Source organism: Mytilus trossulus, chromosome 11 (genome assembly GCF_036588685.1).
Source record: "Mytilus trossulus isolate FHL-02 chromosome 11, PNRI_Mtr1.1.1.hap1, whole genome shotgun sequence".
In the NCBI taxonomy this organism is placed as follows: Eukaryota; Metazoa; Mollusca; class Bivalvia; order Mytilida; family Mytilidae; genus Mytilus; species Mytilus trossulus.
The window spans coordinates 21417814-21524766 of record NC_086383.1 but is presented as its reverse complement, the minus strand read 5'-3'; the positions used below and the strand labels follow the sequence as shown (position 1 = coordinate 21524766).

Genomic DNA, 106953 nt, shown 5'->3' with positions numbered 1-106953 from the left:
GTTTAATTGAAATATGAGACTTTCCTCAATTTATTGCGAAAATACCCAAAAAAAAGGGGGGAGGCTTTCTAAATGATCAATAAAATCTATAAAATTAATTTGCAACCGAAATCCCTTCAAAATATTTTGAACCAAAGAAAATGCAATGTATGTCTGAAATTTAAGGTAAATTAAAGCGACTTTTGGGCTGTAGTGTCTATTTTAGTGTGATTTGATGAAAAGGCCATATTTTTTATCACTTAATGTGTTTTGCCACGCCCTTATTTTCTATATATATCATTATGTTTAATAAAATTATGTGATTTATACTTCATACACATCCTATCTGTGCTATTAAAGTATTTAAACACTCAGAAGTATTATAGTATTTATTTCTATTTGAGAAATCTATAAAATCTATGCATTTCAGTAAATGCATCTATAAATAAACTGGGAAATACCCTAAATCCCTATCGTTGCCATGGTAACCAGCAGTGTAAGGGCTTCAAACTTGCATGACTTTCATATAAGGTCAATCTGAACATGTTAGCAAAGTTTTATCAAAATCAAACAACTTTGCATGGAGCACCATCTGCATGGTTTTCTCATAGATGTCCATTTAAAATGTCAGTTTTTGTATAATTCATGATCTCTATACCATACAAGCATCTTGGAATTGCATATGTTTGCCATACTTTCAGTGCTACTATAGGTGACATTCCTTTTCGTGCGTGAAGGCCTGGACCTAACATTGCATATACAGTTTTCCTTGCGGTTTTCAACCTATCCTCGATATTCAGCTTATTTTTGGAGTCTCTGACTAGTCCTAGATGTTTTGTTTCTGTCTTTTGATCTATAATGTCATTTCCAAGTTGAACAGAGAAGTTTTCACATTTTGTTGTTAATGGTACTAAATCAGACTTATTTGGATTTATTGTCACAAGATCTCTCTTTGTGCTATCATGTACAATATCTAATAGTGCTTGAATCTCATGTTGATTACTAGCTAACAGCGCTATATCGTCTGCGCAAGTTGGGGCTACGACGCTTATGTTGCCTATTTTTGCTCCTATATCAGCCCGATCCAAAGCATCTAATATGTTGTTGTTGTATCTTTTGTAGAGTATCGTGGAAAGTTTGGCTCCTTGTCTTACCCCTTGTCTCTGAATAAATTGATCTGACAGAGTATTATCCCATTTCACTTTAACTGCTACGTTTTTGTACATATTTCTAAGCAAAATCCAAATGTTGCCAGTTATGCCGTCATGGTAGAGTTTATTGAAGAGAATCTCATGGTCTAATTTGTCAAATGCTTTCTGAGCATCTAATGTCAGGAGGACAAGTTGTGCAAGTATTTCTTTGTAGAAATCTGCACTTTGGGTAACAATAAAGGCTGCATTGAGTGACGATGATTTTTCAGTAAATCCACGTTGAAGTTTACTTTGTTGTGGTAGAAGCTTGGGTTCTATTCTGTCCTTAAGTATACTTTCAATCAATGTGGAAAAGCAATTAGTCACTGTTATGCCTCTGTAGTTTTCTGGATATATCTTATCTTTTCCACTCTTCAGTACAGGCGTAACGACCCCTTCTTTCACTTTTGAAGGTACATCCTTTTCTTTGAATATAAGGTTAATAATGTTAATGATATATTGTAGAAGTTCAGTTGGCATATTCTTAAGGTGTTCAGCTGAGATTCCATCTGCACCTGGACTCTTTCCAGTTTTAAGCTTTTGGATAGATACTGTAACTTCCTCTTCGTTTGCTTGTTTTATCTCTTCATTCCTATTAGTTTCTAATTGTTCAATAATCTCATTTTGCATAGTGGCAAGAATAAGTCTCTCGGTGTTGTATTCTGATTCGTTGTCAGTGTTGTGGCTTCTGTACAGATCTTCAAAGTAGTTTTTCCAACCTTCCAGTATATCTTCAGGTTCTGCCTGTTCTTTTGCATTAAAAATCATCACATCTGTATTCACTTTCTTGACACCCCTTTGATTTTGTATAAGCTGATGAAATAGCTTGTTGTCGTTTTGGGAAGCCATCATAATCTGCTCTATGAAGGTGTTTTTCCTAGATGCATTAGCCCTTCGTTGTGCACTTCTTAATAGACGTTTGGCTTTTGTCATTTCCTGCTTTTTCTCGATGTTTTGTCCATCCAACTTCCATTCATAAAAAACTTTTTTGGAGTGTTTTGAAGCCTGACTAATTTCTTCATTCCAAATACCATTTCCGATTGCTTTTGATGTTACTTGTTTCCTGTAGTTTGGTATTGAATCTTTTCCTGCCGTATGCAATATGTTTGTTAATTTTTCTATTTCTTCAGCTGATGAACTAAGATTTTGAATATTAATTTCATCAAGGTTTTTTAGAATAGAGGCCTGATAAATGTTTTTGTCACACCTTTTCCAGTTTGGCCTTTTAATCACTTTAGTTGTTTTTCTCTTTGTTCTTACTACTTCTGCTTGTATAGTTGCATATACGATTGTATGGTCTGAGACATTAAGCGGTTCCATATCTAAGATTTCCACTTTATATTCTAGCGTTTGGAAGTTGCTCTTGTGCATAAAATAGTCTATCTGTGATTTGTACAGGCCATTATGATGGTAGAAAGTGTTTTTGTTTGGAAAATTTTCTACTAGTAACAATTGGTTCTCATCTTTAAATTTTCTGAAGGTTGAATCTCTTGCTCCGTTATTCCTAACAAGGGAAGCATTCATATCTCCACATATTAAGATATCATAGTCTTTCTGGTATTTGTCTATTATTTCTTCAAGTTGACATAAGTTGTCTTTATATTGTTCATCACTATTTTTGTTCTCTGACGGCATATAGTTATTGATTATACATAAGGGTCTCTCCTTAATATTAAAAAGTAAAACTGCTGTCCTTTCATTTCCATCTGGCATAAATTTAATAGCATGATCCAGATCATTTCTCCAAAACACTGCGACTCCCCCATAACCTCTATTTTTGATAAAAATTTCTGTGTCTGCTCTGTCGTCTACAGACTTTGCCTCTACGTTATGAAAAGATGAGAAATCTTTTAATTTATCCTTTTCGAAAGTATATAGCCAGTGCTCCTGTATGCATAAAATGTCACATCTTTTTAGCACTTGATTCACGTAAAGCTGATTTGAGATTGCATTTTGTACGTTAAGTGTTCCTATAACGATCTCCTTTTCGTCCCTTTGTTTGTGGAGGCTCGGCCGTGTTCTAAAAAATGCTCCCTGTTATTTTGACTGTTTCCTGCATTTGATTTACTGTTTTCAGGAGATTTCTTGGTCTCTTCATGTTTATGTTGAGTTGTGTTTTTGTCTATCCTAGCTGAAAGTGTTTGCCTTGTTTCATTGTGTACATCAGTAGTTGGTGCTCTCTGTTTACTATTTTTGTTAGCTTTTTCTCTAGGAACCTTCTGGTTGATCTCTTTAGACAAACTATTGTGGTCATCACTTTTATTTTGTTGAATGTTATAGCATGGTTGAAGCATTTTGTCATTGGTGCTATTTCTTGCTATTTGGGTGGGGTGCCCTAAATGGTTTACATGATGCTTTGCTATGGATGCAGGATTTTGTACCTGTTGTCTGGTATAGTAGGCATATTGTTGTTCGTTGCTTTTCTCATGCGTTCGTCGGTTTATATTGTGTTGGGGTAACACAGGTGTGATTGTCTGATGTGTTGTTACTGGAGCCGATGGTCTGATGAATCCAGGCTGTACGTATGGTGGAGGCCTTATGACTTGGTTATACAATGCTTGTGGTAGTATGTTGGTATATCCTGGTGTCCTCAGATTTTGCCAGTAGCCGTGCATATTTTGCATAGTAGGTGGTGCATTTGCATAGTTCAGTGTTTGTTGTACTGGAGGTGCCCAGGGGGCATTTGTATAGTTCGGTGTTTGTTGAACTGGAGGATGTTGTCCATATCCTTGAGAAAGTGTACTAATTTTTGTTTTAAGTTCATTTATCTCTATAAGGTGTTTCATGTTGAGCTCGTTGACGTGAAGTCTATGTTGCATCTCTATGTCCATGATATTTAATTTATTAGAGACAGTATCTTCCAGCTTTTGCATTCTATAGTTCATGCTATGCATTTGTTCGTCGTTGTATGGTTGAATCAGATTTGTCCTTTCCTCAGCTGTGGAGATGCACCTTTTCTTATGGAGTATATTTATAGTATTTGAAAAGTCTTTATTTTGTTCTTCAAGTATAATTATTCTTGCCTTAAATGCTGCAATCTGTTCGTCTTGTTGATTGGCATCCTTTTTCTTGGCCTTTTTTGCTCTTACTTTCTGTGAAGCTTGTGCATTTGGACTTTGTTGTAAGTCACCTATAATTCTAGGTTCTTGTACTGTTGGTGTGTGCTGCACGAGAACAGTTTTAACAATTTCTTCATCACTTTTCTTGCTATTTACTTTTGGAGTTTCAATAATAGTTGATTTTGCAGATGTTTCATCATTCAATATGCTTATATCTTTTTGACGCTCATGAGTTGTCTTTAAGTCCTTTACGCATGTATGATCTGCGTCATCTTGTTCTTGAATATTATCTGAACTGACGGGATTTGTTTCTATGTTGGTATCCTCTTCATAATTGTCAATTGAGAGATCTAGTGGTGTATATGTTCCTTCTCTGTCCATATCCATATCAGGCATAAACATACTATTTTCTTTGCAGTCCAGATCCAGATTGTCACATAATACACATTTGTATACCATGTTTTCGTTGCTTGTTTGTTTCAAAAATTGCTTATTTGATAGGTTTGAGCATTCTTTATGGATCCACATATTACATGTACTACATTCTATGGAGTCACCGTCGATTACATTCTTTTCACAAATAGGACAGAGAATATGCGATGTATTTGCATTGATACTGTTGTTTGGTGATTCATCATGTATGGCTACAATGTAACCATCTGTTGTCTGAGGAGTATTGATTTCCTTTCGGCTCTCTTTTTTGGTCTTCTTATTTGGACTCATTGACATATTGGGCCTTTCATTCTTACTGCAGATTTCTACTTTAGATCTACATGTATCTATGTTCTCAATGACAGACTCACATAACTCCATAATTTTAGAGTTCATTTCATCTACCCCATCCATTTTGATTGTTTTGATAATTTGTGGGAGATCATGTTCTATAAATGCTTGGTAAGATCGGCCATTAATGTCCATCTTGCTTGTGGTGTTGAACATGTTAATTCTATATTGCTGTCTTCTGTCTCCACTATTTTTACATTTTATAGACAGAGATTCTTCAACAATAGCTTTTCTCAGAGCTTTACTATCTGTAGTGCTAGTTTTATCTGTCCTCGTATATGATTTTGTTGTACTACTATCATAATATTCATATATTGCTTGTTTGTATATTTCATAAGCAGCTGGACTATACGTCATAACAAGTGTGCCTCGTTTTAATTGAATTTCGACGTTATAGTGTCTTTTGGTTGCTTCCACTTTTTTAAACAATGCTTTTCTTTCATTTAATCTATAGTTCATATTCATTTCAGACTTGCTTGGTGTATAAACCTCTCTTGGAGTGACTCTCCTAGCTGGTTTCGTCAAGGCGATGGAGGCCGCCATCTTTATTTCTATCACTTCCGGTGGTAAAAACTCAAAATTATCTTTTTTGGATAAATACAAATCACTAGAGTCTCACCTGGCACCACCACAATTCACCCTGCTATTAGTAACAATCTGTGTTAAGTGTTTGGTATAGCGCGGAAAAACCACACTGACCAATGAGGGTATACTCTAAAGCGGAAAACTGGCAGTATAGTATAGCGCGGAAAAACCACACTGACTAAGGCTGCGAGTAGACTGAAGCCCAACTGAACCAGTATAGCGCGGAAAAACCACACTGACCAGTCAGAGGGGTGGAGGAGTAACTGGTAATAACCTGGTGAATTATGTTTGTGCCAGATAGATGACCAGAGCTGATGATTCGATATTAATATATATAGCTGTACTACTGTATATCAGTACGCAATAATACAATTAGAAATAAAAAGACAAGGTACGGAGCCGGTTAAGATACAAAATGAGTTTTATGTAAATCCCCTTGTAGATATTTAAGTTATGGTTATTAAGTATAGGACAGATTACAGATCTAGAATTATATGACTCTGTCAAGAAAGTTACAATGTACTTCTTTTAGAATTTTTATCTACTTACTAAAAATTTCTTTTAACTGAGGAAAAAAACTTTTAAAATAAAATGAAATCTTTCTCTAGTTTTAACAAGTGGATCTGATTAAAATTAATAGTGAATATAAATACACTGCACCAAATTAAAAGACAAGCAATATCAGAATTAAAGGACAAACAGTATCAAAATACAAGTACTTTAAGAAGGTTACTATGTACTTCTTTTATATTTATTATGTACTTAAAACAAAATAAAAAACAAATAAATGAGAGCTGTCTCTAGATCTAAAATTTGGGTATATCTAAAAATAACAATGGAGATAAAATACAATGCAGCAAATTAAAAGACAACCAAGATGACAGTTAAAATGACAAACAATATGAGAATACAGAGAAAAATAAAAGTATAAAATTGGTATAACCTTACACTGAAGTTATAACACAGACACTGCAGATGTATCGTAGTCAAATATTGTGATTAAAATCTAAAATAATACTAAATGTCAGATTACAACATGTGATATATTGCAACAAAACCTATTGATTAAAATCTAAAAATGAGAAAAAGTCGTCTATAACCTGTATATGTTAATTATGTCAATCTCGACTTGGAATTTGCATTGTTAAAGCAAAAATGACATGCTATGTAACGATTATTCCGGAAAAGGTATCATAATGTGAGTAGAAGACAGGACAACATAAAAATGCTAATTATGCACAACATTAAAGAATATTTGTCAGAATATTCCCCTCAAATTTGAAATAATGACATTTTAGACCATTTTGCACATCATATAAGAAAACTATAGAAAAAAAACGTATTGAAAGCTTGTGGTTGTGTGACCTGACCAACATCAGCTATGATCTGGCCGATGATAAATCATAATTTCTTTCTTATTTTACTGAAATTGTTCAATTCTGATCCATAATTAATAAGATATATCTTATAAATTCAGGAAAATATATTCTATGGTGCATGGTTAAAAATCTTGACCTAGCTACTAAACGTATGTTGACGGAGAGTCGCAGTACAAAAAGACACGAGTGCTCACTATATTTAAGAAAGAGATCTTTCAAGAAATATTTATATGTTATAATATCTGCTGTTGTTGAAATATTTATATGTTATATTATCTGCTGTTGTGTTTTTTCTATGGTCGGGTTGTTGTCTCTTTGACACATTCCCCATTTCCATTCTCAATTTTATATAATCAGTTTTTAGTTTAAGAGATAGTTCATTAAACTATAGATTAATAAAGATTTATTGAATAATCATCATAATATTTCTTGACATCATGAAGCCCAATTTAAGCCACTTTGGAAAGGTATCAAACTTTTTAAAGAAGTCCGTGAAAATTTTTGATTCAGTTACATAATACTTCATGAAAATATTTAAAACTACCAAGAAATCATGCATGCAAGAGTTGGTCATACTTCAAGACATGTTTATTTGTTTATATATTATGAGAGTGAAAAACTATCAAGATATACCTTGCATATACTCAAGCATACTGGAAATAATTATTTAATGTTCTGAAAATATTAAAAAAACAATGACATGAACTATTATGGGATTTTAATTACTGTCATCACAATCTTTATTGAATTTATCAACTTATTTATGGCTTATGTCACACCTTTTGTTTGTTACCTTATAATTGTTTTCAGATGTGTCAGATTATGACCGGTAATTAATATACAAAGTATTCTGAAAGCAAGAATGAATGATCTTTATTCTCATAAACCAAATACATAGTTAGATAAATAAACATATAGTTGTACTAACCAGTAGGATAGACTTTCACAGAAATATATAAATCTACAAAGTTTCTCAAGCTCAACAATTTACCAATAAAAAGTTCAAATAACGCGTTGGGCGTTCGCAGACCTAACGTTTTCCCCAAGTTATGAAAAATAAAAAAAGTTATTAGCATTTTGATTTGGTCCTGTCATTGTCGATGTTGGTCATGTCATTATCAGAGTTGGTCATGTCACGTTTTCTAAAGTTTCTTACAATTTTTTTTATTTTTTTTTCTTAAATCTATTTATCAAATGATGAAATCTTATTATATTTCAAATTTAAGAAAAATATTTTGAGAAACAAAAGAGAAATTAGCTATTTCATCTGGTCCGGTCATTGTCAAAGATGGTCCTGTCAGCCAGCGATGGTCATGTCACGTTTATGAAAGTTTTTGAAAATAAATCTATATTTTTTATAACATTTTTGTTTCAAAATATGGCATACCATTTAATATTTCAAATCTGAGATAATTTCGTTGAAAAATAAAAAAGTTATTAGCATTTTTATTTGGTCCTGTCATTCTCGATGTTGGTCCTGTCATTATCAGAATTGGTCATGTCACGTTTTCTAAAGTTTCTTACATTTTTTTTCTTTTTTTTTCTTAAATCTATATATCAAATGATCGATAAAACCTTATTATATTTCAAATTTGAGATCAATCCTATAAGAAACGAAAAAGTTATTAACATTTTTCATTTGGTCCTATCATTCGGTCCTGTCATTCGGTCCAGTCATTAGTGTAACCTTCTTCTTCCAAATCTTCACATCCTTTGTAGGACAACCACACCGTTAAGGCATGTAAAACAAAACCCACCACCATACAAGTAGGAATATATTTACACTATAATTCGGATAGTTCCATCCTCCACCGCTATATACAGGATCACTTTTGTAGTTTCGCATATATCTTGTTGTATGTATTCTTAGTTGCGTTTAAAATTGTTAGGCTAGTTACCGGACATATATACAATGGGATTATATATGTTTACGTAGTAAAATAGTTCATTCTTAAGAGACAATGTAGTAAAATAGTTCATTCTTAAAAGACAATGTTGTAAAATAAGTTGCTACACTCAAGTTCGCACTGATAAAAAGAATAATAGATTTGCAGCAGTAAAATGTAAAATAGTTCGCCTTTCGTGATATGATAAAAAGATATAAAAGCTAAAAGAAAATCACTTTCTTTCCTTTTCATATACTTAAAATTGATTAAAATGTTCATATTGCCTAAAAATCTAATCCACGCATAGAAATAGACAATTTCGCATCATAAAATATAAAACAAGATTTTTAAGATTTTGTTGCATCTATATATTAGCACTTTGTGCGACGTTTACGATCTAGGCACGCACTGTAATGTAACAGCAATTGTCATATGTTTATTAATATAGTTCTAAAAGCTTGTCTTTAAAAGGTAAAAGATTTTATCTCACATCTATATTGGCACCGGCACACCCATATTACGTATTTGTTGCAGCAATCTGCATAATGTTCATTGTAAATATGGTCAAATTACACCCATGAATTCCGAAGCGTTTGAAATTAACATGTTATACAGTGAGCTCGACTTATATGGAATTGGAAAATCATCTTCCAATCAGCTATGGTTGAAGTAGAAGTTTACATCTGGCGCTGTGTATAAGGTATATGAGACGTTTTGCTTGGTGTTCTATCTTTGAGACTTCTTCACTGTTCAGACGAAGTTGTCGTTGTACCATGATTATGTCCATCAATATCTGTATTTTGGTCCCTTCATTAAGAGATTCCCACTCTATTTTGCTGTTGCTTGTTAATATGTTCTCTATCTCTTTAATTACAGGTCTTCTGATATTGTCCCAAGCTTTACATTTGATCAATAGATGTTCAACCGTTTCCACTTCTTGGCTGCATGCGTTGCATATTTCCTGGTTTCCTTCTTTGTAGATTTTATATCTCAGGGGCTGCAGTGAGTAGGTTCCAGTGAGGAGTTTTAGTTTGATTGGAATTCTAAAACGGTCTTTGTTGGTGTATCTTTTGATCTTCAGTATGCTGTGGATTTTGCCTGCCATGAAGTTGTCTGTTTGAAGGTATTTTAGCCCTTGATACAGGTTGGCAATAACTGATATTTCTTTGACCCAGTGGTTAGCAATTTGTCTTTTTATTTGATTGACAGTGGTTTTAGTCACATCTGCATTATTCAGCATATCAATGGCTCTGCCGAGGTTGTATTTGAACATGACCCTCTGTACTTCAATATACCAGCTGTGGCTTCCTGAGGATTTTACAGCTAGTTGTCTTTTACCAAGCTGTTTTTCAACACTATTGTCTGATTGCTGACATATGTTACTAAAGAATGTCATCATTTTGGTATGGATTTGTGCCTCGACTGGTAGGATGCCGGTTAGAATGTACACTGCTGGATCAGGAGTACTCATAGGGACTGAGAGAATTTGTTTGAGCATCTTTTTCTGGAACTTCTCTAGGGTTTCCTAGTGTGCTGATTTTGGTGTCAGAAGCTCTATCCCGTAGAGTAGTACTGGTGATATGTAAGTCTTGTATAGATGGATTAAGCTTTCAGGATCTAATCCGTTTTCTCCATGGAATCCACTTCCGAACAAGGCATAGGCACTTCTTCTTGCTTTCTTGACATTTTCTTCAACATTGGACTCAATGTTTTGTCTCATTGATGTTGTCCTTATTATACCAAGATGTGTTGATTTTGTGACGTTTGGCATTGGATCTTTTCCTAACTGGTAGTGTTCTGGTTCACAATTGTTCTTGGTTGGCTTAGGTTTGATGTGTATTGCCACACTCTTCTGGGGTTGGAGCTTATAGCCTTCCATTCCTGCGTAGTCGGCAGATATATTTATTTGTACCTGCATATCAGGTGGTCTTTTTCCCAATAAAGACCTGCGTTCAGTGGCGATGATTTTGCTGTGAAACCTCGTTGGGTTGGATTTTGATCTTTAAGGACTCTTGGTTGTATTCTATCCCTGATTATTGCCTCTATAATCTTGTTAACGACTGGCAGTACTGTTATACCTCTGTAGCTGGCAGCATGACATCGGTCTCCCTTGTTTTTGAAGACAGGTGTAAGAAGTCCTTTCTTAAGTATGTCTGGGACACAGCCATGTTTAAATACCAGATTGATGAGCCTTAACAGTAGTTGTTCTAGCTTTTCTCCTGCATAGATGAGGTGCTCAACAGTGATGCCATATATGTCTGCAGATTTACCTCTATTTAGGGTCTTTATGGCCTTCTTAAGCTCTATCTGTGTTGCCAGGGGAGTTTCCTTACTTTTTACCATGTCGTTGATTAATTTGATTTCATATTCAACCAGTTCGTGATAGTGTTGGTCCTTCAGCTGGGATGATTTTTCTGCTCATGCTAGATTTCCAAAGTGTTCAGTAAAGCCTTCGATTACTTGGTCACCAGAGTAAAGATTATCATTTACATGTAGATCCAGTTCTGTTTCCTGTTGCCTTTTACTAGTTTGTGATACAGCTTACTGTCTCTTGTTCTTGCCTCCAGTATCTCTTGTTTTTCTCTGTCACGCTCTCTAGCCTGCTCAACTTTCACCTGCTTTTTAAATTCCTTTCTGCTGTTGACTCTGTCTTGATAAGACTTGTCATCTGGGTTGGTGGGTTTCCCATTTCTACTCCATATATCATAGCATTTTCTCATCTCTTTCAAGCTACTTTTGATGATTGGTGTCCATACTTTCAGTTTTGGTTTTGCCTTGTACTTGGATTTATTAGATGAGCTCTCATTTGCTGCGTTTGTTAGCATTTGGTGCATCTTACTGATTAGGAGTTCGGCATCATCTGCTGTCTCGGCTGGACTTTCTGCCATCGTGTCCACCTGCCTGTTGATAATTGCCAAGTAAAGATCTTGGTCTACTTTGTCCCATTTTATAGTTGGTTGAAGTTGCTGAAGTTTGCTGTTTTGATTTGTACCTCTTTTTGGTATCCCTATCTTAACCTCACATTTAATAGGATAATGGTCGGAGTGGTTACATTGTACTTATGACATCTTCCAGGACCTCTTTTTCTGTCATCTCCATATGTCTGGACTTATACAGGAAGTAGTCAAGTTCGGAACATTCTTGGCCATTTGTCTTAATAAAGGTCTTCCCAGTATTCTCATAGCCTAGCCTATAGTCTTCTATTAGTTGTTGTAAATACTTTTTCCTTTTGTTTTGCCTTTCATCATTTCCCAGATCTTCATTGAGGTCTCCTCCAATTATAATTTCATGTGTGTCTTGGTATTTAGTGATGATCTCATTTAGTTGGTCAATGGTGTCCAAGAACTCATCTGTACTGTTTCGCCCTCCTGTTGAAGGTAAATACACTGATACCACCAGTAGTTTTTGATCTTTCCCTGATATTTCTACACATTGGATCCTCTCTTTACCATCGTCCAATGGTCTGACTTGACTATCTATTTCGTTTTTCCATATAACAGCAACCCCTCCATGTCCCCTTGGTAGAAATGTTGGTTGTATTGGGTCATATTCATCACTTCCTTTTGCAGCATAGTTGGTACATTTGCCAATTTCTTGTAGATAATGTAATTGTGCATGAAATAGCCAGTGTTCTTGAAGCAAAAGTATGTCGTTATTTTCCATTAGATCGTGCAAGGCGTATATGTTGGATTTTGCATTTTTACAGTTGAATGATATAATTTTCAGAACTGTAACGCCTTCTTCTTCTGCTCTTTTTGCTAACTTCTGTATTTTTGGAGGCTTGGCTGGCATAAAAAATCCTGGTTGTGGGTTCTGGTTTTGTTGAGGGGCACTTGATTATGGCTCGTTGTTGTCAGTCTTGTATTATTGTGCCAATCATGTATACCCTGGTTGTTGTGTTCAGCATATCTTCGATCTTTGACGGTGACATGTCTCCTATCAGGTGCGTGTGTTGCTCTGGGTTGTAGGGTGTCAGCTTGTCTGTTGTTGCTTGGCTGTGATACTCTCAGTGGGATGGTGTTTACAAATGGAACACTTGGCTGTACAGTATTACGTATTAGTGGTATTCCAGCTAACATAGGTTGTGGGTGGCTATTTTGGTTGATAAATGTTGCCATATTTGGTTTCTGGATATGTTGGTTGATAAATGCTGTCATTTTAGGTTGATGGTAGTCTTGTCTGGATTCAGGTTGTTGCCTATGCTGTACCTGTAGATGTATATTTTCATCCACGATATGGTGTGCCATGTTAAGGTTCATTACGTATGAATTTGATGCCGTATCATCTTTAGGATTCTCATGATCGTCGTTGAGTTTGTGGAGAAGACTGGGATCACCTTGACTTGCTTTCTCATACTGTTTAGTGGTGTTATCAGTGCTCAATAGGCATGTGGCTACGGAATCAATCTGCTTTTCTACCTGGTCCATCACCATTGATGCTAGTTATTCGTGTATTGTCATCATTCTGTTATTCAGCTTCTTCTGCATTTGTTCAAAGATTCCGGGCTGTTCTTCTGCAGGTTGCTTCTTATTGTCTGCTGTGCTACTGTTTCCCTGCAATTCCTCAAGGCGACGTCTCATTGTTGTTACCAGTGATTCCAATTCAAAGTTGCGGGCTTCCAAGTATTGTACTCTTGTTTCAAGCAGTATTGATTTTGCCTGGTCTTCTTTTAGAGTTTTTTCTCTGATTTTGAGTTGTTCTTCAGCTTTTCTTAGTTTCAGCTCTCTTTCTCTCGTGTCTTTTGATTTAGTATCTGTTTGGTCTTGTTTACTCTTTGAGGCTTTTGTAGGGGGCACTTCAATGCATACATCTGCTGGACGCAATATTGTCTTTGAGTTAGCATGCTGGTGGTTTGGAGGCTCAGATTGGGGCTTTCCATTTATAGTTGTTTGCTGTTCCTTAGGTGTTTCTCCCAGTTTGACGTAAGTTTGGTGCTCATCTATATTGCTGTTAACCTGAATTTTGCTAGTTCGTTTAATGGTGTCTATACATGGGAAGCAAGTTGTTTGACCATCACTGCATACTAGACAAGATGAATGGGCTATGTTTTGGCAGATCTCACATGAGTCAGCATTATCTTCTATTGTGCCTTCACATATTCCACATAATTCAGCTTCACATACCTCTTCTTCTCTTGCAGCACCTGCTCTTGCTAGTATACTTGAAGCGTTGTTACTACAGGTTGGTAGGGCGAGCTGCTGATATTGGCTGTCAATTGGTTGTGATGTTCGAGTGTTTTTTGCCTCTCCCTCAATAGCTATAATACCATTGCATATCTTACATGTATAGTTGTCGTCATTCTCCTCCTCTATTTCTATCTCCGCTATTTCTTGGGATGTCATCTTCTGGCATTTGTAATGGACCCAGTGCTTTCCTGAAGTACAATAGGCGCTACGTGTTCTACAACTTCTATTGCATTTTATGCATAGAATGCCAGCATTTACATTTTTATCGCATGTGGCTTGTGTGATTTTGGCTCCAACAGTCTGCTCCAGTCTTTCTCTCATGAGGTTGTTTAGTTTGAGTTAAATTGACTTTGGACTTTCCACATTTGGCATTTTGTGCTATCTGTCTTATTTCTGTTAGGTCCACATCGACAAAACGGTCTTGGTCTTTTCCGTTTACCAATATCTTGCTCTTGGTGTTATAGAAGTTAACAGTGTAACAATAATCCTTGTTGTTGTACTTATAGCTGTGTTGTACAATTATGTTGCCTGATTTGTCTTTTTCTTCTTGGATTAGTATATTTTCTTGTGTCATTCTACTGTAGTAGATTGCAGTTGCTTGTCTTATTAGCTCGAATGTAGCCGCGTCGGCAGTTATGACCAATCCACCTCCTGTGTTTTTAAATTCAAGGTGGGCCTCTCTTTTAGTTGCCTCTAGCTTGTTCATTAGTGCTCTCTGGATGTTAAGGCTGTAGTCCTTGGTGATCTGTCTCTTGTTTGGTATGCTGCTCCCAACCTTGCTGATCTGCTGGTTGTCCTCCATATTGTCGGCTGTACACAATCAGTGGAGAGGTACGTAGTGGATAATCCCACGGTCGACAGCTTTCCACCGACTGTGTACCGGCTTTGACGTTAACAGGCTATATTTTGTTTATGCTGTAGATATATTTTCCTGGCGATGTTCCTGCTTTTCCTTTATTTGTTTTTATTAATAATAGTTATTTAATTAATAATACAACTCTTTATTTATAGAAGCTGTATAAGTAGCTTTATATTTAAGCTTAAGAAAATTATATATTTATTAATGTTAGGCTTAATTCAGACCTGATGGTACAAACAGTGTGAATATACAGCTATTTATCTATCTTCTTGGACGTATTCCTCTTGGTGGACGTCTTCCACAATCAGTATGGGTATAGTTGTACCTGTCAGTTGTAGGTTCTAAGTCTGCTGGCAATCAGTGAGTAGGTACGTCGTGGATAATCCCACTGTCGACTGCTAATCACCAATCCACAGCAAACTCCACCCTACTGTTGGTAACAATGCCCCTGTGCTAACCTTCCAATCTTTTTCAGCCACACTCTGGCCAGTAGCACTGAAGGATGAATTCCGTCTATGTATAGATTGAAGTTATATCTGTCAGTAACCCTTTTGTGTCTGTTTTTTGAGCTCTTTTGCTGGTTATGACTGATGTCGACTGATAATGTAGGTGGAAAGACCTGTATCTGTTGGTTTATTTCTCGTATTTTGCTGTTTAACTCTAATATGTGTTTAACCAATACACAGTCCTGGTTGATAAACTGGTTAATATCTGGGTGGTCTCTGCTTTTGTTCCAATGATAGATCGAGATTGGGGGTACTTCTAGAAGCGTTACTTTGCATCCAGGATAATTCTGTACTATTTTTACAATTTCATTTAGGTTATCCACTGTGTCTTGTATGGCTTCAGATGGATCTGGATGTAGTTCTACGTATTTAGTTTTGTAGTTGTAGTATGTCAGGTCACATGTACCTAGCCATACATATATGGAGATGTTGTCGAGTTGGCCTATCTTAGTGGCTATGTTGTCTCTTAGCCACTGGACTCCTTTCTTTGTTGTCCTACCTTTCTCACTCCAAAATTTGATTACCCTACTGATTCCTGGTCTTATCTGTCTCTCTAGGTAGTTTCCTTTACTGTCACTGAATAAAACAGGTGTCAGAGCTTTATCTCCCTTTATTGGCAGATCAGGTTTTTTCAGATAGTCATTTAGTTTCTTTATGGACATACCAGTTGGACACTATTTGGTGTTGTTATATGGAAATGGGGGGAGGGGAGGGGGCAGGACAGCCAAGCTTTAATAAAACGGTGAAAAATTCAATTCACAGATAATATAAGTTCGCGACTAGCCTATTTTGACAAAGTTAATATATCAAATATACCAAATATATGCTGGAGTTTGGTCAGTTGTACCAAAAACTTTCGGTTCGGGTCGAAACCCACGTGGGTTCAACGGTCAGAAATGTTCAGCTATTTATATATGATTTTCCTGGTTTGAACGTCTAAAAGTTTGTATGTATTTGTTTTCCAATGACTGTTTGAGTGTTATTGTATGGTTTTTGGTGGGTTTTGCTATGGTTTGCAACACTTATTCACAAATTTCTTCCAAATTTTTCCTCTGCTCGAAAAAACACAAGATGTCAGCCGGGCCTCGTTTTCAACCCAGAAATGACTAAATGATAGAATTTTTAACTGAAATATAAGACCTTATAGTATTACCTGGCATAAACTTATAAATATTACATGCAGTCATATGTTTCAAGATGCAATTACCTTAGGCAGAGACATATATATGTGTATATATGTCTCTGCCTTAGGTTTTTCATGCTATATTATAAATTAGCAAAATGTCCTATAGATTTCTGTATGAATTATACAATTTCTGAGTAACTTCCGCCTAGAAGGCAAAAGTAAAAAAGATAATAAAAAAAAAATACATCAAACAAATATATTCTACAGATTTTAAATCGACTTATTATAACTTTGAATATTATTTATTTGTTCATATAATTGAAAATGTATTTCATTTAATTGAATTAAAGCATTGAAATTAGCTAACTTAATTAAAAACTGCAGCCTAAGTTTGTTCTGAAGTTACCGGCGATTCAAGACGTGGAAGATACAGAAATCTGTCACCTGTAAATAAGAAGTCCCTTTTGCTTGTAAATAAAGATAAAAAAAAAAAAAAATTTTGCTTGCGGCATCGGTCACGAATTAATTATATCTGGTGAATCCATTGTTTCACATATCAATATTGGCATTCTTTTCTTTTTGATAAATGAACCACACGATTAGCATAAATTTTTAAAGTCATAAGAAACGAGTGACCGGTGAAAAATAATGTTCTTCCAATTCTTAAACAAATGCATACAAACATCATAAACTTAGTCTTCTGTGCTCGAATTTATCATTTTTTTCGTGTAAATTTCGTATAATCGTCAATTTTTTTCAATCGGTCAGTGTTGTTGTGAAAATATGGCAGGTAATTAAAGTTCGTGTTTTGAAGCCGAAGTTTAACGATTGTCACCTGTTTGTCAACAATTGACGAAAAATAAACAAAAAAGCATGGAAATTGAGCACTTGTTTAACATGTAAATTCAGATGATAGTTTATTTTAAGGACATCCATGCGTATTGTGGTCACCAGATTTTTACGAGATGGGTCACACTGAGGTCACCTTGCATACGGAAAATATATCGGGGAAATTGCTTGCTGGAAGGAAGCAATTCAAATAAAGTAACCTTTTTCTAAATATGAATAAATTGAAGAATTTTCTTAAGAAAAAAGTATATGTACATAAGTTTTACAATGAAAACTATCCATTGAGTTATAAAAAACATATGCATTATTTTTTTTTGATTTGAGGTTTCTTATGACTTTAAAAGATTGCACGAATGAGACTTAAAAAAGTTGAATAATTTGCTTGCAAGTCAATAATACATTGGCGATGATTTGTATAAGATTATCGCGAAGTAATATAATCAAACTGCTTGACTGCCTATATTTCGCTGATACAGATTTTTGAACTGTGACAAATTATTTTTAATTTTAGTTTCTTGTGTACGTATAATTCGGAGCCAGTTAAGTATCGACGTCCATTATCACTAAACTAGTATACACATTTGTTTAGGGGCGAGCTGAAGGACGACTCCGGGTGCAGGAGTTTCTCGATGCATTTAAGACCCATTTGTGGCCTCCGATCGGCTGTTATCTGTTCTATGGTCGGGTTGTTGTCTCTTTTACACATTCCCCATTCCATTCTTCTCAACTTTAAAAAGCATATCGCATACCTGCCAACTGTCACTATATGCGGGGGATTTCCCCCATGGAGGCTCCCAAATTGAAATTTGGAAAGAGCAATTTTGTCCACAATTTTAAACAAAACAATTAATTTTACAATGACTTTCGGCTTGTAAAAGTATGAAAAAGCCACAAAAAAACAACACAAAATCTATTTGAAGGCCCCCTTGAAGGTTTTTGTAGGACTATGGCAGCCATCTTGCACACAAAACCACCATGGGTATTTTAAAAAGGTATGATATCGTAATGTTTTGCCTAGTTCGTAGATAATCACCCTTAAAATAGTCCTTACTATATCGTTTACATTAAACCAGCTGTAATAACCGACTATTGCATACCTTGATCTTTTCCTTTATATTGACACAGATGAATGACTTCACAATAAAATCTATGACAAACGGGAAGATTTTAACTTTAAGCTGATTGTGGTTTAACATCTATGTCTTCTGTCTGCTGAGTGCCGAAAGTGGTACATTTCCGAATACTACTGATTTGCGAAGTGTGAATTTGAATTGCTATAAAACGTGTCTCGTCATTTTAAACATCTAAAATTCATGTATTTAGTTATGTTTCTGTTGTGGTTTCCGTTGAATAATGTGTTCAGGCTTATCGTTAGTGGTAAGAATTCTGTACTTTCAGTATATTTCACATCGCATATTTATTATTTGTCAGTATAACTGATTAAATATCCATTGTCCATGGATAAGGTATTGTTAGTCGAAATTATTATATATTTATGCTGCTGTCATTGCATTTATTGAAACCTCTCAAAATGCCGTTATCCTGATGATTGTTTGAATTAGAATTGTTAGAATATTTAAATGAATTTCAAGATTATATATCCGTTAAAAAATACGTCTTTGTTTTTGATGTCCTGTGCTGGCTGTCATTAATGGAAAATGTTCTTTGTTTTTTGCGGTTTACATGTTGTTCAATTAGTTGTGCGTTTCAGTGTGATAAGTGTTCTTGTGTGTGTTTGTGCTGTATTTCTGCTGCAAATACAACAGGTCAAACTCGATATTATACCTTAACATGTCATGTAACAAGTCTGCTAGGCATATATGGCAGATGTTATCAAATAGTTTGGTTCTATGTATGTTAGCGTTATTTTTGTTGCATTTCCGTGTTTCTGTTCCTTTTACAGTTGATGTGTTTCCCTCGGTTTAAGTTTGTAATCCGGATTTGTTTTCTCTCAATCTATTTATAACTTTTGACCAGGGGTATACTATATATACTTATGTTGCCTTTATTTGACATACTATTTGATGTTTTTGATGCTTGGATCTGATGAGTTTTTCATTGAAAAACGTGACGAATTTACTTTTTTCATTGTCAACTTGCCGTACTTTCAATTGACATAGACTTTCTCAACATGATTGTGACCTTACAATAGAAGTGCACACACATGCAGAGACAAACAAACTAAAACCGACTCTTCATAAGTGTTTTAATCCATCGTCATGTATTGTTGTCCGATACGATAATTTACTGGCAACATGTTGTCATGGCATTATTTAGCAGCATTTATCGTCTGATCTATTTTCATGAACATCTCTCACGTCCAGGAAAGAATACATTTTATTATCATCTGCAGGCATCCAAAGCTTATAAGAACTAACCAAAGATACAGGGATTATATTCCAGTAACACAGACTCTCGTTTCAAGTGATAACTGATCAATATCATACCTCAATGTTGACTGTTGTACCCAATTTTCGACAATAGACCTGTTATGTCCACATATTGTTCTCAACATAGATTTTAATAGAATTGTACACGACCGTCATTCATATAAGAGTGTTACTACCTATACAAAATACCATGTTCAGAATAAGTAAACTCCTTTATCAAGTCAGGATTATGACAGTTGTTTTCATTCGTTTGCTGTGTTTGATGTTTTGATTTTGCAATTCGATAAGGTCCTTCTGTTTTGAAAATTTCTTGGAGGTCTGTATTTTATCAATTTTACCTTTTTTCTTTCTTCAACATCGGACTTATCATTAGAGGTGTTCCAATCAAAACAGTTAATAGACCAAAATCAAGTACGAAGTTGAGGAACACAACGGGTGCCTCATGTAAAACTTTGCAGTGTACATGCCATCAGCCCCTGGTTTTTGGTTGGACCTGTGTTGTGCAGTCTTTATCTTTCTATGTTGAGGTTTGTATACTGTTGTTACTCTGATGGTCTATATATTACCATGACTTTGTCAGTTTATTTTCAACTTATGAGTTTGAATGTCCCTTTGGTATCTTTAGCATCTGTTTAAAAACAGAGAAATCTAACGCATCGAAATCTCTTTCATACATTCGACAACAAACAAAATTCAGCTTATGCATAAACTTATTTAAAACAAGTATAAAAGATACATTTTGTAAACATAAGCCTATCTGTAAAAATGTATGAGAGACGATAACACCATTTACTAGTATGTACATTAATAAATATTATATACTAGTATTTGAATGGTAATGACCATAACATATGGTTTTAAAAACAAACAACGTTTTGGAAAGTTTATATATTTGTATTATAATAAAATCTGCATACATATATCAAATTATACAAAACTTTAAATGTAAAACAACATAAAAATGATAGAAAAACTTTAAGGCTTTCTAAATTCTAAACATGTATAAATAATCGAGTTTTGAAATTAACTCAGCATTTGAAACCTAGCTATGACGTGAGACAAAAACATAGGTTCATCACTTTTAATTTTGATAAATGCTCGCAAAACTTTTGGATTATGCATCAATATACAATTTTCCCTTTTGCATAATGCTAACAGACAGCTTCAGGCTCATTTAAAACAACGAACATGATCATCATTGTCCCATTGATATTCAACAAACTATTACACGAATTGTCATTGATATGGTTATATTTATAAATTTACTGATTACACATTTTTTTTTTAAATACTAACCCTTTTCTACCTCAGGCATAGATTACCTTAGCAGTATTTGGCAAAACTTTTCAGAATTTTGGTCCTCAATGCTCTTCAACTTCGTACTTTATTTGGCCTTTTTTTACTTTTTTTGGATTCGAGCGTCACTGATGAGTCTTTTGTAGACAAAACGCGCGTCTGACGTATATACTAAATTTGGTCGTGGTATTAATGATGAGTATTTACTACACTATAATCAATGTTTTATATGTCAATCTTCGGGAAGAAGCTTCATCAACAGTTTCGAAATATTTATCGAGTTCTCACTTATTTCTACATAAATATATTCTTCTATCTACAACATCAATTTGATTATGTTGATCACAGTACTGTGTCCATTCTTCTATATACACCATCAATTTGATTACATTGGTCACAGTACAGTGTCCGTTGAAGTAATGTTTGACGTTTGTTTTGTAATTCTAGAATATGATGATACCATTTTAATTGCATTGGGAATCAACCTGAAATATACAATCAAATCAGCAATGCATGCTCGTGCACCGTTTAAGGGCATACGATACAGTTTTGATCCTGTATTTACAAGTTCATGAAAATTTGCAGATAGGCAATTTTTACCCGATTAAATCAAATATGTAATAAAAAATATACCTTCATGTGCTACTTTTTGAGTAAAATGAGGTCGAAATTTGGTATATTTGCTCAAAATTTAGATTTGTGGCCGTAATTTCTTTTTCGAAAGAAAGACATAACTTTTTTGTTATAAAAGATAAACACAAATTGTTTTTTGTTAAATAATCGGTAATTTCTGTATTTTATAAATATCCTAAAACATATGCAATTTTTTATTCAGAAATAACTCATATTTATCAAATGTTCATGAATTGAGGAAAAAAACGACAATTTTTACTGCATGTTTATCAAAATTTAAAAAAATCCTCTATTTACAGTTTTATAAAATTTGGGTCACATAATCTCCCTGCAAAATGAAACAAAATGCCGTTTTGAAAAATAGGGGTCCATGAACTCGTTTTTAAATTAAATCAGTTTGAATGATAAAAATCAGTCGAAAAATGCATCTTTTCCCGATATGTCACAGTTTGACGTCGCGAAAATAACAAATTACGTTAGCAACGTCATAACGTTCTGTGTAACTGTATCGTATGCCCTTAAGAGTTGATAAATGCAATGGGACAGTAAACACTCATCAATTGATAAGAATTGAAAATATCATGACAAGCAAACAGAACAAATGAGAAGACAAATATTCCACAAAACACTTGATTAAACACAACAAAATAAACCCTTGTTATACTTACAACTCAAAAACCAGGAGTAATCTCTGATGAAATGTATGAACTGTTATGACGAAATAAAACGGCCGGAAGATATGTTTATATATTCCAAAAGTGTTTTGTTTTAAAGTTATAACTTCTATTTATAAAGTTTGTGTAATTTTACCATCATTACAAATCCGCGATAGTTTGGAAGAGCAAATACTGAACATAACTTGCCAGCGTAACGTACAACGAAAACATGTCTTAGTTTACTTTTTTTACAACAGTTAAAAGACGATCAATAAACGATATGAAGCTTAATTAACCGACACATTTAAAGGACACCAATGTTATGATATTTTCTGTAAACAGATGTGCAATGCATTACTTCACACGACTTATCAGTGGTGCTCGACACAAAACATTTAAAGGAATTACAAATCAATTAAATAGGATGAAGAACATTGTAAATCAGACAATCGAAAAAATAAACAATTTCTATTCTTCTAGACCTCTTGTGTGTGTGTGAGAATTTGACTGAGGGTCCAGATAGGGTCCAGATAGCGGGTCTTTCGCTACTGAAATCAATTGCCTTTCAAATAATTTTTCTCTCTTTTTTATATGTTCAGATCTTTTACCGTGTAAATCTCTTTTTTTTTCTCAGTAGCTATGTTCTAGTTTATGAGAATAAAATCATTCATTAATTCATTCCTTTGTTCATTTTTGCATCTCATTATTCTGTAATATCTTTAATATTTTATACTTTTCCCCTGTAATATTGGCCTAATATTCACTTATCTGTATTCCCCTTCCACAAACTCATCTCTAGATACGGGTGTTTATCCTAAAACAGGCACTGCACTAGAATTTATGTTATATCAGACTGAGAAAATTGTATTACAGTCAAACCTGGTTTACGAGACCATTAAACGGAGAGCAAACAAGTGGTCCATAAAGGCAGGTGGACTTTTATACAGGTTCAAATTATATGAAATATACTACAGAGGGATCTAAAATTGATGGTCTTTTAACAGGTCTTTGCTTAATTCAGATGGTCTCTTAAGCAGGTTTGACTTTATAAACTACTACTAATATGATATCTTATCCATGCATAGTATAGTGTATTGACAACCTGTATAGACTTACTTTATATTGATTTCAGGTTTTGTTAACTTATAAATCTGTCCATCAAGATTAATTAAAAGATCCATATCCGATTCCGAATTAGGGATTCTAATTGTCAATGCTTTGACAACTTTGAAAGACAGAAAATCGCATCTGTCTATCTACAAATTGAAAACAATATGGTTCGATTAATATTTTATAGGATTAGAAATAATTTACGACAGAATTCATTGTGAAATTTCTGAACGTTAATTGCGCATATAAGCGGTTTAATGTTTCAAGACTGAATGGTATAAATGTACCTGTTAGCAAAACTGAATATCGAACATCATTGACCACAGACCCAACTGTAGATCGAATACGATGCATTTACAGAATAAGACTTCTCACTGTGTTTGTACTTCCGCAGCTCATGGGACAGGATATTTTTTTCCTTCCGGAACGTTTGAGATCACTCGCGGTTTTAGTGTTACTCAGTCTTTAGTGTTGTATGTTGTGTTTTGTTTATTATTATACCCCGCTTTAAAAAAGGGGGGTATACTGTTTTACCTCTGTCTGTCCTTCCGTCAGTCCGTCAGTCCGTCAGTCAGTCCGTCCGTCCCATGAATATTTTTCGTCGCATTTTTCTCAGGAACTACAATACAAGGATTTCTGAAACTTGGTTTCAGGGTTTATCTAAGTCAGCTATACCGTGTGATGCGTTTTCAGATTGATCACTTGACAACTTCCTGTTTACCGAACACTTGTATGATTTTACACATGATAGCTAAGTTGAAAATTTTCGTCACATTTTTCTCAGGAACTACAATACAAGGATTTCTAAAATTTGGTTTCAGGATTTATATAAGTCAGCTATACCGTGTGATGCGTTTTCAGATTCATCACTCGACAACTTCCTGTTTACCGAACACTTGCATATTTTTACACTATTAATATTATCCACTTGCGGCGGGGGTATCATCAGTGAGCAGTAGCTCGCAGTTTCACTTGTTGTTTGTGTTTTGGTCGTGTTTCGTTTTTAGTATGACATTGTTAGTTTGTTTTCGACTTATGAGTTTGAATATCCATTTGAAATCGTTTGCCTCTGTTTCAATGAACTATCAAACCTCTGCTATAAACACCAGCTTCAAGTGACAAACCAAAATCATCAGATATTTAAGATATACATTCAGACATGTTATTTTTACAACATGTACAAGCAATATGTTTCAAACTTTAACTTTTAAAAACATGGCAAGGTTGAAATCGGTTTACAATGAAATAATTTGTTCGGTGAAAAACGTGCATCAACCGAAAACAAATGCCACAAAATGATGTGTATACAAAAAGCAGAATGTCTTAGACAAAGACAACAGTCAAGTTTTTGTTTTTGAGAAACATACAAACAAACCTTTAAAGTGGTTTCAAACATTTACAATTATGGTATGGAAAATAAAGGTTTAAATATCGGGTATGAGATACATAAATTAAGTTGACTGTTCTTGTTTACATATATTTAGTATACTGATAAAAAAATTAAACAATACTCAAATATTGCTTTTTCACATTTAATTGTAAAATAGTCTGTACGCTCCATATCATCACATTAATTTAATGCTTCCTGGGTTAGTATACACAAAGACGTAGAGATTGTATAACAATATAATTAAACCAATGACCAAACCTTTACTTACAAATTCTTTTGACGCAGTTTTTCCCAGCTGAATAAAATGTTTTATCATTGCAAATCGTCCTGCAGGTTTATAAATCATTAATCCAAATTCTTTACCGAATTCTAGTTTGTTTGATTCGTCATCACTCAGCCCATCGTCGACACCAAATGCAATTTTATCTATTAATGCCATAACATTCATCAATGTCATTTGTTCGGTTTCTGTTGAATAAAGTGATACGTAATAGCAACATTAAACATAATCACAGACTGACAGCGGTTACAAAAAGAAATGAAAATCGTTACTGTTTTACATGTAAACATTATTTACAACAACATCATTTTTTTTATTATCAAAATCCGACTAAAGCCAATATGTTGAATCTAAGGTTCACGAGGCGTTGTCAATGAAATTAACATTACGGTTTACGGTTTGCAAATACTGTTCTTTGATTAATAATTTTCTTATGATATTAACCAAATACTTAATTCGATTATTGACAGTTTACATAAGTACATGTAGTGAATGAGCCATTAATTATGTTATAAAATTCCTTGGAATATTATCTACATGTATGTAATACTATTGATCAGGGGTTTACGATCCGAAGAAAAATATATATGTAGGACTCTTAAGTGCGAGGGTACTCGAAAGTGCGATGGTCCACGCTAAAATACAATGGTGTCTTACGCTAAAGTGTGATGGTTGCTTGTTCGCTAAAGTACGTTGGTATTCGAATTTCGAATATTCGAATTATTAAAAATCGAAGTTTAAAAGGTCTTTTTGCAAAAGCTAGTATGCTAAGGTATAACATATGTGATAGGCTTTACAATGTACCGTTAGGCTGAAGTGATTGTTTCTAAATTAACAAGTCCAACTAAGTTATAATTGCTCTAAAAGTAATTTACATTTGCAAATATTATATTTCATGTAAAATGAATTTTAACAATTGAATATTTAGATAATTGGTGTAGATTACCGTCATACTAATGTTACAACCTCCCTTACATTTGTCATTGAAAATTTGAATATGCAACATTTATTTGTTTAAGCTTTAATCTAAATGCAAGAGAAAAGCAATGTTAGCCGAGCTTTCTCCTTTTTCGTAACGAGTACAAATACATGTGTAATGTTTTATACAATGTTACAGATCGAACTAATGTTTTAACAGACAATTTATAGTTCACGCATGAAAGCATGTACCTCTATTATACCAACGCCGGTTACTTTTCATTAAAATTGCGGCATTGTAAAGGGGATCACAATGAAAACTGCCACATAAACAATGATTTTACTTCAAATAGAAGCAGGATAAGTATGCGTATACTGTTTTGTATCTACATGTATATAGTAAAATGAACGACTGTAGGAGACAAGTTTTTCTTTCAGCACTCGAAAAAAATAAACATTGTAATTTAGCGGACAAAGAACGGTTAAATTAAATCAATTACTCGTAGGTCGTGGACATTTGGTGTGAAAATTGTTAATCAAATATTTCTTATCTATCTTCCGGCATGTTGATTTTTAGTTTTTATAAACGATTGTTATCGAACGAACGTCTATATTTTCGAAGACCATCGAACTTTAGCGGAACGTAACATCGCACTTTAGCGGAGACCATCGCACTTTAGCGTGATTATCGAATTTGGCGTCCCAATCGCACTTTAGAGTCCTACATATATAAGACGAGTATACTTTTGTGTTTCAATTTTGTAAATACCTTACCGAGCGAGTATACTCAAGTACCGCTAGGTACATCAAACGATCCGAGTTATCGATTAGTAAATCTTCGCCGAGTTGACATTCCTTTACAGCAAATACACATATAACGACTTCTTTTTGAAGAGATTACGGGGCGCCGAATGGGACTCTTGTGGTTTTGTACAAAAATCAATTCTGTCATAACAAAATCATTTTTGTCTTACAAAACTATGTGCTACAGACTTGTTTTGTGAGAACTACAATTTTGTGATGACAAAATTCATTTGTGTAGACAAAATTCATTTTTGTCATGACAAAATTCATTTTTGTGATGACAAAATTCATTTTTGTAGACAAAATTCATATGTGTCATGACAAAAGTCAATTTTGTCATGAAGGTATGCAAGTCAATTGTGTTGAGACAAAAATCAATTTTGTCAATTTTGTTAATTTTGTTGAGACAAAAGTCAATTTTGTCAATTTTGTTGAGACAAAAGTCAATTTTGTTGAGACAAAAGTCAATTTGGTTGAGACAAAAGTCAATTTTGTTGAGACAAAATTCAATTTAGTTGAGACAAAATTCAATTTAGTTGAGACAAAATTCAATTTAGTTGAGACAAAATTCAATTTTGTCAACTTTGTTGAGACAAAAGTCAATTTTGTCAACTTTGTTGAGACAAAAGTCAATTTTGTCAATTTTGTTGAGACAAAATCAATTTTGTCAACTTTGTTGAGACAAAATTCAATTTTGTCAATTTTGTTGAGACAAAATTCAATTTTGTTGATACAAAGTTCAGTTTTGTCAATTTTGTTGAGACAAAAGTAAATTTTGTCTCACATTGGTCAATTTTGTCTCACATTGGTCAATTTTGTCTCACATTGGTCAATTTTGTCTCACAAAAGTCAATTTTGTCTCACAAAAGTCAATTTTGTCAATTTTGTTGATCACATTGGTCAATTTGTCTCACAAAAGTCAATTTTGTCAATTTTGTTGATCACATTGGTCAATTTGTCTCACAAAAGTCAATTTTGTCAATTTTGTTGAGACAAAATTCAATTTTGTCAATTTTGTCTCACAAAAGTCAATTTTGTGTAACAAAAGTCGATTTTGTATGCAAATTAGTTCACAGAAACCAAACTAAACTAATTTGAATACAAAATTGACTTTTGTCGCCCAATTTTCAAATTAGGTTACAAAAGTAAAGTCTGTGTAACAAAAAATGAATTTTGTCATGACAAATGATACAAATTTTGTTAAACTGAACTCATTTTTGTAGAACAAAAGTCACTTTTGTCCGTACAAAATTGAATTTTGAGTACAAAACCACAAGAGTCCCATTCGGCGCCCCGTAAAGATCGTGTGGAAGAGCTATATACAGAGGTTTGATAAAGTTACCCTTAGACTAGTTTTATTTTGGTTTACCCCAGACTGAAAACGAAACGCGCGTCTGGCGTACTAAATTATAATCTTGGTACCTTTGATAACTATTTATACCACTGGGTCGATGCCACTGCTGGTGGACGTTTCGTCATCGAGGGTATCACCAGCCAAGTAGTCAACACTTCTATGTTGACATGAATACCAATAATGTTTGTTTTTTTTATAAATTTCTGGTTTACGAAAGTTTGAATTGTTCGAAAAACTAAGGATTTTCTAATCCCAGGCATTGATTACCTTAGCCGTATTTGGCACAACTTTTTGGAATTTTGGATTCTCAATGCTCTTTAACTTTGTACTTGTTAGGCTTAATTAACATTTTGATATGATCGTCACTGATGAGTCTTATGTAGACGAAACGCGCGTCTGGCGTACTAAATTATATTCCTGGTACCTTTGATAAAAATGTATCTTAATATAAACTGAAATCAATTTACCAGTTAAACAGCACCAAACAGTTATGAAAGTCAAAGACAAGAAAAAGAGGTTTTCCCTAAAAATGTCTGAGCAACAAGAACCCCATTGAAACCTTTGGGTGATCTCAGGTGCCAGGAAATTAAGTGTTTATAATTTGACGAACTTAAAATTTAATAACAACATGTGTATCAATTGGTTTTATCTAAATTTGTCGTTACAAAATAATTGTAAGGTAGGGAATGTATCTCCCTCGTGCAAAGCCTTGATCATGTTAAGATTCTTTATCTGATTTTAGCTTTAATTTCTAGTCTGTTTGGTTTACCAACTCTTCAAAGTTTACTTGAGGCTTATAACTTTCAATTTGTTTGGCTTCCAATATAGCGACATGAATTGTTGAAATGCGATCTGGCGCAGTAAAATTGGTATCACTAACGTTTTTGAATCAAGTCTGTATTGTTGACAGATTACATAGTTTATTGTACTTGGAAATATATTTTACCTGTTTCAACAGCTTGGTCTGGATTTGATAATTTTTGTTTGTCCTCCTTTTCTTTTTGTCTTTAATAAGAAACATAAGCATAGCAAAATTAGGCAATTGAATATTACACATCTAGTTTCTGTTGATGTTGCTGTTTATTATATATAAGTTTTTCTAAGAAATATGCCAAACGACTGAAACATCGTTTTACCAAATCCATCAAATCGAACCACAACTTTAAGTGATAAATTTGATATGTGCGAAAAGCCTGTCTAGATACACCAACATTTTGTATATATACACTAAAACATTTTCAGAGTACTTGGTATGTGCGAAAAGCATGTCTAGAAACACCAACATGTTGTACGCTAAAACATTTTCAGGCCACTTGATATGTGCGAAAAGCATGTCTAGAAACGCCAACATTTTGTACGCTAAAACATTTTCAGGCCACTTGATATGTGCGAAAAGCATGTCTAGAAACACCAACATTTTGTACGATAAACCATTTTCAGGCCACCTTCAACTTCGTACTTTATTTGGCCTTTTTAACTTTTTTGGATTCGAGCGTTACTGATGAGTCTTTTGTAGACGAAACGCGTCTGGCGTAAATACTAAATTTAGTCCTGGTATCTATGATGAGTTTATTGATATGTGCGAAAAGCATGTCTAGAAACACCAACATTTTGTATGCTAAAACATTTTCAGGCCACTTGGATATTGAATAACTATATGAACAGAAGGAACATGAACAAAAAAGACATACTAGCTTAGTTACAGTGTTCAATTAACAATTATTCAAACCATTAAAGAATATTTAAAGTAAGATTATTTTTGGATTATCCCAGTAGCAACTACCGAGTCAATGATACCATTTGGTATATAGCATTGTACAAGACGCCCTTTACACAAGAAGTTGTCATTCTTCATTTTAAAATTTATAAATTAGTGAAAACAGTCTCAATTTGTGTCCTAAACATAAACCTCCGATGAAAACACACATATGAAGATTGAGGAGAGAATTCTATAATTGTATTTATTTTCGCGGTGTATTTATTTTCACGAATTTCGCGGTGAGTTCATTTTCGCGAAAATAAGTGCCCGCGAAACAAGTACAAGTACAGTAGTGCATACTTCATTTTGTATTTGGTGAAATACGTTGATTAACTTCTGCATTGCAATTGGTATTTATAAGATGATACATTTTAATATGGAGAACACCTTTGTTTCGTTAGTTGGAAGTTTTTGCAGCGGGCAGCTTGTTTTTCTATGAAAATCAGCTATTTTTGTCAGGCAAGTTTGCTCAATATGTCATCCAAATGTGGCCTTATCAATGTGTGGACCAATCTGTCAATATAAAACCACTTGGCATGGTTGGTTTGATTTGTGCTACAATTCATTCATAAAATAAGTTAAAATTGTCTTAAAGTTCATACATAGATATTTGATTTCGCAATTCTATAAAACAAAAATTGCTTACGTATATTCGAAAGTCACCTCGGCATCAAAACTCCTCAATCCCTTGAAAAGGAAAAACCAGATTGGCACAACTGAAAATGGAAAATATTTCATCCCCTTAACACAAGAAAACATTCCATTTGTTTAAAAAATGATATAACTAAACTGTTCCCCAAAAGGCATGGCTCGATATAATGTAAAAGGAGGTAAAACAAAATATTTCACTATTAAAAATTATATCGACTGCTATTGCTTCATCAAGAACAAAAGTATGATGTGGATATTTCTCCACACTTTCAATCGTTGTATTTTATTAATCAAATTTGGCTAAACCGCGGAAGGTTAACCAAAGCTAAGTTGCAAACAAAACAATCTCTTATGAAAAATTATTTAAATCCATATTAAAATTCAAGATCACTCAATCTAAAAATTACTTTTAAATAACTATTTATTAATTTTAAATAATATCTAAATTACAAGTATTGAACGGACTGTTACTAATGAACTCGAGTTTGAGGTTATACGATAGCGGTAAAATGTGCGGTCTAATGAAGGTATTTGGTTGTTTTCCTCTTATAGTTGATGGGTTTCCTACCGTTGTAGTTTACTTCTCGCTTAACCGATTTATGACTATAGCACAGTGGTATATTACTGTTGTCTTTATCCAAAGTTCTAATGTTTAAACCTTATTGCTGAAAATATTCATCAGGACACAGAAGTAATAAAGACGTTTACCATATATTATTAACAAATTACCTGTATGTTCCAGAAAACAGTGTTTGACTTATAGAGACTCCGGTTAGGCGGTTTAATTTTTACACAACTAAAACTCGAAACGCTTAAGAGATAGGCAAATTATAGTCACCAACAATCGTTAAGACTTTATATTGCTCTTGATTATTTTCTAATTTGGTCTATTGTCTCATTAATGTTTATGTATGCACTACATCTCTTTGTTTTTCATATTTATGAAAACACTTTAAAACTTTGGTCCGTTCGATGTGCTATTCTTGGTAAAGCGTCATCTTTTCACATGGCACAATTTGCTCTTTGCTCTTCAACTTCGTACTTTATTTGGCCTTTTTGATTTTTTTGGTTAGAGCGTCACTCGTGAGTCTTTTGTAGACGAAACGCGCTTACGGTGCAAATATAAAATTTCAATTTTGGAAGATATGATGAGTTTATTTGAAATATTCTAATTTTGCGTTGACTATTATATTGTATATATATTCATGATATTTGGCAAGTGCACTTCTCCTAAATAAACCAACCATATTTTTTTCTTGAAAATCAAAAAAGTATGGATCCTCTTTTTTGTGTGTCTTAATGTAATAAATAAAGGCAACAGTAGTAAACCGCTGTTCAAAACTCATAAATCCATGGACAAAAAAAAAAGGAATCAGAGCTTTGCATGAGGGAGATACATTCCTTAATTTATAATAATTTATAATATTTTGTACCAGCAAATTTTAATATCACAAAAAATCCGTATTTTCATGCCGTTACCCAAGTACTGGCTACTGGGCTGGTGATACCCTCGGGTACTAATAGTTCACCAGCAGAGGCATCGACCCAGTGGTAGTAATAAAATAAACGGGACCAATTTTCTTGCACCAGATGCGCATTTCGACAATACATGTCTCTTCAGTGATGCTCGTGGCCAAAATATTTGAAATCCAAAGCTTATATAAAAGATGAAGAGCTATAATCCAAAAAGAATATATGGATTTTATCTATTTTTGATACTTTCATTTCTATGCAGTGTTTTTGTACTGGTTTTTTTTCCGTCTTTTTATTTCCATTTTGGCAATGTCTGTATGTATATAGACTTATAATTTTTGATTGTCCCCTTGGTATCACTTTTTTATGAACTTTCGACTTACCTAAATATCTTAGTTTTTTCAACCATCGTTGTGAATCCACCGAATGAATCAGATCTGCAAACAATCCATATGCTGCCAGCATAAAGGAGTATCCCACCAGTTTGTCCTCACAAAAATTACCAAATACTGGATAATCTTTTATACCACCTTCGAGACAAAATATAAATGTCCCATTTTATTCAAGTTATGGATATGACAACTCTCAATTTAACATTTTCGTAATGTCTATACCAGGTTTATGATACTGTACAGTTCAAATAAGAATTCAGCAGTGGCATCCACAATCTGCTAGTAGAAATTGAGATATCCAGATTTGAACAAGGAGAATCCTAAAAGTTAAGGAAGGTTAAACGTTTTAATGGTACCAAACCTTCTCCCTTTTCTGAAACAAATATAACAACACAACATAGAAAGACACACTATAAAATATATGAACCTGTTTTACATTCATACAATCTGGAATACACTTGTTCACAATTTCACAGTATCTGTTAGTAGAAAGATATGAAATTCTGATTTGAATTAGAGTGAAAATAGTAAATGAAAATAGAATTTTCACCAGTACAAAATTTGGAATAATTTTTACTTGATACATTCTGGATCCTTTCGAATTCCAATTGAAGCTGTTACATATAAATGCAATTACTATGGACAGTATAAAAAATGAAGGAGTATTAAAACTAGAAAGACTTTGCATAAGTTTAATATTTTATTTTCAAAGGAATAGAACCATACGACAGGACCAACAACAGAATGAAATGTGACGTAAATAGCAACAGCAAGTAGAAGGAGGACCATCAGAGACAATCTTTGTTTACAGGTTTCACCCATCGTATTCTTATGAAATGCCGGTGCAAGGTCAGGATTATGACAGGTTTATTTTCACTTGTTACGTTGGTTGGTTACGCTTTAAGTTGTCAGATTGTACAGACTTTCCCTTGCAAATTTACCTTGGAGGTGTTTTTTTTTTTTGTATTTTTGTTGAACTCTATTTTGTTTTTAAAATGTTCATTACTGTAAATGTGTTGCATTTAAGTACCTCGCGAACTATGATTAAAAGGGCATACGTCTAAGTAACCAGAACGAAGTCTTTATATTTTTTCCAGTGCGATGAAAATGTACACGTATACTCACCTTTAACTAAATGTAGAGTTGACGTAACGACATCGACACAACCATACGCTACGTTGGCCATTCCATTACCAGTACCTAATAAATATAAAAGTTGTGTCAATCGACAATCATCGGCTGAATCCGTGTCAATCGGCAATCATCGGGTGAATCCGTGTCAATCGGCAATCATCGGCTGAATCCGTGTCAATCGGCAATCATCGGGTGAATCTGTGTCAATCGGCAATCATCGGGGAATCCGCTACTCTACTTGTATATATTAACTGGAGGAACGGAATCGGCCGAGTTGAGACGAGTGAGGCATTCTGAAATTAACTTCTGTTTTTGGACCGATTGAGATAGAAGGTTTAAAGGATTTGATTCTAACAAAAATAAAATTAAACCCTGCTGCATTTAGATGTGCTTTGTTTTTATGTTGAACCCCTAACTACTAAGTTTTGATTCGAGTGGCAATGTTTGTGATCGTAATGTTCACACGGACATTTAATTCGAATCGAATGCGAATCGAATTCGCTTATCGCGTTCACACACTCTTCTTTTTTAATTCGAATTGATTCGAATTAACTATTCGAATTAGTCAATTCGCATTATAAATACGTTTTTGTTAATACGAATTAAAAGCTTACGTCGTTTGGACAGTAAAGCGAATTTGACGCGCATTGCAATTGGAATTATAATTGACATTAGGACGTAAAACGTTTCGAATGAGAATAAAACTAATTCAAATTAGTTAATGCGAATCGAATTCGAATTACGTGTGAACTCAGCATTATATAAACAAAACGCACGACGTTTGGAGTAACAATGATATGTTTGATGAGTTATGTCATTATATAGGGGTATTTTGTTTATTCTATTCACAGATTCCGACTGTGTGTGTGACTTCAAACTTGACCATGTGATTAACAATATAACAATTTGGTACATATGAATATCGTTTGGAAGTTGTCTTTATTTCTTTTAAAGGAGTTAGCTGTATATAGCTTAACGTCAAAGACTTAAACAGCCGCGAATTGGACTTTAAAGTTTAACGCTAAATAAAGTATCCACAAAAATAAGTTGGCTTGCAGTACCTGCTGGTATAAAAGATATCGGGATGTCAAGTTGATTTAAAGCAGCGTTACGATCATTAACATCAATATTTCCGGCAGCTTGTTTCTTTAGTAACAGACCATTTACCAAGTCGTTCAATGTTCCATCCCCTCCCATAATAACCAACCTAATAAAGGGAACAGTTTTAGTTTAGATTATGTACAATAAAGTAAGAGATGGTGTAGGTTTACCTATGAAGCAGTTATTCACCACAGTCCTGATGATAGGAACTTGAGGACTTACATATTACCAAACACCTTCGACAAGGTTTAGGACTGACAAATTAAATCGAGACGAAATTCAGCATTTTTCTTATTTAATTTTGATTAGATAAGATGTGTCGTATGTGTGCTAATACTTTTCCTGTTGAAATTGAATGTTAAAGTTTATTACAAAACAAGTAAATGATAGAGAATATACATTTGTTTACAATTTATCACAGAATGCATATATTCTTTTCTCAAGTTTCTGAATACCTGGAATACTTTAAATATAAATTAAAACACCAAACCAAACTTGTACAAAGTTGAAAAAGCATTGACGACCAAGAATTATTTTTTAAATAGCCTATCGAAATGTTTGGTCTTCAGGGATCTTCAACTTACAATTGCACTTTACTTTGATTGAAGTGTAAGTGACGAGTCTTTTGTAGACGAAACGCGCGTCTGGCGTACGAAATGTAATCCTGGTATCTATAATTAGTTTATTTACGGAAGGTTTTTCTAATAAGGTATGAAAAACTGTTTCATAGGTAGAAAACAAGTCGCATTTCTAACCATATCAATAATGTTTTGTGTCAACATAGAAGCACTAACTGCAGGGCTGGTGGTAACCCTGGGGTGAAATATATCTAGTAGAACTTTGTTAACAAGCTTATAGAACATATCTGATTACCCTTCTAGGGCACCTGCTATCATCCCAAGTATTTGTCGGGTTCGTGTTGCGCAGTCTAAAGTTTTCTGTGTTATGTGAACATATATAATGTACTATTATTTGTTGGTATTTTTCTTTTTTAACTATGACATTGTCAGTTTATTTTCGACTGATGAGTTTTTTATTCCATTTGATATCTTTCGCTTATTCTTTTACAAAAATACGTGGCGTATGCACGCCAAATGCGAGTTTAGTCTTCAAGTACTCGTCATGATCAACGATGCTGGATTTGAAAATGTTAAATCTCAAATCAAGTAATTGAGGACCCGAAATGCTTTGTCAACTAAACAGCTTATAGGTAATCTATTTTTGGAGTATGAAATCCTTTGTATATCGTAAAATTCGAAGTTTTGTTACCATGATCATATAAATGATATTTCAATTCATGTCCGCGCAAAAGTGCTGACTCAGTATTGAACTTACTAGTGATACCCTCAGAGTCGATTCATATTAGTGATGTGTTATACTTATTGACTGGGTGTGTATAGTGAGTGGTATAGTAATTTTATTGTCCCCGAGGTAAAACTATCGCCCGGAGTTGTAGCCGAGGGCAATAGTTGTATCCGAGGGGACAATTAACCTATACTTTTCCACGAAAAACCAGTCAGCAAGTGTTTAATCATACAGAAAGAGACAATAGACAATAAATATCGGTGATAAATCAACAATCGTAATAATTAAGAAGCATTAACACATCCGTACAGTTTCACGTTAACTTTATAAATATTCTGAATTTTGAGGCTACGTCCCGCACTGTCAACCTTTGATACATCAGGTAAATATGACATCGTCACTACCGTGCTATTCTAAACATTATCCAATCCCGTAGCTTCATATTTTGATATGATCATCACTGATGAGTCTTATGTAGACGAAACGCGCGTCTGGCGTACTAAATTATAATCCTGGTACCTTTGATAACTATTTACACCACTGGGTCGATGCCACTGCTGGTGGACGTTTCTACCCCGAGGGTATCACAAGCCCAGTAGTCAACACTTCGGTGTTGACATGAATATCAATAATGTGGTCATTTTTATAAATTTCTTGTTTACAAAAATTTGAATTTTTCGAAAAACTAAGGATTTTCTTATCACAGGCATAAATTACCTTAGCCGTATATGGCACAACTTTTATTGAATTTTGGATCCTCAATGCTCTTCAACTTTGTACTTCTTTGGCTTTATAAATATTTTGATATGAGCGTCACTGATGAGTATTATGTAGACGAAACGCGCGTCTGGCGTACTAAATTATAATCCTGGTACCTTTGATAACTATTAACTTGAAACTCCACGAAATATAATGACGCTAGCGCTCGAATAATTTGACCGAGGTCCAATATTTGAAAACTATTGACCGGTCAAATAGGTCAACGCTTGCATTTTGAAAAACAGTCATAACATTGTGTACTTGTTTTATATATATATATAAAAAAAAGAGGAGAAAGTAGGGTATGATATAATGTTATATGTCTAAGGAGTAGTAGCATGATACTTGTTCTTGTAAAAGAGGTAACTATTGAAGGATTTCTATTAAATAGAAACAAATTAATGATACATACACATCATATTTGCTGAAGTCAAATGAAGCTGACAATTCTTTTGCATGGTTTGGTGTCGCAGAAACTAAATGAAAAAAAACCGCTATTATGATTAAATCTTTAATATTCGCGTTTTATTTTTTTTTAAGTTTCGAACTTTGTTTTTTCATTATTGCAAAAACATCTATAAAAGATTAATATAGTAATGCATCGATATGTACAGGATATTAATCAATTTCATATAATTCTCAATGATGTTATATGTTTCTTATTGTTTTCAGTTTTCCCAGGAATATTTTCCATATTTGATGGAAATAATCCTTTGTTTTAAGATGTTTAATTTTTAATGTACAAAGTTTATCGGTGTATACTACGAATTTAAACACCTGTTTTAATAAATTTTTTCAACGATTTTATTGTGTTTTCTGTATGTAATAACTAAAGATGTTATGATAACAATTATTTAAGGACTTGTGAATATCAGAATAAGAAAGAAATTTGTCAGTAGCTTTATGAATAATTTAATTTAACAAATTCACTTTATACATTGTAATTGTTTGCTTTCCGGAATTGATAGTGATAACAAAAATCCAACCTACCTATAAGTTCGTATTTAATGCTGGCAAGTTTCAATATAGGTTCGACGTCTTTTGTAAAAATTGACTCCGAATTACCAGAACCTCCAATAGGATTTAGGAAAATAACCACTGAGTTTGGTCTTTCTTTCACTTAAATACAATAAAAAAAAAAAGACTGAATTTCCAAAACATTTTGATGCTTTGAATCTTTCTGAAATATATGTAATGAAGTCGATGTTTCGATTCGGAATCTGGTTAACAAAAACCACAATCTCTCCCGTTGGTAGGTTATGTTTGGTCCGACCTTAATCGTCGTATTTATGTATTTTTGTCATTCAGAAACTTTGTAATTTTGTTGTTGACTAGCTGTCTTTTTATGAGCATCTCAATTTATTCGGCCATTCTATTGTATTTGTGCATGCTATTCATTGCAATATTTACAGTTCACAAATTCAATTTTCATTACGGAGTTAAATAGTTTTCCTGGTCTTCCTAACAACGCGTAATGTATAACGTTAAAATACCGCTTGGTCAGCATTCTGATCAATTTGGCCATTGCAACATCGATGTGTTCTATATGTATAATATGTTCTCGCCCTTACTTTGCTAATTGACGCGCGTTAAAACAAAATGACCACAAACCTTCACTAAGATTTCGTTTTATTTCAGATTGCATCTGTTTGATGTCTGCACTTGCAGCACTGATCTGTAAAGTTTTCATTTCCAATGTGTTAAAGCCTCCTGTTGGTCTGATGTAATATAAGTTTGCATCTGACGTCTGCTCGTCACTTTCCCGCGTCGATGGGTCATCCATATCAATAATATCTGCATATTGTATCTTAGCTAAAATACAGAATAAAGTAATTCATAACATACTAGGCGGATGGAAAAAAAAACTTCTATTGACTATCATCAATAGTCAACCCTTTCGGGGGGAGGGGTTAAAGTAATACACACAGTAAAACTTTTAATGGCTGGATTAACCGGTAAAACACATCATACGTTTTAGCTTGTTATAAATTTGCAAGATATTTGTAAAGTGATGGAAAATAGTGTATACATATTATATATATATAATGAATATTGTTTTTCTGACATACACTATGTATCAGACCTTATTTTTCCGTTTATGCATGAAATATTTGTCACTGAATGTAAAGCAACTAACCATGAACGAATCAAACAGTTGTATTAAATTATTATTTGAGCCGGAAAAAAATACATTCATCAGTTTTTACCATTTAATTTTTTACTTCGTCACTGTTCATTTGCCACAATCTAACTAAAATTTAGTTTTATTATTTTTCAGATTGTTTGTAACTAGATTACTTGTCGAATACATAACGAAATAATGCCGAGATGCATTAGAAAATGTATTTTAATTAGACTACTTTTTGTTCTGACTTTTAATTACAATTTTATTTTATGTCCTAATAAAATTGTTGGAAGAGAAAAACGGTCATGTACGTGCAAATCATTTTGAAGAAATTTAAATCATTGTTATTTATTAACATAATTACGCGTAAAGGTCTAATAAACCACTAACCTTATAACATAAAAATAAATTTAAAAAGAATCTTATTTTACCGTACACTGTGAACGTTTATTTCTCCCTTATGGATGGCCCCGCTAAACTGACATTAGATCCAAATACTGACCTGATAATACGAGATGACAACGGACGAACATGCAACACGCATGTCACAATTTCCTACTTACTTTCGATATCTCCTTGTGAAATGGTCACACACTTGTCTATAAATGATACTGTAGCTTCTATTCCATCAGAATTTACCTTAAATTGTGACATTTTACTGATGATTGATTTTGTTTACTATCTCTAAATAGTGTAATGTATTTGAGAATCCGGTTATTTGAGGTGCTTGGAGGGAATTTATTGGAATTCACGTTGCTCATTACAATATAAAAAATCGTTATTAACAATCATCAATTCATGCATAATTGCCATGAATGGCATCTTCTTTGTCGCTCAATCTAATTAAAACATTTAGATCTCTGAGTACGTTACACTACATATAAGGTGTAACGTATTCACACACAACTTATGGTATTAAAAGTGCGATAGTTTTATGATCTCTTCTATTGGATTTTTCCAGTCAGAAATTCTATAAACACACATAATTCACGACGAAAATGAAGATAACATAAACATTATAAAATAAACTTACTATATATCTATTTTTTAAAAGTGTTTGATCTGGGAACAGTATACATGGTATATATCAAACTATCAAATGAATATATTTGTTCCTGATGTATGCATGAATCGCAAATACAACGCAAGATTAATTTTACATATTCCAGTTTATATCAGATTTTTGGGACATGGACACCCCTATTCCTTTGTTTATGATATCTTCTTATATTTTCGAACATATTTCGAAAGTTTTCCCTTATTTTTCGTGTTGTTGCTTTCGTGCCCCATTTATTATGCCCCATTTATGGCCATTGTTTTTTTCTGGTCTGTGCGTCCGTCCGTCCGTCCGTCCGTTCGTTCGTTCGTTCGTTCGAGATATTTTACCCAATTTTTACGGTCCACTGAACATAGAAAGTGTTAGCGATGATGTGGCATCCGTGTACTAAGGACACATTCTTGTTTTGTTTTTTTTCGCATGCAACAGGTGCATGCCGGATATTCAATCTGCTACGTCCTTAATTGTTTCTCAAAAAGGACCCCAAGGATTACATGGTAAATGTGCTGAAGAATGAGGCGTCCGTTTTGCAGTGCGGAATGAATATCATATGCCGGAATGGCCCGGGATGTTAAATTCGATGTCTTATGTAGAAGGAGTGTTACGTTCGCCCTCTTCGGATTCAATTCCCTTGCAACACCTTAATGATCTTTAGTTTATCTTTTGAAAAGCAAATGGTTTATCCCTATAAAACAAACTCTTTGACCTTCAGAACTCTAAAATTTCTGTTCTTTCAAACTATTTGACCTTCAGAACTCGTCCCTATATTGTAATGAAAATAAATAAATGTGTACTCCTACTGAATATGCATAAAATATTTGTCACCGCACGTTAAGAAAGACACAACTATTCAACTGTCTAGCTCAAAAAGTAAAGCAATGTAAATTGAAAAAGTTGAAAGAAATACTATAATAATCGTTGCATTTGTTCACAAATGCTCAATTTTGTATTTATAAAGAAACCGTGATGGATTAAACAATATAAGAGCACAAACAAAATGTATGACACAAGAATGTGTCCATAGTACTTTAATACTTACACGGGTTACACATATGCCCCATCCGCGCTTACACTTTCTATGTTCAGTGGACCGTGAAAATTGGGTTGGTAAAATCTCGATTTGAATTAGCAACAAAATAAGAAAGATAATATCATGAGGAACATGTGCACTAAGTTTCAAGTTGTTTGGAATTCAACTTCATGAAAAACTACCTCGACAAAAAAAACGGACGGACGAACGAACGGACGCGCACGCACAGACCAGAAAATATAATGCTTATAAATTGGGCATAAAAAGACACTGAAAACAAAAGTTAAAATTTAATAAAAAGTGTTCATTGATAAGTGGATTAAAATCGAACGTGCACATGTGTTCTGCAATCGTTATATCAGCTAAAGACGTATGAACACAATATACTAGTAGTGTGTGCATGCCAGTATGGGGGAATTTATTTTTCTACTCCGTATTGTGGCCATTTTATTTTTCCAGAGAATATCTCAAATCACGATAAACTTGTTATAAAACGTGAAACAAATGTTTAGATAAAATATACAAGATCATTTTATGTTACTTAAAATTGGTATTGGTTATAAAAAGATGATAGGTTATTATGTGTTGTACCTATCTAAATTTAGTCTCAAATGCTTTTGTTCAAGAATATAGATATACACCGACGAATGCAAATTGCAAACGGGAAATGATACATCGAATCTAATATATTGTAGAAACAGCACAAAATGGCTGCAGTCGCCACAAAAGCTACAAAACCGTTGAACAAACTTATTTAGAAGGGATATATAGTTACGATGCTGAACTGTCATGTCAATAAGGATGGTATGTTTGGAATTAATATTGATTCACTCATAAGGATTTTGAATCGGAAATGAACACTTTGTTTGTCTTGTATGTTTTTTAATTTTTGTTCATTAATATGTTTTTCAGTTAAAGTCATATACAATGAGTGACTGGGGAAAATCATGTTCATCCAATCCTTGAATCAATGCAATTTATGTATATACATATCAAAAAGGGTAACTTAATAGACCACTCTCGAGTTCATCCGTCACCGGAAAAAACTCGTCAATTATACGCGCCTTTATCACCGTCATTTGTGCGTTTAGGGGCGTCGTCACTTCCCTTCCAATGTTGAGCGAGTGGTTGGAAAACTATAGTTCTATATTGTACGAATTATTCGGCAAATTGAATTCTCAAAATTGACAATCAACACTGCTGTCATTAGGGAATTGTCAGTAAGTACCTACAGAGCAACCATTATTTCTAGTTTATCCTGCACAAAGACGATCAGTAAGACGCTTAATGAACGTAAATAGTGCAGGGATACAGGCGACCCCCCGGCCTCTATCTGGTAAATGACGTCATAAAGGCGTGCATAATTGACGAGTTTTTGCCGGTGACGGATGAACTCGGAAGTGGTCTATTAGTCTTCTATGCATGATTTATCATTTTTTACGCATCCATAACGTTTAATCGTCAATTTTTGTTCTCTCTCGGTCTGAAATTATTTGAAAATATGGCAGCTACTTAATTGTCGTGTTTTTAATCCGTAGTTTATCGAGTGTCACCTTACAGTAAATAATCAACAAACGGAAGCCGATGGATATTGAGCACGTGTATAATCGCTGTAGATCTACATGATAAAAATATCAGGGGCGGACCCAGGATCATTTGGATAGGGGTAGCGAAAATTATGAGACCTTTTTGGGACTAAAATTATAAAATAAGTGTAATATGTACTTTTAAACGGTTCCTGACTTGGGGCATGTATATTTTATAGTTGCTGTAAAGTGTAAGGATTGGACATTTTTTAAGCTGTATTCTCCCTATTAATTGTCTATCATAAAATGATAGTATTGATCCAAAGCTATATGTACTTAAATATTTGATGTATACTTTTTAGTTAAAAATAGATATGGAAATTCGATGAAATTTACAATACGACTTACACGAGTTAAAAAACGGTCTAAAAATAGAGACATAAAGGTCACACCCAGCAGGCAGGTTACAGTCTTGTCTTAAAAAAGTATTCAATATGTATAAGTCCGGCGAAACAGATATTCCAGTCAGACATTCAAACCCCGGTCACTAAAATACGCCCGTTTTTATTCATTGTGTTCATTTCATGTTAAATAATTTTGTTGGAAATTTTCGTTTTTATTAGCAAAAAACGTGGACAAGACTTTTGTTTTCAATCCAGATAAGGCCAGAATTTTTGTTTAAGGCAAGATCAGAGCCAATTTTTTTCTCTCTCAAATATTTCAGACTGCCAACTCATTTCAAATGGTTCGTACATAAGCCTTGAAATCTTTCTGGAGCTTATACTGAATGAGGATCATTATTCAACTTTGTTATTTATAAAATATGCTGGGGCATTTGGGGTTGAACATGTTTTCGTAGGTAAATAATATTGTGAAACTTTTTTCATGAGAGTGTAATTGTCTATAGAGTATTTACTATTACTTTCTGTTTGCTGGAATAGAGACAAAGAAGTCAATCCTTGCCCAATCCTCACATGCACTTGTCTCAGAAAAAAATTTCCTATATATACATTAATATATATAACACGTGTTTTAGGTGTTATATAGGATTTTTTTTTCTGAGACAAGTGCCTGTGTCAATCCTTTATCGCTTTGAAGGTTTCCTGATTGTCACGACATTCTCAGCCTAAGCAATGTGTGTTAACTGTAATTTGAATTTCAAAATGACCGAGTGCCGTTTTTTCAACGCACTGGTCAACTCCACCATAACTGTAACTGTATAATAAATTCTGCCAGTCAAGGCACACCTCCAATTATAGCTGGAGTAACATCCACCACCACGAATATATATTGAATTATCACACACATAATAGTTCCATCCACCAGAATATTATATACACAAAATGTCAATTTATACTATACGCAATAGGCTAGTTTAAAATCTAAATTTATCCATAGCAAATCACATGACTTTGACAATCAGTAAATACCAGCGACAATTATCTTTATAAGTAAAGAATTATCGTATAAAAATTGAATACTCGGAAAATGGCAAAGGTCACGAAGTCTAGTGTGATTAATCATTTTTACAAAAAAATAAAAAAATCCGAGCAAAAAGGATGGGGGGGGGGGGGCCCGTACGCCCTCTATTCCCACCTCTGAATCCGCCACTGAATATGAAAAATAGTTTATTTCAATGACAGGTTCATGCGTATTGCAATCACAAGATCACTGACAAAGCGAGAAAACATATCGACAAATATTGATTGCTAAAAGCAAACAATTAAAAGATGTAAATTTCTTTATAATATTTTGAGTCGACAAATTATAGATTTTTTTATACTTAATTTTTTTTTCCTGAATTAAAGTTTATTTGTGATTTTTATATACAATTTTCGGATATCAGTACTGATGATGGAAGTGTTTAACAACTTGGAGTTTGCTATACACCCCTCGCACGGTCGCAAGGAGTACTGGTACAGTGTCATTGTCTTCTATATTTAGGTATTTAGACATACCTGTGTCAATTCTTTTTACTTCCGGTTGTGCAAACAAACACGGTGTGTTAGTTCGATCAGGTAAAAATTTGAATAAAACGATAGTTTGAGCCAATTAATTTCTGCTTTTAACACAAATTAACTTTAAATTTTATAAAGATTGGTGTTTTTTCTAGTTAAAAGGCTCTTTAAAATACGTAAGATTGTTATTAAAATATTGATAGGTGATGTCAACATTCTAATGACGTCGTCGTCGTCAAAAATAAATCATCTTCTACAAAATTGTGTATTAAATCTTAGTTTGTCTTTTTTAATATATCTGAACCATGTTGAAAATCATTTTTAAAATTGAAGATTCGAATAGTATGTGAAGTCTTAGTATTAACATCAGTGTCTAATTTTACAGACGTAACATGTACAATATGCCCTCAGGCTAGGTTAGTCTTTGTAATGTTTATTGTACCGAATCATGTTTTATTATAAACATATGGAGATTTGTTTTTGGAACATTTAAATTCATAGGTTATGATGACACTTCAATTGAATTAATAAACTTGAACATAAAATGTTCCGTCAGTCCTTTTTATCTCCGGAAGAAGATTAGTCCTAACATGCCTAACTTTTTATGAAGTCTTGAAAGGCTATTTTATTTTTTGGCTTTGACGCTTTACTTCAGGGTCAAAGTAAATAAAAATGAAATTGCTTTTTAGATGTCATACTTATTGGACTAAAATTTGAAGAAAACCGCTTTCAATGAATAATTAATGCACATGAGCAGGGATCTCCATGGATGAAAATTGAACCATGGAGGAACTTTCACCATTACAAACCTTGTCTACCCTGTACAGTGTAGCGCGATCGGAAGTATTTTATCCCTCCGTACAAGGAATGGTGAACATGCTAATTCATTGCTTATTTAAATTATATTTATTTGAATTTTCATTATAGAATTAAAGTATCAATATGTTCATTTATTGCCGTTTTTAACCATTCAAATGCCAAGTCTTCATGGTCCCCCCTTAGTCTAGAATGACCAAAGCTGTCATGAAGGTCCCCATGTAGATTTCTTGTATTTTTGGTAATTGTTATTGGGGTTTAAAATCATATGATGTGGAGCTTATTTTTCGTGGACACTGTCAAATTCAGAACTCATTATCGGTATGGCTGATTTGCAGCAACAACAAAACGATTCGTACGGGTTATGTAAAAGGTTAAAGAGATTTGTAAAGCAAATGAAAAGGTTTTTAATGACTTTATCTGACAAATTGATTCTGTGCAACATGCATCTTTCGAGTCTGAATAGAAACCGGAAACGCGGATGTATCAATTTGATTGTAATATACGAAATGAATTCGGAATTACGATACGATATTTCTTTTCAGGAAATATTTATAAGTTTTTACTTTTAAACTTTTAAAGTCATTCTAAATTATTGTTACAGCAGTACTCGAGTTATTTGTGATGAAATAATATAAATTTTACTGTTTTGCGTCTTATTTTGTACTTCTTAAAAAAGGGGGATGCTGATTGCGTAAGTCAAAATAAAGCACGTGTTCGACTTGTTAAACTATTTTCTTTGTAACTGGATTATTAATTTATTTCTTTAATCTAAATTATCATAATCATTTGCTGAACTTAGTTGATTAATTTGACAAATGGATCGTCTATCCTCAGATAGTATTCTCCTGTCTGGTTTGTTGATCTACCTGTGCAAGCTCAGGTACAAGTGATTAGCAATCTTAATCCGGATATCCCTCAGGTGTTAGAACTGTATTGGATTATAACATAAAAAGCCTAAGGGTTATGCAATTACATGCATTTGATTATAGTTGATAAAAAAAATGGCGTCGGGCTACAAAAATTATGAAGTTTTGAGCGATGGCGGAAGACAATTTAACGATGGCGCAAGACAATTAAACGATGGGGCGAGTCATTTGACGATGGCGCAAGACATTTGAACGATGGCGGGGCGCCATCGTTAAACAGGCCATGGAGATCCCTGCGTGAGTTTGTTACAATTGCCAGGTTTACTATCCATATCCCCCCCCCCCCCCCCCAAAAAAAAAAATTATTGTTAAATTTTTCTTAGACTTTCACTTACTTTGTGACCTGAATAAATTGTACATTCTCAAGTTCCTGTAAAATTTGACCACACAATATACATGTACATTGTAATATGGTAATAGAGATTGTAGCTTGATGTCATAATGTTATTTAGAGTAGATTTTCAGTCGTTCATAGACAAAATTCAGCTAACATGGCTAAATACCAAAAGTGTAAATACATGTTTTTTTTTGTCATGTATGTACCAGAGCAATGTCTTTTATTTTTATCTGCAAAGTAGCAGTCATGGTTCAAATGAATCAAACTTCAATGTACAAAATGTATCTGATTTGTATCATGATTATGATTCCTTCATTTTAGGAACATTTTTGTATTACCAATGATTACTGATTTGTTGAAGTAATTATATTTAGTAAATTAACTTCTATTAGAAAGTACAAAGAGTTGGCTTTGTCTTCTCCTCAATTTAACTGTCTTGATCATGTTGATATGGTCACTCAACATGATCAATGAGCATGATTTACGTGACATGTGAATTTTGATTGAACTTATTATTAGATATGGACCATAATTTGGTATTCGGCCTTTGGTTTCTTTTTGTATCCTTTTTTATAAGTTCTAAAATTTTAACTTTTATTTTGTGGGTTGTGTTGGTGTTAGAATAGTATGAATGGAACAATTGAGTTTTTCGAGAAAAAATTAATACATTTTGATTCACCGTTTACGTGACATGAAACCAAACAGGAAACCAATCTTTATTTTCTTTATTTTGCACAATATAATTCAAAAGGCATAACAAACACCATTACTAGTGTTACTTGCTTCATGTTAATATTTAAAATTTATTTTCAATGTTATATTAAAGTTTTTTTTAAACCTGACAGGAAACCATAAGAAACCGAAAGCATTTTTTTGGTTTTATTTTATTGCAAAATCTGCTTTAAATAATCTGAACAGTATACCTTTTCTTAAAATCCATCTTAAATGTAACAGTATTATAAAACTCCTAAATATGTGCTTGTTTTGAAAACAATTAGTACAATTTATTCAGAATTTTCCATATTTTCTCCATTGATACAGGATACAATAATCGTTGTATCTTGATGTTTAAGCAAAAAAAATGTATTTATATTTGGTTTTGATATTCCAGTTATATACAATTTATTCCAAATCATTGGCAATGTAACATTCTTTAAATCCAGTAAAGAAAAAAACTTTTAACTTGGAATTAAAATCTTTAAAATAGGCACAATGTGATACTTGTGACCTGTACACCATCTACAGGGTTTCCACATTTTAACCTACTTTAGTGGGCTAAAATCAATAAAGTACTTCCTTTCATGTCATGCATGGTAAAAGTTTACTTCTCCTTTGACAAGTTTATTGGGTTTCTGATAAGTGTTTGCAGAACATGAATAAAAAATATTAATTAAAAACTGTGACAGGATTCCAACTTTGTACATTCTAAGTGTAATGGTATATTAACATGTATTTGTTATTAAATTATATTTATTCACCTAAAATATCCAGTAATATTTACTGCTGAAGTTAAATCAATCCAACGAGCATTGGTACAATGATAAGAGACGTAATTTCCATTGATTTTTCCAAGGACTCTTCACGTCATTATCGATAAACGAAGTGTGTTCTAACGTCTGTCAAATATGAAATCGATTTTGTCAAGTCATTGGTCATTTATTTTCACACAGGATCGTATGTAACATTATGCACATAGGAAAAATAACAGACCACCGGCGCAATCTCTTTGACAATTGTATTTTCCTCTTTTAAACAAGACGAAACAAGTCTACAGATTATGTTTGCTTACATCCCGTTGGAAACAAAAACAATGTTTAGACCTAGTATTTCGTACATCCGGCCGTAATGGCGTTATCACATGTTAGTCACATGTTTCAGGTATGACCGGAAATGGTTAGAACTTAAGGACAAAAACAATTTTAATAAATAACTGGACTTCTGTTTCGTGTGAAATGTAACGCATAACGACAACGTAATTTTCTTACTTAATTATTACGAAGATCAAAACAAGAATGTAAATCATCTCAGATTTACCTGTTTGAACATCTCGCGAGAGTTCATATTTGCATATTGTTTTTAAGAATTCTATTACAACAAAGCAGATTACATCATCTAAAAATTGCGTTACGAAATCGGACACAAAAATCACGCCACTGTTCTTACATCTGCTACATAAATACTTATAGTTCTCAGCATTTTCTTCTCACTATTCTTATTGGTCGATGTTCTTTGTTATTTGAAAGCAAAAGTTACGAATTTGCCGGTGACGATTATCTATAAATCAGTCAGCGTTATGCTCTTCGGAAGCAATAAGTAACGCGAGAAACGACACAAAAATACGGTTGTAGAATCTTTGAAATTCGTATATTTTAAATTTTTTTCTAGGGAAGAGTAGCATACACTTGTATGTTGATAAAAATAATGGCATCTTTAGATGTAGTTGCAACTTTTCTTACAGTAATTCACATTTTATCACTTTTCTATAGTTATAGGAAACGGAGCCCAATAGCAAATTATGGTCCATATATAAAATTTTGATCTCTTTAGCCTGTTAAAGTAAAATGCCTAATACTTTTCTTATTGAACAATTTTAGTATGGCTCGTGGTCAACAAAAAATCCAGTCTCAGATGAAAAATGCTGAAAAGCAGGCTAAGTTGAAGAAGATGGCTGGAACTGACACAAAGAAAGCTGCTGCAGCTGCTTTAACACATAAATGTACTGTGTGTATGGTATGTACATGTACACCATCGCGTAAATACAATGTTATAGACCTGTATAAGAAAATGTAGCATTAGTCCTTATGAGACAACTCTCCATCCAAGTCACAATTTATAAAAGTACCAGTAAACCATTTTAGGTCAGAGTAGTCCTGAGTAGAGCCTTGACTCTACTTATAAATCATATGTACAGACTGCAATTTTTCATTAGATAAATGTTACTTTGTCCAAGGTTGTCATGGTTATGTATTGACTAGTTTATTATGTCTAATTAATTGTTAAATCAGTTTTCCTATGGAAGATCTGTAGTTATCTCTGGCTGCCACAAAAAAGCCCAAAAGCAGTGCTTAAAATTGTCATCAAAACACACATAATCAATTAAATTATATCAGATTATTATTACATGTACACTGTGGTATTTCATAGTGTTCTAATATTGTCAAAGAGACACCAACCCAACCAAATGACCTTCAACCTATAGTGAGAAAACCCTGCACAAAAAGGTGGGCTAAAGCTGGCTCCTTAACAATTATTTGCAAATGAATACTGTTTTAGAGAAACTCCAAAAACATAAAAAACAATATAGCATTATGACCAATGAATAAAACAATGTTCATGCTTGTTGGTTATAAGATGCAAAAAAATCATGTGTTTTCCCTTTTAAAGTACATGTACATGTATTACATGCATACATGAACATGTATGTACTAGAAATTTGTAAATATTACTATTTCTCTATTAACAATGTAGTGTAAATGCAGAAGTTATTGCAAGGTTTTTATTAACGTTAGAAATGTGCAATAATCATGATTAAATTATGATAATTAAAACTCGCATTTCGAATATTTTATATGAATTTTAAAAACAAGATTTTTCTCGAATACACCAAGATTTAAATGACATTTTAGTCTTTATTGACAAAATCACAATATTAAATGCATGCAATAATTTCTGAATTTACAGTACATACAATGTATATTTATTCATCTTATTTTATGTACTATTAATTTGTATTACCATGGTTACTAGATCCTTAAAATTATTAAGTTGATTGGTTTGATAAATCTTTTTAACCTTAAACATGTATTATAGAGATAAGTTTATTTTTCAGTCTATGATGCCTGATCCTAAAACATACAAACAACATTTTGAAAGTAAACATCCTAAGGTAGCACTACCAGCAAACTTGGTAGATGTTGTAGCTTAAAAATCTCCACCGATATTCTCTATGGTATGTATGTTTTTATCTCCACCGATATTTGATAAATCTTTTTAACCTTAAACATGTATTATAGAGATAAGTCTTCCATATGTATATTTATCTCTACTAATATAACATGTTTAATGACCAGGCCTTGAAGGCATAAAACTCGCTCAGTGCTCAGAGCACATAAAACATGCTCGAAACATGAACTCCAGCAATTTGATTGGTTGATTTTCGAGTCTGAGTACAAAAATCATGCTTGAAAGTTTTATGACCGTGAGGCCTTATCTGACCCCACATTTGTTTTTTCCAGTGCTTTGCTGTAACTGTATCTAGCCACACATTGATAACATCCGGCCAAAAAATACTTACAATGTTTCTGCTCAGTTTTCCTTCACGAATTTGAAGTGCAAAATTCTCTAAAAGCACTTCTCAAGTTAAACAATTCCCTCTTTTAAAACCAGACAAAGACTCTTTAAAATATTAGACTGTTATTTTACCTACCTTTCCTAATTTGTTATCTGCATTTTAATTGAAAAAAAATGTATTTAATTACAAGGCTTGTATAGAAATTATCATTTAAAGACCGCTTTGAATGTTGTAGAAATTTTTAGGAATTATAATTCGATCTAGAAAAATAGAATATCTAGAAAAATAAATTGCTGCAAATTGGCTAGGAAAGACTATTACAAAATTAGTTACCCCCCATAATTACTTGGTTTACAATGTTTGCAATAGATATCAATAAACTCATTATCATGATTATGAATACCATGGTTTGAATTTTGTATTTCTGCCAGACACATTTTTTGTCTACAAAAGACTAATTAGGGACGCTTGAATAAAAAAAAATACTAAAAAGGCCACATTAAGTACAAAATTTCTAAATTTTTGCCAAATACAGCTAAGGTAATTAGTAAAATCAAGGAAAAGTAGAATTGGTTATACAATTGTTCCTCAGTCATTTTGTTTTATATTATCAATAATTGATAAGCATCATGTACATGTACACCCTAACAATGCTTTAATCAAATATAATGCCTAAATTAGTATACTTTTTGTTTCCACAATCCCAACCTGGCCAAGTCAGGTGTGGGTCATGTGGGTAGGGAGGTAGGAGGAAATAATTTATTTTTTTCCAAAAAACTGGAACAATATTGGTCGATCCACCATGGCTGAAAATTGTAATTTAAAAATAATATTTGACTTATTGTCTTTTGACAATAAAATTTAATCAGTCGGACCATTTTCGCAAGGTCCATCGGGATTGAGGGAAAACAAATAATATTCTATTTTAGGCCTAAGCAAGCCAGATCAAAGTGATTTTCACTCCTCTAACCTTGAATTTTCAAGGTTTTACGATATTTGAATAGTTTTTTTGTGTCACGTTTACCGAAAACATTTTATTTTTATATTTCAGACGATATGCAAACACGGAAGTTGGTAAAAGGATACTACCTAAAGACATGATACTTAATTACGTTATGTAAACAGTGACACTTTTCTTTATATAAAATAAATATAAATGTTGGTGTAGGAAAACCCTATTTTTATCATGTTTCCAGTGAAATATATATCAAAATATTGACACTGGTATTTGCCTTTTACATAGTATATTTAGCAAGACTTTTTACATTCATGTTAATGAAGTAAATAACATTTAAAATCTTAAGAGGCAAATTTGTACAAAATGGATTTTTTGTTAATAAGCATTCTAGGTTTAAAACTTTGACATATTTGGTTTATTTTTGATTGAAGATAGATATGAAGCTTGTGCCTTAGAAGAGGAATTTAAATCTCTGCCATGTTAAGGGAATGACCATTTAACTTTTAACATTGATGGGCGGGGGGAAGGGTTAAACAAATTTGTTTTATTCTAAAATAAATTTTGCTACCACACAGGCATTCAATAATTACATTGAACACAGTAACATATCAAAATACAATGTATCAGAATATAAGATGAAGTTTTTTTGTCCATTATTTTAAGAGATTGTTATGTAAAGCATATTTTCAGTGTAAGAAGTCTTGCTCATTTTTTTTTAAATTGAACATTTACCATACTTGCTGTAAAAGTGTTTATTGTATTTTTTCCTAAATTTCTTCATTGAAATTATTTTTCTTATTTAAAATGAAGCTGACACTGATTTGTAATTTAAAAAACTAAACATATCTATGGTTAATTTATAAATACAAATGATAGGGAGTTATTTGCTTTAGTTAATGATGTACCAAATATATTTTTGTCCCATCTATATTAAAGTTTCATGACAAAGAATTAACATCAACAATTGAGAATTTGTTTTCATCACTATTAAAGATCTCACCAAAAAAGTTTTTTCCTGTATTTTTTTTATTACAGCAAGTAAGGTGACTGCAAGCTAGCATTCAGGTATTTTCTAAGTCTCCAAATGTTTTATATGATTATGTGATAAGATAAATTGGAAATATAGTCACTTCCACTGAAATGTACAACACGTTTAAAAATACCATTGAAAGTTCTTCATCTCAATACAGATCAGTTCATAATTGCACATGTGTAATTGTACATTTTGTCACTCCTATATACAGTTAGATTTAATGAGTTCTTATTGACCTTCTCTGGTTGACAAAGTTCGTCAGACACCTGTCACTTGGTATGACACACTTGTTCAATGCTAAAGAAAGAGTATCCATGAGTGCAGCAATGTTGATCTGTCAACAAAGTTTGAACTTTCACTGGTATTTTTAAACATGTTTTAAGTAGGTTTTATATTAACAATTGATATTCATTCCTTTTGACAGTTGTACAGTACATTGTAATACCTGTATTAAATAAAATGTTTTATTGAAGATATTCTCATCAATTCTTTAAAAAGGGAAAAGTCACTAAGGTTGGATGGATAGATTGGTTGTTTGCTATCCAATATTAAATGATATGCATAGTAAGGACGATAACATGATAATGAGGTATGAGTGTGAATGCTGCTCTTTACAAGACAGACATATTGAGTCTGAATGAGAATAGAAATGGTGAATGTGTCAAAGAGACAACAACCCAACCATAGAGCAGACAACAACATAAGGCCATGAATGGGTCTTCAATGCATCGAGAAACTACAGAAACCAGAGGAGTACTACAGCTGGTCCCTAAACAAATATGTTACTCGTTCAGTGATAATGAACGTCATACTAAACTTCGGATTATACACATATACACATGAAACTAAAAATTTTTAAAAGTTAGTTAATAAGTAAGCTTAAACTTGCCACATTATTCCGACTCCAAACCGACCATTCTTTGCTCTTTCTCGTTTTTGGAGAAACATCAAATAAAAATTCTGTCCAGAGGCGTGTTTCAAGTTATCTTTAAACAAAAATGTGTACAAGTTGAAGCCTTTTTCTTACGGGAACAATCAATTACATAATCTCAACAGATATCATTATAGTTGGTTGATGAATACTATGTATGCCTTGGGTATGGACACATAGCAAGGAAGATATCAGTGATCATAAGTTTGTTGAACTTAAAACTTCTTTTTTGGGGGTTGATGAATATTTCCTAAGTATCTCTTACAGAACACTCGAAAATCAAACTACGATGCCAAAATAAAGTATTTAAGCAAAACAACATAGGATTTACATAGTTAAATTGTCCTTGATAACATGTCTACATGAACTCTTTATTAACATGACAATTTGGTGGCAGTATTTGATAAAATGTTTCGTTTTAAATGACTGAACTAAAAGAGGGGCGAAAGATACCAGAGGAAAGTTCAAACTTACAAATCAAAAATAAAATGACAACACCATGGCTAAAATTGAAAAAGAAAAACAGACAAATAATAGCTACACAAAAAACAACATATAGAAAACTAAAGGCTAAGCAACATGAACCCCACCAAAAACTTGGGTTCATCTTAAGTGCTCCGGACGGGTAATCAGGTCCTGCTACACATGTATAACATGTTCACATGGTCGTTCTCATAACACGACAACTTGTATACATTTTTCGTTTTGAATGACCATGAACTAATTGGAAGATACAGTTTGCCGAAGTATACATTATAGGACGAATATACATGTCTTGACCCATGACAAGGAGACAAACATTCTTCCGAAAATGATTAGTATTCAGTGAGCACCAACAACAGTATCAGTCCTCTCACAGTGACTGAATGAGTCGGACTTCAGTTCTGATAACTTGCAAATTGTCGGTAGGTTGAGAACAGAAAAATAACAAGAAAGACACAAGAACTCGAACCTGGACTTGATCAGTCCACTACACGGAGAACAGTGTCTACTATAGTATTCAACAAACTGCAGTGTCCTTTAACGCTAGCTTCATGTATCTTCAACCACCGTTTGGATAAGATACGCAATGACAAATTACTTTTCAAGCTAAACTGGATGAACCCCACTCAAGGACGTATATGTGTTAGTTATACGTCCTTGCCCCGCTGTAGTATTTGACCTTAAGTTATTTGTTTTGTTCGTTGAGTCTATTTTTTGGAGTAGTTAGCTTAGCTGTTGTCGTGGTATAAGTATGCTATACTTTTCAACTATTACGGCAATACCTGATTTTCATTGGCTGTATTATTTGTGTTTGTATGTTAGGAATATATTCATAAACAATATGTCAAACTCTTGGTTGGGTTTTTATGACGCATATAGGTGTATTATATCAATAGTCGAATGTTGACTTATTCCGGACAAAAATTTGAAATGGCATGATGATTTTCAAAATAAATATCCAAGCCCGATTAAAGAGAGACGATAGATACTGCAGGGAGATTCAAACTCATGTCAACAGGGCTAAGACAAAATCGAAAACGACCAAATGACAACTTAAACACTATACAAAACACAACGTAGAAAACTTATGACTGAGCAACATAAGCCATATCATACATCGGGTTGATCTCATGCATGAAAATGTGGAACGCGAAGTTTTGTTCATGTTGGTCACATCCGTTGATAAGTCCAACTTGGTAAGTAACATAACAGGAGTTCGCCATTGCAGCTGCGATGAATGGAACTGGATTCTAAATACTGACCAGTTAAGCAGAGCATAATACATGCTGGCATTGAGTTGTGGTTCTTAATTTAGCAAAACTGTAAAGTGGTTTGAAATTAGTAATTTGGTCTTGATACATCGCTGAATAAACTTCAAATCGATGTTGACTGTCGTGACCCTTATTATGACTTTTTTTAACCTATTGTGAATGTTTGTTTTGTTCACACAGCGTAGTCAATATAATGGAATTTATGCGACTCCCCTACACGAAGAGTTTTAGCTAGATACAAATGAAGGCTACAGTATTATATCGCTGTTCAAAAGTCATAAATCGATTGAGAGAAAAAAAATCCGGGATACAAACTAAAACCGAAGTCAACACATCAACTATAGGAGAAAAAAGACGACAAAAAAAAACCCATGAAGTTTAACAAACAAAATCGACAATGCAACACACACAGAAACAAACTATAGAATAACAACTGCCATTTTTTTGATTTGGTAAAAAATGTTGGATTGATCTATGTTTTGTGCACGTGGCTAGACTGACAAACCTCATAAATGGAGTATAAGTGTATGGACCTACCACCATGGTACAGACCTCAAAAGGAAGGTAAGGATTGTCAAGGTTACGATTCAACCGTTTAGAAATTAAGTGCAAAATAAAAGGTTTTCCTGCGGCGTTTTGTTGAAAAATAAACAATGTAACACAACAACATTAATAGATGACGTCGCCATTAACGCGTCATGAACCCCATATGAAACTTACTGACCCCATACGGTCTCATAGGGGGTCACCACGTGACGGCGTTTAACCAATCATAACGTGATAATTCATCTGTGGTCCGATAAAAAGTGATACTGGTACTAATTAACGATCATCAACCGTTTAGGAATAAGGGACCTTAAAGGGATCAGACAACACCTTGTATTAATTACTTATTTTTTTTTACTTTGATTTTTTTTCTAGAGTCATAGGACTTTTAACCGTCATATCTGGCACAATATGTTTACATGTAAAACTATCCTTATTTTTTTTAATTCTAATCCGTTTTATTTACTTCAAATTAAATCTTTCTAACGGTCTCTTCTTAATTTTACAACAATTTCAAAATGCAGAATTATGGTGTGTCATGCTCATTGTCGCAGCTGTTTATTATGTCACCCGAATAATCCAGTCGTTATATTTTACTCATTTCAATCTGAAGGACAATGACCGTAAGGGGGCGCTTTAATTATTCGAGTTGTTTATTATGAGGAAAACTTAATTTATCACCTCAATTAGTTTGTTAAATTCCCCAATTTCAAGCAGTGAATGCATTTTATTTCTGAAGTTCAAATAACGTGACAAGCATTGCATGTCACAGCAGCAACCCAATAATGGTGTTTTGTACTGATAAAATCAACATACTATAGCATCTTTGACTGTATATGAAAGATGAGGGATTTCCGGAACTTTGGGCGTATCAAAATAGGTATTTCAGATCTGAGAAACAGGCAAAATGAACCGTTCTTTTTTTAAATTTGTTATTTTGAAATGTATGTCACAAAGTCAGTGTTTTACAATTATTATTCAAATTTCATTCAATACCATAAATGACCAAAATATTATACATGTTTTGAATATTACACCATATAATGTGCAATAAAAGATTTATTTTATTAAAAAAAAAAGAATATTACACCCATGCAAAGGAATTAGTCTGTTTTAAGTATGGTATGTTTTTTTTATCAAATAAAATGTAACAAGTGTTGAGCAAGTCGAATAATTATTATAAACAAAATTATAAACAATGCAAAAAAAATCCAAATCCAAACATAAAGTAGAACATACATTTTCCTTCAATTATCTATTACTGTAGAAATGTTGTTTGTTTAAAACATTATAATAAGAATTTAATCTCATTTTTTCTTTTTTCTTTTTCGCATACACCATCTACAACGAGGTTTGTTTATATATCTTATCAGATTAAATAAGTCACTCAAAACAATGCATCCCGTGATAAAAACAAGTACAATTATTCCCAGAATTCCTAAGTGTCGGGAGGACCTTCGATCATCTTCTGCGCATGTATTCCTTCTTCTCGTACTTGACAATTTCGATTTGTCGATTTTTAGTTCTTTTTCTAGCATTTTGATTCTTTCATTTATCAAAAACTGTCTTTCTTCTTTTGAGTAGTTATGGTTTTGTTGTTGATAAAAGTCACTGGCCGATCGCTTGCAGAGACACATATTCATGTTTTCTGAAAAATAAAAAAACATTTTTTTTTTTTATTTTTTTTTTAGTTTTTCACAACAATGCATATTAGGCATAGGTTGCGCAAGTTAATATCAGCCAATATGCAATACACATTCATATAGAGTTGCTGTTGACATTTCCTCCTTTCTCAGAAGACCAATTAAGTTGTTGATAATTTGCTCTTATCCAGAATTTGCATATAATATTTTCAATTAGACAATAAACCATCGATTAATCATGCAATCAATCAATCATTCAACAATGGAACCACCCATTCACTACAAAATCTTTTTCGGTACTTATATATTATTGTCCTCCAAATGTGTGTCTTTGAGCGACGACGAGAAAGGGTATCTAGAACTACGCTCAAAAATAAAATCTATAAAGTGCTATTTTATTTCCATTTTGTAATTGAAAAAAAAAGTCTTCAAAGTAAAACTGCACTGAATTTGCAGTATTTAATGGATACACATTAACTGTGGTTGAACCTTATAAACATGAATGGAGGAATATATAGTCCCAAATAAGATTTAGAAAAACAACAAATGAGACCGAATCTGTTTTATGAAAGCTATTTTAGGACTAATTTTGAATGCAACAGTGTCGGCCAGTCAGATTATAAATTGATATTTATAACGCTAAGCTATACCTGTTAGTTGGATTTCAAAGTTATTGCGGGTATTGGTAGTCATTTGTCGTATTTGATTTGTTATAGTGGTTATTTCAGTTGTTGGCTCCAAAGTATTTGTATTAACTGTTTTTCCAGTAACTTCATTTCCATAAACCTCTACTTCACACAATGGCAAAGGATAATGGTGATAATCATCTTTTTTATATACTGTCAAATATTTCCCTGATATGTGGTCAGTACAGTTAACATACAATTCAGTTGGTGCTGGTCCAATTTGCTTATAGCAAAAACTATACTGACTACTCCAATCAGAAGTATTATGTATCCGTATTTCAAAGTTGCTGTGTCGTTCAGCTGAAATACAATTAACATCATTTGTGATTTACCATACTGTAAATTCAGAAATCATTGCGTGCATTTATTATTGCGATTTTTGTAAAATTGACAAAAGTGCGAGATTAATTATTGCGACATCAGGAAAACCTACATACAGATATATGTATCAGATATATGATTGCCAGTTCTAAGTATTGCGATACTTACTCAGTCGCATTATTCGCATTAATAAGAACCTGGCAATAATTTCTGTATTTACAGTATTTACTTGTTTTCATATCTGAGACAATTGTGGTATATAATTCATTACATATCGTAATACTATCTAAACACATATTACCAACATAACTTTTACCTTAATCAAAACTTTTCCGGCGCACAAGTAATTACTGAGATTGAAATTGAAAATACTGCAGTATATCCTTACTATTCCAATGAAATATTGTTATACCCTGAATTTCATGATGACAAATCATGAATTAATAAACTTCTAGAGCAAATGTGATCACTGTGATATATAATATTGTGATGCATGTTTAACTTACTGTAGCCCTTGTTCAACGATTGTCGATAAGTACGTACGAATGATTAATTTGGAAGTCCAAAAGTAATTGTTATTCCTGGGATTACAGATTGACAATGATACATTTCATTTTCCCAGAATTTTGTGTCTTAGTGTCTTTACCATAAATCTTACCGAAGAACACTATTATATCTTGGATTTCAGATTGACAATTGTTATTTCCCTTGTTAGTACGGTCTTTTTATCCTCTACATTCACATTGAAATAAAAAAAAAACTGTTTTTAGGAATAAATAAATTGAAAATCTCTAGGTGCTTAACTGTCTTATACCAATTGGTCTTATGTGCAAGTTTGACCAGAGTGCAATACTACGGAGAGGTTGCGTGCTAAAAAGGTAAGGACTTTGTATTACTACATATATATTAATAAATTGATAAATGTATTGACATTTCAAATATTTATACAATTAATATTTCCTAAGCCACGAATAAAGGATATCATAAGAGACATACACTATAAAAAAGAAGATGTGGTATGATAGCCAATGAGACAACTATCCACAAAAGACCAAAATGACACATACATTAATAACTATAGGTCACCGTACGGCCTTCAACAATGAACAAAGCCCATACCGTGTAATCAGCTATAAAAGGCCCCGATAAGACAATGTAAAACAATTCAAACGAGAAACGAGAAAACTAACAGCCTTATTTAATTAAAATTTAACTAAAAACTAATATGTAACACATAAACAAACAACAACCAATGAATTTACAGGCTCCTGACTTGGGACAGGCACATACATAAATAATGTGGCGGGGTTGAACATGTTTGCGGAATCCAAACCCTCCCATAACCTGGGACAATGGTTTAACAGTACAAAATAAGAACGAACTATACAAATCAGTTGAAAAAAATCAGTTGAATCTATGGAGTGGTACATTGAGACAACAAATAAGTAGGCAATTCTAAACATATACAAAACAAACTAAGACAAAGGCAAATTGAGATATAAAAGAAAAATGGGAAAACGATGGAAAGTACCGAGGAGGACTTTACAAATGATAAATTCAAAACACAAAGCCAAAATAAACTACGACGAAAAAAACAGACAATAGTCTACAAAACGCTACGGAGATAAAATAATAAGCAACACGAGCCTAATATCAGTTGCTTTGGAAGTGGAAACAGCTCCTTGGTCACTCGCATAAGCCGCCTTGCACAATATGTTGCTGATCATCATAGTAAAATCAGAGGAAAAAAGTATTCAGGAATTGTCATACACGAACTTAAAATGAAAACAAGTTTGTTCAACAAAGAAAAAAGTGTTTTTTTAACTGTTGAACACATTATAAAGAAATTATATCAATAGGCTCACGACAGCAATCTGTTCTTGCATATATGTGAACGCTTTCAATGGTATACATATTTCCAAATTCTACTGTCCACCATTTAACAGGATCTGTATCAGTAGTGTGAGTACAGTCACCTTTAGTTGCAATCTGATTTCTCTTTCCATTATTAGCATTTCTTGGTCCAAATCGTAGAACCTTGTTATTCAATGTTGAAACTTGTGTTGCGCTTTTGTTTAAGGCAATGTTCAAAGAACCAATTCCTGAAATTATAGAGAAAATGTCATGTGTACTATACGTATAGTAGAAGATCATACTGATTCTGCTAAATCTAAGGTTCAAACTCTCTAACTAGATTTATAAGTCTTATAAGATGCCGGATAGTGATTATACCTATATACTAAAGCAATGAAATTTTCTATTCAGTACAGCAACCGATATTAGAGTGTAGAAAGGCAGAATTTTAGGATACTTTTCTAATTGGATGTTGTATATTATTATTATTGCGTATGCACTTTGGTGTAAATTTTGTCGTTATTGAAAAAGTTTAGTATTTTTTTACATGTTCTACGTATGTGCATACTATTTTCTTTGTTCTTTGTGTATGCTTTGATGATAAAATGGTCGAGAATAAAAGAGGGAGTTTTAATATTTGAAATAAACTATTCATGCCAGGAATCTCGTCCCTACTTATCGTGTGTTACATCTGAATGTTTTTCTTTCTTTTTAATGATTATATATTAGATGCAGTGCAAAAATAAAGAAAATGAATATCAATATTTCTGTGAATAAAAGGCAACAACAGTATACCGCTTTTAAATTGTCATAAATCGATTAAGCGAAAACAAATCCGGGTAACAAACTAAAACAGAAGGAAACACATCTACTATAAATGGAAAACAACGGAACAACAGAAACACAGTGCAACATGAACAAACGCCAACATTTATAGAAACTATATATATACAATTTAGCAGTTGTCATATTCTTGAATTGGTACATGATATTTTAAGAATCAATGATAGGTTGAAACTGGTTTTATGGCTAGTCACTCCTGCTTATATTGCAATGTTAAAATAAAATCTATTTTGGAAGAAAAACTCTTTATGAAAAGTATATAGCCTACAAAACAGACCAAATTCATCTTTTATTTCGTGTTTTGATATTATAGATTCGATCAAAGTCTTATACATGTACATGTTTACGTGAACTTTCAGAAGGTCGATTTCTATCTGACGCAGCTCATATGTTGACTGTTTGTTTGTTTTTATTTTACCTTGTACATAACTTATAGACACAGAACGATCAATAGATTGACATATTGAATTAATACATGTCTTTTTTGTTAAAGAATGTACGTTGCTTTCTAGATGGATGTTTTATTTCTTTTTGTCGTTGGGTTTCCATTGTATATATTACAAGCATATAAGCATGTATCAGACAGCCACTTCTTGTAATGAGTTTTGAACAGATGTAAAATAAGCGGGTGTAACATGTGTAAGATTCAAAAATACATTTACTGGAATGCAATCCCATTCACCTCTACATGTCTTAAATGAATTTTGTCCAAACTTAAAATGAAATGCAAAGGAAAATTGAGTCTCTGTGTTTGATTCTTCATAAAGTTAAATTTCAAAAAGAGTGATTTAAGAAGATACCTACCTAGTATAAGTTTTACAAAACTTTAATAAACAACTCTTCACATATATGAAGTGGTAATTTGTTGTTAATATAAAACATTTTGTTGACTGCAGTCCAGTCCATAACAGACATTAGAGGAATTAAAATAATACTTACATTATAAAGGTAACCTTAAGACTAAATTCTAAAATTGGCCATGGCCCTAGTAAAATACTTAAAGTAGTGGTCATATGATATACAAAGCATTGTATGATCGATTGATTTGAGATAGTCTTATCGAAGTCTATCCTTAAGGGTGTTTGAAATCGTCCATTTTGAATTGTTTGTATTTACCATGCTTACAACAAGCTCTTTTTAATTTTACTGGCTTGTGTGGTTAACATCAAAATACTCAACTCGATTGTTATTCTATTACCACAGACGTACATTTATGCTGATTTTCTAGCCATATTTAATGCCGTCAAAACGTACAATTAGTTTTACTTCAGATATCGGGGGTAATGAAGCAATGGTAAAAGAGGGACGAAAGATACCAGAGGGACAGTCAAGCTCATAGATTCAAAATAAGCTGACAACGCAATGACTTAAAAATAAAAAGACAAACAGACAAATAATAGTACACAAGAAACAACATAGAAAACTAAAGACTAAGCAACACGAACCTAACAAAAAATGGGGGTGATCTTAGTTGCTCCGGAAGGGTTAGAAAACCTTGCTCCACGTATTCTACTCGAAGCTATAACTGATGCCACCATGATTTTGTTATTTGTATCTGAATATCTGTTTTACACTCAACTTAATATGCACAACACGACGGATACAACAATTGGAACAGAGAATGTCGACCAGCCTCCAGAAAGAAATGAATTTATTGAAAGGGTCAATCCCGAAATCCCGAGCTTAAAAACACCCGATCCCGGAGTCCCGATAAAGGTCCTATCCTCCCTCCGCTGAATAGAGATATGCATGATATGTGCTGCGTAGAAATGAACCTAATGTAAATGAATATCAATGCATCTGTTTACACATTTAGATCCGAAAAACTATCTTCGAATAGTCTGTAATGGTTTAAAAATTGAGTTTTATAAGAACCTTACAAAAACTTCCAAAGTTTATCTTTTATTTCGTATTTGAATGTTAAAAAAATCAGAGTCTAATACATGTACATGTATACGTTCACTAGTATAAGGTATATATCCGACGCATGTTATATATGGATAAATAAATAATGCATTGATAAGAATTGTGTAATTCTATGAATTGAAAGGTTATAAGAAATGCCATAATCCAAAATATCTGTATATGCAAAGCAGTAAAGTGGTCACAAGGAGAAGGTCAAATTATTATTTTTTAATTCATTTTTCTATGGTTAAAATAATTTGGATATATCTACTTACCAAACACTGATTGTAAAGAATTAGTAAGAAGAACGTAATATACACTAAAGAGTATTTCCTTCATAGCTATGAAAACATTACTTTGATAAAGTACATGATTGTAGTGTTACAATTACATATATAGCTATTGGACACTTTTGTTACGTCATCCACTACAGCCAATGCATGAGTTATGTGTTATTTAATATTCCAATAACAGGAAGGGATTACGGAACGGAATATTAAGTTAGTAGATTGTTTTAAATCCTGCAAGAAGGAAATGCTAGTGACATTTTTCTGGGTTTACGTAAGTTAATTGTTTACTCGAAGAAAACATAATAGGCTCGTTTAAATTAATCATAGAAATTTATATTAACAATCTGTAGATAAATATTTTTAATCTATTGTGAAATAAGTGGTATCAGATTGCAGATAGAAATTCACTAATCAAAATATTATATTGTTAAAAGTTTTTTTTTTATTTATAACAAAAAGTTTTCCTGTTCAACACATATCTCTCCTTTGTTGTAAAAAGTCATCAAAGGCACCAGGATAACATTTTGTAAGCTGTCTTTAAACAGTTTGCTTTGCCTGAAGAATAAATCTGAATTGTATTAGGTTTGCTCTTTTCTGAGAGTAAGCATTATATTTTTTTAGAATCTATGCAATGCTCACGATGCCTTACATCAAAGGTAGTTTTAATAGAACAATGCAAATGTTGAAACTGAATAGACCCTGACTAAATATAGAGCACAAAACAATCCAAAATGTAAAAAAGGAACAAAGATACCAGAGGGAGAAACAAACTCGTAGATTGAAAACAAACTGACAACGCCATGGCTAAAAAAACCAGACAAAGATAAAAATAATAGCAAAACTAACCCCACCATAAATGGTAATTGACCATTCGTCAGTGGATCTACTATCTACCATAATTACAAAATTCAACATAAAAACTATGCTAACATTTAAATTCAATACATTATAACATAGGGCTGGCCAGACAACCTCGATTGACATGCTATTACCCAATTATAATACTAATGAAATTTTCAGTCACTGAACCATGAAAATGAGATCATCTTATCAGACAATTAACAAAAGAAATGCTTGGGTATCTGTAAAATATCTAAAACTATTAAACACCTTCACCATCGTAAATATATAGGTTCTTAATTGTTGTCTGCTCTTTGGTCAGGTTGTTGTCACTTTGATATATTTCCCATTTCCGTTCTCAATTTTATTATATTTACGATTTCCCTATATCTAGCAAAAAAACAGGTGAACGATACCACATGAATAAAACAAACAATGCCTTCGCAAAAACAAAAACTACCAACAATAGTCCATTAAACACAATATAGAGATTATAGAAAAAAAAGACTGAGCAACACGAACCTCTTTAAAACGTAGGGTGATCCGGAAGGGTAAGTAGATCCTACAATCTGCGACATTTTTTTAGCTAGCGAAAGAAAATTAATATGGTTATTGTCTGTTTTTAAAATGTAATTTTTTAGGACGTCACAGAAAATAACAAAACAATTTATTTCTCTAATGTCAAGAAGTGATAAACTTACATTTAAATAAACACTATTGAATATGTCACATGTTGTATACTTAGTTGTTTCCAGTAACAACTGAATGATTTTTTACGTTTCTCTTCCAAATATGTTCATTAAATTAAGTTAAAACGTTTAAAGCTTAATACTTCCGGCAGATTGTTCAAGCAGATGTATTTCACTCATAATTACTAATTCCCACAAATGACATTCTTTCCAAAAGAATAAAAAGATGCAAAAGGGATGGTATAACTCATAAGTTTTAAACAAACTTCTTATGTCATAACAAACACTATGGGGTGACTTTTATTTTCCAGTATAGCAAGCAGATCCTTCTCTTTTTGTGGCACCCGTTAGGTTGCGAATGTAAGTAAAAACCCCTTCAAATTCGGAACGATATGTTAATTGAATAGGCTAGAGTGTGGTTATGACATTTGGATAAATTTCATCGTCATTTATAAAAAAAAAAATCTATTATTGTCAACCAACTTGTAAAGGAGTGATTTATATTTTGGATAAATTTATCTCAAATTCAAACAGTACTTGTATCAGGCTGAACATATTGTATATTCTCTGAAGAATACAATTAGGAAGATACCTGGTTCAGCCTCCGTTTGTTTTTATGGTGGTATAATGCTGGCAACAAGAGAAAACATGCCAGTAGATTTCTAGTCCGTTCTGTGAGTGTTGGTTTATAAAGTCGAGCGTTTGGTTTTGTTAGGATTTATTGATTCACCTGTTTTTGAACTGTCACAAAAAGAATTGAAAAAAAACAATAACCTGATTTATGACATAGATATAAACACGAAAAATCAAATATGAAAACTGCAACTTATCACATTACCTGAATTACAATCTTCTGACTTCAGATTGACACAGATGTGCGACTCATTAGTTTTGTCGGACGTGATTATCAAAATTACTTGGTAAACTCACTTCCGACATTCTTATACCATATTTTTGATTGCAGTTATAGGTATCTGATTAAATAGACTAGTGATATTTTCCTAACCAACAGTGTTCATTACAGTAGGTAAATCCATATAATATATGCATCCATTATGTATTTCAGTCAGTGATTCTATTTCTCGAGAGATTGCATATTGTCGCTTTTGTTGTAATTCAAGACGATATATTACCCCCAGTTTCTGGTCTTGATTCTGTTTCCCAATTACTGTCAATTTATTGATCTGATTGAATTGAACTACACAAATATGTGTCTGACATAAGAATAAATGTATCGTTTTACGGAAACACTTTTTAACACGACTTATCGGAGTAATGAAAGAACGTGTCAACTTAGTGGCGCTAGATGGAAATAATGGTGAAATAAACAAGATCATGACTTATCATGAGCTTGAATGTATGTGTCAATTAACGTTTAAGTAAGTTGTCAACTGTTCCAGAAAAGTTTTTTTTTTTTTTTACTATATCAAGTTAGTTACAAAGTTTCAGTAAACTTGTGTTTTCATGTCTGTTGATGGATGACGCTGTTGTATGATATCGTCTTTGCCAGACATTCACTAGCATCCGAATTTGGTCTAATAGCGGTCATTTGAATCAAAACACAATCTGAGAAATCGGACCAAAAAATTATTCAGTCGTATTCAGTCGTTTGGTCAATTTGCAGACTTATTGCGGTGCACTCAAAGACCATTCAGACGTTTTACCTGCAGTTAATTTAGCACTGTTCAGAACCTTTTCTGACAATTCAGTACGTTGTTTAGGTTATAATATAGTTTAAATAAAAACAACTGAACAATCTGAACACATCTCAACTTATTGCTAGCGAATCATGTGTACAGTTCCTATTTTACCACAGTGGATACAGTCTGAAAATTGTCTGAATGATTGGAATTGATGGGAAAATATATTGTTCACACTTTAAGACATGTTCCGATCAAAGTTATCATTTCACTTCAAAATTAATTGTACGTATCAGTAACAATGACGAGTAGGATTGCATGATTTCCTATCAAGTTGGAATATGTAAGCACGCATTTAGCTTTGACATGCATTTTTCTGGACGACATAAAGTGTTTTGTGTTTGTAATTCAGTATGTTGTTGTTGATTTGTTATACATTTAAAAGTTTATTTAAACTTTAATTTTTATTCTATGTTCTTTTATATTCTTATTAAGACTTTGATTGAAAAGATATAAAAAAGCTGTTGAGATCTAAGTACAATCTCTGATTAGTTTCACATTCATTTCCAAATTTTGCCAAACGTCATGTATGCCTTTTCATATATAAACACATGTTTTAAATATAGGGCTATTGGGATTCATTGTAGATTGTAGTCTCTGTTTCTCCATAAAAAGGTTGTTGATTTACAAAGAGATATGAGTTTCCTCGAGCGTTGGATAATTATCCATTTATTATTAAAAAAAAACATATAATTATGTAACACTCTTAATGTCATGTAAGGTTAATGTCCCTTTAATTTTTTTCGTACACTAAATATGGTTAGTGCTTAAAATACTTGGGGAAAAAATACCAATATACAAAAAAAAATATTAGCCAAAGACCATGAAAATGAAGTAAAGGCCAGATGAATCTGTCAGACGACATGATTCCTTACAATCATTTTATACACCACATATAGTTGATATTCAGCTTATAGTATTTGCGAAAGGAACTAACCACGTAACTTTAACCTTAAATACTTTTTCTATGAAATTAGTTCGTAAAACTTGTCTGACGAACATGAATGCGTTGCAAGGAACCCATATCTCATATATAATTATCCTCTAACACACAGCAAATAACTGTCATTGCTTTCAAGCATTCGCCGAACAACTAAAAATATATCAATGACAATGGGCATATGACAAAAGACACTCCATTTCACAAAGTATCTGCATACAAGGAATGAAACATCCAGATCCTGTCCCTTCTCTTATAAAGCTTTAAACAAACAGTTTTACATACACCACCGGATGATTATCCCTATGTTGTGTATACATCGGCTTTTTGTAGCTTTTTAAGATAACAAACTTACATGTATAAAACACTAACAAATTACAAATTATATTTTCTATTTATTATGTTATGAATACTTTGAATAAGGATAAAACTGAAATGCAATTCAAAGCTACCTTTTATTTACTTGTATAAATTGTCAAATATTGACTTACTTGTTAACTAATAAGATATGTATATTGAACGTATTGAGAAATCATTATCATTTAAAGTTAGACATCACAAAATCTAAAAAGAAACAAAAAGTCAGTTAAAGTCTCAATAAATTGATAACCCTATACAGTGCTTAATTGGTTGTGTTTACAATGTTTATACGCTCTTTATCCTACTCTTCGTAACGTTGTTCAATTTATTCTATCAAAAGTTTCATAATATCGGAATAACCTTTGTCTTTAGCACACATTAATAGCGTACGTCTGTCACTATCAAGTGTTTCTACTTCGGCACAATTATCCTTTAAAATCTTCACAATGTCACCATGTCCCTTCAAACAAGCTAAGTGAACAGCTGTTCTTCCATAATTGTCTCTTTCATTAATATTCATACCGATATCAATCAATAACTTTAGTATTTCAGCATGTCCATTGAAACAAGCTTGATGTAATGCTGACGATCCATCTTTGTGTTTTATGGTAGTATCGACACGACTATTTATTTCTGGACCGTTTAAATCAAGAAAAAATTTCACTATGTCATAATGACCATTCTGACAAGCCATGTGTAGTGGTGTAGAATTGATTGTTGTTGTATCATTAAGATTCATACCAACGTCAATCAATAACTTTACTACCTCTAAATGTCCTTCGAAACATGCTATGTGTAAAACTGAAAATCCATCTGTCTCTTTTATGGTAGTATCAACACGACTATTTAATGTTTTGCCGTTTAAATCAAGTAGGTATTTCACTGTTTCATAATGACCATTCTGACAAGCCATGTGTAGTGGTGTAAAATTGATTGTTGTTGTATCATTAAGATTCATACCAACGTCAATCAATAACTTTACTACCTCTAAATGTCCTTCGAAACATGCTATGTGTAAAACTGACCATCCATCTTTCAGTTTAATGGTAGTATCAACACGACTATTTAATGTTTTGTCGTTTAAATCAAGTAAGTATTTCACTGTTTCATAATGACCATTCTGACAAGCCATGTGTAGTGGTGTAGAATTGTTTTTTGTTCTATCATTAAGATTCATACCAACGTCAATCAATAACTTTACTACCTCTAAATGTTCTTTGAAACATGCTATGTGTAAAACTGAAAATCCATCTGTCTCTTTTATGGTAGTATCAACACGACTATTTAATGTTTTGCCGTTTAAATCAAGTAGGTATTTCACTGTTTCATAATGACCATTCTGACAAGCCATGTGTAGTGGTGTAAAATTGATTGTTGTTGTATCATTAAGATTCATACCAACGTCAATCAATAACTTTACTACCTCTAAATGTCCTTTGAAACATGCTATATGTAAAACTGACCATCCATCTTCCTCTTTTATGGAAGTATCAACACGACTATTTAATGTTTGGCCGTTTAAATCAAGTAAGTATTTCACTGTTTCATAATGACCATTCTGACAAGCCATGTATAGTGGTGTATATCCTGCATTTGTTGTGTCATTAAGATTCATACCAACGTCAATCAATAACTTTACTACCTCTAAATGTCCTTTGAAACATGCTCTATGTAAAACTGAAAATCCATCTTTCTGTTTAATGGTAGTATCGACACGACTATTTAATACTTGGCGATTTAAGTCAAGTAAGAATTTCACTGTTTCATAATGACCATTCTGACAAGCCATGTGAAGTGGTGTAGAACCTGCATTTGTTGTATCATTAAGATTCATACCAACGTCAATCAATAACTTTACTACCTCTAAATGTCCTTTGAAACATGCTATATGTAAAATTGACAATCCATCTTTCTGTTTAATGGTAGTATCAACACGACTATTTGATGTTTTGCCGTTTAAATGAAGTAAGTATTTCACTGTTTCATAATGACCATTATAACAAGCCATGTATAGTGGTGTAACATTGATTGTTGTTGTATCATTAAGATTCATACCAACGTCAATCAATAACTTTACTACCTCTAAATGTCCTTTGAAACATGCTATATGTAAAACTGAAAATCCTTTGTCGTTTTTTATTGTTGTATCTACACGACTTATTAATGCTTGGTCGTTTAAATCAAGTAGGTATTTCACTGTATCATAACAACCATGTTTACAGGCAACATACAGTGGTGTTCTACCATTTTTATTTTTCTGATTGACATTCATGCCAAATTCCATCAATATTTTCACAGTTTCTGTGTGTCCATTTTGGCAGGCTGAATGTAAAGCAGTTTGTCCATAAGTATCTCTACTGTTGATATCTGCTTTGTTGTCTAATAACAGTTGAGCAACCTCAGTGTGACCATTAAGGCAGGTTGCCGATAATGCTGTTGTGACGATTTGCCAGGAATGCAATATCAACGTGGTCTATTAAACATTTTATTATAAATGGTGCAATAGCTGCTGTTATGATGTCAAACATTTTGTCGTGGATTGCTGTGTAGAAGTCATCTGATTCTGTAATATAGACACCTTTAAGACACTCAAAACTGTTAAATATCGTTACAATGGATACAGGTTCGATTTTACATTCCCAGCATATAGCATTAACTAGCTGTTGCACATCCTCGGATCTTAATTCGTCTATACAAAATTTATTATTTCTAAGAACAAGGAGAGAAATACAGAGAAAAGATGATGTAGATTGTTTTTTCATTTTTATGATTTCATTTCCAATTATTTCAACAGGATGGGTAAAGAATCTATGATCTTGATTAAGGTTTGTACAGTACAGAGAACATAAAAGAGGGAAAAAATCGTACAGACAAATATTTTCTATGTCGTTCACTATATTCTCAGGTACATACGACATTGCAATAGTCCTCCTTTCTTCTGGAGTAATTTTGTATTCGGTACTAAAGCTGCATTGTACAAGTGAAAAACAAGTAAGTTTTGGGAATGTCTCGTGAACATATATATTTTCCCTGCACGTAATGATAAACTTATGCACTGATTTGCTATCATTTTCGTCATCGTCGTCATTCAGATTACAAGACTCAATTAGCATACTTAATTTGCAATCTTTTTGCTCCCATGCTTCTGCTTTTTGTTGATTAAGAGAGAATTTACCACAAACGTCATCAATTACAAAAACTTGGAATTTATCTTTTGTAAAATGCATAATGATTCCTGAAGGATCATCACAAGGAATTATATCGTATTTCTCCTTTTCTAATTCCAATGCTACATGATGAGCGACTGCAGATTTTCCACAGCCTGGAGATCCAGTAATAATAACACCCGTCGTTTTGTTTAATGATTCTAGTATAAACATTGTTGCTGAGGTAGGAATGTATTTTTTGCCATTATTTCTCCATTCTTTCAAAGTTCGTTGTTGTATTTCTGTAAACAAAATTAGTTTTAGATAGACAGATATGTATTCAATCATGTTTCAGTGAATGATAAAAGATTAATCGTAGCAAGGTATAAGAGACAAAAATGGAGATGCAAAATAACTTAATTGCCAGAACCCAGAAACAAACTCAAATCATGGTAAGTGGTAAGTTTCTCCTATTCAAAAACATATTTCATAATTCAGAACTCACTAAAAGTATGGTGTTCAAAAACAAAAAATGGATAAAGCATTTCATAATGAAACACACAACATATGATTTATGAATTAGTTACATTTTCACTAGTGCTATGGGAAACTGAAATACTGCCAAAATAGATATGATGTCAATCGTAAATCTTGTATAGAAATACTTTCAGTTCTTTCTTTCTTATACCCTCTCTCAATAAAATCAATGCTCTTTTAAAATAAAAGCTTCATAATCAGCTAAACTCTTCCTTGTCCTAAAGACGCAGAATATACTAAAACTACTTTGTCAAGCGCATCTGGATATGACAGCAAATGTCCAACCTCGAACAGTTGGGGGAAAAATAAACACAATATTCAAGCATGATGCAGTTCTGGATTTGATTTAATTTTTTTACACATGATAGGCTTCTCACACAGAATAAATGTTGTCAAAGAACACGAAATTTAATATAAGATTTGACTTTATTTTCAATTAAAGATGTCTTGCTGTTGCGCAATACTTATTAAATCAGTTTTCAGACTATATATACCAAACTTTCAAAATACGTTGTGAAACCCAATTTTTCTTTTCTTTTATAAAAATTAAATGACTTCAGAATTATTTTTTACATCCCCCTTTTCTTTTGAATTTCTTAAATTTTGAGAAAAAGGATGTTTACCCCCCCCCCCCTCTCCCCAATTTATTTAACTCAACCCCTTTTTCCAAAAAAAATAAACATATAAGGAACGCGTCTATGGCACATATATGATGCCCCTACTTAACACTATCAATTTGTTTAATTGTGATGTAAAAAAAAACACCAACGATTATTTCAGAAACAATAATAACTTTGTGTTTAATTTCACTATCAATATTATTGATAAGTTATGCAGGAATAAAAATATGTATTTAGATAGTTGATAACCATGGAAATTTGATTTCCAAGCTAGAAATTAGGGACCACAAAGGGACATTTTCCATATAGATCAGAAATACCTGTTATATTATTTTTTTCTATTTCTAGCGTCTCTAATTTCTTGTTGATTGTTACCATATGCTGATTTGTTTTTTTTAACTGTTTCTCAAGCCGTATACAATCTATGATATCAGTGACATTAGTTAACGATGAACTTATCAACGCATCAATCTCTTGCTTCATTTCTGGTGCTAGCCTGAGTATTGCCTGTAACACAAAATAGTACTTTATGTAAACAATGAAACATACAACGTTACACATTCAAGATTATAAAGAGTAAATAATAATATTACTGTTAGGTACATGATCCTCCAACGATAACAAAAAACACCTGTCTTTCCGTAGACGACAAAGCAACAAAGACATCATATTCAAGTTCTACTGAAAAGCTACAGAACAGGAAATCTCAAAAAAAATAACCACAACAAAAAGACACCGCTTCAATGAACGATAATTACAATGAAAGACCAGTACGGTACGTTATAATTGTGAGATATTTTAGAAATACATGTTGTTAACCATCAATTCAATACTGTAAACCAACTTATTTTCGCGGATACTTTATTTCGCGTTGTATCCTTTCTTGACCACTTCGCGGCTATTTAATTTCGCGATTATCTGATAAACTTGATGAAGTTTATTTAGGAAAGATCAAAGATTGACATATTCGCGACGATTTATATTCGCGTTATTTTTCTACTCGCGAAAGTCGCGAAAATAAGTTGGTTTACAGTAATGAAACTTCACTTTCACCAAAAAGCACTGCCTTGATAATAAACAACTCCTTAGATAATTTTCAAAAGCAAGAGGTTATCAATTATTTTTCACTTGAAATGAATTAACCTACATCTAATCCCAACACACACATGTCTTTGACATCATCTTATATATCAAATTAAAAAAAGAATAATTGTACAGCTTTCAATGCAGAACAACATAAATTTTCATACTTGTTGAAGTTACTCTGTGAAACTGAAAGGTATAAATTAAGATTATTTTCTTTTAACAACTATACAACTTTAAGGTGTATGTCTATCACATTTTTACTTTTTCAAGTGTATAAATATATTTTTTCTAATTCTCCGTCAATTTATCCCTGTCTGCACCCATTGAAAAAAAATAATCAACGTGTGGTTCGTTTCATCTCAGTTCTTCATTGGTTAAAATCCGATATGACGTCAAATGTTCTTACATTCTTCTATTTTTTTTTATCGTGACGGCATGAAAAAAGGCGACCATGCCTGATGACGTCATGTAGAAAGAGCACATCTTTTTGCTGATCAATCGAAAAGAAAGAAATTTTGCCTGCTTGTGATTTGAAAATTGTTAGAGAAACAAATTTCACCACCAAATCTAGTGTTATACGATATTTATCCACTAAAGACAGTTAAATTTTAAACATTTTACTTCTCGAGTGGATAAATATAGTATCACACTTGATGCAGTGGTAGAACCTACATATATTAATAACATGTATATTTTAAAGACTCTTCAATGTCATCAGCCATCGAGATGGTAAAATGTTACATTTTTTTACTATTTACATTTAGTTATTGGAGAAATTACCTCAGTCACACAGTTCCAAATCTCCAAGAACTTGTCTTCGTCGACTTTACCGCTGTCAGAATGAACAATGGAGTTTCTGTAAAATTTTATCCTGGAAATATCTGCAGCAACAGAATGGTTTATTTTCACTGGAAGACTTTCTTGGATGTCTAGATCTGTGAAATGTCTGAGTAAACATGCCATTAATGATACATCAAACATGTCTGATAATACTCCTGTAGAGCCTAATGAAAAGAACAAATAAACATCACAACAAACTATGTATATATTCAGCAATGTGGTCAATAGGGGTGAATGGTGGGAAATGAAGATTCTATTTTTATTAAAAGCTGTCATCAATTTTGAATGGGACTAGAAATAAAACCTTGCGTCAGACCATTCACAAACCCGTCAAATATTCCGTTATCGTTTCATATACGAGGTTAAGGAATTATTTTCAAAATGACGAAAAGACGTTGCTGGTATTCAAACATGCTACAAAACAAAATGGTCAGGTCGTATCACATTTTATTCTGAGGTATAATTATGCCGATCATAAAAGTTCTAAATACCATATGTCTACAATTAAGTCTACGGTTAAGGTTTTAATGAAAACTGACGCAAACAAAGAAAAATGTTGTTTCAAATAATAACATTGATTCCTTATACATAAAGTAGTGTAAGTATGTCCAATGAAAATATGGTTACACAGGTATATTAAAATATGTTTCTTAATTGAATCATTTTATTATACTTATAAGGTAACATATATATTTTCATAATACATGTTTTGGCAGATTTTCCTGATATACAACTTAGTCTGAAATGATAAAGACGTTTACCTCTAGGATATAATAAATCATACTGTGCCAATGTAATTACTCTCTTGTTACGTCTTAGGTCATCTATCTTGCCTCGTTTTTCTCTCAAAAATTGTTGTAGCTGTTCTGGATGGAATTCAAAGTCAAACTTTCGTCTTACAGCACGTGGTGCGACTCTTATCAACAAACCAGCTAATCGTAGAAAATTTATATCTTCTTGTGACAGGAATGTTGCCATCTTAAAACAGAACAGCAATACTAGATTGAGGTACACAAAATACCTAAAAGAACAAGAAAAAATTAAAAACATAGCAATCAGTGATTTTATTACACAAAATAATAACCTCGAACCATTGGTGGCCTTCGGCTGTTTTCTTCTCTTTTAGAGTAATACCACCAATGTTGGTCCCCTATTAGTCTTTGTTAAATTTAAACATTTGAAAAAAATGTGCAGAATTCATCTTTGTTTCAAATAAAGAAATTATTGGCCTAAGTAAAGTTTTATCCTGTCCAGTACTATAGAAAAAATGTCACATAACATTTCATTGCATATAAGAGAATAACCATTACTGAAAGTTAAGCTATCAAATTTCTCCCCTTATTTAACCTGTGTTCAAGATTTGGTTACCTTGAAACTCAAGCTTCTAAAATATTCTAAAGATACCGCAGATAAAAAATATGGTGCTCTGAAATACCCAAGACATATGATTATGACACAGAAAATGTTTTACTGCAATGAAATGTAGGACTTATTACCCACAACTGTCAAATTTATGGGAATTTTTTTTCGACCTATTTTCGTATAAAGAATATATTGACCATCAATCAAGTTTTCTATAAATTTTGGTGTTTTGATGACATTAAATCAAAAGAGAAAAGTCGTGAAACGAGAAAATATCTAAAATCAAAATATTAGTTCAATGATCAAAAACGTTATTTAACTCCTCAGTTTTCTTTTAAGTCGATAGTTCTACAAGAAAAACGTATTTAATAAATCTTTAATTTACGGCTTTCGAGGTTTCATGTTGGAAAATGACATCGTTTGTTAAGATCAAATAGGAAATAACAGTAGTTTACCGATATACAAAAATAAGTCACAGAAATATTTTCAAATGATTCACACCAAGGTTAAAACAATCAGTGTGATATGCATGTATTGCAAATAGAATAAGACCTGATTTGTTACTAGCCACATGCATCAACACTCAGTAAAACGTCCGAATCAGGAATAGGGCGCAACTTGTTAATAATCGGACCAGGCAATTGTTCTGGTAATCCAAGACCTTAAAACAGCAAAAAAAGCTAGCTAGAGGTTACAGACAAAGACATATCCATTCGTATTTTTTTTCTTACACATTTGAGGTGACTAGGTAACCAATAGCATGACTGTATGGAAATGTTTGTTCAAAAAATCACATCGGGATCTTAACTATTACGACTATATCATTTTATTATTTGACAGATTTTGAAGGTTATTGTTATACACTACATGAAATCTGTTTTATATTCTCTTGTTTTCTACAATGTTTAAGATCAAATTAGAAGTAACAAAAGTTTACCAAGGTAAACAAAAATAGATAAAACACACACCGGGGGAATGGCATGTTTTCTAAAGAAAAAAAGGGTCACTCCCCACACGAGTCCACAAGTGTTTAAATCGGGCATAGGAAAGAACTGATTAAATGGATTGGTTCGCAAAGATCCAAAATAGCAAAAAGACGTCGCTACAGAGTTGCAAAGAGACGTAAAGTCATTTTCACCAGGTCAGCATCTTACTGAAGTATGTGGCTTTGACTTTTACTACTGATTTTTGTTGCGTCTATTTTATCAAAATGATCGTTACTGGGTCTATGAAGCCTTGCAGAATCTGATGTCATCAATAAAACCATAAAAGACTGCCTTAAAAATTTGAAACCAGGAAAAATGGAATTTAAAAGATTTGAATACCAGAACAATTGCAAGAATAATTTTACAATCAAAGTAACGCTAGTTTACAGTTTTTACTAACAAAACCAGCATGTCAGTTGTTTTATATCAAAAATCCAAATATGAAGACATAGTACACGTTGTAAAAGAATGTCAAGTGCTTAATACTATAAGAAAGATACTTTATAAATACAACTAACATACGTATTGGATCAACTACGGATTTCTCTTCGTGGTAAATAGTTTATTATATTGTCTTTTCTAGAATCTGACTGAGATGTCTTTAAAGCTGAGTGTAACTGTGCCTAATGTCGTGTGTTTGTTTAGCCTTCATTGACTAGAGGTGGAGAGGGAGGGTTAAGATCTGTTGAGAATATTTAACCACGATGCATAAAGCGCCTGTCCCATTTTTTTTTTTTTTAAATTTAGTTAATTTATTTGTTTTAGAGCTTAGTGTGACCTCCATTTTAACTGAACTAGTACACATTTAGGCAAACATGAAAGTTAATGCCCCCCTCCGGGTTCGGGATTTACTCGCTGTATTAAAGATCCAATGGTGTTCTTCTGCTTTTTTAGCTCACCTGGCCCGAAGGGCCAAGTAAGCTTTTCCCATCACTTTGCGTCCGGCGTCTGTCGTCGTCGTGAACTTTTACAAAAATCTTCTCCTCTAAAACTACTTGGCTAAATTAAACCAAACTAGGCCACAATCATCATTGGGGTATCTTGTTTAAAAATTGTGTCCGGTGACCCGGTCAACCAAGATGGCCGCCATGGCTAAAAATAGAACATAGGGGTAAAATACAGTTATGGGCTTATAACTCAAAAACCAAATCAAATTTAGAGCAAATCTGCCATGGGGTTTAATTGTTTATCAGGTCAATATCTATCTGCCTGAAAATTTCAGATGAATCGAATAACCCGTTGTGGGGTTGCTGCCCCTGAACTGGTAATTTTAAGGAAATTTTGCTGTTTTTGGTTATTATCTTGAATAATATTATAGACAGAGATAAACTGTAAACAGCAATAGTGTTAAGCAAAATAAGATTTACAAATAAGTCAACACGACCGAAATGGTCAGTTGACCCCTTTAGGATTTATTGCCCTTTATAGTAAATTTTTAACCAATTTTATTCTACTTTCTTCCTCTGATATGAGTCTCAAAAATCTTCTTTCTAAATTTTTTAAATATCCATATTGTAGACGATTAAAAAAAAATCGATATGCAATTTTGTTTAGGATGCATATGATATACAACTATTTTATCAGCTTTTTTCATGATTTTTTATAATAAAAAAAAAGTATCCACATAATAAATTCTCAATAAATGTAGCTTTTTTATTGGAAAATATTTAAAACACAGAAGACTGTATGAACTCAGACCTCAGAGACTCTGCCACTTTAAGGAGCGCAATTATTCGTAATGCATTTTCCATAGGGCATCACTGGGGTTCCGTATTTTATTTTCTCGAAGACTACACAAACTAGGGAAAAACGGGTAGCAGTTCCTGTTACTAGAAATGCCAGTGTTTCATTACAACCAAAATATATATAGGGGCATGGCTCAAATTGACTTAAAATGCAGTTGAAAAAGATCGTCTATTTTTTTCGCTTAATGAAAAAGGCATATTTTTAATGGCTCCGACGTGAAGAAATGGAAGAATTTTCTATACTTCGTAAAATGTGAATATGATTTTCTGCAGCTTTAACACCTAATTGGATAAGCTTTCGATTAAAAGTAATTCCAATCCTGTATCATCCAATCAGAAGCTGTATCGGATTCTATTCTGAGTAACAAACTTGCCGGTAAAATGTAAACAAATAATTGCGCTCTTGTAACCTTAAATTAAATAGCACAAATATACTTAAAGAAACATCAGTATATAAAACTATAACTTTAATTTCTCTTGTATTCCCCCTCCCCTGAGTAATGATTTGATAATACAGAGTATATATATAAAACGTCGAAATAATTAAACTCATGCAAAACAAAAGTCCAGATGTAAAAGTATGATTTCCTTAAAGACATGCATAAACTTATATATACTATATACTAGTAGACAATAATAGTACATTGATTTGACATATCAACGATATATGGATGAGGCTTAGAAACGGGGAAATTCGAGGTCCTGTCGAGCTTTTTACCCGTTTCGGTCCGAATTGCACTATTATTGTCTTTAAACTGCAATCTTAAAAATATGTTTAATTGTTGTTTAATGTGTTAATGTTATTATTTGATTTTAATCATGATCATGTTAATATTAGGAAACTTCCCCCTTTTTATAAAAAGGCCTCATATCATAAAATAAATATACAACACAATGAAATGTTCATTACCTGTTGAAATCCGCAATCGATGGTGAACAAATTTGTTTGAGAAAGTACTAAAATATCAACAACAAGCATAAAACATTATGATTTATAGTTAACAAACCAAAACTATTTATAAACAAGTGAAGTATGTTGGTTTTTTCTCCTCTAAAAATTTCAAAAGAAATAAGTTTGAGTCGTTGTATACATTGGAAACGAGAACAGGTTGAGTAAGTCGTATGAATAATTTAATATGATTACGGCAATTTCTATTTAAATATTCATGAGGAAAAGTGATATCAGGTCAGTGACTGTATATGACATAGAAATATACGGTCAACGCATTTTGACTGCTCAAATAGATCGAGTGCAGTATTAATATAGATAGACTACATAATAAACTGTTTATGACTGATCTACTTACTTGTAGATTGTAAATTGTCTTTTCATTTCAAGTTACTTTTTTTGTTAAGAATACAATATACTGTACTAACCTACTTTTCTGGTATCCAATCACAGTTTAAGATAGGTTTTGATCGAATTATAAGCAAGAACTGATGATTACTTCCTACTTTCGTTTCTTTAATAAAGGTAGATAACTCAAGTTGAATTAGTGTTCTAAGTAGAAATTTGGTCTGTTTGCAAATGGACTTCGTAGTATTTTTAATACTTTTTACATATTATGATAATATTAGTAATACAATTTTCCACAAACTGTTGTCATTACTTAGCGTCCGTCGTCGTATGTCCGTCTGCTTGTTATTTGTCGTAAACCTATATATAATAAGGTACGTAGCATGTTCATACGGTTAAGATATAATTTTATATTATATATCCATTACTAACCATCTACGCTGTTACTGAACATAAAAAAAAACATAGGTAAAAATGACCAGCAGATCATACTTTTTCTAGTACGGAATACAGAGATATTGGACGACGTACATCTGGGGTGTCATTGAATAGTAAATTTTAAAGGGAGACGGATTTAAATAATTGTTCTTGTTCCGAATCCCTGTATTAAATATTGTATAATTATATTTCATGCACTTTTTGAAATAAATATTGTTTAAACTAAAGTTAAGGCTAATATCTCAAAAACTAAAATATTTAGAGTAAATCCGACAAAAATATAATTGTTTAGCAGGTCAAGTTAAATAGATATCTCCCAAACAGAACATTCAGAAAATCAGCCAATTCATTTTGAAATTATTGTCCTTGAAATGTCATAATATGACTAGTTTAAGTTGTTAGCTCTTTTTATAAAAGCTTGAACAGATAGACAGAATTGTACACCAATAAAATTAACCAGAACTAGGATATAACATCTACAAATACGTCAAGCATCAGAAACCGTAAAATGACCCACTGGAGCACCTCAGTGAGATCAACCCCAGTTTTTGGTGGGGTTCGTGTTCGCTTAGTCTTAAGTTTTCTATGTTGTGTATTGTGGACTATTATTTGTCTGGTTGTCTTTTTTATAATGTTTAGCCATGGCGTTGTCAGTTTTATTTCGATGTACTAGTTTGACTGTCCCTACGGTATATGTTGCCCCTATTTGAACCTGTTGGTCTTCATGAAGATTTTTTATCCATTTTTCATTATTTAGGAAACAATAATTTAGAATAGAGAATCTGTGCATAGAAAAAATCTTAAACGAAATTTAATACACAATGATATGTCAAAATTGACAAATCGTAAACTTAGTCCTATAATGCGTTATTATATGCAGACATATAGACATGCTCACAAGCAAACGTGTTCAGCAAAATAAGATGTATTTAAAATTCAACTTAGCCTCTATTTTCAACTGTTTTATTTTTGCGTTTTTAATATTATACAGATAACGAGCGACAATATATAAAAATAATGTTCAACAAATCATAATTTACAACTGAGTGAACATAATTGTAAGCAGCCGAAAGGAGTTATTGTCATTGAAAGATGATTTATTTTTTTTAGACCATACGCGTATGTCTGGACCGTATCAGTATAAAAACAAAAATAGCGAGCAGTTGAATAACGACTACCCAGATATTTGTTTGACGATTTGAAAGATTAAAGTGTGTTTATTATGCTTATTTGATACCGAAACATATAAATTCCAACTGCTAAAACAGCAAACATATGTGTAATTACGTACTATCTAACATGTCTTCAAGTAACAAATAACAAATCTAACCGGAAAGTCCACCAAATGACAAAATAAAAGCTAACAACATATTTAACGAGCGACTTACAGGTTAACTGTCATAAGTCTGACAAGCCACTGCTGGTGGGCGATTCCTAACCATCCCCTAACCAGACAGGTACATTAACTTCATTTGTTCTAGAAGTATTTTTGTTGCGTCTCAACCAAAAAAAAACTTCCTGTTTTAGCGATAACGTCTGTTACACTTAAAGGCACGAACATCGCGCGTAACGTCTATAAAGTCATATTTATTAATTTCCTGTTACAAAACTTTATAATTTTTCGAAAAACTAAGGATTTTCCTATCCCAGGAATATCTGGCGTACTAAATTATAATACTGGTACCCTTGATAACTATTTACACCACTGGGTCGATGCTACAGCTGGTGGAAGTTTCGTCCCCGAGTGTATCACTAGCCCAGTAGTCAGCACTTCTGTGTTGACATTAATACGATTTATGTGGTCATTTTTATAAATTTCCTGTTAAAAACTTTTATTTTTTGAAAAAACTAAGGTTTTTCTTATCCTGAGGAATATATTACCTAAGGCGTATTTGTCACAACTTTTTAAGAATGTGTGATCCTAAATGCTCTTCAACATTGTACTTAACTTTTTAACTATTTTGATCTGAAAGTCACTGATTAGTCTTATGCAGACGAAACGCGCGTTTGGCGTAATAAATTATAATCCTTGTACCTTGAATAACTATTGACAACGGCATGTTTATGTTAGTTATATTCTATATAATCAATATCAAATCAATTTCAAATTATTTGTTATTTCACAATTTTTCCCCTACATTCTCAAAATCAGTCAAAACTCATTTTCTCAAAATTGATCACACGTATATCGACAAATAACGAACCTAGATTTGTTATTTTTGTCCAATATTCATGTTAGCCTTGAGAGTCTACATTAAAGTTTCACTATTAATTAGAAACGCTACTGATGTCTTTTTTTATTCCAGAGCACTCTTTATCCCATAAGTTTGTGGTGAGATTAGTTTTTTTCCCAGTCGTTAACTGTCGTTGTAGTGCTTTGTTAACATTTTTGGGCGTTTCATCGTCTTTCCATTTTTGCCCTTGTGTTGTCAGTTTCTTTCAGCTTTCGAGTACTGAAGAATGCCTCCTTGGTATCAATCGTCTCTCACTTTACCCCCAGTAAGGAGAATGATCATATAATTAGTCAACGATTAAAATATGTCGCCCTTTAATTTTACAACATTTTTATATCTTAAATCCCTTAGTTTTCTCATACATTCCTTTCTCAGATTTTAAAATGAATATCCCAATTGTTGAACAATAATTAAATCTTGGATGTAACACGTCTTTTGTTTCGTTGATGTTATTTTGATAATCAGCTCATAGACAAAAAATTTGTTTTGAGACCGAGACGTCGTCAACTTTTTTTTCGTAGTTTACTCCGATTTAAAATGGAATTTAGAATTAAATTATAAGAAATGACTGTAATATTGTTTCTGTCTATTCGAAATAACATAAACAGATGTAGTGCACACTTTAAAATAACCCGCTACGCGAGTTATTAGTGTGCACCACATTTTTTTATATTATTTCTTCATAGACATGTGGTTGTCGTTTCTTTATGTATTACATATTTGTTTTTCGTTCATTTTTTTTCTCATACAAATAAGGCCGTAAGTTTTCTACGTTTGGCTTGTTTTAAATTGTCATATCGGGGCCTTTTATAGCTGACTATGCGGTATAATCTTTACTCATTGTTGAAGGCCGTACTGTGACCTATAGTTGTTAATGTCTGCGTCATTTTGGACTCTTGTGGACAGGTATTTCATTGGCAATCATACCCCATCTTTTTTTTAATTTTTATAGATTAGATGTTTAATCAATTTCATTTAATAAAAAGGCAACCAAACCAACAAAATAGATCATATGTGAACATTAAAAAATATTAAAAAATGAAAACAAAATATTACTTAAGTTTGTGTTTGTATGGGGAGAGGTTAGGTTAACAAACTGATTAAAATTAACAGTTGTTTACCAATTTTTGAATATAAAAAAAAAGAGGTAAGGAATAAGCAAACTAAGTCAGAAAAACAAAACATTAGATAATTGCATGAACAGCAAAAAGAGTGAGAGTCTACACATAGGCAGGGTAATCATTCTCGCTAAGCACGCATCTCCCGCTATGTGAATCAATCCTCAGTATGAATTACAGAGTATGGAATGCTTAATCATCTGTAAACTTACAGATCCAATGAATTATCGGATTTAAGAAGATCTGAGACGTTCGATTGGTTTTTACCTTCTAATACAAATTTAAACAGCAAATACAATTTTATAGCACGAGTTGATAGTCCTTGTTTCAGTAAAATGTGTAATTAAGCAACACACGAAAACTTGATGTTGCTAAAGCGTTCACTTCTTATGATAATTGTAATATAATATAATAATGCTTTGTTAAAAAATGTCTAAGATAAGCATAATCTTACAGAACTAGGTATACATTTGCAATCACTAAACTTCATGTGCATCAATTAATAAAAACACGCAATACCAAGAAAATAATCAAATATAATTAACAAACGACATTGCTTTTTCTTTATCGATCTTCTCCTCAAATAAAGTTATTTTTCAGATTTGAATAACAACACACATTACAATAAACTGTTTGTGTTCTTTTGTCGAATAAAATTAGGTGTACTCAAATATCTTATCACGTCAAGTAAGTCACTCAAAACAATGCAACACGTGACAGATATAAGTACAATTATGCCAAGGATCCCAAGATTTCGGGAGGACCTTCGTTCATCTGCTGCACACGATGTCTTCCTTATCGTCCTGGATAGTTTTGATTGGTCAATTCTCAGTTCTTTTTCTAACATTCTAATTTTTCCGCTTAACAGGATCTGTCTTTCTTCCTTTGAAATGTTATATACGTGTTGGTTATTGTTACTGTTTGTGCACTTGCAGAGACAAGTGTTCACTTTCTCTATAAGAAGAAAAATATGAATGTATCAATCCAACTTATTATATTAAAACAGATCCGTTTAAGTTCAAGGCTATATTGCGAAATAAAATCACATTTAATATTCATTCAGCGTAGAAAAATAAATAATCCTTTAGACTGAGGAAACAGGAGAAAATTGAGGAGATCCTCGCCTTTATTAAGGATAGGCAATAAAATCATATATTTTCATAGACTGTACGGATTTTACATGTACATTTTAAGTATTCTACACTTTTGGTTTTTAATTCTTATTGTGAACTTTTCTCCACAAATGATAGACTTGAAACCGTTCAATTATTGTTGTAAACGGTTAATTTATCTTTCTGCTTAGACAAATCAGTACGTTGTACTTTCATTAAATAAATAACTACATAATCATAAAATAACATGATCGAATTAGCTTTTAGTTTTATTAAAATGTTCCTAATGCATGCATAAATTCATTGGCTGCAGTTCATATTTTGACTGAATGATAATGATTAACAACACTTTCAACACGACAAGTTAACTTTATCAAGGAGACAACTTTGAAAAATGGTGGAATCCGGAGAAACCATCCAAATTTCGCCAATAAAAAATTGACAATCATAGTCAATTACTATCGAAATCGAACACACCTTGCAAAGACCGGGTTCAACTCACTTCTTGGTGAGGGAATAATAATGGTCATTCACGATTAACTACCCAAAAACATTAAAAACCGACGGCATTTCTATCATGTATGCCCCTTAAATAATCTATACATTTGAAAATATCAAAAAATCAAATAAAAAGGTATCATTTCCGTAATTTTGAGTCGCATTTAGATTGTTGTTTGAGTCGCATTTTTACCGTTGTTAGATAACAACATATGTCGTATGAGTGCCAATGAGACAAATCCCACTCGTAATCACAATTTGTAAAAGTAAAACATGTCGTATAGAAATAAAGGCAACAGTAGAATACAGAAACTAACTAATACTGCAATGTCCACTTTCCTGACTTGGAACAGGACAGTTTAAGAAAAATGGTTGGTTGAACCTGGTTTTGTAGCTAGCCAAACCTTCCGCCTAATGGCAATGATAAATATAACATTAAAATGACAACACTACATGACAGGACTACAATACAAATAAATGGGAGAACATACAGGACAGAGAAACACACAAGTTATAGCCACGAAAAGACACCAGGCTTATAATTTAATTCGATGAGTACGATAGTATGAGTGCCAATGAGACAGCTCCCCGTCCTAATTACAATTTGTAAAAGTAAACATTTTTAGGTCAAAGTTTTTTTTTATTGGATTCTTAATTTTATAGCTATAAGATTTAAGTTTTGGACAGATAATCTCTATTACAAGATTGTTAAGAAACCGATTATTAATCATACAAAGAAAAGTTGGTACATTGCCTAAAGTACCTGTTGTTTGTATATCATACTTCAGCCTGGTGCTTGAACTGAAATTGCTGTCATGTGTGATGTAATCTGCAATAGTAGTTTTAAGAGTTGTCGGCCTTGATTCATGTGGTATGTGATCTCCACTTTGAATATCAAGAGTTGTTGGCCTTGATATATATGTATTAACTGTAGTTCCAGTAATTTCAGTTCCATAGACCTCTACCTCACATAATGTCAAAGGATAATGGCGATAATCATCTTTCTTATATACTGTCAAATATTTTCCTGATAGGTGGTCAGTACAGTTAACATACAATTCAGTTGGTGCCTGTCCAATTTGCTTATAACAAAGACTAAACTGACTACTCCAATCAGAAGTATTATGTATCCGTATTTCAAAGTCACTGTGTCGTTCTACTGAAATATATACTTAAAACATTACTTTATCTCACCTGGCCTGAGAGACCAAGTGAGGCCTCCGTCGTCCAACGTCGTCCTCCGTTAACTTTTACATAAGATCTTCTTCTCTGAAACTACCAGGCTAAATTTAACCAAACGTGGCCACAATCATGATCGGGTTATCTAGTTTAAAAAATGTGTCCGACGACCCCGCCTGCAAACCAACATTGCCGCTTTGGCTAAAGATAGAACATTTGGATAAAATGCAGTTTTTGGCTAATGTCTCTGAAACTAACCCATTTAGGGTAAATCTGGCATGGGGTTTGATTTGTCATAAGGTTTAGATATACCTGCCTTCACGAATCAGACAACATGTTTTTGGGTTGTTGCCACTGAATTCATAATTGTAATGAAATTTTGCAGTTTTTGATTGATATCTTGAATATCACTAAAGACCCAGATAAACTGTATTCATCAATGTAATGTTCTGTAAAGTAAGATCTACAAAAAAATCAATCTTACCAGAATTGTCATTAGAGTATTTGCCCTTTAAGGTAAACTTTTAACACTTTTTACAAACATATACCCTAAAACTACTGAGACAAATTAACCACACTTGGCCACAATTATCATTAGGGTATCTAGTTTTGTGAAGATGAGTTCGATGATCCCGCCTGCCATCCAACATGGCCGACATGGATGAAAATAAAACATAGGGTAAAATCCGTTTTTTATGCTTATTTCTCTGAAACTAAGGCAAAAGTATTATGATTTTATCATTTCATGCATCAATTGAAACTAAAATATCAGATGAGCGACACAGGCTCATTGGAGCCTCCCATTTTATGCTGGAAACAATTGTGTAATATATGATACATGTAATAGGAATATATATGCTTTACCTTACATCTCAGTTGTTAGCTTCGTAGTTTAATTTTAATATTGATTCCTAACCTATAGTTAGAACTTTAGTCAATTGAAACTAAAATATCAGATGAGCGACACAGGCTCATTGGAGCCTCCCATTTTATTCTGGAAACAATTGTGTAATATATGATACATGTAATAGGAATATATATGCTTTACCTTACATCTCAGTTGTTAGCTTCGTAGTTTAATTTTAAAATTGATTCCTAACCTATAGTTAGTACTTTTTTAAAGGATCAATTGTTGTTACTGATTGACAATGTATCGCATCCCTTCTTGACCATTTGTAACGGTGTTATAAGATTGACAACATATTCCCGCTTAACGACTTAGTTTTATTCAATTTGTTATTTAATTGGCAATGTTTAATGGATAGACAATGAATTATTACCTTTCCTAAAAATTAGTTATCGATATGGTGTGAGATTTACATTTTATCTCACTAACTCGTCCTGAGTATGCATTAAACACTTTACAAGAATAAGTGTTAAAAATTGCGTAATCAGACACGTTGCTTGCCAAAAGGTCAAAAGGAATACATATTTTTTGTTTTTGTTTTACTGAAAATTGGAACAAAACAATTATAAAGTTTGAAAAAAAATCAAAAAGAAAAATTAAATTAAAGAAATAATGAAAAAATGGTGAAAATTGCTTTCAAATAATGATTTGAATAAATATGTTAGATTTGGATGTGACATCGAGGTTTGTGAATCTGCTACACTATAGTGAGTAAAAGTGATGTAGGAGGGCAAGTCCCTCTCGATTTACAAGTGGCGTCCGCTTCGCAACTCAATATAGTTAAATCCGAGAATAAACAGCATTTGCGGACGCTACTCAACGAGAAAATCACAGAAAATTGTGAATAGCACAATTGAAACATATATGGTAATAATTTTGAGCACGAATAAAAGGGTATCATATAAAAATAAACTCACAGCAGCAAAATTTTCTTCCAAAGATGCTAACACTTTCTATAGTATACATATTTCCAAAATCTACCATCCACCATTTATCAGGATCGGTATCATTAGTATGCATACAATCACCATAAGGTACAAATTGCTTTATTTTCCCATCATTAGCATTCATTGCTCCAAAATATGTAAAATTATTTAACCTTGTTGACACTTGCGTTGCGTTTTTATTTAATGCAATATTCAAATGACTATTTCCTGAAATGAAAGACCAAGTACGTTTTTTGTACCAATATAAAATTGATAACATTTGGTATCAATGAGACTCCTTTACATCAGAAACCACCTGACGTAGAAGTTGCCATGCTACGTAAAATAATAACCATAATTTTGTCCTCGACTAAGGATCCAGCCTGCAACTTACTTCATTTATGACATCTAAAAGAAGTCAGCTAGTGATTATGCCTGTAACGTAAATTTGTTTTTTAGGATTGTATCTGATATCGCATATAAAATTATAATCCTGGTACTTCTGATAACTATCAGCATGTGCGATGTTGTGCTACTATTTCCAAGTCAATGCGATATTCTAGTAATTCATTTTCTGTCACGATTTCCTTGACAATGTGTTGCTGTTCACAAAGAAGCTATTAAACAATGTTGCAAGAGTGGAAATTAAAATAATCCCTTTGTACATTTTACGGTCGATATCACAAGTTATCATACTTCATTGTGTTTTTTCTATATCAAAAGTAATGAAATAGTTGTGCTATTTCTTTTTACAGAACCATTTGCCAGTCAATAGTTTCAAAGACTATTGCCCCGGTGAATAGTTTCATAATCATCTTTCCCGTACTTTTTCATGCTTATTTTTCATTGGACGATAATGATGTCATTGACTACTCTGCTTGGTTACGTATGCTTTGCAACGTCAAACTCCCGCTAATATTGTAAACGGTGGGATCTGTTAGTGTTGATTGTAATTTCACTTATAAGAAGCAATTATAAAAAATCTTCACGGGGATTTTTTCAAAGATTTAAAATATAGTACCTTATTCTCAATAACAAATTTACGTCTGTAACAGATAACAACTGTCATATTCCTGACTTGGTACAGGCATTTTCTTATGTAGACCTAAACCTAAGTAAAAATGTTAGCCGGTACATCAAGTACTGATCTTGCCATGCAATATAACAAGTAAGGACTCGTTCTAGAAACTAGCTAGTGTTGTAAAAACAAAAACACTAAACAAATGAAAGTAATAAACAAAAAAATATATATAGATTCAGATCGATTATTATGTTTCAATATGACTTGATTATGGGCGACTTCGGGTGTAAGCTATAGTTTAAGGAAGCCCAAGAGCGCATGTCTAAACTATTGAAACAGACGAACTCACAAACTGCTAACTATAGTTGTTAAATATGGTCGAACATTTGCAGTCTGACTTCTTTACGCCCATAAATGAGAGGTTGAGGGAACTAATCAGTTAGGTATATAGATATGAAATAAATCAAAGGTGTTTATTACTATATTTTTGTTTGCATACGCTTTAGTGACATAAAACAGTTGAAAACACCGTATAACAAAATTCATATATATAGGAGATTTATTTTAAACAGTTAAAGAACTTCAATAAATCTGACCGCAGATTTTCAAGTCAATTCAGATAATTTAATTTCCCGTCCAGGTCCGAGTTTTAACATCCCAAAAAAACGATATTTTTCATAATTTTTTTATTTAGTATTATCATTATTTTAATCTTTTATATTCACAAAATCTAAAGTTAAAAGAAATGCATCGAATAATAAAAAAATTATCGAAGTCAGAATAAGTCCGACCATAGATTTTCAGGTCCGTTCAGGTCAAACTTTTGGCATAACAAATGTTTTTATTTATCTATGGATATTTACATTTAATAAAATTCTAACTTGAGGAAATTCCATTGAAAAATAAAAAAGTTATTGCAGTTTGAATAATTTGAGTCGTATATCTTCAGGTCTATTCAGGTTTTTTCAGGTCCACTTTTTGGTCTTGAGTGTAACCCTAACGGCAGCCATCTTTGAACTAGACGTCTAGTACCCCAGGTGTATACTTGACTAAAGTCCGATAAATTTCGTACTTCCGGTGAACTAGTTTTCGTTCGAGTGAACTGTAGTTCAATACAGTCAACTATAGTGTTAACCCGAAGTCGCCCTATCTTTAGAACCAAGCATAAATTTGGTTAAATACACAGCAAGAGGTAACACAAAGACGAGGTAAATCATTGCTTTTCTAAATACCAACATATAAATGTTCATGCGTGAATATATTGACGTTAATTCTTGATTGTATATACTTACCAAAATCTGCTAGAAAGTATAATGTTGCAAATATGCAAATGATGCAGTCTGATATTTCCCTCATAGCTTGTCAATCGATGAATAATTTCTCAACAAGAAAATTAACAGATTGTAGTTTTATTCACTGTATACGTTAATGAATCGAAAATGATTAACATTGGAATTAATCAAAAACATGTTTCATGTGATGTTCAGTATTACTTTATGGCAAAATCAATTCTAGCAGTTGGTTTTAAAGACCGAACAAAAACACTTTTAATAACGCATTGTTAAGATTCCATACAACTATACTTTTTCGAGTTCATACCAATTGTATCATTACCGGAAAAAAAGTATAAACCAGGAAATTAAAATTTACAATCGGAAAGTACACACAATATATTTTCTGATTAACAAGTTCAAAATATGATATTATATTTCATATTAGTCAAGACCTATTTTCCAAAAAGATAAAAGGGTATTGTAATGCAATATAAATAGGATTGATTAATACAAAAGTAATAGCTCTATTTCTATAATACTTTATAGAGTGTTGCTGCTAACCAGAAAGCTATTAAACCAAGATTTACAAATTGTAAAGTTAAAGTCATCCCTTCGTAAATTTGTTAATCACGAGTTGGGTGACCTAAACGATTTAATGTCAAATAAAGCTCTATTAAAGACTAGACAAAAGTCAAGACGTGGGAAACATAATCATACGACTTTACACAATCAGTGAGAGAACATTATTTATCTATGAGGGAGCATGAAAATATATTTTAATGATAGCTACTTTTCCCTTTTGTAAGTAGTCCTTGTATGTAATTTTTCCCGTGTAAATAAGAAATCTATTCGGCGAGATGAGGATGACAGCTGGTACAGCTTGTAGAATTGTATTTATAACATACAGCTAAAACTATCCATTATATAACCTTATAAACAATTTTCGAAACCGAAGTAACATTAAAGTGCGCTATCAATAGTTATGAAACTATAGTTGTACAGTAAATTAAACCTTCCTTTAGAGCCAAAGTTAGAAATAAATGCAGATACTCTATATCTCTCTCATACAATTAATCTTCAAATTAAGGCAAACACGCTTAACAGGCACTGAGATAAATCACTGAGAATGCAATTTAATAAACACGAATTAAGGACACTTTAAAATAAGTATTCTTCTTCAAAAGCAATTACAAGTCGATTGAAAGTAACTATTTGTTATACGAAGACATTTTCAGTTTGTCAAAAAAAAGTATACCTCACAAGAAGGCTCCACGACCCTTCAATCTTTTTTAACTGACCTTTCCATCAAACAAATCTTCAGAGAATACTGTGTTTGCTTAAATTTAGATTAGCAATGCTTCTGTCGGTAACTTGGTAGTTCTAATAGCATTATGACGTATTTATTAACATTGAATATCAATATCAATTGTTGAATAAAAACGAGCATGTGAATCTAGTCTGGGGGAAATAATGTGTTGGTTTAATGTATTAGTTGATTTAACAAACTGACAACGCCATGGCTAAGAATGAAAAAGACAAACAGAAAAACAATAGTACACATGACACAACATAGAAAACTAAAGAATAAACAACACGAACCCCATATAAATGTCATTGCAAAACATGATGTGATACTTTCAAAAAATTGCAAGCTGAATATCATAACAACTGCTCAATTATGATATGGCACCGGACCTTTTAAGAAATAAATAGAGGGTTAAAATCGGGGTTTTTTTGTCTATCCAAACCTACCTTAAATTACCACTAAAGTGATATTACTACGAGATAGAACAAACAAACGCAAGAACACTCAACAGAGAGAGGTACATAGATAAATAATATAACTGTGTTTTCATTGACTTCGTCAAATTTACTGCCTGTTCTAGAGGTGGCGTGAATCAGTTGTGGATACTTTAAAATTCCAAAGATCTTTAAGAGGACATACAATCTGACTTTCTTTCATCTTGTTATAGTATTAAAACATTTGACTTTTCTACACTTTATACAAGTATTCCACATTCCAAACTAAAAGACAAATTGAAAGAGTTGGTATTGCTTCGTTTCAGAAAAAAAGAACGGCCAACGAAGATACAAGTATCTTGTCTTAGGAAGGGATAAATCCTACTTTGTAAAGGATCACTCTGATTCAAAAAAAAAAATCTCTGAAACTGATAATATCAAGATGCTTGATTTGTTGATTGACAACATATTTGTTACGTTCGGAGGACGTGTTTTTCAACAGACTATCGGCATTCCAATGGGAACGAATTGTGCCCCTCTTCTTGCCGACTTCTTTCTTTATTATAATGAGGCTGACTTCATATAGGAACTTCTTAAGAAGAAAGATAAGAAGTTAGCAATATCCTTTAACTCTACTTTCCGCTATAAAGATGATGTTCTTTCACTAAATAATTCAAAATTTGGTGATTATATCCAACGAATCTATCCCATTGAACTAGAGATAAAGGATACAACAGATACAGTTAAGTCGGCCTCATAGCTTGACTGACATCTAGAAATTGACAATGAAGGTCGATTGAAAACAAAACTTAAGGACAAAAGAGATGATTTCAGCTTTCCAATTGTGAACTTTTCATTTCTAAGTAGCAACATTCCAGCAGCACCTGCATACGGTGTATATATCTCCCAATTGATACGATATTCCCTTGCTTGCCTTTCCTGTCACGTTTTTCTTGATAGAGGGTTGTTGCTCACAAGGAAGCTATTAAATCAAGAGTTCCAAATGGTGAAGTTTACGGACGCCATCACGAGTTGGTCGACCGATATGGAATAACCGTTTCACAATTGATATCGGATATGTTCCTTACGTCGTAACTACAATCCCCTTCCGTTTCATAAATCTGACCTACCGAATTAAACTATTTATCGGATTTGTTATCACATAAGCAACACGATGGGTGCCACATGTGGAGCAGGATCTACTTACTCTTCCGGAGCACCTGATATCACCCCTAGATTTTGGTGGGGTTCGTGTTTGTTTATTCTTTAGTTTTCTATGTTGTGTCATGTGTACTTTTGTTTGTCTGTTTGTCCTTTTCATTTTTAGCCATGGTGTTTTCAGTTTACTTTTGGTTTATGAGTCTGACTGTCCCTTTGGTATCTTTCGTCCCTCTCTTCGATTATTATGAAAACATGAAATTGTAGAAGATTTGTACAAGAGACTATAACAATTATTATACCTTTACTCCGTTACACGAGTTGGTTGACCGTTATGGAATAACCGTTTCACAAATGATATCGGATATGTTTCAAACGTCGTTTCTACAATCCTCTTCCCTTTTCATGAATGTGACCTGCCGAACTTGACTATTTACCGGGTTTGTCGTAACATGAGCAACACGACCGGTGCCACATGTGGAGCAGCATCTGCTTACCCATCCGGTTACACCCAGTTTTGGTCGGGATTCGTGTCGCTCAGTCTTAAGTTTTTTATGTTGTTTCTTGACTACTATTATGTTTCTGTTTATCTTTGTCATTCTTAGCCGTGGCGTTGTCAGTTTATTTTCGATTTATGAGTTTGACTGTTCCTCTGGTATCTATCGCCCCTGTTTTAGCTGAGAATAAACATTGAAATATTGACAGGCCTTAGAGAGAAAGTAAATATGAACATCTAATAACAATGTAAGCCATGACTAATGCGTACTTGCGTGTTTAACTAACATTTAACACAGTAAACTAAATACAGCTTTGTCTGTCCACTCATTTGACTTAGAAAACACCCGTAAAACCTCATTTCAAGGCAATTTTACCTCAAACGTGCTTTCTGTGTCTTAATCCATTCCGAATAGTCCATGTTTACAATGTATAAACTGGTTTATTAATAACTTTTAAAAATGAAAGTATAATAAGGTCACGAGTGCACATGTAGTTCCCTAAATAGGTGTAATACCACCATTAATTTTTCCCTATTAGTCTTTGTTAAATTTGCACTTTTAAAAAAAAATGTACAGAATTTACCTTTATTTCAACCAAAGAAATGCTTTGCATGTGTTAAGGTTAAACCTTTTCATTGATACAGTGAAAATTTCACACTACATTTCATTGCATATAAGAAAATAATCATCACCGGAAGTAAACAACCCAATTTTTACACTGTTATTTACTGGTTACCTGCTTTGGTAACTATGTAACCTTAACGTTTCAAAATATTTTATAAGACCATCAAATTAAAAAAGAATGATGCTTTCAGACATCCAAAAACATATTTACGACTCAGAAAAACTTAAGTGCATTGAAATGCAGGGTTAATTTTCTACAACTGTCAAATTCAAGAGAATATTTTTTAAGGCCTACTTTCGTGTGCAATTGAATGTGACGTACCATGCTTTGGTGGTATTACACCTATATAGTGATATTCGTCACCAATTTGTCGATATTTACAAAATGGCAAACACGGTTTTCTCTCAGTAAATTTTACCACCTCCCTGTTCCATCGGCATATTTGTCAGGACTTCGTACATGGCGTTCAAGGCCTTATCGGATAAATGTTTTTTGTCATATTAAAATTCACCGTTTTAGTAAGAATAATTCCCAAATAGTTACACTGTTTTACTATCTCAATGTTAGTGTTATTGTAAGAAAATCTGAGATTTTTTGGCAAACGTCCAAAACCAAACACTAAAGCTTTGGTTTTGTCAACGTTTACTTTCAATTTCCAAACCTTACAATAATTATAAAGAGCATTAAGTTGAGTCTGCAGGTCCTGTGCTGTTTCGACCAGCAATACCATGTCATCTTTGTGCAAAATTTAAAAAAAAAACTTTAAGTATATTTCGAATTCTCTTTCCAGGTCTTCTGAAATAGTTTAAAGTCCTGTGATCTTTTTAATGACTTAGAAATTTTCTAAGTCATTAAAAAAAAAAGGAAAATAGGAAAGGTGATAAGTTTTCCCCTTTTCGTACACCATTATCGCAAGCAAAATATTTCGAATAACAATTATTATATGATATACGAGATTTAATATCACTGTACATATTCAATATAACATTATACATCTTACCATTTTTATAATTCAATAGCATTTTATAAAACAAACCATCCCGCCATACAGTGTCAGATGCCTTCTCATAATCTACAAAGCCACAATATAACTTTTTCTTCTTACATTACAACAATTCAAAAAAAGAATATAAGATAAATAAATTATCTTTAGTAGAATAATTTTGACGAAAACCTATGGAACGCCGGGACTGACTTATAGTGTAAATATTTATTGTATGTTGTTGCTTTGCCTCTGCGTCCTGTTATTTCTTCTTTATGTTATGTGCAGATGCCTTTGTATCCTGACATGACATTTCTATGAATTATACCATGATGTATTATGTTTTTCACTGGATATACATCTGAATAAGCACAACATAAAGCCAAAAGACTATAATATCATCAGATTTACATAGAACAAAGGTTTATCACAACAAAACGATTAGAACATTTGACATAACAATAACACTTGAGACAGGACGCAATTATTACCTGACTTACGTGAAAGAAGAATAGACATAACATAGATAAAATATGAGAGAATGTAAAACTGGTTGATCACAAAGTTCCGAAGTATTCACATAATATATAGTAGTTACAGCATAATGTAATGCATATTTTACACAACAAAGTTGAGCAATGACATATCATACAATTGTTTGACCAAACAAATTACTAATTTGACATAACACAGATATGCCGTGTCAGGACATGAAGGCATCTGAACATAACATAAAGAAGAAATGACAGGACTTAAAGGCAAAGCGACAAAACACATTAAATATTTACACTATAAGACAGTTCCGGCGTTCCATAAAAAAACACTCTGGTTTTCTTGTATGATGATAAATTCATCTGAAGAATCATTTAATCTTTAGAATCTTAGTATTCCAGTGAATAGTTTCCACAAGCAACTCACAAAAGTGATTGTTCTATAGTTCTTTGGATCTTTAGAGTCGCCTTTATTTTTATATGCAGATTGTTTAATAGTACCAATAAGCCAACTTTGTGGAAATAAGCCTTAATCGAATATAATATTAAAAGTTTCTGATAAATACAAATCAAATGGCTAGATGTGGATTTAATGTATTCATTTATAATTTCGTCTTCTCCACAAGCTTTGTCTTTATTCAGTTTCTTAATGCACCGAAGAATTGCATCTTGTGAAAAAGGCGAATTTATATGTTCATTTAGCTGGTCATTTTGCATGGGATAAATGTCGGGAAAACGCACAGTTTGATCATCTTCCGGTGCAGCGTTCAAGTTTTTGAAAAAATCGTGCAATTTTCTTATATCAATATCGGTCTGCTTTTTCTTCTTTCCTTTATTTAAAATTTTCCAAAATTCTTTCGGATTGTTGTCACGAAAATTTTGAATTTTATTTGAAAGATCATTTCTAAACTTTCTGTTTTTGTTATCGAGAACCTTTTTATAAACTTTTACGGCATTTAACATGTCTGAATGGTTTTGGCAACTATTTTTCGACTTAATAGTCTCTTTAAGTTTCTGTAATTTGGCGCGCAAATTTACATTCCACATCAAATCATGGCTTATTTTTATTTCCTCTTCCACCTGTATTTTTATTCCGTTTTACGGTAGAGATACCAAAAGTAGCTTGCCCACACCTGACAAAAATGTTACATAAATCACCTATAAATGAATTAATTACATTTTTATAAACATCATTCAAATCAGTATTTCAAAGTTTGTATTGTAATTATACAATTTTTTCAACATCAATATTATTTTGAAAATCTTTTATCTTTTCAGAATCCCATCTATTAATTTCTTAAGAGTGTTATAATGACTATCACAATCAACATCTTCTGCATGTTCATCTACCATATATTTATTACAATAAAAAATGACAGAAATAGAATTATGAACATCTGACAATAATTTACTTGAATCTAAAACTTCAAAGTCCTTAAATAATTTAAGAAGTCCAGGACTATTGATACAATAATCAACGACACTGGCATAACGACCAGTAAAAAGCCCTATTTTTTTTATCTCTTTCCATTCTCCCGTTTAGTATGAAAACGCCTTTACCTTTACAAAAGTTCAACAGCTTATTTTTATATCTATTTTTTCCTTTATCCATATTTACACGTTTAATAGGAAAAGACAGATCTTTCAGAGCATTTCATAAATTATTATCATCATGTTTATTTTCATTTATAATTACAAAATCATCATCACAACCTGTTCTGGCATTAAAGTCGCCTAAAAGGCATATATAATTTGAATAATTTGAAAGCGTAATTATTCTTGTTCAATCTGATTCATCGCTTCATCTAATGAATACTCAGTATATTCCGGAGGAATGTAAACAACGTCAAAAACAACGGGTTTGTCTAAATTAAAAACTTTCCCGTTTATTTAAATCCACAGAACGTATTTACAATCTGTTTCTTTAATTTCTATCATATTAACCAACTATAACACCTCTTGATCGTCTAATAGTCACCGTTTTCTGGTTTTTCATTTTAAAGTTTTCGTCTCAACAAAACATACGAAGTCGTGCTTTTTAATTATATTTTCAAATTCTGGATATTGCATTCTGGACTTTATGCCACAACAGGTTAAACATAAAATATTAAAATCATTAGTGATATGATTACTATTAAAGGTACTATTTACACTCAATGAACGACCACTAGTGTCATAAGACTATGAACTATTGAAATCATATAAATCAGCATTTAAAAAAATGAAAAGCTATAAGAAAAACTATATCCCACAAATTACATTCTTCCAAAGAGCATAACAAGTACCAAAAGGGATGGTATAACGCATACGTCATAAACAAACTCGCATCCAAACGACAACTCTTTTTTTGTGAGATCACGTCTATAGTTATTTGTAAGCTTCTAATACATTTGTTGTTGTTTCATGGCTGTGCACAATGTTTTAACCATAGAAATAACGATATTTGTATATTTCTGAATAGGATTATGTTAACCATTTCTTCAGCACTAAGTTCGTCTATTCCAAACGTAAGATGATATATGGAAACAGAAAACACCTTGGATATTTGGATATCTTCGAGTAACGGATTTATAAAATGTATGTACGGTATTTTTTTCTTAGAAAAGTTGGACTAAATCTTCCATCTTCGAACTTATACATACACGTCACTCTGACAGTATCTGTATCAGCATGTTTTATCTTCTCTAATACGAGTGGGAAGCTTTATTAGCTATACTAAAATTTAAAATGGAAATGGGGTATGAGTCAAAGAGACAATAACCCGACCATAGAACAGACAACAGCAGAAGGTCATCAAAAGTTCTTCAATGCAGCCAGAAATTCCTGCACCCGGAGGCGTCCTTCAGCTGGTCCCAAAACAAATATACATACTAGCTCAGTGATAACTAACGCCATATGATAAACTCCAAATTATACACAAGAAACTAAAATTAAAAATAAGACATGACTAACAAAGACCAGACTACCAGTTTCACCCTCGGTTTGTTTGGAGCAAAAAAAAAGGGGGGGTAGAATGCTGGCAACAGGAAAAACATGCCAGTAGATTTTCCAGCTTTAAAGTCGAGCGTTTGGTTTTGTTTTTGATTTGTTAAACTTCCCTTTTCCAACTTTCATTATAGAGTATTTTTAACCGATAAAGTTCAAATTAAACAGATTCAATATCACCTCTTCAACAATAGCCATCACCATGCAGCTACAGTAAAGTAAACTATAAACCAAAATGATAAAAGGTCATGACGGTTTAAAAAATAAAAAAAATATTTATTTAAACGACAAAAACGAACGACCCGATTGATGACACAATCATAAACAAAGAATCAAATATGAAAAACAGCAACCAATATCTGTAATCTGATGACACATATAGGGGACTGATTAGACTAAATCATCAAAATGTATTTGTAAGTAAGCTCACTTCTAAGATTATCATACCACATTTGTTTCTGCTTAGGCATATGCTCACATAGGCGAGTAATATTATTGCCCTAAATGAAGTTTAGGTCATATAACAACACTATCTGTGTCTGGCATAAAAACAATTTTTTTCCCTTTACGAAACACTTTTGAACGCGATTTTTTGTTGGTAGTTACATGTTATAAGGTTTGATTTTCCTGTACTACTTTTTATTGTGTGATATTTTTGTGGTTATTGTTAGTATATTGATCGAAATGACATCATGAAATGTTGATATGCATATTCAAATCCATGGGTCCAGCACATATTGCCTTGTGATATATCAATGTCTTTTTAAACATATATGAAAATTAAGTGTTAATGACAGGTAAAACCCGCAATAACAAAATGGACAAGTTTTTCCTTCCCTATGATTCATTATTCTTTATTTTGATGGTATTGTTACTTTGACACCATCTTACGGTGTAAGATACCACCACCCGTTCGCTTTGTCCGTGTCTATTGTGATCTCCTTGGATATTGATGAACGTGATCCATGTGTTGACGGTATATTTTCAAGTCAGGGATTTTGTCACCACAGATTATTTCCAACCTTAACTTAGTTCTTCCATAGCTATAAAGATTTGGTTGAGGTTTGTTAGCATCTGTAAAAAAATTACTCCAAACGGGATAGCACATCATTAACGGAGTTGATGTTTTCCCTGCCCGGAAATTCAGAAATGACCCTGGTAAAATTATCGATCCTTAAGATAAGCTTATTCTAAAAGGTTATCTGTTCACTGTAACTAGATCTTTTCAAATTATTTTATTGCATTGGTATATATATTGGTAAATGGTAAAACAAATGCAAACTACATATTATTGCTATAAACATATAAATTTCCATCGCTATACAGTCGACATTTGTATCTTGGCATTGTCTATGATCATGTTTTTCTTTGACTGTTTATAACGTATATATACTAAATCAATTGGAAGTTAGATGAATACTTTATGGATAATTAAGTCTTTGATGACTGATTTTTGAATGAGTTATAACTAGCTTTCATTATCTGCGGGTACTCTCAAATCTGAACTTAGTGTCTTTTTGTTGATTGGATGTACAAGTATCTAGCCCCGTTCACTCTGTGTTTTTGGTAGATGTATTTCTATTGTATCCATATGTTGAGTTAAGCCTTTTCAGCTGATTTTCACAGTTTGTGCCTATGGTGTATTGTTACACCACTGTTCTAGGTAGAGAGAGGATGGGGTGCCCGATACATCAAACATGTTAACCGGCTACATTCTGTATCTGCCTGTCCCGAATCAGGAGCATTTTATTGAGTGGTTGTTGATTATTGTTGTGTATCATATGATTTTCGTTTATTGCTTTGTACAGTTTTGGCGTTGTTCTATAGCACCATTGTCCTAGAATAAGGGGGAATTTTGGGAGACAACTAACATGGTTAAATCCGCAACATACGTTATGTGCCTGTCCCGAGTCAGGAACCGATAATTGAGAGTTTGTCATTTGTTACTGTGTTACATATTTGTTTTTCGTTCATTATTTAATACACAAATAAGGCCGTTGGTGTATTTCGTTTGAATTTCCACAAATCTTGGTGATAACACATGCCCCCTCTCCAAATAAATTATTTTATGAACCCCCCAATTTAAAATAAAATCCCACCTTTTTCAAACAAAAATAACTGTTGAAGAAAACTTTTTGGTAAAATGTGGTACAGTTTAAGAGATATCAATACACTTCAACACGAGTCTGAAAACTATAAAAAATAAGTTTATTTCAGACTCTTATTTGCCCCTAATAATTGAACGATTTGGGTAATTACCCCGGAAATTAATCCGAACCTTTGACGTGTTGTACAACTGCAGAGCAATCGAAATACTTATACTAAAGCTAATGCAACAGTCTTAACTTTTTTTTAAATATTGTTATTTCTAAATAAAGAGCATTGAACGCCATTTTCCTGATACATTATGTACATAAGTAATTTATAAATTAAGGTATTTCATTCAGCCAATACGTTATATATATGGACCTGTTAGATAAAATTGACACTCCGCGTCGGACTTCATAATCGGTCACTATAGTTTGAACAGATCCATAGATTACGTATTGACCTCGTCAACAATTCATAATGGATTAAAATTGATACATGGGTCATGATATTTATATAACTTTTATTATGTTCTATGTAATATTGTTCAAACTATTCATTCAAAAGTTTCGTAATATCGATATAATGATTCTCATTTGAACAAATAAATGGTACCTGTCTGTCACTAGCATGGGTTTGTTATTCTGCACCATTATCCTTCAATATTTTTACAATATCACTATGCTCATTTATACAAGCTAAGTTAACAGCTGTTTTTCCCGAATTGTCTCTTTCATTTATATTCATACCGACATCAATCAATAACTTCAGTATTTCTGCATGTCCATTGAAACAAGCTGAATGTAAAGCCGACCATCCTTTTAAATTAGTAATAGTAGTATCGACACGACTATTTATTGTTTGGCCGTTTAACTCAAATAAATATTTCACTATTTCATCATTACTGTTCTGACAAGCGAGATAAAGTGGTGTATTATCTGCATCTGATTTGTCATTAGGGTACATACCAGCGCCGATTAATAACTGAACAACCTCTATATGCCCATTTATACAAGCTATATGTAAAGCCGAACATCCGTTTTCGCGTTTTATTGTTGTATCTACACGACTATTTAATAGTTGGCCGTTTAAACACATTAAATATTTCACCGTTTCAAAATGACCCTCCTGACAAGCTAAATAAAGTGGTGTAGAACCTTTATTTGTTGTCTCATTAAGGTTTATACCGACGTCGATCAATAATTTCACTACATCTAGCATCCCTTTCAAACATGTTACATGTAAAACCGAATTTCCGTCGTTGTCTTTCATTGTTTTATCTACAGTCAACACTTTGCCATTCAAATCGAGCAGGAATTTTACTGTATCATAATGACCTTTCTGACAGGCTTGGTGAAGTGGTGTAGAACCGTTTTTTGCTGTGTCATTAATGTCCATTCCAACATCAATTAATAACTTAACTACCTCTATATGTCCATTTTTACAAGCTATACGTAAAGCCGACCTTTCTTTTCTCTGTTTAATTGTTGTATCTACATGACTATTCAATTCTTGGCCGTTTAAATCAAGTAAGAATTTCACTGTATCATAATGACCTCCCCGACAAGCCTTATGTAGTGGTGTAGAACCACTACTTGATATGTCATTTGGGTTTGTTCCAACATCAATTAATAACTTTACTATCTCTGTGTGTCCCTTCATACAAGCTACATGTAAACATTTGTTTTCGATTTGTATTCTTGTATCTACACGACTATTTGATATTTGGTCATTTAATTCAATTAAATATTTCGCTGTTTCAAAATGACCTCTTTTGCAAGCTAAATACAGTGGTGTAGATCCACTATTTGATATGACATTAAGATTTATACCAACTTCGAAAAATAACTTTACTACCTCTATATGTCCATTGTCACAAGCTACATGTACAGCTGACCATCCTTTTGCGTCTTTTATTGTGGTATCTACAAGACCATTTAATACTTGACCGTTTAAATCAAGTAATAATTTCACTGTATCAAAATGACCTTCCTGACAAGCCTTGTGTAGTGGTGTAGAACCGCTATTTGTTTTGTCATTAATATTCATACCAACTTTGATTAATAACTTAACTACCTCTATATGACCTTTTATACAAGCTGTATGTAAAGGTGACCACCCAGCTCTATTTTTCTTAGTTATCTACACGGCTATTTATTGTACGACCGTTTAAATCAAGTAAGAACTTTACTGTGTCATAGCGACCTTCCCGAGAAGCGTAATTAAGTGGTGTCATACCTCCGTTTGATGTGTCGTTTGGGTTCATACCAGCGTCAATCAATAACTTAACTACATCTATATTTCCTTTTTGGCAAGATGTATTTAAAGCCGAACATCCATTTTCGCGTTTTATTGTTGTATCTACACGACTATTTAATATTTGGTTATTTAAATCAATTAAATATTTCACTATTTCACAATGGCCGTGCTCACAAGCCTTATACAGTGGTGTATAACCTACGTTTGTTGTGTCGTTAGGATTCATGACAGCACCGATTAAAAACTTAACAACCTCGCAATGTCCGTTTTGGCAGGCTGCATGCAAAACTGACCATCCTTTTTCGTTTTTTATTGTAGTTTCTACACGACTATTTAATGTTTGACCGTTTAAATCAAATAAATATTTCACTGTGTCATATTGACCATTCCGACAAGCTTCAAACAGTGGTGTTGAACCTAGATTGGATGTTTCATTTATATCTAAACCAAAACCAATCAATAATTTCACTACTTCTGTGTGTCCTTTAAAACAAGCTGCATGTAAAGATGACCGTCCATATATGTCTCTCTTTGTAGTATCTACATTATATTCACCAAATAATAACAGTTTCACCAATTTGACATTTCCACTCAAGCAAACATGATGCAGTGTGTCCTGATTAATTTTGTTAGTTTTGTTGATATCTGCATTGTTGTCCAATAACAATTGGGCTACCACAGAGTGACCATTTAGGCAAGTCGCTGATAATGCTGTTGTGTTATTCACATCGTGTGCATTAATGTCCTCATTATATTTCGTTAAATATCTTACAACTGCAATGTGACCTTTTTTACATGCAACATAAAAGGGAGACCTACCCTCCTTGTCTTTAACCTTTATGTAATACGGACATTGCACTACAAAATATTCTACAAAATCTATATATCCCAAATAAGATGATACGTATAAAGGCGTTTTCCCATTTTCAACGGAATTTTGGAATATTTGCTGAAATGTGTCTTGTTCTTCCAAAATCGATAGAAGTAGTTTTCTATATGCCTCGTTCTCTGTTTGTATGCTTCCAAATACTTCCCAGTATTTTCCTTCCATTGCTTCCTTCATTTGTCGTTCGAGATATAGACTTTCTAATTGTTGTGGGATGTGAATAACAAAAGGGACACTTTTTTGAGTAAATGATGAAAGATATGTACGGCTTGCAAGAAAAGAAATGTCAATGTGTTCTATTAAACATTTCATTATATATGGTGCAATAGCTGCTGATATAATGTCAAACATTTTGTCGTGGATTGCTGTGTAGATATCATCTGATTCTGTTATATAGATACCTTTAAGACGCTCAAAACTCTTAAGTATCGCCACAACGGAAACGGATTCAATTCTACAGTCCCAGCATATAGCCTTAATTAGCTGTTGCATGTCCTCGAGTCTTAAATCCTCTCTACAAATTTTATTATTCCTAAGAACAAGAAGACAAATACAGAGAAAAGATGATTCAGATCGTTTTTTCATTTCTGAAATTTCATTTCCAATTATTTTTACAGGATAAATGAAGAAACCAGGATCCTTATTTGGGTATTTGCAGTACAAAGAACATAGAAGAGGAAAAAAATCATACAGACAAATGTTTCGAATGAATTTCACAGTATTTATAGGTAAATAAGACAATGCAATACTCCTCATTTCTTTAGCATCAATTTTATATTCAGCACTAAAGCTGCATTAAACAAGTGAAAAACATGTCAGTTTTGGGAAAGCACTGTTAACATAAATATTTTCACTGCACGTAATTATAAATTTAGACATTAATTTGTTAGAATTTTCTTCATCGTCATCATTCTGATTACAAGATTCAATTAACATACTTAATTTGCAATCGTTTTGCTCCCATGTGTCTGCTTTTTGTTGATTAAGAGCAAATTTTCCGCAAATGTTATCAATTACAAAAACTTGCAATTTCTCTGTGGTAAAATGCTTTATGATTTCAAAAGGATCATCGCAAGGAATTATTTCATACTCCTCCTTCTCTAATTCGAATGCTACATGATGAGCAGCAACAGATTTTCCACAGCCCGGAGATCCAGTTATTATGACACCCCTACTGTTTTTTAGTGATTGTAGTATAAACGTCGTTGCTGATGTAGCAATATATTTCGTGTCAGTATCTCTCCATTCTTTTAAAGTTCTTAGTTGTATTTCTGTAAACAAAATTAGTTTGAAATAGAAAAGAATAAAGTTGATCTTGCTTTAATACATGATTATCTATAAAAAGTAGCAAAGTATAAGTGAAAAACAAAATAGAGATGAAAAGAAACTATATTGCAAAACTCCAATTACATAGTTTACTCAGATCATGGTAAGCGATAACCTTCTTCTGTTAAAACTGTATCAAGTAAATTGTCTTTCGAATAATTCACAACACATTAAATGTATTACCGTATAGCGGGTTATTTTCGAGGGTGTAAAATTGAACAAGGTATACGAAATAGCGGTTATTATTTTGGCGGATGAAAACTTTTCTTAATACCTTTGCATGTACACCTTTAATTTGGCGAAATTTATTTTAGCGATTTTCTTCTATCCGCGAAAATAAGCGAAATTTTACACCCCGCGAAAATAACCCGCTATACGGTATTTCAAAATACCCAAAACTGACAAAACATTTTATACTGATGCACAGGGAATATTTTACTGAAAAATTACTTACATTGGAAACTGAGATGTTTTTGTGATTTTGAATTTGCCATTTAATTTATAGGGACTTTCCTTTGACATTCTTCGGCGTTCGGTATTTTTGTGATTTTACTCTTTATACTACAACACCGTTAATCTTGTAAAGTTATACGTTGAGGTGTTCTTTATTCTTATATCCTCGCGTACAAATTTTAGTACTCTTTAAAAATGAAATCATCATAATCAGTACAACCTTAGAGACAGAAGGTACTACTACAAAAAGAGGTTAATAATCACATTTATCATTAAATTTGATAAATTTGCAAGGGATTATGCGGAACCCTGTGTCTTGCCTCCGATTGCTCCAGACTAGGTGAGCTAAGAAGGTTTTAGGGACCAGAGAATGTTCAATTTCCATAATAGATCAGAAATACCTTTTATATTATTTTTTTCAGTTTCTAACGACTCCATTTTCTTGTTCATGGTATGCACATGCTGATTGGTTGTTTCCAAATCTCTCTCAAGCCGAATGAAATCTTTCATAACATTGAGATTAGTTAACGGTGAACTTATCAATAAATCAATCTCTAACTTTAAGTCTGGTACTAGTCTAATTATTGCCTGTAACACAAACCAGTACATTAGTTATACGACGAAAAATTCAACCTTCACTGAACTATATGCAAAAGATAATATTAACATTCCAATTTCGTCCACGTTCCTTCAACAACAAAAAGATATTGCCGAGTTTTGTATAACAAACAAAATAAACAAATGATCATATGTCGTCTTAAAATAACACCCACGACGATATTTGAGATATAAATTCGAGATATCTAAAAAAAAAACACATGCATATTGTAAACAATCTGTTGAAAAATTAAACTTCATTTAAATTAGTTAAAACTCGCTTTGTTTTGTTCACATATCCTTGTCAATATAATGGAATTAAATGTCGTACAAGTGAGGAGTTCAGCTATCTATAAAACCATGTTTAATTAATCATTTTGTACGTG

At 32.8% G+C, this 106953-nt stretch overlaps 5 protein-coding genes across 5 annotated transcripts; 1 reads left to right on the top strand and 4 right to left on the bottom strand.

Moving 5' to 3' along the window:
• Window positions 1–20715: 20715 nt before the first annotated feature.
• LOC134690863 (ceramide kinase-like) lies at window positions 20716–39631 on the bottom strand. Its single transcript, XM_063550985.1, has 12 exons — window positions 39481–39631; window positions 38404–38604; window positions 37783–37911; window positions 37205–37268; window positions 34689–34834; window positions 33619–33693; window positions 32485–32631; window positions 30624–30693; window positions 29165–29223; window positions 25131–25330; window positions 23479–23618; window positions 20716–21558 (listed from the first exon to the last, which is right to left on the bottom strand). Exons 1-12 carry the CDS (start codon window positions 39569–39571, stop codon window positions 21468–21470), a joined length of 1413 nt encoding a protein of 470 aa, XP_063407055.1. The 5' UTR covers window positions 39572–39631; the 3' UTR covers window positions 20716–21467.
• A 4818-nt stretch (window positions 39632–44449) lies between these two features.
• On the top strand, window positions 44450–53324 carry LOC134690862 (zinc finger protein 706-like). Its single transcript, XM_063550984.1, has 4 exons — window positions 44450–44548; window positions 49165–49300; window positions 50400–50519; window positions 51913–53324. Exons 2-3 carry the CDS (start codon window positions 49166–49168, stop codon window positions 50493–50495), a joined length of 231 nt encoding a protein of 76 aa, XP_063407054.1. The 5' UTR covers window positions 44450–44548; window position 49165; the 3' UTR covers window positions 50496–50519; window positions 51913–53324.
• A 15155-nt stretch (window positions 53325–68479) lies between these two features.
• On the bottom strand, window positions 68480–79956 carry LOC134689843 (ankyrin repeat domain-containing protein 17-like). The gene is made up of 6 exons (XM_063549811.1): window positions 79854–79956; window positions 75145–75404; window positions 74324–74547; window positions 72778–72964; window positions 71211–71602; window positions 68480–70627 (listed from the first exon to the last, which is right to left on the bottom strand). The coding sequence occupies exons 2-6, from the start codon at window positions 75359–75361 to the stop codon at window positions 68480–68482; spliced, it is 3168 nt and encodes a 1055-aa protein (XP_063405881.1). The 5' UTR covers window positions 75362–75404; window positions 79854–79956.
• Window positions 79957–101685: 21729 nt separating this feature from the next.
• Window positions 101686–103095, bottom strand: LOC134689842 (ankyrin-1-like). Its single transcript, XM_063549810.1, has one exon. It carries the CDS (start codon window positions 103093–103095, stop codon window positions 101686–101688), a length of 1410 nt encoding a protein of 469 aa, XP_063405880.1.
• Window positions 103096–103180: 85 nt separating this feature from the next.
• LOC134689841 (ankyrin repeat domain-containing protein 50-like) lies at window positions 103181–104683 on the bottom strand. The gene has a single exon (XM_063549809.1). It carries the CDS (start codon window positions 104681–104683, stop codon window positions 103181–103183), a length of 1503 nt encoding a protein of 500 aa, XP_063405879.1.
• Between the last annotated feature and the right edge of the window lie 2270 nt (window positions 104684–106953).

Bases quoted from the DNA above. Each gene is read 5' to 3' on its own strand.
- LOC134689843 (XM_063549811.1), bottom strand. From the start codon at position 75,361: ATGGCAACATTCCTGTCACAAGAAGATATAAATTTTCTACGATTAGCT. The intron at 72,965-74,323 runs GTAATTTCTCCA...TTTGTGTTACAG, and splicing joins TTTGGAACTGTGTGACTGAG to GCAATACTCAGGCTAGCACC. The intron at 71,603-72,777 runs GTATTTCTGATC...TTTTGTTTACAG, and splicing joins AGAAAAAAATAATATAACAG to AAATACAACAACGAACTTTG.
- LOC134690862 (XM_063550984.1), top strand. From the start codon at position 49,166: ATGGCTCGTGGTCAACAAAAAATCCAGTCTCAGATGAAAAATGCTGAA. The intron at 49,301-50,399 runs GTATGTACATGT...TTTATTTTTCAG, and splicing joins ATAAATGTACTGTGTGTATG to TCTATGATGCCTGATCCTAA.
- LOC134689842 (XM_063549810.1), bottom strand. From the start codon at position 103,095: ATGAATATTAATGACAAAACAAATAGCGGTTCTACACCACTACACAAG.
- LOC134689841 (XM_063549809.1), bottom strand. From the start codon at position 104,683: ATGCAACAGCTAATTAAGGCTATATGCTGGGACTGTAGAATTGAATCC.
- LOC134690863 (XM_063550985.1), bottom strand. From the start codon at position 39,571: ATGTCACAATTTAAGGTAAATTCTGATGGAATAGAAGCTACAGTATCA. The intron at 34,835-37,204 runs GTATGTATCATT...TCCCTTTATTAG, and splicing joins GACTTCAGCAAATATGATGT to GTTGGTTATTATGGGAGGGG. The intron at 30,694-32,484 runs GTAAGTCGAAAG...TTCCATTTTCAG, and splicing joins GAAAAAACTAAGATATTTAG to TTGTGCCAATCTGGTTTTTC.